The sequence below is a fragment of the Cucurbita pepo genome, chromosome 8, assembly GCF_057944985.1.
Source record: "Cucurbita pepo subsp. pepo isolate OVF chromosome 8, ASM5794498v1, whole genome shotgun sequence".
NCBI classification, from domain to species: Eukaryota; Viridiplantae; Streptophyta; class Magnoliopsida; order Cucurbitales; family Cucurbitaceae; genus Cucurbita; species Cucurbita pepo.
In genome coordinates this window covers 1550206-1670299 of record NC_141805.1, presented here as the reverse complement: position 1 = coordinate 1670299, position 120094 = coordinate 1550206, and the positions used below count along the sequence as shown (strand labels likewise).

Below are 120094 nucleotides of genomic sequence, written 5' to 3'. Positions count from 1 at the left end.
TTAATTCATAGTGGGGCCCACATATCTTAAGTTAAGCATCTATTCAAATTTTTAAATAAATCATAATTAGTAATTTTAAAAAATTATCGAAGGTTAAATAAATGTTTATTCAAATTTTAATTTGATTAAACTGTTAATATAAAATTGTTTAAATTTTATAAGAATCATTTTAAGTTTATTATTGGCGGTGGTGGTGGTGGCGGCGGCGGAGACGGAGGCGGAGGCGGTGGCGTCTCTCCGGCATTGATTGACTCGTGAATTGTCGATTTTACCCCTGCTAAGATTCACTGGCACAGGCTTTGTATGTGGTCAGGGAAACAAAAAGCAAAAGCGCCAGTCAAATCTTCTCTCTTATTCCTCTTTTTTTTTTTTTTTTTTTTTTTATCAATTATTATATTTACGTGGGATTAATATGCTGTTTTTATTCTACGGAGCTTTTTTTGTAGATGAAATCTCAGCCGTTCATCAAAAGTAGCGTTGGGATCATCTGGAATTATTGAGTTGTAAAGGTATGTATGGATTCATTTGGATGTTATTGAGTTGTAAAGGTATGTATGGATTCATGTGATTCAATAATCTTATATTATATTATATTATAAGCTTAGGTTATATGAGTTAAATTTGTAATGCATGCAAAATTTGATCTAATCTTATTATATACTTAAATTGAAAAATAATGAAAAACATTTTTTAAAATATTAAAATAGTGGGATGTTCAAAATGATTTATTAATATTATTTTGATGAAGTTTTTTTCGTTTTTTTTTTAAATTGAAATTAGAAATGTAATTTTAAAAAGTGAAAAGTTTAGTCCATGAAATAAAATAAAAAATAATGAATAATTTATTTGTTTGATTTTCCACGTATAAAAATACTTTTCAAATCTTAACTAAAGTCAAAGAAAAAAAAATATATATATATATATTTGAAACCCACTTTTTAAAATTTTAAAACTTTGACTATAATTTAAATAAATCTTTTATAAATTATTATAAACAATTATTTACTAAAAATTTGGGCTCCTTAAGTTTCTTCTTAGTTTCATGTTTCTCGTTTCTTTTTATTTAATAAAGAAAAATATGATTTTTTTTTTGGCCAAAATTTTGTTTAATTAAAAACGTAAATTTTTTGTTGGGATATGGAGCCTGATACCTAGATCTGGTAGATATATATTTAGAGGATATTTAGTGAGATATGTATGATAGATATTTGGTAAAGATTTGATAAAGATATATTTGTTAGATTTTCGTTTAAATCTTTGAAACAGTTAATTGTAATTATATATACCGTTGTGGTCTGAAAACTATTGTTCTTCATTTTCTTTATTCTATCTTGTTGTACGTACTTGAAGTCTTCAATAATAAAATCTTTAGCCGACATTTCTCATTGTATTTATCTCTCGTGTTCTTTGTGTTTATCTTGATCGAGTGTGTGCGTTGTTGAGCGATCCTAACAACGGGTATCGATCCTAACAATTTTAACATGAAAATTAGTCTAGGAAAGAAAATATAAAAAGATTTTATGTTATATTTATTTTTAGATGTTTATTATGAAATTAAGAAAATGTTTTAGACCCACCCAAAATTTCGAGTGGATTGGGTTGGTGAACTAAACAACCCGAACAAAATTCACTATCCAATTCTTTCATTTTCAGGTTGGGTTGAGTTGAATTGTAGGATTATTATTTTTTAATTATATATATAAAAAAAAAACTAATTATCAAACATCTACAAATTACAACATACATCCATTGTCGTGCAATATTCTTAGCTTAAAAGTTGGGTTGGGTTATAACGTATTTTTGAGTTGGTTGCATTGACCCGACAAATAAAATGTCAACTTGTGAACGGACTTAAATTTTGAATTTTCAAAAATTCAATCTAACCCAAATTCAAAAAAAAAAAAAAAAAAAAAAAACTTTAAAAAAATTATACTTATATTGAAAACGTTTCTAAGTCATGAGTTACAGTTACCGAAAATTTATATTTATAAAAATAAAAAATAAAAACACGAAAACGTTATCGAACGAGTCGCTGTCGAGTGCCAAACTAAACTATATAGTGGAAAGAAAATTGAAATGGAAGGGAATCTTCTCCACCATGGATGAGATGATGAGGAGGAGGAGGATGGAAGGTTTTACAAAAACAAGGGGAAACATATAACCAAATTGTTTTATAGATGCTTTGAATTATTGGTTGAAAAGATGAGAGGAATGTAAGAAAGATGGGTTTGGTGGGGTCCCATTTGAATATCTTCAAACCTCATTCATTCCAAGATACTTCTTACCTTCCCCTTTTTCTTTTTCCTTTTCAATTTCATTCAATCATCTTCGTGTTGAACCTCGTTAGATCCCATTCTATACTATATTTGATTTGTAGGACGTGTTTCTGTGTCGTTTAAGATTTGTCTCGAGCTTACTGTTTTGAAAACAATACTAAACTTTGCTGTTAAGAGCTGAAAACAAAAACGAGAAACCTTTAATTATTTCTATAACCCATTCAAAATTGTTGTTAATAAATTAAAATAAAATAAAATAAAAACAAAAAATCTCTTTTTAGAATAAATGGCCAAACCACTAGTAAGATACCAAATCCATCACAACAAGAAGTGGAAGAGGTACCTCATAATTTCAATTTACTATTTTCAATTATTATTTTCTTCTCCTCCTTTTAATTTATTATTATTATTTTTAACATAAAAATACGTATCGAAAGACAAAGTGTGAACATATTTTTAACGATTTAATTAAGTAAAAAGATTATATATTTTTTTAATTGAATGGAGACTCAGAATAAAATTAGATAATTAAAAAAAACAATAATAAGAAAAAGAGTTGGGAGGTAATAATTGGGGAGTTGAAATGAGAATAAGATTTATTTTTTCAACAGGAAAAGCAAATTGTCATGAAAAATAGTGCACGAAGAAATTGACAAAAATGGAACATATTTCAAATTGTAACCCCACTCGGTTCGCCCTATTCAAGCCCCACTTTCTCTCTACTCTATTTTTCAATCCACTTTAATTCTTCCTATGCGTGTCTGCTAGGGGAATATTTCTTCACCTCTATAAGAGATTTCACAGTAAGAATGAATATTAATACTATTTGTTGTTAATTTTTTTAATAATTATTAAAATAATAAAGTTTTTTCCAAAAAAATAATTATAAGTAATGAATTGGAATGCTCCGCCGTAGCCTCACTATATTTTGTCCATTTAAATAATCCTTTTTTTTAATTAAAAAAGTTATTTATTTATTTATTTTTATTTTGTGAGCCAACCAATGATGAGGAGAGTGAAAAAGCCAAATGGAACCCATCACTGTCAAACCTGAAAAAAAAAAACGGTCAGGCTGGGACGACGGCGGTTGGGTGGTTTCGATGCTCAAGGTGGCAGAGCTGCCGCGTGGTCGGCGGCCGGAATCCTTATACGCGTGGGCTAATTCTGACTCGTGTGGAAATTTTACATCATTCAGTTTTCTCCACACGCAATTTCATGTATTTATATAATATATATATATATTAATGTTTCAAATAATTTATGGCGTTGAAATACCGTTACGACAGTAATTAAACTTTATTCTATATAATATATAATTAATTTTTTTAATATTGATATTATATTAAGTGGGTATTGTATCCCTTTAAATGCAAGTATTGTAATTTGTAGCTAAAAGTAAGTGGGAATGGTATGAAAAGGCCCTAGGCTACTAGAAGTAATTTTAATCATTGTGGGTCACACAATTCTATATAACCTATTAGTAATTATGTAGTGGTAGGAAACCTTTGATGCTACACCAATATTAAATATCTTCTCCGTATACTTTTATTTTCGTGAGAATATTCAAAAAATGAAAAAAAAAAATCGACGAGTGATTTAATTATATTCAAATTAATGAAAATTAAAAGAAAAAAATTGTGTGGGGATGTTATTCCATCATTCAAAATAAATTAAAATTTCGAATATTCTTATAGTTATACTATTATGTGATTGTAGTCGAATTCAAAAGCTATAAATTTAATTTTTTTTAAGTATAAAGTCTCTTTCAAAAATTAAATATACGTTACTATTAGTTATGACATACTCGGGTTAACGGTTGAGATTGATATTCGATGTAAAGATAAAAATTACTTTTTTTGAATTTTTAAAACTAGAAACATAATTTAATGTCTCGTGTATTAAGAAATTAGTAAAAAAAAAAACGGTCGTAAAGTTTATAAATTTCGTAAGTTACTATGGATTGGAACGTATTTGAAATAATTTCTGAAAGTAAATTATATACTTTTTTTTGTACTTGTTTCAGTATTGCATCAAGGAGAAGAAAGTAGGAATTTGATCCAACGATCCAGAATGAAAGAAACAGGATAATTTGGACCAAACATCCTCGTATTCTACAATGTTCTTAAACCAAGCAATTGAAGAAGGAACCAAAAAAGAAGGTGAATTTTGTTTGTCCTCTCGAAGTCAAAATTGGAAGCTAAAAAACATGGATATTGGGGCAGAGAGTGGCTTTTGCCCGTATCTCTTCCAATCATTATTGGGAAAAAGATGTAAAAACTCAATCTTGGTTGGTATGAGTACAGTATTTGTGGTATGTAGCTGAGTCTTCTCTTCTCTCCCCTGTCTTTTCGTAGCCATAAAAATGATAAAGTTGAAAGCTTTGATTAGTTTAAACAAAGATGTAGCTCAATGGAGGTGGAAGAACACGAAAGCCAATGCGTTAAAGAAGGTATGGATGACCCTTTTTGTGAAATTACTGTGCCTTCTCCCTCAAACATTCCTTGACTCACAAAAGAACAAAACAAAAAACATTTACTACTCTCATATACACATTTTGCTTTTTCTTTATTGCCTTCTTTAGGTTGCTTTTGCTTTCATGGTAGACCAAAACAGGGCTACAAGAACAAGAACAGACACAATAAGGCTATAGGGTTTGGTTCGGTTGGAGAGTTAAGTCCGTTACCAATAGTATTAGAGCCAGACATTGAACTCTGGGAACCGAAACATCTCCCCTTTTAAATTTTTTGAGGGAAAAGTCCAATATCTACCCGCGGTGGGCTCGAGCAAGAGGGCGAGGCTTCTTGACCATGGGTTTGTTTTTGTTGACCAAAGAGGGCAGGCTTTTTTAGGGAGACCCTTTGGTTTAGGGGATGTTTGAGAGAGGGTAAAGAAGAAAAAGAAGGGTAATAAAAGACATGCCCGTTGCTCCATCATGTTGAGTCTGTCTCAGCTGGAATTAAAAAGGAAAAGGGGAAGGAGAAGGGAGACCCTTAACACTGACTCACTCGCTCTTTCTTTCTTTCTTTCTTTCTTTCTTTCTTCTCTGCACTTTATACTGTTCAAATTCGATACTTTGCTGTTTTTACAGAGAACGAGGCCCTTTGGTGTACAGAATAGAGAAAGAGAAGCTCAATGAGCTTTATATCTCTCTAAAGCTTTCTCTCTCTATCTCTCTATCTAAAACTTTCTCTGCATTGCCTTCTTCTACTTCACAATCTCTCCCCATTTCTTCTTCTTCTTGTTCTAAGCTTTTCCCCTCTCTTTTGGGCCTCTCTTGTTTAGTGGAAGGAAGGGGGATTTTGGGTTTGATCTTGTTGGGTGTTTGTGAAGAAACCCTTTAAGGGTTTTTTTGGATGGAGAGTTCTTTGTCTATTTGTCTTGGATTCTGATGGGTTTTTGATGATTTGAAGCCAAACCCTTGAATTCTGAGTAGTAGTGGGAGCTGTATGAAGTAGTGGTGGAACAATGAGCGATGAGAATTCTAAGAAAAGCAAGGTTGTTCTTCAATTTCTTTAAAACCCCACTTGGATATACTGATTCTTATGTTTTTTGAAGGAAAAAATTGGGAATCTGATTGTTTTTTGGCTCTCTTTTTGGTTCTTGAAGCTCTCATGGTCCAAGAAAATGGTCAGGAAATGGTTCAATATCAGGTGCAAAAGCGAGGATTTTCAAGCGGATGTTGCTTATAGAGGTTGGTGTTTGAATTTTGATTGAAATCTTTCGTTTTCTGCTTCTGGGTTGAAGTTCTTTCTCCATTGATGACGTTCTTTGTTCTACAGGAAGTGATATCGATTACAGAAGCAGAAGCTTCTCAGAGAGGGAGCCTTGCACCATCAAGAAAAGCAAAACAGGTTCATAAACACAGGCTAATCCACCTCGTTTTTGTGAGTTTGATTCTTAGAAAAACTGTTTATCATTACTTCTTCCATCAATTCTCAGAGAAATTCAGCAAAAATGGCGAGCCGGGACGCCGAGGGAAGATGAATCTTGACCATCCTCGAATCATTGATGTGCAGAACTATAGGTAAAGAATTGGTTGTTCTTGTTCTGTTCTTGATTTTGGTTGGTTTTGATCCAAAACTGAGTGGTTTTTCTTCAGCATTTTTGTTGCTACATGGAACGTGGCTGGAAGATCTCCTCCTAACAATCTAAATCTGGATGATTGGCTTCAATCCTCACCCCCTGCTGATATTTATGTTCTTGGGTATGAATTTTGATACACTTTTTCACTCATTTTAGTTTGTTCTTCCACAAGTTTTGGAGAAGGGAACATAGTTGGTAAGTTTGTTTCGTTGTGAATTTCAGATTTCAGGAGATAGTGCCATTGAATGCTGGTAATATACTCGGTGCAGAAGACAACGGTCCTGCTAAAAAATGGCAGGCTCTCATTCGAAAGACACTAAACAATCTTCCCGGAACGAGCGTGGGGAATGCGTGTTACACGCCTTCTCCAATTCCGAAACCCGTTGTGGAGATAAATGCAGATTTTGAGGGGTCAGCTAGGCAGAAGAATTCATCGTTCTTCCATCGACGATCGTTTCAAACAACTCACAGCTGGAGAATGGATAATGATCCTTCATTACCACAGCCACGACTCGACCGAAGATTTAGTGTATGTGACCGTGTTATCTTCGGTCATCGGTCGAGTGATTTTGGTCCTAACTTTAGAGGGAGCCACAGGCCAAGTGATTACTGCAGACCAAGTGACTATTCAAGACCAAGTGACTATTCCAGGTCCAGTGACTTTTGCAGGCCGAGTGATTACTCTAGGCCGAGCGACTTTTGCAGGCCGAGTGACTCGAGGCCTAGTGACTGTTCGAGATGGGGTTCGTCGGATGATGATAATGTTTCGTGGGAGTCACCGAGCACGGTTTTGTTTTCGCCAATGTCGCATGGTGGATCGTCATCCCAGGATGGTGGATATAGAATGCCAGGACATTCAAGATATTGCTTAGTTGCAAGCAAACAAATGGTTGGCATATTTCTCACAATATGGGTGAAAAGTGACTTGAGGGATCATGTTCGAAACATGAAGGTTTCGTGTGTTGGTAGAGGATTGATGGGCTACCTTGGAAATAAGGTATCAATCACTCGACAACTTCGGTTTCGGTTTCGGTTTCTAATATCTTGAAACTTTTCTGTTAATCGAAACGAACGCTCTGATCTACTGCAGGGATCGATTTCTATTAGCATGTCTTTGCATCAAACAAGCTTTTGCTTCATTTGTACTCACTTAACATCTGGAGAGAAAGAAGGCGACGAGCTTCGAAGAAACTCCGACGTGATGGAGATACTTAAAAAGACAAGGTTTCCACGAGTTCACGGTGCAGGCAACGACGAGAAATCCCCTGAAACAATCCTTGAGCATGAGTAAGATATTTTCTCATCAACATCTGCAGACAGAATTTAGTTCTCTTCATTGTTCTGACCATCTTAAGCTATCTTGCAGTCGTGTTATTTGGCTCGGGGATTTAAACTATCGAATCGCTCTTTCTTACCGTTCGGCCAAGGCGCTCGTAGAGATGCAAAACTGGAGGGCATTGCTTGAAAAAGATCAGGTATGACTGCTTAACCTCGTCTTTGAAAAACATTGGAACTTCGAATGCATCGTTATAATTAACCGACCATGTTCCGATGCAGCTACGAATAGAACAAAGACTTGGGCATGTATTTGCTGGATGGAATGAAGGAAAGATTTACTTTCCTCCTACATATAAGTATTCAACTAATTCAGATCGATACGCAGGAGAGGGCGCTTACCCGAAAGAAAAGCGTCGTAAACCCGCTTGGTAAGTCGATCATGCCAATCTCAACTTATTATTACATTAGCATGGCGGAAAGTTTTCATCTATTAATTCAGCACGCTGATTTACGTCCTCTGTTTATGAAGGTGCGATCGGATATTATGGCATGGAGAAGGCCTCCATCAGCTATCCTACGTCCGTGGAGAGTCAAGATTTTCAGATCATAGACCGGTTTACGGAGTGTTTTGGGCCGAGGTTGAGTCAAGTCGAGGGAGATTAAAGAAAAGCATGAGTTATTCCAGTTCGAGAGTCGAAGTTGAAGAGCTTCTTCCATACGCACATGGATACACCGAGTTAAACTTTTTCTGAAAGCGAGATCCAATGGCTACACAATCCAGCCATAGTGAGCTATCCCTTTTGTAGCTAAAGCCATTGTGAGGTATCGTTTTTCGGCCGACCCGAAACCTTTGTATATCACAGTCGTAGAAAATTTTGCAATAAGATTCCTCCCCAAAGAGATAGATGATGTAAGAGTAGATTAGGATTTGTTTGAATCTCCTTTACAAAGCTTTGTTCAACACTCCCATAATTCAACCCTCAAGAAAGCTACCTGATTTGACTGCAAATCTGGCCCCAGACGGTGGTGGAGCTCATCCCTTGAAGGCTGATGGGGACACCTCGTAGCTCACAGCCCAAAAAAGTATGCTTTCCTTCTCTTTTCTTGGTTCAGCTGTGGGGTCTCACCTTGTTTTGTCTCATATTGCTTTTGCTTTTTGTTTCAGGTCCTCATTTTGAAGTCCCTGTAGGGGTTACCTAATAGCACTGACCTTTCTTCCCAACACATTGTGCCTTTGCTCATCATATCTTGTTATTACCTGAGTTTACTCACTTTTTAGTACACACCTGCATAATTCGGTCGCCTAATCGATGACGACGCTTAGCTTTCGGGTAATGATTGTTACTCCCATTAAGCATTCCTGTTGAATATCGGCTGTGTCGATTGCTGATTACTTCTGTACTTAATATCGTGTTCTAATCATGAAAAGCTCTTGTTCTTGTAGGATTGGAAGAACTCGTCCTGTAAAGCGACGACATGTGGAGGATCGAGTAATATTTTTTTTGGCTTCTTTTGAATTTTTTTTTTCTCTTCATTTCTTGATTCTTTCTCTCTGTGTAGGAATACACATTGGTAGCACCTTTTTTTTCAGTGGATGTATGAATGATACTTATTTACCATAGGATGTGAAAGAGGTGAAAAACCCCTAAAAAGTTGAAGAAAAAGATATGATTTATTACAGTGTGAAATCTGAATTTTCCCCCCTTTTCTCCTGCTGACTGCTGTGCATTTTTCATCACTTTTACTGTAAAAAGTTGGTTTTTTGTTCATTGTCTTCTCAGGCATGCCATCTTCTTTATGATGATAACACAAATGAACAAAACTAGAAAGACAAAGCAGGGGACAATGTTGCAGGTTTTGACAGTAATGGAAACCAAGATTCAGAAAAAAGCCTTTGTTTTTGGTTTTGTTTTTTTATATGTTCTAAATTTTTGAGCTCTTGGTAGGACTGGGTAACTACCCGTTTCTTGTAAAGGTGTGGAAACCTCTCTTTACTAGACGAGTTTTAAAACCTTAAGGAGAAGCTTGAAAGGAAAAACTCAAAGAAGATAATATCTGTTAACGGCAGGCTTGGGTTGTTACAAATGGCTGGGCTTTGAAAGGGAGTGAATTTTGAGGTCCCACATCAGTTGGATGGATCATTGGGGTGTGTAATCTTCTCCCTAGTGGATGCGTTTTAAAACTTTGAGGAGAAGTCTTGAAGAGAAAGTCCAAAGAGGACAATATCTGTTAATGGTAAGCTTGGGCTGTTACAAAGGTATTATAGTCACACGACTGACGGCGTACTAACGAGGACGTTGGACCCCGAAGGGGTGGTGGATTTTGAAGTCCCACATCAGTTAGAGAGTAGAACGAAATATTTCTTTTAAGGGTGTAGAAACCTCTCATTTATGGGAAAACCCAAGAAGAACGATATCTACTAATGGTAAGCTTGGACTGTTACAAATGGTATCAGAGCCTAACGTTGGACGGTGTGCCAGCGAGCACGTTGGGTTTCAAAGGGATAGCTTTTGAGGTCCCACATTAATTAGAGAGTGAAACGAAACATTCTTTATAAGGCTTGGTTGGGGAAAAGAAACAGCCTCAAACATATGTAATCATAGGTAATGAATCCCTCAAAATGACACCCACCAGCCAATATTAAAAGCAGATTTGTCTGTCTGTGTCTATGGGATCCACAAAACAAGCAAGCAAGCACACTGCTAAAGAACCAGCTGCTGCCATTTCTTGCAGACCATATCATTTTGTCAAGAACATGCTTCACATTTACACATACATCAATTAAGTAAAGTCAGACTGGGAGGTCAACTTGTAACATATTCTATCATGAACGCCTCAAACACTCAAACTCCATTCAATTTTCTTGTTTGGTTTGAAACATTATGGTTGGAATTGGATGATTAGATGGGTTCGGCTGTATACGATGCTCGATCGTTTACGATCTCGAGCTAAAGACTTCTTTTTTGTCCAATTGTGACCAATAATTGGATAAGAATTTAGATTTTGGATTCGGCACGTGATAGTTCCGACATTCCTCTATATCTATCCTATGGCATAGTTATATTATTCACTCGTCTTGAACTGCTTCTAAGATCGAAGATTGTTCTCATAAACTAACACGAGTCTTTTAGGATGTTCTCTTCTCACCCACATGTTTCCTAGAAAATTTTTCAAGAGGTCACCAACATAGAATTGTTCAAAACTAATCATCGTTGTCAGCCTCACGATTTTAAAACATGTTTTTGATTCTGATACCATTTGTGACTGTCCAAGCCCATTGCTAACAAATATTTTCCCGCTTTGACCCATTCAATACTGCTGTCAGTCTCATAGTTTTAAAACGTGTCTAATAGGGGGAGGTTTTTACTCTTCTAAACGAAATATAGGTAGATTTACATTAATAATTATTAAGAGACAGTCACGTTGTGACATGACCTAGTTATAATTTATTATATATTTAAATAACTAAAGAAAATAGTGAAAATATAATTATTAATGATTTTGAGATAAATTAATAATTGCTCCACAAAATTTTTTAAATATTTTTTTTTTTTGAAAAAAATATTTAATATATTTCTAAAATTTCATTATTTTATGTTTAATCATAAAAATGAAAATGGGGCTTGGAGAGAACTTGGGCTTCAAGTCATTGCTAAGCATAATTGGTAAAGGGGGAACTCCCAAATTTCACAGGGGCTTTGGAAAACCAGATCGATTTCAAGAAGAAGAAGAAGAAACAAGAAGGGATGGAGAGCGTATTCGGACTTGTGGGCAACGGATTCGTCATAGTGGCGGCGGATACATCGGCGGTGCACAGTATTTTGGTCCATAAATCCAATGAGGACAAGATCATGGTTCTCGATTCCCACAAGCTCGTCGCAGCTAGCGGCGAACCTGGCGACAGGTTTGAGATTTTTATTATGCAATTATTGTTTCTTCTCTAATCGTTTGCCTTTTGTCGATTGTGATCTTCGTTGTGTGATTGAATAGGGTTCAGTTCACCGAGTATATACAGAAGAATGTGTCTTTGTATCAGTTTCGCAATGGGATCCCCTTGACCACTGCTGCTGCTGCTAACTTCACTCGTGGTGAACTCGCAACCGCCTTGCGGAAGGTATATCATTTCTTATTACTATTACTTTTATCTGATTAAAATTTCAGCTAACCTTGAATTTTCGATCCTGGGCTTTGAGTTTACATCGGATAAGCGGTTTCAATCATTTGGTCATGATGATAATTTTTGAATGGTTCTGTCTTCAATCTAACTTTTTGGAGCTTAAAATTGTTCAAATGTCTAGACAGAGCGAGGGAATATTGTCTTTAGTTTTTTAGGAAAACCCTTGATTTCTGTCATCTTTAAGAATGATTCACAGTGAAGAAATTTTTAGGAAAACCCTCGATTTCTGTCATTTTTAAGAATGCCTCACAGTGACAAGAAATTAGGCAGATAAACCTCTAGAGATGTTGCATTCTATTAACACTTTGTATCAAGCTGATAATCATGACAATGTTTGTGTGTATTATATCCTGTTTCAGTCTTTCTCTTGGAATTGTCATCTTATTAGTTCATTCCTTATCATTAGGCAAGGCTTTCATTAAATCTTTGAATTAACAGTGACTTATGTCTTATAGGTCACCTCTTACTCTAGGAATTTCTTGTGGATTCTCGGTTTCTTTGTGATTCTATTTAATTTTACTAATGATTTTCCAAGTGTTTTTCCAAATGTTAGTGACTGTCATAAAATCAATTCTTGTTTACTATTATACCTTCTTAGTTTTATCGAACTCATTCTTCATGGTGCGGCCCCAGCAAGCACAAGCATAGTCTCTTTTTTTAGTCTTTCTTACTGAGGTGTGTGCATGCCAAATAACCAACCGTCATGTTTCATCCCTATAACGAAGTTCATGGCGACTAGGGCAAAGATCACCTTTCTTTAAGGCTAAGCTAGGGTAGAGTTATGCAGCTATGATGTACTCCAGTGTAGATGAGCACACCGTGATGGAGTTTTACATAGTAATTTGGTTTTTGTTGCTCTGAGCAGAATAATAAATGATCCAATTCTAGTTCTTTCTGCGTTTGTCTATAACTGCGAGTGAGCTGTGAAAGGTATATAGGGAGTCTCGCGCTCCTGGCTTATTTGTTGTCATGGTAAATTAACTTGTTGGGTGGGTTGTAATTTGGAAAGACGAACCTGATTTCAACTGTGAACTTTTGATTTTCAGAATCCATATTCGGTGAACATTCTTCTGGCGGGATATGACAAGCAAACTGGCCCATCCCTCTATTACATAGACTATATTGCCACCCTTCACAAGGTTGAGAAGGGAGCTTTTGGTTATGGGTCTTACTTTTCACTCGCCATGATGGATAGACATTACCATAGTGGCATGACAGAACAAGAAGCTATTGATTTGGTTGATAAATGCATACTGGAGATTAGGTCCAGGCTTGTTGTAGCCCCACCGAATTTCGTTATCAAGATTGTAGACAAGAACGGAGCTAGGGAGGTTGCTTGGCGCGAATCTATTAAGGATGGAGCTAGCTTTCCTTCAGCTTAAGATTTAAATGTTATATCTGCAGAGGCTTGCTTTTCTTGCTACCTTAACTTTGATGAGCTGCAAGCAGAGTGTATTCTACCCTTTTCTTCCCTAGTTTCAGACATTTTTATAGCGTAATGTTGCAGTTAACATTTCTTGTTCCTGAATACATGAGCAAACAAACAAAATGTGAACTTCTATAGGTTGATTTATCGTCTGTTGTGCTGAAGTTCAAAGGTGCTACTTATGGTTTTATCATAATTGAGTTTGAAAAGTGGGAGATTTGAGAAAGCAAGATCTTAACAAACCAGCTTCAGCGTCCAAAGAATTTGCTTTTCCCATTGCTTGAATTCATAAATAACTTCCAAACAGATGACCTTTTCCTGAACAGGACCTGTTCTTTAGGTCTGTCATTTGAGCTGTACAACTGTGACCTTGAGTTCATAATGAGGTCCGATTAGATTACTCTGTTTTATCTTTTCTAGTCTTTAGAAAGGTCAAATTACCATCCTAGCTTCCACTTTTATCTTTTCTAGTATCTGATGATCTCCATTCTTAATCTGATACATGGATCCATTTTCTGCCTATCTATATACGAATCTTTTTTTTTTTTTTTTTTTTTTTTTTTTTTTTTTTTACTTTTATGTGAATTATGTGAAATATATTCCATTTTGGCAAGAGACCCCTCTAATTTTTAATGTGTCTCAAAATTCGGGAGGATTAGGAAGCATCATTTCATTTTTGTATCAAGGAAGCAATTGGAGAGCTCAAGAGAATTAAGGATTCCCACAAAAATTAATCCAATATGAGAATTAAGGATTCCCACAAAAAAAAAAACTTCCTACCGTTTACAGATATTGTCTACTTTGACCTGTTATGTATCATCAAATTCATCTACTAAGGAGAGATTTTCCCACCCTTATCTGAAATGCATACCTCTATTTTAATGATGCATACCTCTATTTTAATGCGTCTGCTAAGGAGAGATTTTCACACCCTTATCTAAAATGCATACCCCTATTATAATCAATGAAAAGGACGTGGCGGGAGAGATTTTCACACCCTTATCTAAAATGCATACCCCTATTTTAATCAATGAAAAGGACGTGGCGGGACGTGGCGTCTGAAAAGGGACGCGTCTGAAGAGGGACGGATCTTTTTACTTTACAGCTCCCTTCATATTTTATGAAAATAATACCAATTTCTCAAAGGGTTAGGATTACGATTGACCAGACACAGAAAGTTATAAAAGTCGAAGCCAAGAACAGTTGAAAGGTAAAACCCAGAATACGCTTCCTTCACGTCATTAATAAAGTTCAGCCATCCAAGTCTACAGCCTTGACGCCTAAGTTTTCTTGGGTTCTTTCCTGATGAAGAAATTGGTGGCCTTGTTAACCGACCCCCATATACCATTCATTAGGTGTCAAAGCCCCAAGTTTGAACAACTTTACCTCAAAAGCTCCACCACAGAAAACTGTTAAGAAAGTAGGAGAAGTGGTTCACCAAATCAAACTTCTTTCCTTTTGTCCATTTCTTCCTTCCATTCCCTACAAAAACCAAACAATTCTGCTCTGGAACTTCACAAATCAAACTTTCTACCTTCTGAGTTCTCAACAAGTTGTTAACTGAAGCAGTTGTAATAGTACTCTCCATAGAAGAATGGCACAGGGAAAGATGGTGATGACTCTGCTTGCCGTTATCGTTGCCGTTCACTGGGCAGGAGCCGCGGCACAGTCGGACTGTACGAATGTGCTGATCAGCTTGTCACCGTGCCTGAATTACATTACAGGGAACTCTTCTACCCCATCACAAGGATGCTGCACACAGCTTGCAACCGTTGTCCGCTCACAACCACAGTGCTTGTGCCAGGTCCTGAATGGTGGTGGTTCCTCGCTTGGGGTCAACATCAACCAAACCCAGGCTCTGGCTCTGCCCCAGGCTTGCAATGTTCAGACTCCTTCCATCAGCAGCTGCAATGGTAAGCATTCATTCATGTGTAAAATTTCTGGGCACCACTGCACATAAACAATGAGCAGGAGGATTATTTATGTATATAGACATTAGGGTTATGAACAAATATCAAACTCTAACTAAAGTGCTAACTTTTAATACCTGAAAATTGCCAGTTGCTTCTCCCACCGGCTCTCCAGCAGGATCACCGGAATCTTCAAACAATGTTCCTTCAGGTATGTACATAACAAGCGCTAAACGGTGTGCTCTGTCATTTCGTTCGTATGACAACTACATATTTAACGTACCTAATTGTATATGCAGGAACTGGATCTAAGACTGTTCCATCACCAGACAACAACTCATCAGACGGAAGCTCCATCCATTTGTCAAAACCTCTACTATTCTCCATCTTGTTGGCTTCTACATATGCTTCAGCTTTCAAGTTGTACTGATCTTTTTATCAGTGGCCTATCTTCTATAAGTATAGTTCATGGTTGGTCATTTATTGCGTTCAGATTCTTTTGGAGTGTCCTCCCTTTGATTGAGGGTGTTTTCTATCTTTATATTCTCCTCATGGCATTTGTTTCCAAGAACTTTGTATTGCATCAGAGATTCTTTTGAATAAAATACATGATTCTGTGTTTGTGAGTTCTAAAATACTTGTGAATACATTCACTTCCATCAGTGGTTAGAAACAGAAGGTATACAAAACATTAAGAAGAAGTAGAAGAAGAAAGAATCATCTACAAATGAATTTGAATGAAATTCCAGATGAATTATCTTCATTTTGCAATAACCAAAGGTATGAGAAGCCAGCTTCTGTAACTCGACTACTTGCTACTTCAAACGAACTGTTACTTAAGGGAGCCAACTTAGTATGTTTCTATAACCCTTATGTTAATCCCATGGAAGTAGGGATACAATTTCTCCCCTTTCATATTGGCAAATAGGAAGAAACTGTCAGCCTAAAATCAAAAGAATTAAGAAAAAAGAACTTGTTGGGATAAAATCTAAGGTTGAGATCGAAGAAGGAAGAAGAAACAAATTGCTAGGATAAACTTGATGGTTGTAGCATAAGGATCGAAGAAGTAAAGATGGAAAAAGTCAGCCTAAAATGCATACCTTCACATGATAAATGGTCATAATAAGAAAATGAAGCAAAGATGGGAAAAGCCTTGATGAAGCTACTATCCTATAATGGCCCTCAAGCGACCAATAGTCACCTATGGCAAGAAGTGTGCCTTGAAAACATTAGTCTGTATAGCCTAAAGTTGTGAAGTCAAGCCTAAAGTATGAATTTCCTAATTGCACAAACTGCATTGATGACTAAAATGTACAAAAGAAGGGGGAAATCCCAGCCACCATAGGTGAATACAAGAGAAAAAGAAACCACCAATTATCGACTACGGTAGAATGACTATAACCAGCAAATGGGGATGAGCATTACACTAATACAAGGCAGTACAAAGAGAATTATCCGAAAAGATATCGAAGGGTGGAGACTTATTACTGAAAAAGTGAGGAATTTATTTCTTGACAAAGAGTCCAAAACAAGATCCTATGGATGGCTAACAAACACGAAGCTTCTCTTCATCTTTAAAAGGAAGTACCATCGTGCTTTCTTAACCTCCCAGAATTTTCTTGCATAGGCGCAATGCAGCAAACATATATAAGCTTGGAGCAGTAAAACTCAACTCTCAAGAGATACATTAACTTTTACAAATACAATCTCACTAGCAACATGTAAGCTATATAAACTCAGATTTCTCTAAGTTCCTAACTTACCCTTTCAAATAATCTAATTGGTCATAAACTAATTCTCATTAAGATTTCCTAGAAGTTTTATTTTACATCTGGAACAAGACTCGATACGATTATCAGGACACCAAACAAGAACATTCCCCAACAAGTAAAGGCAAAAAGGGGAAAATGGTACGCCATGAAATTCACATCAAGAATGAGACCGTGACCTTACAAATTCTTCTAGCCTATCCCACACCTCCAATGCTGCAGCTCTGTCTTGGTGCCGCTTGTTCTTGCTAATCTGCAAAAGGAAACATTATTTAAATTACTACAGGACGTTGCTGAAGAACAATAGGGAAGAATTAACTAAAAGAGGCAATGCAAACAAAAATAAGCACAGAGACGGAGGGGGGGATTTCAAAATTCAAAGTTTGAATCAAGACAATGCAACAGGTTAGAGGGGGAGGATCAGGGAAGTAGAAGATTACCGAAATAATTTTAACATTCCACTGCTTCACATTCTTAGCTGATTCCAAACTGTCGTCTTCAAAACGCATAAAAAATCCAATAACTGCAAAACAGTCAACATGCTTATTAATGAATTGGAAATTTCTCTACTTAAAGAGAGTATTAAGGAACAAAATCAACTAATTTGGGATCAATTGTTCACTTACTTTTATTGAAAATCTCAACATGATCCTTAAAAGGCCAATCTTTGAACTGCCATTCCTTTCCCAATACGAAAACAGCTACAACACGGTCCCAATCCTCTGATTTCAGAGCCGAGGGCTTATCTCTAACCTCGTAGGCAGTCACCACCCTATCTCTGTCCCTACTGAACTTCTTCTGCACGGTCACACAATCAGGCCTCGCCCCTTTCATCTGCTTAACCTTGACATCCGTGGGTATAAAAACACCATCTTCTAAAAACTCCTTTACATTATAAATTGTGATAAGAGTCTGAAAAGCACTCGGAACCAGAATTATAGGCACACCTTCTCCAATCTTCCCTCCCTTCAAGTGCATTTTCGGCTTCGGATTCGCATCATAACCCAAATCATCACCATATCCCCCCATGCCCCTGTCATCAGAACCCATTAACCTACTCTTAGCAACTAAACCATCCTTCCTCTGTTGCGATTCAATACGCTGCCTCTCCTCCTCGCGCTTCGTCGAGGTCACAAGCACGTTATAGAAATTCCTATTCTTACATTCCAACAACGATTCCCTATCCTTCAACGGTCTCTCAATAGCCCTAATCATCGCCATATAATCAACATTAGTAGAATCCTTAAAACCGTGGTCCTCATCCACCGCATCGATAGCAGCGCCAACAATCACCGGATCTTCAGGGCGATACTCATCGACAGAGGGCAAATCGGGGAACTTGGGATTTTGCGGGACAAGAAACTCGATGGCGTCGGAGGAGGAGACCTTGCCAGTAAGATAATCAAGCAAAGGCTTCCGGTCGGGGAAAGTGACGGAAGAAATTCCCTGAGTGCGAGCGTTCTGAAGGTACTCTGTGTGCTTGATATGGTGATTCTTGATGTAATAGACGAGGGTTTCTATAGTGTATAGATTGCCCTGTTTGGACCGGTAAGCTGTTTCGGCGGAGCAAGGGAAGGAATAGTCGGAGCCGAAACGGAACTCGCCGTTGACTCGGACGATTTTGTCGAGCTCGCCTCGAATGGTGAAGTCTCTGAGAGCCGAGAGAGGATCCATTACCAGTGCCGTACCTTTTTTTTCTCAGTGAATCGAGGAAGAAAGATCTTCCCAGTTTCTTTCATATTGGCGTCCGAGGATACTTTTGTAATTTCAAGTTTAATTAGATGATTAAATTGGGCCTTTGAACTTGGCCCAGTAAAACTTTAAAGAAATATGGGCTTGGGCCGCACTTATTTTTATTTTTTAAATTATAAAACGTGTGTTTTTCTAAAACTAATTGGACTAAATATATTAATTGTGAACAAAAATAAATCTTAAATTATAAATTTATTCATTAATTTTTTTTTCTTTCAATTAAATTTTTTTAAAAATTAATGGACTAAATATACAAATAATTATATTAAACTTAAAAAAATAAAATATAAATATGAAGCTTCATGTAATGACTTAACCCGTCAATAGAATTAGGTCGAGGTGGTTGGTTCTGGCTAATAAAAATATTAAATTTATTTACAAATCAATTTTTATTTTATATATATATATATATTAACGCTAAATTTATTTTTGGACATATTTGAATAAAATTAACCTCAATGGAAATGAATTTTGAAAATTTGAGGCATTTCTTTGTCTAAAAGCATTTTAAAAATAGCAAAAAATTCCACCTCGACAGCCACGCAAAAGCAACCGAAATCGTCAAAATTCAATTCTTTTTCTTGGCGCAACCAAGAAGAGGGTCAGTTTAGTCATTTTCTTCTAATTAAATCACAATTAATATTATAATCCAAATTAGGAAACTTAATTAATATTATATTCCACCTCCATGGTCTTCATTTTACACTAAATCTCAAATTCAGAAGAGGGTCAGTTTAGTCATTTTCTTCTAATTAAATCACAATTAATATTATAATCCAAATTAGGAAACTTAATTAATATTATATTCCACCTCCATGGTCTTCATTTTACACTAAATCTCAAATTCAGAAGAGGGTCAGTTTAGTCATTTTCTTCTAATTAAATCACAATTAATATTATAATCCAAATTAGGAAACTTAATTAAATTTCTCAATTTCTCAATCTCGCGCTTCGAAAACCCAATTCTGCCCTTCCCCTCCTTCCCTCCTTCCCTCCTTCCTTCAAGATACGTCGTAAGCTGGCCCTTCTTGGCGCTGGAACATTCAACTGGAGTTGACGTTCGCGGTCGCTGAAAGAGGACATGTCCGTCGCTGTTCCCTTGTCGCAAATGGACGTGGATGACGAGTCTGCGCCTAATTCTTGGAGTAGTAAGATTATCATTTTGTTTTGTTTTGTTTTGTTTTGTTTTGTTTGTAGGAGTACGCCATTTATTGGAGTCTTTGGAAATTGGAGCTTTGAGATTTGAATACGAACTGGTTGTCTTTTTTAAATTTTGTTTCGTTGCTAAGAATCGGTTTCATGGTGAATCGCAAAAGATACTTCGGAATCCAGGATGAGAGTTTTTCAAATGTAATAAAGGTTCATTGATTGCGGGATTGCTATCGATGAAGAAAGAGGTTTCATTGGAGGAGCAGTTTTGATTCTGATTTCGAAATAAATTGTGTTTCGCAACTCATTTTTTCATTAGAATTGGGGTCAAATACTGCAGAGTAAAAAAGTGGGGAAAAAGTCAGAATCTCCGGAGTTTAGGATGATCCCTCGCGTGCACACTGAAGGTTGATTAATAGATCGTGTATATGGATCGATGAAGGAAATAGTTTTGGATTGAAGCTTTAATCTTATTTTTTGCCTTTTTTATCATCCATTTGTTAATTTCTTGAAGAATTAGATGCAAAAGAGCTCTAATAGCTTGTAAATACGACACTGATGTGATTCTCAAGCTTTGGACGCTTTAGTGTTGCATTTGGTTGCTACTCATCATATTATATCAAAGCCAGCACACTATGAATGTACCTAATCACTTGTTTCCCCTTATTGTTCTATTGCTTGTATGATCCAGGTAATGACAGGGAAGGGATGCTCTCATACGGTGGTCAAAATACGGCTCATATGAAGAAATATTATCCAAGCACCATTAAATTTTTTGGGGTGGACCTATCCCCAGATAATGTGGCTGTCGCCATGGTCTATTTTGTTCAAGGGGTTTTAGCCTTAGCAAGGCTTGCTGTTAGTTTTTACTTAAAGGATGACCTACACCTAGATCCGGCAGAGGTACATACTATAAGTCCTGTGATCATGAATATTTAGGTCTTATTTACAAATTTATGATGTTCAGTGTTGACCTACCTTAATGGTGCATGCTGATTGTTGTATATTATGAACTTTTGACGTTTGTTTTCTGCTCGACATTCTTATGCATAACTCTTCTTTATTCGGTGTGATAGAGTCATTTTCCTTTGTGATGAAATTTTCAATGAAGTTTATTATCTTAGTATTCTTTAAAATGTTCATGTGTTTAAAGGATACTTTAGTTTCAGAATTTTGTTTTGATCAAGGCAAAAAGATTGTGGTAATTAGGTATCTGATAAATATTATTTATTGACTAGACAGCTGTAGTATCTGGCTTTTCTGCTTTTCCGTGGCTTATCAAACCTTTATATGGGTTTATCAGGTATAAGTGTTTTTCTTCTTTGTTTCTCTCTTTACCTGAGTCTCCAACCTGGCTTCCTCAGTCTCACCCAAACACCAAATGGAAGAAAATTAATTTTCTAATGAGCTTTTGGGCAAATGCAGCGATTCTGTTCCTCTTTTTGGTTATCGGAGGAGATCATACTTGATTTTATCAGGACTGCTTGGTGCACTCTCATGGACTTTGATGGCCACCCTTGTTGATAGCAAATATGGTGCAGCTTTCTGTATACTTCTTGGATCTCTTTCTGTAGCATTCTCAGATGTTGTAAGTGTCTTTTACTTTGCGTTTATTTCTCTCTTTCTATCAAAGTACTTTTTCAGTGATGCTAGATGTGCTTTTTATGGAGAACAGAATTTAGGCTGGCATCTTAATAATTCATTGTTTACATACACTATTATTGAAGTGTTTGGAACTTTGATCCTTAGTTTTGAGTGTGAAATATGGTGCATGGACCAAGTCCCACAGTGGACCAGTTCCCAAAACTATGCTTATCGGAAATTCCCAACTCCCTTGGTGTGTAACCACCCTACCATAACAAAGTACTAAGTAATTAAATTTAGGCCACCACTGATATACTAATAACATTCCAAATATTTCCCTATTAATACTCTAATAAAATGGTAGGCAACCTTCAATACTCCTTTTAGCACATTGCAGTAGCGGCCATAATACTTTGAGGCCCAGCTTCGCATTTCACCTTGTTGCTGATAAGGTTGCAGTTTTACTGAAACCTTCATAAGGTTCCTCGTCTCTATGATATTTGTCAACGTTAACTTTCTTGAGTTGCTTAGCTTGCATGAGTTTGAACTAAGCCATCCACCACAGTGTCTGTACGGTGGATGCATGTCAGTTGAAGATACTGTGGAAGAAATAGATATACAATGCACCAAGGGAGGAGTGGGTTGACCAGTGAATAGCTGCTATAGAGTGATCATGGTGGAAACTTGATACAAGGTGTGGTATCATTTTCTTTACTTGCGATATCCTAAAGCATCTCAAATATTAGTCAAGTCCCTAAATATCTCAATTACCTCTGGTTTCCTCATGGTGTTATGATGTGCTTTGCTTTAGATCTGTCTCCCTAGAGTGTAAAGAACTCTCGCCAAATAATGATTGTTAACACACATAATCATTGGTGGACATAGTTCATCTCAGGATCATGTGAAGCGTCACAACTTCCTTTGTGTATAGGTTAGCCATGGAAGGAGTGTAAGGATGTCTTAAAGTCCTCATGTTTTTGTATTTTGTGAAGCGATTGACCATTGTTATGATGGAGTCCTTCGCCTCAATGAGGCAATCCTTCAATGAAGTTCACGCCATCCCAACGCAAATGAGAGATGAGCAGAGATTGCAATAGCCTAGTTGAGGACCTCACCAAATATTTGTTGTCCTGGCAGACATCATGCTGTGTTTCAAACACCCTTACTTTTGTGCCCTCCCCAGTAAATTTCAGTAGCCATTCCTTCTATGTTTTGAGTTCCTATATGTGACCCTTAGGCAAGCTGCACAGGTTCCCGAAGGACGAGAGCAATAAGATGTAAACTCTTTACAAACAACCAATCCTCCTTTGTTTGTACCTAAGCTTGTTTGTTAGATTCTACTGAAAAACGTAGATACCCACTTTGCCCCTTTGATACTCCTTGCTTGATTTGTGAAAGGAAAGAGTTAGATCCACTTGCTTGTCTTAGCTGCGTTGAAGTGCTTAACGTCTGAATTGATGTAAAGTGTCACATAGAACAGAACTTGAGAAAAAGCATTTACAATCTTATTTCCAATCTTGGACGATATTGGCTCTAAAAATTGGACCTTAGCAAATTTGTCCACTACCTTTTGACCATTGTTCTAGGTTGTTACTTTAGAGCTTTATCATCACTTTGATGAGGGATCTACTGCCCAAGAGATGGGGTCTCCACTTTTGCACAGCCTCATTTCATAGCTGAAACAATTGCTATCAGCTCTTTCTCCTAGATCCCACTTGTTGGCATGCTTGCAAAGATAGGACTTGGCTGCAGTAAGCAATTGAAGTTAAGTAGAACTAATACTAAGGCTTGGTCATGGCTATATTTAGCTGTTGGCAGGCTTCTTTGCTATTTGATTCTACCCAAAGAAATCATTCTTTAGTTGCTTGTTTCTTGGATGGTTCACGATGAACTCTTTTACTTGGGTTCACATATCCCAAAATGTACAAACTTATAAGACATCAATCATTCGAGTTTAGAAGGTCAAAGGTGCATTGATGAACTCAAAGCGCATCACTCAGAATATATAAAGGGCTCTCTTGCATCTTGAAAGCTGTCTAGCACATCCTAGTCTCACTTTTATTGGTTGTATCTTGATTTTGGTCAAGTTTTGAGGAAATCATGGATCCATTCTGAGTCTGGCAAGTCATCAATGTGAGAGATGGGAAATTTATTTAGTCATCACAAACCCTCCAACACCTTTCCCTTTTCTTCACCAGTGAGACAGGCTCGGAGGATGGGATTTGACTCGATTGTGTGATATTTCACGCTAGCATTTCCCCCACTAAATGTTCAAGTTTGACCCTTATGAGGAAAGCTGAATGTAGTTTTTTCTTTCTTTTTTCCTATTTTTTTAGATAAGAAACAAACAAAAACTACATTGCAGTTGAAGTATACATTTATTCTTGTGAATATAAGAATGCTTAAATTTAAGACAGAATTTTGTGCATGTGCATCTCTCTTCGTCCAATCTACTTGACAAAGATTCATAAATGTACGGTTTGCAATCTAGTGTTTCTTTTTCTGAAACATCAGAATTTTGGTATAGGTCGTAGATTCCATGGTAGTTGAGAGGGCTCGTGGTGAATCACAAAGTATGTCAGGATCTCTTCAATCCTTATGTTGGGGGTCTTCGGCTTTTGGTGGAATAGTGAGTTCCTACTTTAGTGGCTCACTGGTGGAGGCATATGGTGTAAGGTACTATAATTCTTGATGCATGGATGTTACATGAACAATTGCGCTGATTGTGAACTCTAAAAAGTGATGTGGGTGTCTCAGGTTTGTTTTTGGAGTCACAGCTTTGCTGCCATTGATAACATCTTTGGTGGCAGTTCTTGTAAAAGAGCAACCTGTGAGAGGGATAAATCGTCCTTCAGCTAACTATGCTTTTCTCCGGAGCTCAAGAAAGCACGTTGTTGAATTGTGGGGTGCTGTTAGTCAAAGAAATGTGTTTCTTCCAACATTATTTATTTTTTTGTGGCAGGCAACACCACAATCAGATTCTGCCATGTTTTTCTTTACGTATGGCCACTATCTTTCTAAATGTTGCCCTTTTTTCCACATTTTTAGTCGCTTTTAAGATTTCGTGTTCTCAGCATCTAACTTGTATCTGAATAATCGTGGTTTTATTCTTTTCTCAGTACAAATAAACTTGGATTCACTCCCGAATTTCTCGGGCGTGTCAAGTTTGTTACATCGATAGCATCACTGATTGGCGTTGGGCTTTATAATGGATTTCTCAAGAAAGTTCCTCTTAGGAAGATTTTTCTTGTAACCACCATTTTTGGTTGTGCACTTGGAATGAGTCAGGTCTGTGATATGATAGAAACATTTCACCAGTTCTTGTCTGTGTTCCATACATTATTATCTACTTATCTTGCTTTTCTGGTCATTTTTTAGGTGCTCCTCGTTACGGGAATAAATCGAGAGTGGGGTATTAGTGACGAGTGGTTTGCAATTGGGGATTCGTTGGTTATAACGGTACTTGGTCAGGTAATATTTACTAAAGTACAATTTTGCATCCAATCGGAGTATGCATGTACTTGTCCTCCCCCAACTTCACCAGAATTTTTAGTTGATTATAACGGTTCTTCTTTTCTTGCAGGCATCTTTCATGCCTGTTCTTGTGTTAGCAGCAAAATTATGTCCAGAAGGAATGGAAGCCACCCTTTTTGCAACCCTCATGTCCATATCAAACGGAGGGAGTCTGCTCGGCGGCCTGATCGGTGCTGGTTTGACACAAACGTTAGGTGTCACCAGAGACTCGTTCGACAACCTCTCGACCTTGATAATCCTGTGCAACCTCAGCTCACTGTTACCTTTGCCGCTGCTCCGCCTCCTTCCCCAGGAATCTCCGGACTCGAGCTTAGAGACTACAGACATGGAGTTGAAGTCTAACTGAAACTTAGGTAGTTACTTCCCAAAAACAAAAACTGTCACCACTTTTTTAAGCTTCCACAAATTCTTGTTGGAGAGAAGAGCAAGGGACTGTAAATGAGATGATTAGGAGGTGAAAGAGTGATGTGTTGAACCAGAGAGGTCATAAACGATGAAACAGCGACACTCCTAAATGGGCCCCTCCTCCTAAATCTATAATGGAGCCAATCATGCGGCGAGCTGACTGTGTTGTCCACGTGGGTGGGCCCTGACTCCCTTCGCTTATCCAATCGGTGCCCCCTGTTTTGGGATGGCAGTTTGATTGATATATGGGAAACATAATTGAGTCAGGACACACCACCCGCCGCACGAGCCACGTTATGGCTTATCTCATTATAAACAGTACCCCTCTCCTACTTATACAATATTAACTTCTACCCGTTTCTTATACTCTGATCTCTTAATTAGTTGAATTATGATCGATCTTAAAAGAAATTAAGTGGAGGTTTGAACGGACTGATACCGAAGAAGTAAAGAACTAGCAGAATAGTTGCTTGAACGTATTTTTTTATTATTATTTTTCGGTTTGTGTGACATCCAATTCAATTTAGAGGATAAGTTTATAATTCATGGGAATTGCCATTTGGGCTGTTAATGGGTGAAAGGTCTGGTGGAACTTCAAATGATTGAGCATAAAACAATTATATTTTTGCCATTCCCCACCAAAAAGATGAGCCAGAAAACAATAGAATATTCAGAAATTGCATCCAAAAGAAAATCTATAAAGGTTGGAGATTCCATGGGATTGAATGACCCAAGAAAAGAACATTATGGATTTCTTTAAAAATACTTCTCATTATGGAAGAAAAAGAAGTATTAATTCAGTATTGATGATTGGATTTTGGGGTCATTGGGCAGAGAGATTGATGTGGGGAGGGGTTTGTTGGAGGGTAAGAGCATGTGGGTTGCCCATGTGAAGAAGGTATCTCTCAAAACTCACTCATTCCACACTTATAAATATTGAATATAAAGAGGAGGCCATGTGACAAATCATTGTCCCACTAGATAATGCCATTGGGAGAGATTAAAAAAAAAGGGTAACCCATGTAGAAGCTTTTATATACCATAATCAAAGTTTCGAGTAGGTTAGGTAGTAGATAGTGTCATAAACGGGTTACGTAAATAACAATCACATTATGATGGTTCATGTGAGATTCCTCATCGGTTGGAGTATGGAACAAAGCATTCCTTATAAATGTGTGTAAACCTTTTCTTAGTAGACGTGTTTTGAAACAGTGAGGTTGATGACGATACATAACAGGCTAAAACGGACAACATTTGTTAGCGGTGGGCCGGAGCTATCGTGGTATCAGAGCAAACATCGAGCGGTGTTCCAGTGAGGACGTTGGGCCTCCAAGAAGAGTGGATTGTGAGATCTCACGTCGGTTGGAGAGAAGAACGAAACATTCCTTATAAGGGTGTGGAAACCTCTCCCTAGTAGACGCATTTTAAAATGGTGAGACTAACGACGATAGGTAATGGGTAAAGGGAAAATTTATGCTAGCGGTGGACTTGGGCTGTTACAATGATATTAGAGCCAGACACCGAGCAGTGTGCCAACGAGAATACTGAGCCTCTAAGGGTATGGATTGGGAGATCCCACATCGGTTATAGAGGGGGACGAAACGTTCTTTATAAGAGTGTAGAAACCTTTCATTAGTAGACAATATCTATTAGCAAGCTTGAGTGGTTGCAATTCACAAATTCTTCAAATTATGTTGCTAAAACTCAAAAGTATATGATCTGTTTCAACCGCCCTACAAACCCTTTTCAAGGCTATCTATGTGGACCTTTTGCATTTTTTTTCTCCCGAAAATGTGAACTTTGAGGACCTATTTCTCAATAAGTAACATCGAAAAGGCAAGCGACTTTCATGGTCCACACATTTGTGTCGTTTTGGTTCTCGTAGACATTTAAGATATGTATCGAGCTAATATATCAATGAATGGACCAATTGTGGTTAACCTAACATCCAAAATTTAGGAGCCAAAATTTTAGCTAATAACAATTATTCATTTCCATTGCTCGAGTGAAGGGAGAAAATTAAGAACAAATTTTTAAAAAGTATATCAAGTAAGTTTATCATCAACTAATTTTAATATTTTTCGTCACTAAATTATAAAACACCACACGAACGACAATAGAGACTAAACTAAAATAACGTCCCGACTCAATTATTATTGTATAAAAAAAATATATATATAGATTTTTCTAGAGAGAGAGAGAGAATCCAAGCAATAAGAGACGACTAGAGTCAACGGTTTTAATTTGGATTATTTATTATAAAGATTCATCAAATAAGAGCAAGAGAAAATTTTGGTATTTAATACCTAAAACAACCTCCTCTCCGACCAACCCCTTGTCGTTTTTTTTTTTTCCTATTTTTCTCCAAAATTTCTCACTTTTTTCTCCTCCTCCGCCATTGATGCTCCAAACCCAAAGAAAATCTAAACCCATTTCTAAATTCCCCATTCCATTTCTGGGTCATCCTCTGTTCATCCAATTAACTCCAAAGCTTCGAGCTTTTTCATCAATGGAGATCGAGGTGGTTGTCACGTGCGAGTGCTGTGGCTTGAAAGAGGACTGCACCCAATTCTATATCAGCGAAGTTAAGGCGAAATTTGAAGGGAAATGGCTGTGTGGGCTTTGCTCGGAGGCTGTTAGAGACGAAGCTAAGCGAAGCAAGAAGCCATTGGTGGGCTTGGAAGAAGCTGTCGATGCCCACATGTCGTTTTGTCGTAAATTTAAAGCTAACCCTGCAATTCGTGTCGCTGATGGAATTAGGCTCATGCTTCGGAGGAGGTCGAGCGACGTGTCGGCTTCTTCCTCTTCTTCTTCTGAGGCTAATTCTTCTGCTAACAAGTATGGGAGATCCAAGAGCTCGTCGCAGGTGGGATTCGACATGTCGTCGCTGTCGTTGTACTGATTTTTGGAGATTTGTTAATTAACTATTGACCAATTAGGGTTCTAATCTCTCTTTCTTTCTTGGTTGTTATTATTATTATTGGAATAATATATTATGTTTTTCGGCCATTTTTTAAGCTTTCTTTGGGTACAAAATTACTTATTAAATCCATTTTTTTGATGAAATTATTAGTTGGATTGGGCCTAATTGAGAAATGAAATTTGGGTAAAAAGCCCAATACTCATCTCGGCCCAAGGAAAGGTGGAAAAGCCCAAGCCCAAGTCAATCTTCATACCCCAAAACCCTACCTTACTAAATTTGGTTAAATTTTTAAAAGAATTCTGATAGGATATAAATAATCGAACTCGATATTGAAGGGTCGGTCTGACACTATCCACCTTACTCCACCACGACATGATACATCTGTTAGATGAACACGACTCTCCACAATGATATGATATTGTCCACTTTGAGCATAAGCTCTCATGGGATCATTCCCTAAATTAGCTGATGTGGGACTTTCATCATCCAACACCTCCTCTCGAACAAAGTGCGCCTCCCCTTAATGAGGCTCGACTTCTTTGGAGTCTTAGTCATTTTTTACTGCATTCGAGGAGGCTTGTCCCCTTTATTCTTTTGGAGTTCTTTGTTCGATATTTGAGGATTTACCAATCTATTGACACGACTAAGTTTAGGGCATAACTCTAATACCATGATCATTCCCTACATTAGTCGATGAGGGACTTTCATCTTCCAACAACATCGTCCCAAGAGGCATTGACACGACTCAATGCAATGTCCTAAGAGGCATTGACACAATTTATTAACTTATTTAATCATAAAATTTGCAAATATTACAACGAATTTGCTATTATATGGAAACGTTCTATATTATGAAAATATGAAAGTGCATAAAATAATTAATATTTCTAAATATTGACATGAATGAGAATAATATGGAAAATAATTGTACGTATCAGAAAGAGTTTCCGTATTTGAGTAGATTGCTAGGAAAGAAACGGATCCCACGTGGCACCAAATATATGACCGTTGGCAATTCAATTTCTCTGTCTCTCTTTTCTGGTTAAATCTTTCCATCCCTCTCGTTGAGAGACGAGACCTAAAGAAAGCCATGAAAACGGTACTTTTTTCCACCGCCACCGCCACCGCCATGGAAGAAGGCGAGCGATCGGAAGCCCGCGACAGATGTTACTATCCCGGTTGCCGGAAAGATGCGAATTGCAACTGCAAGATTTGCTTGGACAGTATCAACGCCACTTTGGACCTAATGTCTTACAGTGTTCAAAAAACCTCACTCATGAAGCTCTCTGCTTCGAGACCTAATGTTGAAGCCACTCCGATTTCATTTAATCCTTTGATTTTGACGACACCGCCATCGGGCACGTCTCGGATCATGAAGTACCCTAATTTTATATCTCCGGTGAAATTGAGTTTGGGATTCGAGGCTGAGGAAGAGGAAAGAGATTCAAGTTCGTTGCATCGATTTCTGACGTTGGTTTTTGTTCTGAGTTTGATCTTTGTGATGACTATTGGGTTTTCGTGTGCGATCGCTAGGGTTATTAGGCCGAAGCTGTCGGTGTTCGTGCATGATTTGAATGGGAAATTGTGGGAGGTGCAGGGGATCGTGAATTTGGAGATTTCTAATGGCAGTTGCAAGGATTCCATGTGGGAAATTGATCAGGTAGATTTAGAAACACTCTTGCTTCAACTTATAATCGTCTCTCTTTTGGGTTTATTTTCAGTTGTGTTCTTAACATTATGCTTCCAATGTAGGAGGGAATGCTCTTAAGTTCAAGGTGCACAATGTACAAATCAGCCATAGGGGCAGTGAGCTTATGGGGATGGCCTCTACAGACTGCTGGACTGTTTCGTACTGGATTTTCGCAACGATCGATCACGATCCTATCAGGCAGAGTTAAACAGGTGAAGTCAAAACCTTCTGAGTTGAATTCTAAGAACAACAAAAAGCTGATAATGGACAGAAAACTTGATGATATACTACTGAATGATTTGGTCTTTCTGTTTCCTAGTGGTCTGATGGATGGATCGATTTGGTGGTTCGAGAGGTGAACACTTCTTGGGTTCAGAAAGGATGGGGTGCCACACCTGTGCAAATCGATCCTCGTACATCGGTTCTCGAGTATCGACTGAGCTCATTGTTAGAGAACTCAAACTTGAATACAATGGCTGCAGATTTCTTCAAACATTGGATGTCAAAAGTCATAAGAAGACTGAAGAACAAGCTTTGGATGTTGTTTTTGGATGTTGAAACCATGTTTCATAAGACTAGAACTACACATGATTTTAAGACTCCAACATGAGGAGAATGGAGTCTTAAAATTTTAGTTTCCTTTCTTTCTTCCTCCTTTTTTGGTGGAAGCTAAATTGCTTTATTTCCTTTCCTATGTCATGTCTCTAGGATCAAGATGTTAGTTGATACTATCTGTAAATGTAAACTTCATGGAATCAGGTTTCTATCTATTTGATAGTTACTTTTTCTGGCTGGAAATTTATAAAAGATATCAGAGAACATGAACACATACCGTCTTTACAAGAACACGAACCGTCCTGTAAAAGTAACAAGAATTGGTCACCAGTAGTCTTTACAAGAACACGAACCGTCTCTGTAATGGTGAAACCGAGTTCTGTCCCGAACGACAATCTCTCTGGCATACACCTTTGAGGCTAGTTTCATAAAAGCATGACAATCCTCACAAATCCGAAGGTTCTTTATAATGCAAATGCGTGACCCTTCATCCATAAGGGCATAGCACAATGCCAGTTTCTCACTGTGCCAGAGGACTAATTCCTTCTTTTCCTCTTCGTCTAAATCAACGAGCACACAGTTCGTCTGTGGTGTATAACCAGCCAGCTTCAACGTTTGAACTACCTCATTTAAGTTTTGATATATTAGATCAGCTTGCTTGTGTTCTCTATCTGCCATTTGAAATTCATGCACCTCATTGTTCAATTCAATTCTACTGCATCCTCTCTCTTTCGAAACGCCCATCTCGTTCATAAGTTTTCTAACATCCCCAGCGTCTTCCCATCTTCTTTCTTTAGCATATATGTTCGATAAGACAACAAGGGCGCCATCGTGATCTGGCTCGAGCTTGAGAACTTGTTTAGCAGCAAATTCTCCCAACTCAGTGTCACCGTGGAGCTGACAAGCAGCCATAAGGGATCCCCAAATAATAGCATTAGGAGCAAATGGCATTGCTTCTACCACCTCAAGAGCTTCTCTCAGCAATTTTGCACGGCCAAAGAGGTCAACCATACAACCAAAATGCTCGTGCTTGGGACTTATGCCATACTCATTGATCATCGAGTGGAATATTCTTTTGCCCTCCTCAACTAGACCTCCATGGCTACAAGCATAAAGCAACCCCACAAATGTGATCCAATTAGGCTCAACGTTTTCAACTTTCATTTGATGAAATAGACTTAAGGCATTATGAGCATCTCCATGCATTGCAAGAGCATTAATCATACTCGTCCAAGATATAACATTTTTCTTTGGCATCTTTCCAAAGATTTCTCTCGCTCCTTCTAGACTCCCACATTTGGCATACATATCAATGAGTGCATTATTGATAGACAATGCCTTGCCGAACCCATTTTTATCAACATAAATTTGGATCCATTTGGCTTGATCTAATGCACCAAGATGAGCACAAGCTGAGATGACACTCAACATGGTGACTACATCAGGTTTCATTCCCAGTTGTTGCATTTTCTTGAACAGTACAAGAGCCTCTTGAGGGAAATCACTCTCAGTATATCCAGAAATCATTGCACTCCAACATATCAAGTCCTTCTCCACCATTTGATCAAACACACAGCGAGCATCACCAATCTGTCCACCTTTTGCAAGCCCAGAAACCATGGCAGTCGAAATAACCATGTTCTTAGGGGTTATCTTTTCATACAGATCCCAAGCCAAGTCCGTGGAGCCACAACTTGCATACATCTTGATGAGAGCACTTTGTAAGTGAGGATCCATGACAATATTGTTCTTAGTTATGAACTCGTGTACTTTTGTTCCAAAATCCAAATTTCCAGCTCGGGCGCAAGCAGAAAGAATAGTTGAAAGAATCATTTCATCTGGTTCCAAGCCTGTTCTCTTCATTTCTTCAAAGAGTTGAAAGGCGAGATCATAATAACCACTTATGCAATACCTGAATATTTGAGGATAAGGAGAAATTACAAGTTCCGGAGTATTTTTCTTTTAAATGACCATGAATTCAAAATCATAAGATAGAAAGATACAACCATAACAATGCAAGAAAGCCTATAATTAACAAAATTCTACCACACCCATCATCACTACTAAATGCAGAGCAACAAAATTAGTTTCATACCCATCAATCATGATGCTCCAAGTGACGACATCCCTCTGAGACATTTTATCAAACACCAACCGGGCTTCCATTATCCTTCTACAGGCAGCATACATTCTAATCAACCCCGTCTCCACAAATGGGTCTGAACCAAATCCCAGCTTCGACGCGAGTCCATGAATCTCCATCCCAGTTCTCAAGGAAAGATTCCGCGAGGTCGCTTTTAACAGGGGTGGGAAGCAGAACCTATCCAAACTCAGACCCTCAGCCCTCATCTTCTCGTATACAAAAAGCGCATTCTCCGGCTCAGAACCTCGAGATAATTCACGCAGAAGCTTGTTGCAGAAACGGGTCTTGGGCTCAGGAATTTGATCGAACACAGAGAGGGCATAGTCGAGGCTGGGCGAGAGAGCACAAGAGGAAAGAATCAGTTTGAAAAGAAGGGAATCGGAATCGGAGCGTTCGAATTTGGAGCGGAGGATTTGAGCGTGGACTTGTTTGATGTGGAGGAGGCTGGTGGCGGAGGAGAGAGCGGCGGAGAGAGCGGTGGGTCTGGTGGGGTATGGGGGGAGATGAAGAGGGAGGATGGAGGTTGTGTGGCTGAGCGTTTCCATTGCATTTAGGTTAATTAGAAGTTGAAGATGAAGAGATATTGCGTTTGGAGCAGTTTACAGGTCGCCGCCATTGAAGGAAGCTAGAAAGCAGAGCAGAGAAATGGCGGCGGTTTGGAGGGAAATATCAGGATTTTAATTATCTAATATAAATATTTTAAAAGTAAATTTAATAGTCTAAAATATTTGTTCCATAAACAAAATCTATATAATAATTTAATAGAGATTAAAAAAAAAAAAAAAAAATTGGCGCGGAATATTTTATGTTATTATCTAATTAATTTTTTGTTTTTTAAATATATTAAAATTCCAATTTTTAATTTATTAGATATAAAATTGAAAATTAGAACGATCCAACAAACCAGGGCCATTTTTTTTTCTAATTTTTTTTTTGCTTCTTTGCATTTGAGGTCTCACTCGCTCCGTTCAATCGTCGTGTCTGGTGATCGGAGGTCCGTCATGGGCGAAGCTTTATTTGAACTTGAACAAGTTCTCAGGTCCAAACAGGTATTTCATTTTCTTCTCGCCTTCGCTTTCTCTTCCATTCCGTAATTTTTTACCTTATCAAACTCACCTAAGTTCCTCTACGCTTTATATTCAAGTTTGTTTTAGAATGATTGTTGTCAAGGATCCAAAGAGAACCTCGACGAATCTGTTTTTTTTTTTTCATTTTATCTTGTTTTGATTTGATAAGTTGAGCTCATTTTTGGCATTGACTTGGTTCTCTGATGGAACTGCTGAACCAATTTTGGTTCGAGCTGAGAATTGCGTTAATATGTAGCACGTCGGTTGATTGGAATGCAAAATACAATTTCGTTTTAACTTATTTTTTCTACACTCCCAAGAGATGATCATGAGTTTATAAGTAAGGAATACATCTTCATTGGTATGAAGTATTTTAGGAAATCGAAAGTAAAACCATGAGAGCTTATGCTCAAAGTGGAAAGTGGACAATATCATACCATTGTGGAGGTTGTGGTTTCTAACATGGTATCAAAGTCATGCCCTTAACTTACTAATGTCAATAGAATCTTCAAGTGTCGAACAAAGAAATTGCTAGCGTCGAAAGTGTAGTCAAAAGTGACTCAAGTGTCAAACAAATGGTGTACTTTGTTCAAGGGCTCCAGAGAAAAGAATCGAACCTCAATTAAGAGGAGGCTGTTCAATGGCTACATAGGCCTCAATGAGGCTCTATGAATGTACTTTGTTCGAGGGGAGGATTATTGAGCATTGTTGGGAGGGAGTCTCACACTAGCTAATTAAGGGGATGATCATGGTTTATAAGTAAGGAATACATCTCCATTGGTAGGATGCGGAAACCAAAAGTAAAGTGATGAAAGCTTATGCTCAAAGTGGACAATATCATACGTGGAGGGTGTGACAACAAACAACAACTTGACCAGCACCAAACATGCAAGTCTAAGGCTGTCTGAGATTTTACATTTGGAGCTCTCGTTGGAGGTAGTGTGACATGGGTAAGTATGTTGTAAAATGCGGCAGAGTTCATCTTCCTTCCATCTGAAAATTTGATACGCTGAAGATACCTAGAAGCCAGAGGGAGCTTTTTAATTTTGAATGTTAATGCGTTTTTTGCTCCTAGGACTGCTTAGCTAGACCATCTCGTTTTCCATAATTATAGTGCACAATTCATTTATTAGCTTCGAGGAATATTTTTAAGCAATAGTCAAATTTCTCTTGCTCTCTTCAGCATTCTTAGTTTCAACTTACACATTGAATTTATTTGCTTATGCTCATGTGCTAATTATCTTCACGTGTAAGTACAATAATTTAGTTCCTGTCCCCATCTGAGTAATACTTATAGTTTCTCTTATTTAGTTTGAAGAATAATTGTGTGCATCCCTCGATTTTAAATCATGCGGTTTTCTTCATCATTACAAATCGGGCATCAACTTGGGTAGAAGTAGTCTTACTGTTAAAATTTTAATATGGATAATTGATGCCGGAATTTGGATTCAAAATTTGGAAGTCCAAATATCAAGAAATGTGTTCCCCCCGTACTTGTGAACTGCAACTCATCAATATAGCATGATCTCAGGCATTGTAATTATAAATTTCCTGGAATTGAGAACTGTTTACCAGAGACGTAGGGTAGTCTTTTCCAAGTTCTCAACAAGTTGCCTTGCACCAAAACAAATTAAATGTAGTGTATTCAAATAGAATGATTCACTGGGATTCAGGTGTTATGTTACCATTTTGGTCAAACGAGCTTTTCTTATGTTAATAGATGGACATATCGCATATATGTGTGGCAAAGGTTCATACTTGATAAGAATTTGAACATCCAAGGGGAAATAAAAGCAATTGCTTGTTTTATCATTACACTATGAGTAAATCGTTGCTGGGACACTATGTTTTTTCTTATCATTCTGTCTGATTTGAACTTTTGCTATATGCAGACTAAGCTAGGCACCGAGGCTATTACAGACCCTCTGGATTGTATTTTCGGTTCACTGGCCAGAGAAGAAGAAATCCATTTGAGTTAGAAATCACGGAACTAAAAGTGTATGATATTATCCACTTTCAACATCAATTCTTAACGTTTGATTTTTCCAAAAAGTATCATATCAATAGAAATATATTCTTTACTTATAAATTCATGATCAACCTCTTAACTAGTCAACGTGGGATTTCCTCCCAACAATCCTCAACATAGGACATCATCCAAATCTCAGTCTCGTAGTAGAAGATACCACCGTCAGCATCGAAAGCTTTGAACATGTGTAATTCCAGGTTCAATTCATTCTAAGAAGAGATTAAGCCATCATGAACCATTTATGTTTATAACGTTCATATCCATAGTGCAGTGTTGTCATTGCCCTAGCACAAGAAAGAAAAATGGTCTATAATCGTTTCCATATGGTTGTTTTATGCTGCTTATTCTTTGGTGAATTAATGGCCAAGGTACTCAAAGAAGCCACAGCCATCCATAGTGCACGGTCCAACTGAGCACTTACAGAGACGATGACGATGGTCATGGCAGTAGCTTTGGTGGTTGTTGAGAAGGGACAGCGAAATTTCGAGAACGCGGTAGTGGTTAAAGGTTGGAAACTCCCGTCCCTTTTCCAGTTACTCAATTTTCTAACATCCTCGGAGTATTTGAGGGGAAAATCTTTGTTTTTTCAGACCGCGTGGCATGTTGAAAACCCTACACAAGCAAGACGGCTAGGAACACGCGTCAAGAGAGATGGTAAATGCCTCTTGCCATCACTTTTTATCCTATTATAACTAACTACAAACTTCATATTTTGTCGTTTTTACATTAATATGAGATTCTCTCCCTTCTTTTTGATGGTTGCGATTAAAAGCTGGAAACACTTTGGAAAAATGATTTCATGAAACTGGCTTGTTCCTGAATCATGGTCAAATGGACATTAAAATTTTCATGTTCTCCAATAATACAAACTCAAATTTTTATTTAAGTTTCTCTGTCATCCATTCTTGGACCATTTATTCAATTGTGAGATATAGTAAGAATCACGAACCTCCACAATGGTATGATATTATTGACTTTGATCATAAATTCTCATGACTTTGTTTTTTGTTTCTTGAAAGGCCTCGTACCAATGGAGATGTATTCTTTACTTATAAACTCATTATCATCCTCTACGCCAATACAGACTCCTTTCTAACCCTAACGCATTTTGTTCTTCTCTTTTAGCTTGTGAGGAGATGCTTTTTGTATATATTTACAGTAGAGGAGATGCTTGCTGCTTTGTTAGTACCCATCCATTTTGATCTTCATACTGTGAGGTGAAATTACTTGTTGGGTTCTACTGAGCAGTTGAAAGCAAAAGGAGTGATTAAAAAAAGAAATGGAAGCTTTATCAATTCGGGAATCTGAAGCATGATTGCTGCCCTACCGCACGCATAGTGCCGCAATAGATATCAGACAAAACCCATAAGCCCTACCTTTTTGTTTTGTCCCTCTTAATTCAAAGCCAAACCTTCAATAGTACAACTTCTACATGTGATGATTGTAGGCATAAGAATTTTTTTGTTCTCTATTTTTCAAGAACACTTTTTTTTTTTTGTTATTTATTTTCTTCGACACCGAGTTTAGGTCATATGCTCATGGGTTTTTCATAAATTTGGGATCGAATTTTCAATTATGATATAATATTTTAATTAGTTGAATTATGTCAAATAGAATGTTTAGCGGGCGAGAAATTTAGAATTTTGTAAATCAAACTAAAAAGTAAAAAGTTTATTTAATTATGATTTTTTTTTTTTTTTTTTTTTTTTTTTTTTTTTTTGAAATGGGCTTGAATTTTTATTTATTGAATTTTTGGTTATTGAAGTCGTAAAATAATTTTTTTTATCCTAATATTTGCATCTTTATATTAATTTCTTGATATAATTTGGAATGTTTTATTTTAAAATCTAATAATTTTGAAGTAATGTTGACGTAACATTGATGTAACCAAGTAACAACTCTTATCATCTATTAATGATAAGCTTAATTAAAGATTAATTAAGGTATATTGTTCAATTAATCAGGCACCTTGTATGTTAACCTATTAAACGCAAAAATTTATTAATTTTATCTAAAAAAATTATCCACTTGGAATTTATTTAAAATAACATGACCGACTTTGTAATTTCATCGAAAATTAAGGTTAAAAAAAATTAAATTAAATTTTTTTAAAAAAAAAAACTTAATTTTCCTTTATATCTGCTGAGCGATTCTCTCTGCTCTTTGCTCGGCCCTCCCTTTGCTTTCTCTACCTGGAACGCCTTCTTCTTCCTCCGTTCCGATTCTGTTTCCCCGTTCTCTCAAATCCCTCGATCTCACAATTCCCTTTTCCACTCCCCATTTCTGAAAATTTAGGGTTCTAATTCGATTTCTGTGTCTAATTTCTTCATCCATTTTGTTTTTTGTTCGTATCAATTCGTTTGATTCCTTTATGATTCTTCCTTTTCCTCTAGGGCATCTTTGATTTCCTTGTTGTTTCTCTCTCCTCTGTTAATTTGTGTGCGAGTGTGAAGGAGCTTGAAATCAATCAACACCACCGCCATGAAGGTCCACCCATTGCCGAGGAATCGTAGTATAATTGTTCGTAATAACCCCAATTCGAGAAGCTCTCTCGAGAATCAATCTCTTCTGAACCACAAGAAACTCAGTAGATTACCACATATTTTCAGTCGGGTTCTTGAGCTTCCATTTCGATCTGATGCGGACGTTTTGGTGGAAGAGAATCGTGATTGTTTTCGATTCGTTGCTGAAACTGATGGTAGAATTAGCGATCGAGTAAGGGCTCATGCTGTGGAAATCCATCCTGGGGTAATTAAGATCGTTGTGCGTGAAAATGAATCGTTGGAATTGGCAATTGATGAGCTCGAGTTGGATATGTGGAGGTTCCGGCTACCGGAGACGACGCGGCCGGAGCTTGCGAGTGCCGCCTTTGTCGACGGAGAGCTTATAGTTACTGTTCCAAAGGGTAATGAGGAGGAGAATTCAGAAGATGGTGGAGGAGATATCTGGGGAGATGGGAGCGGGAGCTTCAGAGATGGAATGGAAGGTCGGCTTGTTCTTGTACAGTAAATTGAATCCTTCCCTTTTTTTCCTTTTTTTTCTTTTTTTTTTTGGTTTCTGTACTAAGTGCTGGAAATTTACTACATCATTATCAATGTTCTTCCAGATTTCTTGTTAGTTTTCCATTGCTGAATCAGTTCTTGACCCCATTAAATGATATTTAGAAAGAAAACCCAAATCAAATGAATCCATTACAAGAACTTGCAAAAACGCAACCCCAGCTCGAGTTGAGTACCCCATGTTTGAAATATGGGTTTCATTTGATAGCTCAACTGGATAGTTCTACACAGAAGATGTTGTTTTCATGCTCTCCCTTTGCTTTGATTTGCCAACACATTTTCTTAGTGGTTTAGCCATGTTCTGAAGCACTTGTAATAATTCTCTTGGCTTGGAAAGTATTGCTTCTTTCTTGTCCATTTATGGGTCCTATATGTGTTCATATGCTCCTTACTTTTTGGTTTTGAAATTTACAACCATAATGTGGCGCAAAGATTTACATAAAACCTTCTTTTATTAAGCCTGTTCATATCTGCCATTTTCCCCCTTTGATTGTTCATCTGTTCATTTGGGAAACGACTGCCTGCATGCAATGCTCCTTGATATCTTTGTCTTTTTAATGTTCATGTGGCTCATGTTTGGTGTCGCTTGAACACGAGATGGTTATCGATCGAAGTATAAATATTTGATGTTGGAGAAGCATATGTACTCCTGTGTTGTATTGCACAAGGATGGGTAGAAAATTGAAGCGCTGCAAATACGAATTTATAGATCATTATAATATCGAGTCTACAAAACTCTACAAAGATCATTATAATATCGAGTCTACAAAACTCTACAACTTGAGTTGTAGAGTCTTCCACTGCGCTCTATGATGACTAGCATGAATGAGTCACCATTAAAATTAAAATTAAAATTAAGGAATAAAATGAGAGCATTGTGTGGGAGCCTCAAAATATATGACAAACAAACAAAAGCATAAAAGACTTATCATTGTAGCCGACCATGTGAGTACGGCATTACTTTCAGCTTTCATCATTTTATTGTGGCTATTGAGCATTGGCTTAGAGAAATAATCCTTTTGGAATAAAAAAAGATTTAAGTTTTTTTAAGACAACTTTTTATAATCAATGTTTATTTTTAAAAAAAGGTTATTTATCAATTTTTTTGTAATAAAATTTACTTTGATTGCATCACAAAAATACATTCGAAAGGGAAGGAGAAGCCAAATGATGAAGAAAAGAACAGAATAGTCACCCATAGCTGCAAAAATCATGTTCATTCTCAATTCCTGATAAACAAAATGGCGATGGAAGCCTCCTTTCTACGTAATAAATGGGGTTATGTTTTATTCTCTCTTTATTTTGGGCATTTCAAAGTTGTAATTCTAAGCATTGTAGTCAAAAGAAAGTACCTCTTCTGCAAGCAGCGATAAGAAGCCTGAACCAAACAGACAGGATCCTTACTGAGTTAGAAGCCAATGACAAGCAATCCATCGAGCAACCAGTGGAGGCGAGGAAGTTTATCTGAGAAGAGGTCAAATGTTCTCAAGAATTCAAAACATAATTGATCTCATTTGTTCATCTATTCAAATACAAAAGTAACAAAGATAATAATTATATGCACAGATAACTGTTTGGTCAGTAGAAAATCTAAAAAGACATGGCATTGAAATTTTGATTTGAAGGCCTACCGTGAAAACTCCATAACTCCATAGTTTCGGTATTTTGATTGCAGAATCCAGCTTGTTGAGAAGTTGACACCTTTTCGATATTGTACCTCGCTTCGTGTGAAGCCATATGATACACACAGTAAACACCTGATAAAGCCTGACTATATAAAGGCTAAATGAATCATAATGGCCAATGGTGCCCATGTCTGTCTAATCAAATTCAAAACCAAAGTCCTCCCTCAGGATATCTTTAGGAGTTCGTCCAAATCCATCAGCAACCTTTTCCATTCTCTTCAGTTTCTTTACTTCTCGTTTTATTTGATCCACTCTATTTGTTACATTATTCTGAAAGGCCTTTTGTCTAGTTGATGACGTTCGATGTCTGAGTTCAGTTTGTTCCTTGCCGAGTTGCAGAAATAGATTATGTAGATAATTTTTATGTAACAGAAGCTTTTCTTCTGCCAAACTGTACTCAAACTCTTGTGATCTCTTCAGTGCCTGCAGAACCTGTTCAATCTCGTCTTCCAGTTTTAGGGATTCAGTCCAATGATCAAAAGGGGTGGACATAGTCCATTCTGAGCTTATAAAGGAGTCTGAAGTGCCATGAGAACTTTCTGTAGAATTCGCGCTACCATTTGCATCTGCGTATAAAATACAAAATCGTCCTCTTAACAGGCAAGAGTATCAAAGATTGATTGTGTAAATGGTTGGTGCACATACTAGATCTTTGGCACATTATATCACTAACCACATTTAGAGACGATGTTCTTAAGAAGAGTTTGCTGCAGAAGTAATGATACACTAGTAACTAGTTTTACAATTTCTCAGGCTTATACTGCAGAAGGAACTTAACCATGCTATTTGATTTGATGAAAAATTACCAGTGCAATTCGCTGAGATGTCTTCATCCATCTTCCATATATGTTCCAAGCAAGTCCCAGTTTTAAGCTGACGCAAGCATTCAAAGTCGAATAGCATTGTTAAGTTCTCAGAGTAGCATAAGCCTAAGAAATTGTAAAATTATTTAGTAGTTGTAGAACTTTCTAGTTATACCTTTGCAATGTTCAATTCAATATGTCTCAACAATTCCTTTGCTCTCATTTTGTGTGAACCACGCAAAATGCGGAAACCAATGCCTAAGAACTCCTCAATGTCATCACAACAATCGGTTGATAGACATAACTGCAAAAATGTTTCAACATGTGATACCAAATCTGTTCTAGCATCACAACGTCGACAATAATACTCAGCATCCAATCCAATGCTCCCCCTAACTGTCCCAGCCATATATGATTTGAGACCACATTTTATATGAGCATGATGTCCACAAATATCCCCATCACCTACCTTTGCTTCACATTTAATATAGCTATAACTTTTCCTGGTCATGTCTATAATCTTGGAACAAAGTATACAGCAGCAATCACGGCAAAACCGAGATTCGCTGCAGCAAATATCACAGGACATGGATTTTAATAAAGATGAGTTTTCTACAAGAGATAAACTATTACAGTTTATATTTCCAGCCTTGCAACCCACAATCTGGGAATCAGATGCTGTGCATTCTTTCGTCTCTTTTGAGGGAAGAGGGCATGGATCTTGTCTTCCTCGCACACCTAAAATAAGATGACACTTTACAATCAGGATCTTTACAAAAAAAAAATACAACAGTTATTATGAACTCAAGGACACAGTTGTACAGCAACAGACACATACTCACACTCTGCAAACATAATAATTAATGATATAGAAATAATATGGAGAGAGTCCTAAGCTGTCAAGCTTGTTAGCCATTATCCCGACAAAAAAGAACCAACCGGCGAATAAGATCTAAATTCTAATAAGTAAGAAAGGGAATGGCCATAGTTTCTGAGACTACCTGAACTTAAATACTAGGTGCAATGATCTAACCGAAAGAATTTACTATGAGGTTATAAAAAGAAAGTAATAGAGACTACCTGTCACAAGAAAGACGAACCTAATGCAACGTAAATTCAATGCATTACATGATCATGAGAATCCTTTTCATTTAAGACAATTATTTCTACGTCAGGAATATATCAGCTTTAATGCGCATTCAATTTCAATTAACAAAACCATCAATCTTGCATTTCAGATACAAGAGGCAAGCCGAGAATGCTAGAACAGAGATTTATAATGAAGTTTATGGAACTACAACAGCAAAATTTCTTGAGCTAACCTTGCGCTGAGGCCGACTTTTTTGCTGGTATCTTCCAACAGAATGAGGCAAAAAATGCATCAACGTTTACATTAGGGTTCACAGACTGGATATATCTTTCAACTGAAAGCTTGCTTGCAAGAAGCTGCCCTCTATGAGATGTGTTCTCAGGAACAACAAGACAGCGAGGAGGATAAAGGTACCTATCCAGAAAATGGCCAGTTATAGCAACTCTCTTCCCCACCCTCCATCTCCAGTTATCACCGGGATTGGGCCAATTTTCAGGAGCATATGGCAAACCCTCCCCTCCTTCATCTTCAGAAACTGGCCTAAGGATCAGATCACTTTTATTTAACTTAGGTGTGATGCAATTTATATTCTCAAGAACTTCAGGCTCCACTTGATCCCCAGACATCTAACAATGATCGAGGAACATAAGCACAGACAATTCTTATTAACATTCATCATCAGATACTGGCAACTCATAAAGCAAAACCATACAGATAACTCTCAACTCTTATGATCAAGTTCCAGAACAAACAAAAAGTATTAAGAGGGATGGACGGAAAGAACAAAAGGTACATGAAAATATGAAGCCTAGGAATATGACACCAGATAAAAGGGAAGACTTTCTTAGGCATAAAACTTAAGTAAAGTTGATAAAAATTTGCTTGTTTCTCCCTTTTTTTTTTTTTTTTTAGCAACTCCGACCTCGAGAGGAATGAGTACATGTGAATTACCACTAAGCTTCCATTTCAAATTCTTCAAAAGGTATACTTCCGGTAACTCTTATTCCTCGTTTTTCTTTTTAGAAAATCTCAATTTTGTATGCAAATGCTGGAAACAAAAAGATGCAGTTCTTTCTATGTTACTTCTTTCTAAAAACCATGTATAAAAGCACCCTTCTGTCACTTTTACTTATAACTTCCATAATAAATACTAAAAATAAAATATAACATAATAATTTTGGAAGTTTTACATTTTAAAAGTTACTTGTCTTTTAAAAAAAAAAAAAAAATCTAATTTAAATTTTGAGAGAAATTTTCTAGAAATAAGGAAATTAATAATAACAATTACCAAGCACGTTCATGTTTTTCTTTCTTCGAAATCAGGAACAACAAACACAGAGATGAGAATCAATAAACTATGAAATCGGCCCTAAATAATTTTCTGCCTCTAACTCTGCAGGAAAGAGAAAAGGATTTTCAAACCTCATTCACTCACACCGAAGCTAGTCAACGAAGATCGTCCAGATCATAAAGCTCGGCTTGAAGAATCCAATCGCACATCCAAAGAACTTTAGGATTTGCTTTGTCCAGTAATCATTCCTTCATCTGCAAAACACGAAGGAAACAAAAAAAAAAAAAAAAAAAAAAAAAAAAAAAAAAAAAAAAAAAGAACTAAGCAATACAGAACAGCCTCAAGCGGTAAATGAATCAAAGAACGATGAAGAGAATGAAAGTACCGTAATCATAACTTAACAGTATAACATTGTTGAGAAAGAATGGAGAAAGCGGAGGGATCAAGCAGAGAATAATTTTCGCGGGAATAAGAAAATGTAGAAGAACACAGCAGGACGCATAGGAAGTTAAGAACTTGAGCGAAAAGTTCATACGGCCGAACGGCGGCGTGAGAGAGAAAGAGGGGCGAATTGCTTGACGCCTTTCCATGACTTTGATGGACCATGAAAGTAATGGACCTGACGGCCCAATACGACATTAGGCCCAACTAATGTCCATTTTTTTATTTAATCAAAATAAAAATAACATAAAAATAAAATATTTTTCTCCAATCCATACCTCGATGGTTGCAAACTTATCTCCACATCTTGTCTCGTAAACATCTCTATATCAAACAAATAAATAAAAATATTAATCGAGACCTCGACTTTCATCACAGTTATTAAACCAGACGTGTATCATCGATTTGCAACATACAAAAATCAATTTGAGCATTACTCAACTAGTGAATAGATTTGTACTCTAAATCAAAAGTCCAATTATTTGAATTCAACGTACTCATATGTTATTTTTAACTAATAAAACTAATCTTTAGCACGTGTAGTTGACCCACGAACCTTAATTGCTCCAACGAGGGTCGAGAGTATTCAAAGCCAACAATCCAAATAACTTGAGAAATCCAACTACAATCTCGAGGATTTCGTAAAAAATTTAAGAGCTAGTTGATCTCTCACTTCTTATTTTATTTTATGCCTCAATTCTCTCTCTTTCGAACCGAGTCCAACGTTGACGAAGCACGACCTCAATACCATCTACTAAGAGACTACAATGAAATTTTTAAATAAATATCTGAGTAAATCGAAAAAAAAAAAATTAAATATTTAAACTTCGTATAATTAGCCCTAATAATTATGTATATTTATATTATAATTTAACCTACATTATACTATCTCTTCAAAATTCATGTTTGTAGACAAAGAGAATAAATTTGGACAAAAAAAAAATTACTAATAATAACTCAAACAGAAAGAAATGAAATAATTTTAATTTAAAAAAAAATCGTTAATAATTTTAATTCATAAGTCTTTTCATTTTGAGAAATCAAATTAAGAGCATCGAACTATTTACGTAACAGGGAGATGAAAGGATCATCATCCATTTACGAAGTTCCAGTTTTGAACATTGATGACAATAATTCTCGGAAGATTTCGCTTCAGGCCAATGGCAGATTGTTTAATTTCTCTGATGAACATAGATCCTACATTCTTCTAGCGACTTCCCTGCAAGTTTTCTTCGTATACATCATCAATTGCTCTGCTACCTGTTCGAAATTTCATCCTCCTTTAATCTCAGTGTATTTTCGATGTCGTAATCCAATAATTCGTTAGGTGTTCATGGAGCAAATTTTCCAGATCTTCCACGTACGGGGGAGCTGCAATGGAAGGAAGCATAGCGGAATTAGATCCATGGAAGAAGATCGAGAAACTCCGGAAGGTAATTTTAATGTAACAACGTTTGGATTGAGAGAACCAAGAGAAGACATCAGAGGCGAGATTCAGCGATTTCTGGTGAGAATCGCCACCGCCCCATTTGTTATCAATGGCCATTTGAAGGCCGTCCCACCGAGAAAACACCGACGAAATAGCCATTTCGAGGCTGGAGATTGATCCTGCCTCGTGATTGATTGAGGTTAATCCATTATTTGGCTCCATGGATTAACCTCAGAGCTTTGTCTTCGTCTTCTCCTTCCTCCAAACCCTAGAAATCTTATTTTTCTTTCTCCTCTTCTAACTGAATTATCAGAGAGAGAGAGAGAGAGAGAGAGAGAGGGCGGTTGAATTGAGAAATTAATGGCAGAATCGGGCGGAGAGAAAAGCGGAGAACTCTTTGGATGGAAAGAGAGAAACATTTGGGACTTTTTTTACCACTCCGTCGTCATTTGAACCGTCCTCGTCGCCGGCTCTGTCCAAAACAATCGTTTTATTTCTGCTCTGTTCGACCCAATGACTTCACCTCCACTGGCCTTCGCATGGCCATGACAGAGCTACACGATTAAGGAGGGATCAATAAACGATGTCTTAGTCGGGTGGAGTGCCGTCGACATGTTCGTGAAATTGGGTGTTATTGAGGATGCGTACAAGGTGTTCGTTGAAATGCCTCACCGAAACCTCGAGACGTGGAATGCGTATATATCCAATTCTGTGCTCCATGGGCGGGATGAGGACTCTACCATTGCATTTATTGAGCTACTTCGAGTTGGTGGGAAGGAAGATTCAATGATGTCTGTGCTTTTCTCAATGCGTGTTCAGAGAAACTAGGCTGGGTGCATGCATGGGTTCATTATTAGAAGTGGGTGTGCGCAGAATGTATCTGTTTCAAATGGGTTGATAGCTTTTTATGGGAAATGTGGGGAGGTTGAATGCTCTGAGATGGTTTTTGACAGAATGGGAGAGCGGAAGAGAAAATGCCTGTGAGAAACTTGGTGTCTTGGAGTACGTTGTTGGGCGGATACGCAGACAAGGCTGTGGCATTGCTCGAGGAGATGGCATCGATGGTGGGCATGGCGCCGAGCTCTGTAAGCTTGGTTTGTGCATTATCAGCTTGCAGTAGAGCAGGAGATTTGAAATGGGGATGGCAGATTTTCATAGTCCATGCAAGCAAGGTTTAGTACATATCCTGGGCTGGGCTAAAGCAGACAATATTGGTTAGGGGTGAGTTTGGACTGTTACAAATGGTATCAGAGTCATTCGAGCGGCGTGTCAACAAAGACGCTGGCTCCTAAGGGGTGGGAGAACCAAACATTTCATATAAGAGTGTGGAAACTCCACTCTCAGTAGATGCATTTTAAACAGTTTGACAAGATATGTAATAGAGTGTGGTTGGATTATAATTTCTCGAAGTTTTCACCATTCAACATCTGAACATAACATCATCAAATTGCCATCCTTCCCTCTGCATTCAACACTTGTCCCAACAAGGCCAACCCACCACAACTGCTTCCCCACATCAATCCCTTCAAACAGCGCACAACAAAATCCAGCTGCCACTCCTGAAAGAAACCACCCATAGTGTTGAGATCATGAGTCGGGAACAGCCACGTAGGGGTGAAGAACAGAGGCAGCCTCGCCGGAACGACGTTGACGAGGGGCAGGAAACCATCAAATACGGTGACGTTTTCAACGTCTCCGGCGACCTGGCTGCGAACCCCATCGCACCACAGGATGCTCGCATGATGGGCAGTGCTGAAACCAGGGTATTGGGGCAAGTGCCGCCGGCTGGTCCGGCCGATATCATGCGAGCCGCCGCTGCTTATAACGTCCGTGTCGGTCTTCTTGGTAACCGTGATGTTAGCTATGCTGCTAAAAACGAAGGCATCAACATTAGCGAGACCGATATTCCCGGAGCCCGTGTCGTAACCGAAAGCGTCGCCGGACAGGTTCCCATCTTGAATGTCTCAGATCAATTCATCTCTTTCTTTACCTTTTGTTAAAATTACCAGTTGGGTTCCTTCATTTTTAGATTAAAACTTATTATTACGTTCAAAAAAGTAATTCATTTGTTGGTGGGTGCTTGATTTTTGAAGGTCGTCGGCCAGTATTTGGACACCACGACGGCGATTGAGACAGAGACGACGGAGCAGAATGTAATAACGATCGGAGAAGCACTAGAAGCGGCGGGTCAAACTGCCGGAAACAAGCCGGTGGAACAGAGTGACGCTGCAGCAATTCAAGCCGCAGAGGGCAGAGCAACCGGCAGCAATGCCATATCTCCCGGTGGACTCACAGCCACGGCTCAATCGGCGGCGAGTTTCAACGCCGGGATGATTCGAGACGAGGACAAGATCAAGCTCAGCTATGTCCTAATGGTATCAAGCTCATAAACTTCATAAAATTAAAGAACAATACTTCTCTGCTTGGGGTAGTGATATTGAATGACTTTTTAATTATTGGGACTAACAGGGTGCAAGAGGAAAACTGGCGACGGACAAGCCAGTGAGCCGGCAGGATGCGGAGGGGGTGGTGAGCGCGGAGCTGAGGAACAATCCAAACTTGATCACTCACCCAGGTGGGGTGGCGGCCTCCATCACCGCCGCCGCGAGGCTGAATGAGGACGGCGGCGCAAATGTATGAAAATAGTGACTTTTTAAGTTCTTATTCTTCCTTTTTGGTTGCTGTATTTGAAGTAAAAAAAAAAAAAAAAAACAATCAGCTGTTTCGTTTTAGAATCTGTCATTTGCTGTGAGTCAGTTTTTTTTTTTTTTTTTTTTTTTTTTTTTTTTTTTTTTTTTTTTTTTGTTGAGAAAATTAAGGACTGTTCATGGGTTTGGTCTTTTATATTATATGAATAATTTTTGTTCAATTGAATTTAGGCGTGCCCAAAAAAAAAAAAATTAAATTAAATTTTTTATGAACAAACTACTTAATTAATTTTAATATATAGTTTACTTGTTAGTAACCTCAACTACCTTCCATTTATCAACTATTTTGTTTCATTATAGCAAGATGAAGGAAAATAAAATCGAGACAGTTCTAGAGAAACTTTGAGGATAAGCTTAGCGAGTGGTGAACTTCGACTATTATCTTAAACAACTTTATTTCATTTTAAGTCATTTTAAGTCTCGAGATATAATAACGGAGGTTTTGGTTCACGTCATCTTCCAAAAAATGCAAGGATTTGAAATCTATCGACCTAATATTAATAAGTAATCCAACTTAAAAACTTTAAAGAGGGTGAAAATGTAGATTATCCCAAAAAAATGTATATTTCATGTCACATTCATTTCCATTTTTGCATATTCCCTTAGGCTCACAAAACTTAATGTGTAATAAAAAGAATATATATTTTGTAACTTTAATTTGCTTACTTTAGTTGACTTCATTTTATAGGCACAACACTTCCTTCCATAAAATCCCCCACTCTCTCTCTCTCTCTCTCTCTCTCTCTCCTAAATTACTCTTCAAATTCCCACTTTCACCATTTTCTCTCCTCTGAAAAAGATGTCCACTTTAAAGAAAAAAAGTTTCCACCTCTGGTTTTCTAAGCTCCGCCGCTTTCCGGCCGCCTTGAACCCGTCATCGCCACCGCACACGCCGAACAAAAAACCCCTTTCTCTTGAAAACTCCACCTCCACGGCAGCTGACGACTGTTGCTTCTCCGATGAATCCACCTCGGACTCCGACTCCGACGCCGACGCCGTTGTCCCTGACTTCTCTGCTGCTGTTGCTTCCCACCGCTTCTTCCTCTCCTCCCCCGGCTTCTCCAACTCCATCTTCGACTCCTCCCCCGACCACGCCGTCAAGGTCCGGAAGGTTTCGACGGACCCATTTGTGGATTTTCGAGGTTCAATGCAGGAGATGATCGAAGCCAGAAATCAGCCGGTGGACGTCCGGCGAGACTGGGAGTATCTACTGAATCTTCTCATTTGTTATCTCCAAATCAACTCCCTTGATACCCACAAGTTTATAACAACCGCTTTCTCCGACCTCCTCATTAACTTGCTGGAATCATCCCCGGAGTCACCCTCCGACCACCGTCTGCGGCGGCGGAATTGCCACTTGCAGAACTAATTGATGCAAGAAAAACATCCAAATTTCCACCGTCTTCTTGTTTTACCAATTTCAAGTGAAGAACACAAGAAATGAATAAGAAAAAACGATCAAATTCAATGAAATTCAATGATTTGATAATAATCAAATGGGTTAGCTTTTATTGATCTTGTTTCTGCAGGAGAAAGCTTAGTAGTTGGTGGAAGTTGGAATGTTTGTTCTAATTAGAAGACAAAACAGAACAAGGTAAGCGTGGGATATGCAAAAGAAGGAACTTTTTAAAAATAAAATAAAAAATAAAAAAAGGGATTTTTTTCCCTCTTTTTATTATTATTATTATTATTATTTTCTTGGAACATAATTGCTGACAACAAGGGTTGATTTATGTCCTTATAGACAGAAGAAGAAATGAGTGGTCCTATTAGCTTATGTTTGGTGATCACATAAATGCTTCTAATTTTATTTTTCTTTTTATAATTCAGGTATTGTTGTAATATAAAAACTAAATCAAGGAAATAAATATTTATTCAACTAAATATTGATAGTGTAAAGATAAAATAAAAATAAAAAATAAAAAAAAGTGTGAAAATTTGATGCATCTCAATTCTAGTTAGTACTCAAATTGAAATGCTTTCATTCTCATTTCTATGATTTCGAGTTCGACTTTTTTTTCTTCTAAATTTCCTGATACTTGACTCTGCCTATTTGATTTTGATATGAATTTATTTTTTTAACTCATTCATCCCTATAAGTTTAATGTTTTTTTTCGATCTAACCCGTTTGCACATTTACTAGACACAAGATAGATTTTCCAACGAATAAGACTTTTTTCGAATAAGAATTCATTTGAGATCCTGCCGATCCACTCTTTTTCCTATTCAAAGATTAGTCTTTTGTCTCTGTGTTTTCGCATCGAGAATTCTTTGCATACGAAGAGATGTCAAAGGGGCTGCTTACTTCCCAAACAGATCCTCTTATATGTATATATAAACGCTGGTTTATCAATAATATGTAAGAAAAGTACTTCGGATTGTTGATTCATCACCAGAGATGGCTTAGAACTAATAGTTCATTATCTAATGGATTTTTCTGTTCTAATACTCCATCCGAAAGTGATCAGTATTTATCAAATCTGTTCCTATCTAACGGAATGCTATTGGATCAAATAACAAAAACATTGTTGAGAAAAAGATGGCTTTTCCGAGGTTCCGGGGTGAAATGTTTGTTGAGTATTGAAAGGTATTGAAATGGGTCATTGAGGCAAAATCCATCCAGAAATTATATACTTGGGGCTATATAAGTAGCATGGCAGCTTTGATAAATCCAATATCATGAGAGAGAGATTTGAAAGGAGTTTTGTTTCATTATGGAGTAAAGGGGACAAGGAGAAGAGGATCCTAAGAGAGATTTCAAGAGGGCATCTGTAAAGTCAGACATTCTTTGAGTATTTTTATGCATATTTTTGTTTTAAGACCACTAATTTGATTTACTATCAAACATTTAGGGTTTGGTTTGGAGTATGTTTTATGTAATTACCATATTTTACTCTATGGTGTTGGAGTAAAGTATGTATATTTTATCATCAGTGCCTAATTTGGTGGCTCAATACTTCAAGATTTAACTTCATTCATCCCTAGATAGAGATAGCTTTGCCAATTTGGCAATGGTGATAATATGAACAATTATGAATGAGAATTAAATATTCACGTCTATTCTTCAGATATCGGACCGAGTTTTGGTCGAAAAAGGAGTTCGGGATTCCTATAGCTGAGAGAGGATAGGGAGGCTTCCATACATGAGATGTAAACTCTGCAAATTTAAGAGATTCCAATGGGTTCTATTCAAAGAGACTAATTTGTGGTTTCATGTAGCAAGGTAGAAAGGTTGAATCTGAAAGCTCTGAGTACAGAATTCATTGCAACACAATCAAAATAATGAATTGGTGAAGAGGTAATCTAAGACTGAGAAAATTTTCAATATCACAACACTAAAAAGTTAGTTCCCATTCAATCTTTTCCCTCAAAATCATCTATGTACCAAAAAGGTTCTGAATCTTCCTATTGAACTGAAAGTTTAAACAAAATTTCACACAAATATGCATTATAGCAGTGAACCATCTGGATGAAACTATAAGGTTTAGCACTACAAGAATATGATTAAAGTTCACGATGGGGTTGGGTTTAGTTTTCACCTGCAGGGCCTACGAGGACTCCTTGAGCGGAACCTTCTTTCCGCCCACTGTCTTCCTCCTTAGCCTCGCCATCAGGCTTTCTAATTTTGATCTTGTATTTGGCCTCCAATTCAGCAATCTCCTTCTTTTTCTTCTCCAAGGCCTCATTGAGTCTGGAAATGACCTCCTCGATTCCCTCTTTGTTGCGTTGAACGGCGGGCAGAACCTCCTTGATAGTTCTTTCCACCAGCACTCCCCCAATCATTCTGTAGCATCTTCTTGATGGATCAAGTGGTTCGATTGCAGAAATGACAAGAGAGTGCTCACTCGCTTCCATTTCGAGTTCTGTGATTTTTGAATATATCTGATTGAGTTCAGACCTTAAAGCACCGTACATGTTTGCAACCATTTGCTCATTTACGGGTTCCTTGCGTTCACTCTCACTTGCGCTTGCCATTTTGATCTGTAATGCGGTAGAAAGTTGGTAAACAACTTAAGAAACTAGTGGAATTACTTTTAACATTCATCCACGCATGAAATATCCAACACAACTCCCAACACCAAAAATGCTAGCGTGAGTTATGTATGTGTGTGATCATGGATTGGTTTTGCAAGGAATGGCTCTTTGACGGAGGATGGATGGCAACTCCCAATACCAAAAATTCTAGCGGGGGTTGTATGTGTGTGATCATTGAGATGATTTGCAAGGAATGGCTCTCTGTTGGAGGATGAGATCACATTCGTCCTAACAGATGTAGAAAGCGCAAGACAGAGGGTGATGAGGGTACATGTGTATGGTTGCACCCTTGATTTTAAACAAGATCGAAAACTGTACAAGGGTTTTATTTCAGAAAAGAAATTGTTTAACTTTATATACTCAAACATCTCGACAATAGAAAAGCAAAATCAATAATCTCACAGAAAGTATAAATAAGATCATGACAGAGGGGGGGATCTATAACAATATTACTCAGTATATCAAGGAAGTTGTCTTACGTCAAAAGGGCAACCTCATGATCTTTCTTCATCCGACTTATGCTAAAGGTGGCTTTCCAACTTTTCTGGGTCTCTTTTGCTGCTTAATCTTTACTTCCACATTAATCCCATTATCAATGACAGACTGAAGCACGATTTGAAGCTTCCCTTCTATCCTCTCGCCTTTTCTTGGAGTGTATACCAGATTGTGGATATCATCAGCCAATGCTCTCTGGGCCAAAACAGCCCCCACAGCAGCACAGGCAGAGGAATCCTTCCTTGAAGTCAGGTCAAATTTCATGTCCTTAGAAATTGAATGTGCCACAGCAACCACCTTACTGGTGCCCCGGTGAATGATGCAGGCTCGAACAGAGGCTTTTGATATGTATATATCAAGACAAAATGGCTCATGGTAAGGGGCAGTAAGCTGATTAAACGTGGGTGTCCTAAGCTTCTTCTCAAAGTCATTGTTCTCCTCCCTTTCAATTATTACATATTTGTTCTTCAAATGTCCAGGAAGCTTTACATGGCCACTTGCCAAATGATTATTGGGTTTATCATTGACTTTACTTTTGTTTTGCTGCGTATCTTCCCTTTCCTTTATAGATTTTTTCTTCCGATGAAAATCAAAGCTATATTCTTCAAACTCTTTGGAACCTCGATCAAGTTTATAGAAGAGATTTCCCCGGATTCTCATGTTGTCAATATCATCAAACTCTGAATCACAATAATCAATTGGATCATGATCTTCATCCTCTAAGAAGTATCTATTATCAAAGCCAGATGAGCCCTTCTCTCTCCCTTCCCATGCTCGAGCTAAACCAAATGAAACTGCCCAAGTATCATCGTCTATAAGTTCAACATCATAAGCAACCGAATGAGGTTTACCCTCAGGAAACAGTGGAGATGGCTGAGGCATGGATGAACCATTTACAATGCTATCTGAATGAGCTACCCTTTCATTCTCGCTTCCAAGGATTCCCTTGGCTAATGCTTTTGAGCCAAAACCGCAGGCCCTCAATACAAAGTGAGGGCTAATTAAAGAAAATCCTCTCCTTAAGAACATGAAGCCACTTTAAATTTTGAACAACCAAGGATCCTGACCACCAATTTACATGAATATCAAATGCCTAGGACAAAAACACAATAAAACCCGTAGTGAATGAATTAACTCGTAGAAGCAAAGCATCAAACAGATGGGCTGCATGATTGATGTTGTAAACTTCCACAATTAACTTTGCTCAATTGAATTTGACGTAGGAGGGAAACTCATAAATGTCTTAATTCCTAAAATTGCATCTAATTTGCAATTTGGGTGGATTGGTTAAATCCAAAAAAGCAAACCAATCCAAAAAAACTCTCCTTACATTTCATCCATGGTGGTCAGAAATCCAATCCCAGTGGTGAAAGTCAATTAAGCATAAGAAATGGCCAGTACAGATATCCCTCAAATCAAACTAAGAATCTGGCTTTGCAGACCGCACAGACTTCCTTCTCCCCTGCTCACAATGTAGGAAGGCCGGAAATCCACTTTTGGCATAGATGGGATTAAAATCATGAAGTTGAATTTTTAATAAGACAACTTCCTTGATAACTTAAACCTATAGATAACCTTCACAGTTCATTTTTAAAAAAACAGCTAAACCATAGTCTGATATCACCACAACCCATCCCCCAATTACTAGTCATTTACCAACAAAACCTCGTAATTTCATTGAATAAGGACAAAAACAATACTAACAACGGAAAGGAAAGTAAAAGAAGAGTACTCTAGGTTCAACCACAGTTTAAAAGCGCAATACAATATGAAGCCAGAACCGTTGATTAGTGAATTGAGTTCTAGCTCGATATGTTGGAATAAAATCTGAAACCACCATCTACTATAGTTCATAATACAACAAACAAGCACCTGAGACTCTAATTTCAGAGAAATATCATAAAGAAAATACAGTTGCTCAAACAGCTGTGAGCTGAGCCAAAAGGTTTTGGCGCCAATATACAAAAACACAGCAGTCAGCACGAGGAAGGCCAAATTTCAAAACAAAAGCAACTACTCCAAATTTCTGCTAAAGAATATTTAACAACCAACTTAAAGACGAACCCCCGGTATAAGTCCAATCACAAAATAAAACAGATACCAAAACCTAATCTCAGTCGAAGCCGCAAGCAAAACAGGTGCATGATCCGCAAAGAAATTAAAAGCATTCGATCGCAAACTTAAAAAATAGTGTATGGAAGGGAATAGTACTTGATCAACGCCGTTAACCGGTGCTCGGAGTGAAGCCAAGTGGTGAGCGATTCGGAGGGGCGACGCGCGCAAGCTGCTGCGAGACTGCGAACAGCGGAAGGTGAAAGTGAGGAAATTGGGTCACTTCGCGAGGGCAGTTTGGGACTTGACCTAAGATGTTCAATTATTATTAAAAAAAATCCCATAGTTTTTTACTAGATAATTATTTTATTAAAATAATTATAGTAAAAAAAGAATATTTAAAATAAAATAAAATACTAATCATTTTAATTTAAAACTAACATAAGAATATTTAAGTTTTTTTTTGTTTTTTTTAAGGTTGAAAGGCTTATTTTTATTAATTTAAATATAAACATATTTCAATAAATTTTTTATTCTACAAAGCACTACTATTTATTACGTCATTCTCCTAAATTGATCAAATTATTTTTTATTTTTCTAGAAATAATAAAAATTATGTAAATCCCAAAAGATTTTACACCAAAAAAGAGGGGGAAAAGGGTATAATTGTAATATTGGCGTCGGCGGCGCTTTCTGAATGGTCATTTGCCACCCAAATTTTATTCCAAACAGTTTGCCTTTATAGACCATTCCCCTGCGTTGGATGCCATAACTTTTCTTCTTCTACGTTCCTGTGGCGGGGTCCATCTCTGTGAGCAAAAAAAATGGAAGCTACCATCGTCGATTCAGACAGTAGACCGACGATCATGATCACCAACGACGATGGAATCGATGCGCCCGGTATTCGCGCTTTGGTTCGTGTCCTCGTCTCCACTAAGCTGTACAACGTTCAAGTCTGCGCGCCTGATTCGTACGCCTCTTCTCCTTTTTGTCCTCTCGCTTTCTTTTCTTTTTCCAATTTGCAAGTGTTGTTGTTTGAAGCTCATGATCATAATCTGTGTACAAGCTCGTGTGTTTTAGTTGGTGATGTTAAACCTAAAATAGATCATAACTGTATATACTAAAATAGTCTAAGATTTACTAGTTTATGATTTGAAGGGTTTGTTACCAAATCTATGATTTTATGGTTTGTTACCAAATCATAGATTTGGAATGTAATCTTCATTATACGCATCTATAAATACATGAGGTCGTGACCCATATAGGTCATCGTGCCATTCAATCTAACATGGTATCAGAGCCAAGGTTTATTTTTTAAACTCCTCGCCATGTCTTCTTCCTCCTCTCCATCCACCATCTCCAACACCGTCTCAACTACCATGGCGACTTTTGGCCTTAAACAATATCCAATCCCTCTACACCATGTTGTCACAATTCGTCTAACCAAAAACAACTTCATCATATGGCGTGCCCAGCTCCTCCCCTACCTACGGAGTACGAAGCTTATGGGCTACCTCGATGGCACCAATGTTGCACCTGCCAAGCTGATCCCTTCCTCAACTGCTGCTGGTGCTGAGCTGGTCTCTAATCCGGCCTATAATCAGTGGTATGATCAGGATCAACAAGTCCTTAGCGGCCTTCTCTCCTCCATGTCTGAGGAGATTCTTCATGATGTGGTTGCCGCTACTACGTCCAAGGAGGCGTGGGATACCCTGCAGCGGATGTTTTCATCGTCAACTCGTGCTCGCACTACTCAGATTCGTGTTGAGCTTGCCACGTCCAAGAAACGAGATCAATCTGCTGCAAATTATTTTTGCAAGATCAAAGGGCTAGCCACCGAGCTGGCCGCCGCCGGCTCTGCCTTGCAGGATGATGATGTGATCGCGTATCTTCTCGCTGGTCTTGGCCCTGACTATGATCCCTTCGTCACCTCAATGACTACCAAGAGTGAAGCCCTCACCCTTGATGATGTGTTTGCACATCTAATGACGTATGAAGCTCGCCAACTACAACACCAGGCTGAACTTCAGTTAAATCTTGGATCTTCTGCCAATTATGCTAGTCGTGGTGGTCAGCAGAAGAATCGTGGGCGTAGGGATCGCGGTCGTGGTCGTTCTCAAGGTTATGCACCCTCTCGTCCTGCTGGTGATCGTCGTGGCCCTTCTGCTCGTCCTTCCTGCCAGATCTGCGGCAAAGTGGGGCATACTGCTATCCGCTGCTGGCATAGGATGGATGAGTCCTATCAAGATGAACCTTCTTCTGCTCCTCCTACGGCACTGGCGGCTACTTCCTCTTACAAGATTGACCCAAATTGGTACAGCGACACAGGCGCTACGGACCATATCACCAGTGACCTGGATCGTCTCGCTGTGCGTGAACGTTATCATGGAGGTGAACAAGTTCAAGTCGGCAATGGAGCAGGTTTGCGTGTTTTGCATACTGGTCATTCTCTAATTAATACTGCTACTCGTCCTCTTGCGTTGCGTAATATTTTGCATGTGCCTGAAATTTCCAAACATCTTCTTTCTGTTCATAAATTTTCTCGTGATAATGACGTATTTTTTGAATTCCATCCTTGGCATTTTTCTATAAAGGATCGACAGTCGAGGAAAAGTCTCCTAAATGGGAGGTGTGAATCTGGTCTTTATCCTATTAAGCCATCCGATGTCGATAATCTCAAGCACGCCTTGGTGAGCAGATCTACTACTCACGCCCAATGGCATGCTCGTCTTGGACATCCTTCATCTCAAGTAATAAAATCCATTTTGCGTCTAAATAATATTTCGTGTGCTAGTGAGTCATCTTTGTCAGTTTGTAATGCGTGTCAGTTAGCAAAGAGTCATCGATTACCATATACTAGTTTTTCCCATAGGTCTTCGTCACCTTTGGAACTTATTTTTTCGGATGTTTGGGGCCCTGCACCTCCATCTGTTGGGGGTTTTAAATATTATATTAGTTTCATTGATGATTTCAGTAAATTTTCGTGGATCTATTTGATGCATGATCGTACAGAAGCTCCTCGTATATTTTTGCAATTCCAAGCTCATGTTGAGCGCCTCCTAGATACTAAAATCAAGTGGGTTCAATCTGATTGGGGTGGGGAATATCAGAAAATTCACAACACATTTTTTCGTTCCCTTGGAATTGGTCATCGTGTTTCGTGCCCTCACACACATCAACAAAATGGGTCTGCTGAACGCAAGCATCGTCATATTGTTGAAACTGGCCTAGCCCTTCTAGCTCATGCTCATGTACCTATTAAATTTTGGGACGACGCGTTTCTTACAGCCACATATCTCATCAATCGTCTTCCTACTCGTGTCATCGATAAAAAATGCCCCTTAGAGCTTCTTTTTCATACCCCACCAAATTACTCCTTATTAAAAATTTTTGGGTGTGCTTGTTGGCCTCATCTTCGTCCTTATAACAAACAAAAGCTCTCTTTTCGATCAAAGGAATGTGTCTTTCTAGGCTACAGTTCTTCACATAAAGGGTATAAGTGTCTTGACACCGATTCTGGTCGTGTCTATATGTCTAGAGATGTCATATTTGATGAAAATGTTTTTCCATTCAAGAGAGCCTCACCTAATTCTTCCCCAATCATGCAGTCGACGCATAATGCCCCTGATTTGTGCACCTTGCATTTGGGTAATAGCAGTACTAATTTGGAGAATGATCACATGCATATGTCTGGGCCTACTAACTCTTTGGATGCAGAAAATTTGGTGTCTACATCAGCTTCGGAATTGCCGCAACAATCCTCCGCGTCGCTGCCATTCGAATCGGCGTTGGTTGTTCCGCCAATGATTGAGGCATCGGCTTCTCCGCCAGCAGATGATATTGCGCAATGCCCGGTCGAATCCTCGGCCGTTGGTCAACCAACTGCTGTAGCATCGGTTGCTCCCCTCGCAACGGCTGATACGGCCGTCCCCTCAAATGTGGATTCTGCACCTACTACTCATCCGTATGGTACTCGATTGAAGCACAATATCAAGAAACCCAAGGTGCGTACAGATGGAACAGTAACATATCTTGTAGCTCGGTCTTCTGCCTCTGAACCTACTTCACATATTACTGCTATGGAGCATCCCCTCTGGCGTCAGGCAATGAATGATGAATTTCAGGCACTTCAAAAAAATAAGACATGGCACTTAGTTCCTCCTCGTGCTGGTCTTAACGTTATTGATTGCAAATGGGTTTTCAAACTCAAACAAAAGCCAGATGGCTCTATTGATCGCTACAAAGCACGCCTGGTTGCTAAAGGTTTTAAACAGCAGTATGGCGTCGATTATGATGATACCTTTAGTCCAGTTGTTAAGCCCACTACCATTCGGCTCTTATTATCTCTTGCTATTTCTCGTGGTTGGGCTATTCGGCAGATTGATATTCAAAATGCTTTTCTTCATGGCCTTCTTAATGAAGATGTTTATATGAAGCAGCCCCCTGGATTTGTGGATTCTCAACACCCTGGTTATCTCTGCAAGCTGGATAAGTCGCTTTATGGCCTTAAACAAGCTCCGCGTGCCTGGTTTTCTCGCCTTAGCTCCAAACTATTACAGCTGGATTTTACACCTTCAAAGGCTGATGTCTCTCTTTTTATTTTTAACAAAACGGGCATTCAGATGTATATTCTCATCTACGTTGATGATATTATTATCATCAGCTCATCTTCTACGGCTACTGAGAAACTTCTTACACAGCTTCAGGATGATTTTGCCGTCAAGGATCTTGGTATTTTGAGTTATTTTCTTGGGATTGAGGTCCGCCATACTTCTAGTGGACTTATTCTGACACAACATAAATACATTCGAGATTTATTAGCCAGAACCAATATGCTCACCTCCAAAGGTGTGCCCACACCTATGCTTCCCAGTGAGAAGTTGTTATTGAATGGTGGTGAAAAGCTCTCACCTGAGGATACTACTCGCTATCGAAGTGTCGTTGGTGCTCTCCAATATTTGTCTCTGACACGTCCTGATATATCCTTCTGTGTCAACAGAGTGTGTCAGTTCATGTCCTCTCCGACTTCTATACATTGGGCGGCAGTCAAACGAATTCTCCGTTATCTACATGACACTATTGATATGGGTTTGTGTCTTACAAAGTCCAGCACTGATTTGTTGAGTGCCTTTTCAGATGCTGATTGGGCTGGGAATCCTGATGATCGTCGAAGCACTGGAGGCTATGTGATCTTCTTTGGTGGCAATCTTATCTCTTGGAGTTCGAGGAAACAATCGACAGTTTCTCGTTCTAGTACGGAAGCCGAATATAAGGCGGTTGCTGATGCCACTGCCGAATTAATTTGGATCCAAGTTCTCTTGCGTGAGCTCGGGATCTCGCAAGCGCGAGCGCCTAGCCTATGGTGTGACAACATTGGTGCCACCTACCTATCCGCCAATCCAATCTTTCATCGACGGACGAAGCATGTTGAGGTTGATTATCACTTCGTTCGTGAACGAGTATCGACTCGTCAGCTTGATGTTCGACTCATATCTTCCAAGGATCAGCTCGCCGATATCATGACAAAGCCACTGCCAGCTCCTTCTTTTAGCTATTTTAGGCGCAATCTGAACTTAGTAGTACATCGTCCAGATTGAGGGGGGGTGTTAAACCTAAAATAGATCATAACTGTATATACTAAAATAGTCTAAGATTTACTAGTTTATGATTTGAAGGGTTTGTTACCAAATCTATGATTTTATGGTTTGTTACCAAATCATAGATTTGGAATGTAATCTTCATTATACGCATCTATAAATACATGAGGTCGTGACCCATATAGGTCATCGTGCCATTCAATCTAACAGGTGAAATTTTGTTCGTTCGTCTGTTTGTGTTTGGTGGTAATTTTTGTCTGGTTTTCAGTGCACTTGATGTTCCTGTTTGTTCATTTTGCACGTGCCTTTGCTAACTTCTTTCCTTTAGAATTTGATGGCCTTGTATTGCGTGAATTGAGATATTAGGAACTGTCTTATCGGCAGTGTTCTTATTTTTTTAATCAATATGTTATGATTGGGTTATTGTTCGTAAGATATTAGCTAAAACAAATAGTTTCCGTTTGTTTTGTTTAATAATATATATGAGATACATATTTGATATTGTGGGGTTGTTTCTGCATTATACAGGGAAAAGTCAGCTGTTAGCCAGTCTATTACTTGGCGTCATCCTATTTCTGCTAAGAGAGTGGATATCGAAGGAACCACTTCTTATGCTGTTTCTGGTGTGTTCTTTTGTTCTCTAATTTGAAATATGTAGCTTCCTTTTCGTTTGACTTTGAAATTGTACACCTTACCTATAAATGTTTAGTTCGTTGGAGGTTTAGAAAATGTAAATCTTCAATAGGCCTATAACCCCAAGTCCCCTATGGTTAGTTCGTTGAATTTTCTACTTTCTTATGTCCTACAAATAAGCCTGACAATGTTAGAGCTCATAGCAATCCTACGAAGCTGTAGCAGTGTGATAGAGTAATGAAGGGTTGGAATGTTTCGATAATTACGTTCAAATGGGGCCTTAGTAATATAAAAGGACTGTTGACATTTATTGAGATATCTGCTTTATTCCAATCTCAAATTACATATCATTCAATAGTTATTTCTCATGGTCACTTTTACTTGATGGATTTGACTTCAAGCTTTGGGATTTAATGAAATGGACTAAAATGATCTGCAATGCATTGCCTCCCTTCTTGAGATGTAATGTTGGAGTGTTCTCATTTTCATTAAAACCAATTATAAATGATTTGAACTTCATTCTAGCTGATGTTCAATATTGCTTTCAGTGACTTAATAAGGTTTTAAGGTTTCGTGCTTCTGCAGGAACTCCTGCTGATTGTACTTCTTTGGGAATATCTGGAACTCTCTTTCCGTCAAAACCAGATCTGGTAGCTTTTTTTCCCTTTTACTTCATGGTTTGACTGCAGTATATTTTCTTATCTAGCTTTTTGTGCCTTACTCGCTTTAATTTACTTAACATGTGGATAACCTGACAAGAAGTTAGCGTTTATATTGACTCAAGAAATGTTGTTTCTCAACCTAGACGTGTGTCTGTAATTGCAAATGTGGATTATTTTGTCAAACAACAACTTAATGTTGGATGGTAATGCTTCTCGCAATGTTATCACTAATGATTTATGAAGTTGGTGCATACAAGTTGTAATATGTTTAGCTCTTCCTGCTTATTTATGTATTCTACTTTAATTGCAGGTAGTCAGTGGCATAAACATGGGTAGCAACTGTGGTTATCACGTGTTAGTACAAATCTTGACATACTTTCCCTTATGTAAATCTACTTTGACAGTTCGGCTATCAGTGATATTTAAGTATCAAATATGTACTCAGCATGATATGTACATGCACGTAGTGTTGGCAAGAAAAGTTTGCACTTAAAGTATCAAATCACGTGGAAGCCACTAAAGCTCCAATAATTGTTTATCTAACAAGTTAAATGTGCTCTTGAATAAAATAGTGAAGAAAGTATCCTTTTTGCTACAAGCACATGGAAACACCGGGAAATAATATTCCCTAAAGCTTTTTGACAAAAAAAATTAGTACAATTCTAAGAAGTAGTGACACTTTAGTTTGGTTTGTGTGTCTTTATTCGACACGTGTCGGGCACTTGGACACTTCAACAATTGTTGGACACAATACTTGTTAGCACAATGGATATATGTTAGACACCAACCATAGAAAGTCAATATATTTGTCTAACATTTATTTGACACGTATCAAACACTTGAATACTAAATAGACACCTAATAATATAGGATGAAAATACATCAAATTCATTTTTTAAGCTTATAAATGCATAAACATTGATTTTGAATTTCCATCTGATATAAAAATAAATTATATTTTAATAAACGTGCCCTTGCCTTCACCATGTCCTAGATTTTTTTAAAAAAAATGTTGCATCTATATTCGTGCTTCTTAGGTACAATTTTTTCCCCTTGTATTTTTTTTTTTTTTTTTTTTTTTTTTTTTTTTTTTTTTTTTGTAATATAATTAGGTACCAGTCACAATTACTAGGTCAACATAGAGAGTTCTCTATTTGTGGTTGAAAAGGATTTTGTAACTTTATTGAAGCAGTCATTCATTGAAACTGCAGTGTATATTCCGGAACAGTAGCTGGTGCTCGAGAAGCCTTTTTTAATGGCATTCCTTCAGTTTCTTTATCTTATGACTGGTACGTATAAAAACTCCCTGCATTGCTGCTAGACTTGGTCATTTCACTGTTAATATCTGTTGAGATAGGCTCCATTTTCCTATCAAAAAAGATATGTACCATTTTTTTGAAAAAACAAGAAAGGTTTCAAATTGTAGAGCAGTGGATGCTGTCATCTCGGTTGAAAATTTTGTCCATCATCTGAATTATTAATCTGCGTATATCTCATTATTTTAGGTATTATTAGTCTTTACTCATTTGACTTTTCTTGTCATGGAACTTCAGGGTTGGAGGTAGGAGCAATATAAATGACTACACACTTGCTGCTGAGGCTTGCTTGCCCATAATAAGTGCAATGTTAGCTGACGTCAAGGCTCAAACCTTTCCTCAAAATTGTTTCTTGAATATCGATTTTCCAACAGATATTGCTAATCATAGGGTAATAAATATTATAACTCCTAGTGAACATCTTGCCATCTCGTTTTGAGTTACGCTGTAGAAAATATTACGTTGATTGCTTATTTTACTTCCGTGTTATGAAGTGGGTGGTTAGCAGTAATGGATATATAATATATTTTTTGTGTGTATCATTTAGGGATATAAATTAACCAAGCAAGGTCGATGCATGTACAAACTGGGTTGGAGAAGGGTTACTTCTGACTCTCCAGGAGGTAAAATGTTGTCAACAATGACTATGGAGCCAGCATCATCAGTGGAATGTAATACGTCGAATGAATCCGAGCTGTTTACGAGGCAGGTAGGTTCCCCCCACCATTCTATAATTTAAAAAAAGAAAAAAAACATCAACATTGATATCTTCTAGTTTAGAGCTATTATATCCTTCCATTTTCAATGATTTTATTTTATTTTTATGATTATTTTTTAAAATTAATAGGTTGAGTATCTCATTTTCTTTTCCTGTAAATACATATGGGACTCTTTCATCTGATCAAATGAGGCGACTTTTGATGCATCTGTTAAGCTAGAGCTACAAGAAAATGTAGCAAATCTATGGAAACTTCCCCTTTCACCTCAACTCCTCACATCTATCGGGCTCAGTTATCAACTTTAGTTTAGAAATGCTATTTGAAACTTATGCTATGGTTGCTTATCTGGATCCATGGGAGAGTTTTACTGTACTGCTTGCTTAGTTTGAATTCAGCAGCACCCATGGCTGTGAGAGTAATGATTCTTAGCTTGTTAATAGAAGACGGGACCAGTCTATTCATATTATAGCCCTGTACATCTAGTAATGTGGGTTATGAGAAAGCCTTCATAGACATGCATAGAGACGAACAATGAAAATAAAACATGATTGTGATATTCACCATAGGCCTTCCTCAACAACACCCTTGTCCTCGAGGGAGAAATTTAAAGAATTCTTTGATATCTTCACCTTAAGATTTTGCACCGATTTCCTTGAATGTATGCAAGAGTTTGTCTTTTTCTGTACCCTTCAGTTGATTTCATTGTTAAATGGAACAGTGTGTAACCCACTAACAAAAATCTGTAGAACAATGGGATTGTTTGGTTCCAGATTGCTGATTCTTTGTAACATTTAACAATCAGGTCACACCCAATTTGTATTATCAGCTGGAATTATTTTATTTTGGATAATTTGACGATTGTTTAATCATTGCTAGCTTAGCATCACTTGGAACCTTGTATTTGTAAATGTTAACTTCAAGCTATTATCTTTGTAGGTAATAAGTCCACCTGTTGATGATGAAGATACAGATTACAAATATCTACGAGAAGGCTATGTGTGTATCATTTACTTTAGAAAATAAAGCTCATAATTATATGATACGCCGACACTAATTAGTGACTCATAATTCGATTTCAGATTACTGTCACTCCTCTTACTGCCCTGTCTCGTGCAGAGGTAGACTGCGAAAACATTTTGGAAGCTTGGTTGCTTGGTGTGGTTGCTCCGCCATCAGCTTCTGCTTTATAATTCCGTAAGGTTTCTGGGTAATGCCTTTTAAAAGTTTTATACACATTTTATTTTGTTCAAATATCAATAAGCAGATAGAAATAAACACACAGAAGGCATACAGCCTCTGTTCATGTGTCATATTTATCTTTTATGGTCCGTCCCATTTAGTTTTCTTTTCCCCATCCTCCCCCTCACAGTAATCTACGTTCATGAGATGTTATAACGCGAAGTTCATTACAATCTTTTTTTTTTTTTTTGCCTCTCTGCGGTTGAACAAGACATTACCAAAAAGAAGTGTTACTCAAAATTTTATGTTTTATTGTTTGCAGGTTTAGGCATTTTGTTAGATGATCAGACTTAAAGCAGAGTAGTTTCTTAAACATTATCCTTCGCTTCATGGTGTCAGAGAGCAGGCCTTCATGCCATCAAAAATAATTCCAAACCCGAAAATTGTTAAGCAAAAGGAGCTGTATAAGGCTTATGTTAGCCAATTCTTTGAAAAATGACTCAAGATGACAGAAACTTGAAGTAAGAGTCCTTTTTTTCTTCCAATACCTTGTGAGACTCAATAATGCTCCAGTCAGGTGTATCGTTCTTTGCTTTGGCTGCTGGTTATTGTGTCAAATTTTGATGAGTTGGGATCTAAAACGAAACAACGTTGCATCTGACAACAATAAGTTTATTAGAATTATTGATCATGATATTAGAGTATGAAGTCTTAATCCATGGAGGATGGTAGAAACGATGTGAAATATCAGATCTTTGAAGTTTTACGATACTCATTTATTATCGTAGTATGATAATGAGACATTTCGAGAGATCTTGGGCTGATCGGTTAGATTCATATAATCGAGTCATGTTCAACAAGTTCATTCCAAACTACAAATTGATGCAACTAAAGTTCTTAAGCTTGTTGTTGGGAATATCTTTCATTTGCAAGATTGGGATGAGTGAGCAACCTTACCATATAATGAAGCAAATGCCACTTTATTGTAAGATGAAGATTTCAAACCACTAGATTCATCCTTTTTATGGCTCTTTCTATACTTTCATCATCATTATTATTATATATCAAACTTATAAGTCTCAATATTCTACAGAATTTATGAAGAAAAGAGTAAATATAATCAAACAAGTATTCAATTCATGGCATTGGTATTATTTCAGGCAATCTAAGGCAAGAACATCTTTAGGTTATCCCATCTATTCAATAGTTGTCTCATGTCATTATCAGAATCAAACCTTAAACATATAATATTTAGAATTCAACTGCCACCTTAACTGCTGAAATAGACAATGCAACTGTAAGCAGCTACACAAAAATTTAGAACAATAAAGATGAAAATTGATGAAGGAAAACTTTTATTTTTGAGGTTTTTTTAAATATTTTATGTACATTGGTGGGGAAAGTGTTCTTAGGAGGCTGAAAGTTTCATTGTTTTGTTGTATGGAGTGTGTGATTCCACTAAGATTGACCAAAGCACATGCACATCTTCACAGGGACAGGATTTTACATCTTCATACAGAATATATATCCCTCTTCCTGCATTGAAAAACAACCCCAGAAAATGAAAAAACTTAGAACTTCAAAGCTGGAAATGGTGGCATTGCAGCCGAAAAACATGAACGAAAGCGAGTTCGAAAGGGAAGGAACTTACGTTTTTCGGGGGAAGAATGGAGGCGAAACCAGAGCTTCTTCAATGGAGAGAAGAGGGATTGGAGCCACCCCATTTGGGAAAATGCCTCAGGGAATAGAAAGAAAGAGGAAAGGAGTGATTGTGTGCATTTTATTTTAGCTTAGCTTAGAGAAGAGGGATTTTGAGGCATTCTTTTTACCTTCATTTATTCAAGAACATCATGCATTTCTGATATGGGTATTGGTAAAATGTCTTTTTCAAGCACTTTTTTTCCTTGTAGTACAAGAACCCTTTCTCTTCACCTTCACCACCAATCTGCTGTGCTTTACACACTTCCATCAAATCCCTTTTCTTCTCAAATTTGCATCAAATTCCCTAAAAAAGGCAACTTTTTTAGAGGTTTGAGAGTTTGATCATTGTTTATGTGGGCTTTCCCATTTTGGATATCTCTTGTGGTTGAAGACAACAAGAAATGTGTGTAAAAGTTTGTCTTGAAGTGAAGTCCCCAATAAGGGATTGAAGCCCACACGTCCACATGGCCTTTGCTCCCCCAATTGGGTGCCTTAGAAGTGTGCTTCAACTCAACCTTCTTTTCCCTAACTCCCTTTTTTTTTTTTTGCCTTTTCTCCCTCCCTTTGCTTGTTTTTTGTGCACCCTTTTCCCTCATTCATCCAATATCCACACCAATCAAAATTTGCTTTCCTTGGGCATGATGATTCATATACTAGTCGTGCCGCTTTTCATGATCTGGAAACGTCCTCTCAACTGAACTATTTCAGGACGTTCTTAACTCAACCCTTGATGTATCAATTATAAATTTTTGTTTGAGAAATTGTCGAAAAAGTATTCTCTCTAGAAATGTTTATGGAAGATGTCTGCATTATCAACAAGAGTAAGGTCTCTCTCTTAAGGAGAGAGAGAGTTTTTGTGGGGTGTGGTTATGATTGATACTCTCATTGGAAGTAAAATGAAATGGAAGGTTTTGATTGAATTTAAAAACACCAAAATTCAATTCATTTATTCAAAATAAGAAAAACTGTCACAATCTCTTAACCACAATTTCAATTTCTTGTTCACCATCTCAATTAAATTATTTCTTTTTCTTAATTAAAAGAATTATATTTTTACAAAATGGCCAAATAATATTCATTGCATTTTAGTTTCTTCATTTTTAAAAATTAATTAATTTTAAAAAATTGATATGATGCCACAAAAATTAATATTTCAAATTAATTTTAATATTTTATTATGAGAAACATATATTTGATCCCTTTTTATTTTTATTCAATATTTTATCGAGTGTAGTTAAATAATTATTAAATAATTTAATATTTAATAAAACAAATTTTGAAACACTACCTTGCAGCCCATTTTCTCGAAACTAGCTTTAGATGAGGGCCGTGATGATGTGGACTTCCTGCCTTCAGCCCAATACAAGCCCAGTCCAATTTAGTCCTTTTCTGGGCTGCTTTTAAAATCCAGGCTAAACTGGAACATGAATGTGGGCCTTGGCCCAATATAAGCCCACGACAACTAGTCATAGAGAAGCTCGTTTGGTAGGTTGGGCCCAATATAAGCCCACGATAACTATACGAGCCCACTACCATGCAGCCCATTCTCTAGAAACAAGCTTTAGATGTGGGCCGTGATCATGTGGGCTTCCTGCCTTCAGCCCAATACAAGCCTTGTACAATTTAGTCTTTTATGGGCTGTTTTTAAAATCCAGACTAAACTGGAACATGAATATGGGCCTAGGCCCAATTTAAGCCCACTACAACTAGAGTCGTGGTGAAGCCCGTTTGGTTGGGCCCGTGGATAATGAATTAAGGCCCAAGTTGGAGGCCGTAAAGTTCTGTCCAAATATGGATATGATATTTATTTCCAATATATTTTAAATTTGAAATTAAAATTATTGTATACGAGAGAGAATTTTAATATCTTACAAGAAAAAGGAGGGGATTTTCTAACCTACAACCATTTGTAGAATAAATTTTGAAAACCTAAATAAATAATAATGAAATCGTATCGGTGTGAGATCTCACAACGGTTGGAGAGGAGAACCAAACATTTCTTATAAGAGTGTAAAAACTTTTCGCTAACAAACACGTTTTAAAAATTGTGAAGCTGACACCTATACGTAACGAACGAAAGCGGACATTATCTATTAGCGGTGGACTTGAACTGTTACAAATGGTATCAAAGCCAGACATCGGGCGGTGTGACAGGAAGAACAGTTGGAGAGGCGAATAGTGTGAGACTAATAGTGATACGTAACGTGACAAAACGGACAAAATCTAAAAAATTGTGACACATAAGACACCTGAATAATAAGAGGGTTAGGTGGGTAGTTATGACAGCTGAGTAAAGAAGATCCTAACTTCAAAGTTAACTTTGTTTGTTGGGTGACCTTTTGTAAGAAACATGTAGGCAAAGACGAAACATGCGGATGATCGTACATCAAGATCGAGTCGAGACGTAACAAAAGAAAAAGAAGAAGATTCAAAACTCGAAAGCTAGAAAGTTCAAACAACCATGAATAAAATCTCCCCAAAATCTGCTCAACATCCACAGAAAATGATTAAAAAAGAAGAAGAATTTGAAAGAGAAGGGTTTGAATTGAATGCATGGCAGTGAATTAAGAATGATTCGAGGAAGGGAAAGAAACAAGGCATTTGAAAACAAAACAACGAGAAGAAGAGGGTTTGGGGTAGGGTGCCTTAATGGGTGAGAGGGCCAAGGACACTGCCACTGCCCCTCACCACCACTAACCACCCTTTATGGGTTTTGGAGTTTAGGGTTCATACCCACCAAAATCTCCCACCTAATCGTTCATATTCGGTCAATCAGATTTAACTCGTTAACATAAATACTCTCGACCAAATAGTTACAAACTTAGAGGGTCAAATCCCCACTTTACTATCGTTAAATTAAAAAACTCTTGTTTCTATCGTTAAATTAAAAAACTCTTGTTTCTATCCATTATGTTAGACGAACACGACTCTCTCCACCACAATGGTATGATATTGTCCACTTTGAGCATCCATTATATTAGACGAACACGACTCTCTCCACAATGGTATGATACTGTCCACTTTGAGCATAAGCTCTTATGGCTTTGCTTTGGGCTTACCCAAAAGGCCTCGTACCAGTGACAGTATACTTTCATCATAAAAAAAATACCCTTTTAAGATAGAAGGAACAAATGAATAAAAAATTAAAAAAATAGGAAAAAAGTTCCACCGCCAGTAGATATTGTTCATTTTAGACCGTTACATATCCTTATCAACCTTACGATTTTACAACGCGTCTATTAAAGAAAGGTTTCCACACGTTTATAAAGAATGACATCAAGTTTCATTTCCAACCAACGTGGGATCTCACGGGAAAAAGGATTGAACAGAATTTGGTGTTGAATGGTGGGCCACACACACAGCTGCCATATGTCCCTCTCAATTTCCACCATTGAAGAACAGCTTCAGAAGCTTAGCTGTGGTCAACAAGCCAGCAAAAACGACGCCATTTCAATCATTTCAACTCCTTTTGCATTTTCCTTTCTGCAACGGCTAACAGAACACAACATGTCTGTTTCCTCCTATATCTTTACAACCTTAATCAAACCTCTTCATTACCTCTTCTGTCACCTTTTTTTTAAACCTCTCTTTCTTTTCCATTGCCTTTTTACCGATTGGGTCCGAGGAAAAAAAGGGAAAAAGCTTCACGATCGATAAATATCTCTCAATTAGGGTTTGGATAATGATTGTTTATTTCAAAATGGATCGGGTTTTGATTTGAGAAAATGAAAATGTGATTTCAAAATGTTAAATCCCGAATACAAAACTTACTGAATGAACGTTATCCATTAACTCAAACATTTGGATCTGTACATGATAGTTTAATAAATATAATCCCGATCCAATAGAGAGCATCTCGAGATGATCAATATATCCAAAAACATGCAACAAATTTGGGTTAATTAAACTTTACTTTAATTAGGGTAATGTTACTATTGATGGAATGATGATATTTTGTCGATCTTTATAACCCATATGATGGCTTTAATTTAATTAGGGTTCTTGATGTGGCCATTATATTGGCCCTACTAATCAACCAAATTGGCAACCAAATATCTTATATTATAATGCAAAAATGCTGCCACCCTTTTCAACTTCAAGGGAGAGTAAACTCAGAGAGGAAGGTAATATGTGAGATTAATTTTAATTTATTATATGGTCCTAAACTATATGATATATATATATATATTAATATCTACATTTGTTGTGTAGTGGGTGACCCAAACAATCATAGAGATGCAAAAAGTGGGTTTTGTTTCAAATTTTGAAATCTATCTACCAAGTTGACTAAAGAAAATAATAATAAAATAATTTATTTACACCCGATCATTTTATAAGTTTAGTTTCGAAATTTTTAGATTTAGGCCGATTTAATTTATTAATTTTAAAAGTTATTTAATAAGTTTTTATTGTTTTATAGATTTTTAACGTCTCATTTGATAATCATTTAATTTTTAAAAATTATATTTATTTTCATAGGACTAAATATATAATAATATTAGTATTCTCTCTCTAAACCTATAGTCATGATTCCACATATGCCCCATATAATATATGAAATGATTGTCACACGCATTATATATATTCGAAAATACTTTATTATGAAGATTTTGAAAAATAAAATAATTTTACTTGGTTGAAAAAAACAAGAAACCAAGTATAATTGTATTGGATATTGATGCAGAAATTAAAATAATAAATACTAAATAATAATAATAAATTGAAGTCAAAGTAAAAGAGGGAAGAATCTCTTAGATCTCCCCAAATTTGCAAGAATACAAAAGGAACGCTATTTTTCACTACGCAACAGCTTTTGCTCACTATTTTAATTATCACCTTAAAAGTTTGAGCTTTCCAAAACCCATAATATATATATATATATTAATTTTCTTATGCTAATTTTTATTGTTTTTATAAAATAATACAATACCGAAATATATTTTATTAATCGAGTTAGAAATGTCGCAATATCTACCGCTTAAAGTGTGAATAGATCTAAAGATATTATTACTCAACGAAATAATACAAATAAAAATGGAATTGGAATCAAATGTTCAATTTTCATTGATATTCACAACGTTTAAATAAATAGAAGATATCAATTCTTGAAAATAAAATAAAATATACTACAAATCAAATCTAAAGAGAAAAATATTAATTGAATCTTAAGAATATTCTCCAAATATTAATTGATTACGAATATTTTGATTAATTCCAACCATCAATAAGTTGCATTAAATTTTGATAAGAAAATACTTTATAATAATACATAATTATTTAGTTAAATAAGGTTAGAAATAGAAATTATATTCTCTATTTTTATCTTCACCGTCAACTTCTCCTCTCCCTCGTGTATATATATATATTATATTCTAATTAAATAAATATTTTTTAAATATAGAAGATTATATTATAACATTAAATTTTTTTTTTTTTTTATCGAAAAAATGTCAATAATATCGATATACCATTTTTTGTTATTGTATTAGTATGGTATATGGGGGAAGGAAGAAGATAAAAATAGGGACACGTGGCAGAAGATGAGGAGATGATGGAGGGGTGGCAAGTGTTGGACATACGGTCGTCGCCGTAAGGATGAGGGAGTTAGGGACAGGTTTGTTTAATACGAGATTGGACGACAATTATCAAGGCTTTGACTTTGTGGGTTTATGTGTTCCTCTCCATTTAAATTACCCATAACTTCGGAACGGCGTCGTTTCTTTCCACTTAATAATAATAATAATGTGAATTGACATAAAACCAATTAAGTTGGAATTTAAATTACAGAATTTTTTTTATTTTTTTTTTGAAAGGAGAAAACGGGGAAAGATACAGTGGAATGCGGCGCAGCACAAGTGGGTGAGGAAGAGACAAAATGAAGGGCAATCAAGTACCCGAAAATCAAATTCTATCATCCCGCGATATCCGTTCACGGGTTTAAAATCAACCCGGCCCATCATCACTCATTCACCATCGTTGCATTACCATCCAATTATTTATTATTATTGTTTATTTTCTTTTTTAACTTCAAATTTAATTTTCGCTAAATTAATAAAAATATCTGAAAATTACTTTTAAATTTTCAAAATGATTTAAGAATATAATTTACATTTTTTACATTAAATCTACATAAATTTCAAAATATAAAGACTTTTATACAGAAGGACGTAGGAAAAAAAAAAAACACAAATTTTTAAGATTAAATTTATAATTTAACTAAAATGATTTTGTAATTTTAATTTTTTTTTATTTAATATTTGTACTTAAAACGAAGGAAAAAAATATATATTTATGCATTCTTATCGTACCCTTGTGAATGCAGAAAAAAACAAACTGAATTTTTAAATAGATATTTTAGTACCAACAAAATCTATAATTAAAAAATATTTTTAAATATATATTTTTTTAAAGCTCTATTTAAGTAGTAAAATAATTTATGTAATAATAAAAGAAATTCTCTTAATAATTAAAATCATGATAAACAATTTTGTATAGATAAATAGACACGGACTCCATTTTTCCGTTACAAATCGCCGTCACAGGACCGAAATTAAACAAATTCCACGTCATTAACCCTAATAATTTATTATTATATTATATATTCAAAAGTCCAAACAAAACCCATTGACCCCAAAGAAAGAAAAAAAAAAAAAAAATGAGGGTTGCCGTTTTTGTTCCCCTCTTTTTGAAAAGACCCTTGCTTTATAACGGCGTTATTCATCCATGTTTCATTATAAATTAAACCCTCCACTTTATTTTTTCAAACATAGCCCCCACTTTCTCTCTCTATCTCTCTCTCTCTCTCTAAACGGGTTTTAAAAAACAGTTGCTTGAATCTGAAGTTTGGAACAAGAAGAAGAAGAAGAAGAACAAGTGTTCTTTCTTGGAGATCCAAATGGGGAAGAATGATCACAGAGTTGAAGCTGTTCTTCAGCTTCTTCGTAAACAAGCTCCACTCTCACTCAAACAGGTTCGTAAAATAAAGCAACAAATAACACAACATTGTTCGTATTTTTTAAGGTTAATTTTTGTGTTTTTTTTTCTTCTCTAGGACAAGTTCTGTAATACTGCTTGTGTTGAGCGGTTTCTCAAGGCCAAAGGTGAGAATGTGAAGAAAGCTGCGAAGAGCTTGAGGGCTTGCCTTTCTTGGAGGGATAGCATCGGCATCGGTATTTTCTCTTTCTTTTTTTAAAGTTGTTACCCTACCCGAATCAGAATTTAATTAGTCAATGTGAGACTCTGATCTCATCTTTTTCAGATCATCTAATTGCCGATGAATTCTCCACTGAGCTTGCTGATGGCGTTGCTTATGTGGCTGGCCACGACGAAGAATCTCGCCCCGTCTTGGTATGTATCGAAAATCCCTTCTACACAATATTTGATTACAATTTGAAACTTATTATTAGAAATTACAGATCTCCACCTGGTATAAATGTCATTAATTTTTTTAATTATGGACAGATTTTTCGGATAAAGCAGGATTATCAGAAATTCCATTCACAGAAACTGTGAGTAAAAAATCCCAAACACCAAAAACAACAAAACAAGAGAATTCCATTAATAATTTTATTTTGTTGTATTAATGTAATTAGGTTCACTCGTCTGGTAGTATTCACGCTAGAGGTTGCGATTGGGACCATGTCAAAGAACGTCGACCAAATGATCATACTTTTCGACGCAAGTAAGTAAAATCTCGTTTATATTAAAAGTAAAGTAAATTGGTGTGAGGTTGTCTGAGAAGGTGTCCGGTGTGACATGGCGGTGCCGTTGTCAATAGCCAACGGTGTCACAGCGGAGATTGTCGGGAATTGAAATGTCCCAATGGTTGTCCATTTAGTTTAGTTGGAGGTTAAATTGGGATTATAATGTGTGGAAGCGTGGGGAAATTTGCAGGCTTTTACAGGTCGGCTTCGGCTTTTATCAACTCACTTCTGCCCATGTTGAAAATCGTGGCTGATTTTTATCCTCGCCGCCTTCATTCCGCTTTTGTTATCGACCCACCTTCGCTCTTTACATATCTCTGGAAGGTATTATTTTTATTTTTAAAAATTTTAAATTATATATATATATTGACTGCAGTGTATGTGTTTACGTTTGAACACTTTATTTAAAATGTTTTGTCTTTTGCTTTTTGTTTCTACTTTATTTATTATTTATTTTTTATTTAAATGTAGTTTCTTTTTCCTTCCTATTGTGGGCCAGTATTGCCTCATTAGTCAATTTATTTTTTAAATTTATCATAAAATATTCCATTTTAAAATTTCTATTTTCATCAATTTAAATTTATTTATTTTTGTCCATTTAGGGTAGTCCCGACTATCGTAGGACTTTGATTCGACTTCCTAATGAGAATTGAGGTTTTGGGCGGGAGTCTCGTCCGGATCAACATTTATTATTTTATTTATTTTTATTTTTTTTAATGGTATGTGTTAAAAGAAAATGTTTTAAATTGGATTTAAATTTTAGTAAAATTGGAGAAATATTCTAAAGAAAAGTATTTTGAGTTGATGGGTTATTGGATCTGGTGTTTTTAACTGTATGTTTAAATGATGGAACTGCAGGGTGTTCGACCGTTCGTTGAGCTATCAACGGTTACGATGGTAATTTCGTCTCTTGACTTTGAAGATTCGTTGGAGTTTAACGATTTCGCCGCCTATCCACGAGCCTCGTCCCTCCGATTTAATCAATCGTTAATGGAACCAACGGCTAAGATTGGCTCATCTGCATCCTCACGCTTCTCCTTCACTGTATCCCACCATTTCGACTCACTCAAACCTTGGTACCTCAGTTTAACCGACACGTCAGCTTCCAAAGTGGGTCCCACCAGTCCTTCACCATTGGGTCCCGCACTGATCTCTCCACTCAACGCCCGTTCACTGTCGTTCGCATCACCAGCTGCTAGAACGCCACGTGGCGGAATCAACGATGGGAATTACAGCTCGAGGCTGACGAGAAAAAGCTTGTTCCCGTCGACGCCGATGCCGCCGAAGAGCGCCGCCATGGCCAGCGGAGGAGGGAAAAAGGTCAACCACCCACGGACACCAAGACCGTCGTTCCTGCAATCGCCGGCGGTGTTCTTCAGGAGAGAGTGCCACGTCAGCAGAACAGAGAAAAACAGGGAAGCATTCCGACCAGTGTTGAAATTATACAGAAGACCGTACGATGAGATGATCTACAGGTCAAAGATGAGGCCACCACTTGGCGGATTGATCTCCATCGTCACTCCAAATCTCAGACGTAAACACGTGTCATTGTCTCAACGATTCTGATCCAATACAAAAAAAAAAAAAAAAAAAAAAAAAAAAAAAAAAAAAAAACCAAAAAAATCAGTTCTTTCTCTACTCGTTACATAGAGACAAGAAGTAACAACATACGAATTTTTGTAACATGAATTCAAGTAAAGTTGACCATGTTTCTCAAATCTAACTCGTTAGTATTAAAAATAATTGACGAGTTGATATGGGTTTGATTTGTTGACTCAGTCCGAGTTGGTGATGATTTTGGGAGGATCAAGAACAAAAGAAAAAAAAAAAAAAAAAAAAAAAAAAGCTTTGAGTTTGAGGACAAGACGACAACGTGCTAAGTGGGATGTGAAATGGTGTGCAAATTGTCCCTTTTTTTCATTGAAATTTGTGGTTCTTTCACAAAGTCTACGTTTTTGGGGTTTTGGAAAAAAAAAAAAAAAAAAAAAAAACCATGCATGGGAAATGGGTAGCGTGGTCGAGCCGGTGAAATCAAATGTCAAGATGGTTGAAAGCTGAAACCTTAAATGAATAATACTTGTTCATTCACCCATTGGCACCGCGTGGGTAGGACTACTAGGATTCGGAATATGTGTTAGAGTTTTTCCTTTGGAAGTTGATTACGAAAGTCAAAAGTGTTAGGAATCACGAATCTCCATAATAGTATCATATTGTCCATCAACTCTCATACGAGCTCCCGGTGGTTCATTCATTTGACCGTAGATTAGAGTTACTTTTGATTCTGCAATATTTTCTTCATTAATTACTCCGGATTCTTTCCTTTCCATGTAAAGATCATTTCCTTCGCACTCCTCCAAATATGGATACACCTCCATGAGCTTTGACAATGTTGTTGATCAATTCCATAATGAGTACCTTGTTTTACCCACTCCAGCCCCTCCGAATAGTCCTATTAGTCTTTTCTTTAGGCTTCTCAAAAGTCCTCATAGCAATAGAGATAATATTCTTTCATTCCCTAAATTAGCCCACGTGGGACTTTCATTCAACAAAAAAAAAATTTAAAATTGTGAGATCCCACATTGGTTGGGAGGGGAATGAAACATTCATTATAAATGTACGAAAATGGAGTTGATGGCTATACGTAACAGACCAAAGTGGACCATATCTACTAGTGGGATTAGATAGGGTTAAACCCTCTCCGGCCTTCTAAAAACTTTGAGCAAGCTTAAAAAAGAAAGTCTAAAGAGGACAATATTTGCTAGCAGCGTGCTTAAATTGTTACAAAAATGATCGGAGATAGAGATTTTAGTATTGGGAATTGAAGAGAGGGCAGAGATATTGAGAGAGGGAATGGTGAGAAGGAGAACACATGTAGTTTTGGGGAGTGAGATATTATAAGATTTATGTCGTATACTACATGTCTTGTGTTCTATTGATCCAAAAGATATGACATCGCCAAAAACCAGTGCCGTTTTTTGCTTGGAATCTAATGGTGGCAGTGAATTTGTGTGTTTTTTTTAGTAGAAATATAAATGGGGTCCGCAAAATTAGGGTTTGGATGAGGACAAGGCATTAGAGTTTGAGTTGCAGAGGTTTTGTTTGGAGTTTAGTAGTTGTAGTGTTGGAGTGTTTGGTTTTTGTTTGAAGGAATATGGACACATCAACATGGAAGCTGTCCCCCAAAAGTGAGTGATTTGGAGGGTCAAGCCCATGGCTCATGAAGCTGTCTTCTCTGAAGCCCATTGTTTCAGTCCATCCTCTTAATCTTGGCCTAAGCCCCATCATCACCTCACTCTCACCCCATTCCTTCAACCCATTTCATGTTAGCGGTGAGCTTGAGCTATTATAAATAGTATTAGAGTCAGATATCGAGCAGTGTGCTAGCAATGACCTTCGACCTTTAAGGGGAGTGGATTTTGAGATTCCACGTTGGTTGGAGAGGAGAACGAAACATTCCTTATAAGGGTGTGGAAAACCTCTCCATAACAGACGCGTTTTAAAACTGTGAGGCTGATAGCAATACGTAATGGGCCAAAGCAGACAATATCTGCTAGTTGTAGGCTTGAGCTGTTGCAAATGATATTAGAGTCAGACACCGAGCGGTGTGTCAATGAGGACGCTGGGACCCTAAGGGGAGTAGATTGTGAGATCCCACATCGGTTGGAGAGGAGAACAAAACATCCTTATAAGGGTGTGGAAAACCTCTCCATAACAGACGTGTTTTAAAACTGTGATGCTGACGGTGATACGTAATGGACCAAAATAGACAATATCTGCTAGTTGTAAGCTTAAGCTGTTGCAAATGATATTAGAGTCAGTCACCGAGCGGTGTGTCAGTGAGGACGTTGGGACCCAAAAAAGAGTGGATTGTGAGATCTCACATCAGTTGAAGAGGAGAATGAAACATTCCAGTGTGTGAACTTTCTCTTAACAAATACGCTTTAAAACTGAGACCGACAACAATACATAACAAGGCCAAAGTGGACAATATGTCCTTCAAGAGCAAGTACGCGGTTTCTTGTGCCCCGAACACCCAATATGAGTGTCTTACACCATGTTTCATCATGATGATTCTAGTGTCCGTTTCAAGGGCCGGCTAGTGGCCTCTAATACCATTGATCAAGGAAGCGTTACAATTTAAAATGGGCTTGACAGACAAGTTACAACTTACAACATCTCAGTGAATAATTACACCATCGCCAACTTACAAGTCCATGGCAGCACCATATTGTTCATGTAGAGCCTCTGCACGCCACCCATAACCATTGTCACTGTCAAGAAGTCGTAGGGTGTTGAGTGTCACAACTAATATTTACGTTCACGTTCTAGTAAGTCGATCAAGTAAAATTTAGGTCGTCATTGGCTTGGACTACGTATGCTCAATAACAAACGAATTTCAATAATATCAAATTTTATATAATTATAGTTTGAATTAACATCAAAATCTTATGAATTTAAGGTGTAAAAATGGGTTTTTTTCTCTAAAAAATTTGTTCTTTGTTTCATAATTCCAATTAACAAGTGACTAAAATAACCTTGTCCAAAAGAAAAGTCATATTGTTCCCCAAAAACGAAGAACATAACTAGTGGAAGTACATTGGTAAGCAAATCAAATAAGGAAACAAGGAAAATTAGTCACTAGAGTTAATCAAAGTGTTCAAATTTAATACAACAATTTGTTAATTGAAGTACTCATTAACCCTTATCCTTTGACTTTTCCATGCCATGGTTACTATAAACAGAGTGGTATTTGCTTGGTCTAGGTTAGGTTTAGAATATAAAGTAAACATTAATTACTTATCGTTTTATACAAATTCAAACTTATTAGGCCCTTCGATAATGAAATTCTAACATAAATTGAGTGACTAGATCGAGTCAATTTGTGAGATCCCACATCGGTTGGAAAGGGGAACGAAGCATTCCTGATAAAGGTGTGAAAACCTCTCCCAAACATACCCATTTTAAAACTGTGAGGCTAACGACGATATGTAACAAGCAAAAGCAGACAATAACTGCCAATGGTAGGCTTGGACTGTTACAGTGGTATCAGAGCTAGACACCAAGTGGTAGACCAACATTTGTGAGATCCCACATTTGTTGGAGAAGAAAACAAAGTATTCCTTATAAGGGTATGGAAACTCTCTCTAATTGATGCGTTTTTTATATATAACGGGTCAAAACAGACAATATCTACTAGTGAACGTGTTCTAAGTGGAGAACAAGTAACAAAGCCTTCAAACCAATTTACATTTGTCTATGCTTCATCATTCAAATTTTAGAAAGTAGTTTTAATATACTAAAAGCACTTTGCTTAAACCCATTCTAATTTTGGAAACATTAGAAAAAGAGTTACAAAGTTTGAACCATAAGGAAGCAAAATGCTATTATGCTTTCGCTACATCCTTCTACTAATATTGGTTCGTGAATCATTATAAAAACGTGATCTTTATCATCTAACATAGATTATATTACTAAATTTTGTTTATACGGCTCGAATCTCAGATACCCAATTTAAAATTTTGAAGAATCACGAAGAACTACACGGGATTTCTATTAAATACACTACGAAAATAAAAAGGGAATGATAAATGAAGAAAATTGAGACTGTTGGAGAAGAACAGCACCCATAATTTGCAATGGGAGCATGCTTATAATTAAGATTCTAAGGCATGATGTTGAATGATGAGCAAAATCACTTGGAGCAAAGACCAAGTGATGAACTTTACAGGTCACCCAACCATGAAAAATGCATATTAATTGAAGAATGTGGATAGATAGAGAGACAAGAGGTTGGTTTTTGAGGAGTCTTGTAGGGCTTTGAGGTTATCATAGCTTTCCCAAACAAGAGGTGGGTGAATCAAATCATCACCCCACAAAGGGATGATTTTTTTTTTTTCCTTTTTGTTGTGCTTATAAACATGTTGGCCATAACACTACCACATCACTCCACCAATGCCACCCACCCACCTCCATCCATCCATCCACTATTTGCACGTCCTACTCGAAACGCTCGTATAGTTTCACATCGATTAAACATAGAGAAACCCGTTAAAAGAAACCATGGTTAGAACAAAATTTTTAAGTGAAATCATCGGGTGGAACCATGTTTGAAGTGGATGATATCATGTACTGTTGCGGTGATATGGAGAGACTAGTTATTCTATTATGTCGTACTGATGCGTGACTTGCATCATTGTTTCGATCCCACATTGGTTGGAGAGGGGAACGAAACATTTCTTATAAGGGTGTGGAAACCTCTCCCTAGAAAACGCGTTCTAAAACTGTGAGGTTGATGGTGATACGTAACGAGCGAGAACGGACAATATCTGCTAGTGGTAGGCTTGGGCTGTTACAAATGGTATTAGAGTTATACATCAGGTGGTGTGCTAGCATTTCCTCATAAGTAAACGCGTTTTAAAACTGTAAGGCTGACGACGATACGTAACAGACCAAAGCGGACAATATTTGCTAGTAGTGAGCTTGAGCTGTTACATAGTTCGAGCTATGCATTTGAGGGGTCCTGACGAGATAGAAAGAAGCGTTTTTTCGCAATAATCTCGTGAAAATCCGGACAAGTGGTAGATGAAGATGATTGAAGTAAGGAACTCAATAGGGACAAAGGGAGTTTTTATTATGGTTTGTTTTGAATTGTTTTTTTCTTTTTTTACATGTTGGGTTGGATGTTTGTATGGTGATGTTCATGAGTGCGTTTGGCATAGCACGCTCTCATTCATATCTTTTGGAGCAAAGAGAGAATATTATGATGGTTCTCATTGCACGCCCTTCTCTCTCTTCCCCCATCTCCCTCTCTCTCTCTCTCTCTCTCTCATCACCATTTTGAAACACATTCTTGAAGAAATGAATAACCTGGATTTTCGGTAATTGTCACCTTCTCAATCATCATCTTTTATCCTCTTCCACTCACCAAAAGGACACTTCAATTCGCTTCCTTCATCCAAATTACCCACTGGGTTCTTCATAATTTCATCAATTGGGTGTTTTTTGTTCCAAAGTTTGAATCTTTACCAAATTTAAGTGAACTCTGTTCTTCGTTGTCCCTAAATTCTTTGATATCACAGACAGAACAGACGAGGAAGAACAAAGACAGGAAAAAAATGGAACCACGCGACCAAATCATCCTTAGAAAATCACGAACATTGGTCTCTGAAACTTTACGAAAATCCAAAAGGATTTTTTTTCTTTTCTTTTGGAGATTACTTTTCGAACAGTCTCCATAGCCAAAGCCTTTGTCCAATCAGATTTAGTTTCTCTCTCTTTCTCTCTCTCTCTCTTCATTTCCAAATCAAAATCATAATCCTCTTCTTTAAATACCCCACCTTCCTTCCTTTCTTCTCCATCAACCTTTCTCTTCTTCTCTGTATTTTTCTTTCCTCTCTGTTTCTGTTAAGAATGATATCTCAACAGTTTCTTCACTCTGCATCAACAATGGCGGATGTTTCCTCTGCAAATTTGGTTAACAATGGTAATGAACTCATTGAGAAGGGTCATACCCTAAATGGGTATCGCAAGAGCTGTTGGTACGAGGAGGAGATCGAAGAGAATTTAAGATGGTCGTTTGCTCTTAATAGGTAGCTGTCCTGTTTTTTTGAATCCTCTGTTTATTTTCATTAATGTTCTTCATGTTCTAAAAATTTTCGTTTTTTGATTATTTCAAGTGGGGTTTGTGAGACAAAATCATTAAACTATATACTGTGTTGGTTCTTATATTTGGATCTTTAAAAAGTTGAACACTTTTTTCGTTCCCACTTCAAGTCAAGCTCAATAAAATAATCCATTGGTCTTGGAAAAGACAGACAAGAAACCTTAAAACACAATAAAAACTTCAGTTTGGAGATTGTTTGTCTGCCAAAATCGACATACTTTGTAATCAACTGTCCTTGTTGTTGTTGTTATTGTTATCTCGTAGCATACTTCATACTGGCGCTTCCCAGTATCAAGACATCGCGCTACTCGACACGAAGCCGTTCGGGAAGGCGTTGGTGATCGACGGGAAGCTTCAAAGTGCAGAAACTGATGAGTTCATTTACCATGAATGCCTTGTTCATCCTTCACTTCTCCATCATCCCAAGTAATTTCAAAGCTTAATGCTTCCTATGTGATATCCGACATTGGTTGGGGAGGAGAACGAAACATCCTTTATAAGGGTGTGGAAACCTTTCTCTAGCGGACCGTTTTAAAACCTTGAGGGAAAGCCCAAAGAGGACAATATATGCTAGCGGTGAACTTGGGCCGAATCAAACTATAAAATGTTATTGAATCTTCCTGTTTGTAATGTTTTGAACTCAGTCCAAGGACAATCTTCATCATGGGAGGAGGTGAAGGCTCCACAGCAAGAGAGCTACTCCGACACAAGACAGTGGAGAAAGTTGTGATGTGCGATATCGACGAGGTTCGAATTCGTTTCGGTTTCTTCGTCGTTTCCATTACTCAATACTAAAAATCTCTCTAACCCCATGATGGATTAACAATTGAACAGGAAGTTGTTGATTTTTGCAAGTCATATCTGATAGTAAACAAAGAAGCTTTCAGTGATCCAAGACTTGAACTTATCATAAACGATGCCAGGTTCGGTTTCGAGTAGCGGTTTTAACGATTCATCTTGTGTTATGATTGCTAATAAGTTCCATAATGTAGAGCGGAGCTCGAGAACCGATCGGAGCAATACGACGTGATCGTCGGCGATCTTGCTGACCCAATTGAGGGAGGTCCTTGTTATAAACTCTACACTAAGTCCTTCTATGAGTACACTGTGAAGCCTAGATTGAAACAAGATGGCATATTCATCACTCAGGTACTTGTGGGAGATGAAAAATGAAAGAACTTAGTGAGTTTATATGAGATTTGAAGCTTAAATGCTTGTGGAAATGTATGCAGGCTGGCCCAGCTGGGATTTTCAGCCATACAGAAGTGTTTTCTTGCATCTATAACACCTTGAAGCAAGTTTTTAAATGTGAGCTAAACAAGGGTATCATTTGTATTGGTTTTAGGCTATGTTTCTTTAAGGAAACTAATGGATTGTTCTTGTTTTTTGCTTCTAATTTGTAGATGTGGTGCCTTATTCAGCTCATATTCCTTCCTTTGCTGATACTTGGGGCTGGGTTATGGTAAGAAAAATGATAACTTTTCATGCTAAACGATTTATCTCGAGGTTGTTCGGTTACATGGGTGCATTTAAAACGAAGACTAGATCGGTTTTGTGATATCCCACATTGGTTGAGGAGGAGAACGAAACACCCTTTATAATGGTGTGGAAACCTCTATGTTGCAGACACGTTTTTAAAGCCTTGAGGGTAAACCCAAAAGGGAAAACTCAAACAATATCTGCTAGTGGTGGGCTTAGGCAGTTACAGGTTTTGACTTGAGCTCTAAACTTTTGAATGTTTTAGGCGTCGGACACTCCATTTGTGCTGAATGCTGATGATTTAGACCAAAGAATCAAGCAAAGAATCAAAGGGGAGAACAAGTACTTTGATGGAAAGACATTCTCATCGGCCTCGACGTTAAGCAAGGCGGTTCGGAAGTCGTAAGTGGTCGACATAGTTTTGGTTGTTGATGTTGTGATTGATTTGTGAATTTGACAAGAAGTTTTGTAGGCTCGACAACGAGACGCACGTGTACACGGAAGGAACGGCGAGGTTCATATATGGATATGGAGCTGCAGCAGCCTGCAAGCTGAACCAAGTTTGATAGAGAGGAAAAGAGAAGAAGAAGAAGAAGAAGAAATGGCCCCTAAATAAGAGAATATAGAAATCCCACCATCATGGTTAGCCTAGAGATTAAACAAAATCCTTCTCCTCTGGGCTTCTTTTTGCTTTCTTTTTTGTGTATTGTTTTTTCTTTCTGTTTTCTTATTGTTTGTTTAGTGAACTTTAAAGTTACAAATATAATAGTAATGAAAAAAAGGGGGCTTTTAGCTTATATATTTATTTCAATATTATTTAGAAAAAGAACCATTTGTCTTCGAACGAAACAAGTTTGGTCACGTCTAAGTTTGCTGACGAAGAGACGGGAATTAGAGATTTAGTTCTCAAGTTGCATGTCGAAATTCATATCGAAATCCCAACTTTTAAGATTATGGTCTACTGCCCTACCTAATCCTTTACTAGCTTATTTTCGACAATCATATCGCTTCGTTTCTCTCGAACCTTGTGTATGCCTCGACTTAGCTTCAATGCATACTGTTGGTGTGTTGAATGATACACTGTCCTCTTTGATCGCATCATGATACTTCTCAATCTTGACCCTCATGTGGGGGCACAACCTATTTTCTCTTAGTAAAGTTGTAACACTCTTCCCCACTTAACCTAGTTATCGGTCTCTCGAACCTTGTGTATGCCTCGGCTTAGCTTCAATGCACACTTTTGGTGTGTTGAATGATACACTGTCCTCTTTGATCGCATCATGATACTTCAATCTTGACCCTCATGTGGGGTCACAACCTATTTTCTCTTAGTGAGGTTATAACACTCTTCCCCACTAAACCTAGTTATCGGTCTCTCGAACCTTGTGTATGCCTCGACTTAGCTTCAATGCATACTGTTGGTGTGTTGAATGATACACTGTCCTCTTCGATCGCATCATGATACTTCAATCTTGACCCTCATGTGGGGTCACAACCTATTTTCTCTTAGTGAGGTTGTAACACTCTTCCCCACTAAACCTAGTTATCGGTCTCTCGAACCTTGTGTATGCCTCGACTTAGCTTCAATGCATACTGTTGGTGTGTTGAATGATACACTGTCCTCTTCGATCGCATCATGATACTTCAATCTTGACCCTCATGTGGGGTCACAACCTATTTTCTCTTAGTGAGGTTGTAACACTCTTCCCCACTAAACCTAGTTGTCGGTCTCTCGAACCTTGTGTATGCCTCGGCTTAGCTTCAATGCACACTCTTGGTGTACTGAATGATGCCTTGTCCTCTTTTGTTGCATCATGACACTTCTCAAGTTTTGCTCTCCTGTGGTTAGATGAGCGCCACTTGAGGGTCTCCCCTTGTCTATCTTGATGTGTGGGGTCACAACCTACTTTCTCTCGGTGAGGTTGTGACAATCTCTTCTACTTAACCTAGTTATCGTCCTCGATGACTTTTTGGAGAGTACAATTATATCAAAACTTGTCTTTGTTTTTGTTTTGAGAATTCAAATCTTTTCTCGAAAAATATGAAACTCGTGAGAAAAGGAGTATAGTTCCAAAAACCATGCATATATCTACCACAAATGTAGAAATGATTGATCATAAGCATATATCAACCAAAAAAACCAAACAAACAAAGACATGCGACAAATTTACAATCTAACATACATCGGAATTTGCTAAACAAAACAGAGCAGCCACAAGACAGAGAGAATAACAAGGATTGATAAGATAACTCATATGATATAAGAACATTAGAAATGGGAAATTTTGTTACAAATCATACACTTGTTTTCCGGTGAACTTGACCTCAATGGGGCTGACATTCTTCCCAATGGACCTGAAGTTCTGCCCCACTCCTTCCCTGCCTGGATTCACCTTCTCTGGATAAACCCCGTCTTTGGGATGCAAATACTGTACTTCTCCGTTGGGAAAAACCCTGTAAAATTGGTACTTAATCTTGTACTTGGATCTCAGCCTCGTCCCCAGCGCCAAGCACTGCTCTTTCCTAGCCAATTTCAGCAGATTTGGGCCCTGCCGCATGATGGCGGCGCCGCCAGTCGGCATTTCGAAGATTTGCTCCTTGGGGGATTCCCATGTGATGACGTAGAATTCCTCGACCTGGGCCTTCCGGAGCAGCCCCCCGGTGCTGCCGGCGAAGATTGGGGAAGGGGTGCTTGGGTCGAGCTCTGGCGGGGAGAATCCGGCTGGAGCTTCTGCAGCTGCGGCCTCGGCCTCGGCGGAGACTTTGATGAGTCGGGAAGAGGAGGCGAGGTTGAGGGGCTTGGCGTTGAGGAAGGAGAGAGTTGGGGATTGCTTCCAGGAGACGGCGGTGGCGGTGGATTTGGGGGTTGTGAGAGATGGGGTGAAGAGGGTTGCTTGAGCGGCCATCGCCATGGGAGCAGAGCAGAGCAGAACAGAGGGAGAGATGAGAAATGGTGGGTTGGGAATGGAGGATAATGAAGATTAAGAAGATTTGGAGTGGGGAAGGGCTTTTTTCTTTGGTGGGTGATGGGAATTTGGAAGTGGATAAGATGATCCATGTTGGGCCAATTAGAACAAGTGTTTTTGATACTCATACCTTACCCACTCCTTCACTGCTAGATTTTTATGTGTTTGGACTTTCAAATTGGATTATGTTTTGTCTCACTACTTTGTTGCGGTTTGCGGTTCAATCCCAAGAACTCTAAAATTAAGTGTATTTTATTTAGGGTAGTCGTATGTCACATGACTTTCTGAAAAGATAAAGGTGCCGAATTCAGATTCCAAATTTTAGGCGCAAGACATTATATAGAAACATCAATTTCCGTTAGTAGAAAGGGTGCAGAAGATATAACCAAGGCAACCAAGTTCCTCAAAATACCCTAAACCCCACGAAATATTCATCTTCTCCGTTAATGAATACTAGTATTAGTAGTGCTATTAGGTAAAGACAAGACTATTACTAAATAAATAGATCCATACGTCAATCATGAGTGATAGTGAAGTCATTAGAGGTAGAATCTGTTGCTTCTAGGATGAAGCCGAACCACTAAACTAGAATTAGATTAGGCTGCAACCTTAATTGGTTCTTTTGGTTACTAAACTCGACCAACCCTAATTTTTTAGTTGAGCCCAAAAAAACGTCGAACCTCTGATTTTATATGGAATCAATCCAAGGGAAAGTATAGAACGGATTACCTTAATGATCAAGATCAAGAGTAAAGAAAACTCGTTTCTAAACTCGTGATTCGAATCACTCCACAAGAGGTTTGATTAATACCACTTGAATAACTCTAGCATGCAAGTTCTAAACACAAGAATTTGCAAAGAAGAATTTATCTCTCAACAAAGCTAAAATATAAATTCTATTCTTCATTCCAAAATCTGATGTCTAATGAAAGAAAAAAAGGTTTAATAGTGGGATATGATAACCTATCTGGGTTACCTTATAACCTTAACTCCCTGTATGAATAAAATGTGCTTATTAGTCATCTTTGGACTAGTTTTATAGATTCAACGGAGTTCATTAAATGCAACTTAGAGTGCATTTAATTCATCTCTTTCTTGAGCTCAATTTTGCATAACATATAAGAGAGGTCTACAACGTGTTCTGGAATTTTCTTTGATGAGCTCACCATTACTTGAATATAATTGTATAAGGTTTGTTGTAGCTTCTTGGCTCTCGTCCATGTAATTGATCTTGAGGTATGAAAATTTATTGGTCAATTACTTAATACCACTAAACTCTCAAATTTTACTTTTTTATTTGATAGAAATTATGTTATAACACCAATATGGAAGAAAACAAAGAAGAAATCAAAGAGAAATCCTTCTCCCACCAGCCTCATCGTTCATAAATCTCTTCCAAAACCAATGTTGCCTCCACACTTTCTCTGTCATTTCCTCGATCGGAACACCCTTCGTCTCCGGCACCAAGAACATCACGAACGCCGACATCACCAACACCCAACAAGAAAAGAACAAGAAGATCCCATACTGCATGTGGCACAACATCGACAGAAAAGACTGCGCGATCACAAAAGTAAACATCATATTCATACAAACCGTCACGCTCTGCCCAGCCGATCGTGTCTCCATTGGAAATATCTCGCTTGGAATCAACCATCCAAGCGGCCCCCAAGACCATGCAAAAGACGACACGAAAATGCACACCATTAGCACCACCACGATCGCCATTCCATGCGAGAGGTGGTTGGAGTTGTCCTTAAGTTTCATCCCCAGCACCACTCCGATGATCATCTGAGACACAAACATTTGCAATCCAGCTTCTATTAACAACATTCTTCGCCCCAATTTGTCCACTGAATAAATGGACACCAATGTAGACAGGACATTGACGGCCCCTGTTATAACAGAGGAATACAGAGACGCATCGTTGCCGAACCCCAACGTGTTGAACAGAACTGGTGCATAGAACATAATCGCGTTGATTCCGGTGAGTTGCTGGAAAATTTGCATCATTACGGCAATGACCAACGGTGGGCGATTCTGGCGCATGAACAGGTTCTTGAAAGGATGCTTCACTTCATGAGAAATGCGGCTTGCCTCCACGATTTCGTAGTACTCTGCCTCGACGTTGTCCGTACCTCTGATCTTTTTCAGCACCGATTTTCCTTGTTCCAAATACCCACGTTCGATCAAACTATTTGGAGTATCATCCACCAAGATTGCTCCAGATGTCAACAACCCCGCCGGAACGCCCGCCAATGCCAATGATAGCCGCCATCCCCATCCCCCTTCAATCCTGTACCAAAAACAGAGTATTTATTGAATTTGAAATAATTGGAACAGAGGGTTTGTTTTAATCTCTGTTTTGTTCTTACTTGGATGTTCCATAATTGATGAGGTTTGCAAATAGGATTCCGACAGTGACATCAAATTGGAACAGTATATTCAAAGCTCCACGAATCCTCGTCGGCGCAATCTCCGACAGAAACAACGGCACGGCCTGTTTTTCCAACACCAAGAAAAAACAAACTCTGTTTCAAATCTGTAACAACAAATGGAGGCTTGCCGGAGTTGTTAAACAAACCTGGTTGGCAAATCCAACTCCACAGCCGAGAGAAATTCTTCCAAAAATGAGCATTGGGAGGTTGACGGCGGAGGCGTTTAACATAGTTCCGAAAATGAAGAAAATCCCAGCGATGAGCATGGTCTTTTTCCGACCGAGAACTCTGGTCGTGTAAGAGGCGAAAAACGTGGCTGTTAAGGCGGCGAGATAGAGAGAAGAGGTGAAGAGCTGTAATCCTTGATTGTCGTATTTACAGTAGTTGCTGTCGTTCCCTTGGAGTTCTTGGGTTTTGTCGTACACTGTCGGAAAAAACTCCTTCAAGAACGAAGGCATCGACGTCACTCCCCCTGTTCCGGCATTGTTAAACCAACAAAATAGAAGCTTAATCTATGGCATTAAAAAGGGTTTGAGTTAAAAAGATCAAAACTTGCCAGAAACCCCGATGTCGTAACCGAACATGAGGCCGCCGGTGGCAGCCATTAAACAGGAAATGATAACCACCGGAGTAATCTTGGCCTCGAACTCGACGCCGGATGTAGCCACCGGGAACCCTGCCATAGGCATCCTGTTCTTGATTATGTCTCTGATGAAGCTTCAAAGGAATCAATGGCGGATGCAGATTGCTGTTCTTCATTTGATTGATTGATTGTGGATTTTTATAGACCAAATCTGGGAATTGAATGGGAAAATTCCAGCTCTGCATGAACTAAATTTGAGGGGTAAATTGGCTAAGAATGGAGTGGAAAACTGTTCCAAGAGGGATGAAACTATCATCGAATTTTTGTACTATATTTTAGTTTTGCACACCCAACAATATTTAATTTCATCATTGGTTACTAATATTTTGAAATCCGAATCAAAAGTTGGCTAATGTTGAGTTGGTCGATAATCGAAATAGGATTAACCCGTTTAAAATGTATTACTGATTAAATAATATATCAATATATCATACGTGACTAAAATGTATTTTTAGTGCTTAAGTAACGAAAATATCCTTAAAGTAAACTATACATGTCTAACTCACCTCCGAGCACTCCTAAAGCCGATCCCTAATAGATATTGTGTGCTTTCGTCTGTTACGTATCGTCGTCAACCTTACGATTATGAAAGACATCTTTTAGGGAGAGGTTTTCACACTCCTTTACTTAGTTCCCTTGTCCAACAGACGTGGGATCCTCCACACCCATATAACTAATACTTAACGTGGATCCTCCACACCCTGATAAAGAATATTTAGTTCTCCTCTACAACTGATGTGGGATCCACCCCTTATAGGCCTGGAGAGATTTCTACACACTATACGTTTCCCTCAACCGATGTGAGATCCACCCCTTGGAAGCCTAGAAAAGTTTCCGAAGTAATACTTCCTTCCTCTCTCCAACTTATGTGTGATCCTCCACACCATTATAACAAATACTTAGTTCTCCAAAACCCTAAACCCTAAACATATCGATGTGGGATCCACCCCTTTGGGCTTAGCGTCCTCGCTGGCACACCGCTCGATGTCGAGCTCTAATACCATTTATAATAGCCCAAGTCCAGCGCTAAGAGATATTGTTCGTTTTACTCTATTACGTATTGTCATCAGCTTAACGATTTTAAAACGCATCCACGTAGAAGTTTCCACACTCTTGTAAGAAATACTTCATCCCTCTCCAACTGACATGGGATCCAACCGAACATACTAGACAAAAAAAGCTAAGCGAAGTGCTACCATAATTTCTTTTTCAAATAATTTTTTTTTTTTTTTTTTGACACTCGAGACAAATTAAAAACGAGCCTACAAATATGAGTAGGAACACAACAACATAGTGCTACAACAAAAAGAAACTTACTATCCTCTGTTTATGAACGCCTATACTGAATCCTTGATCTCCTCAGCTCCATCGCTGATAAACCTCTTCCAAAACCAATGCTGCTTCCATACTTTCTCCGTCATCTCCTCAATCGGAACACCCTTCGTCTCCGGCAGCAAGAACGTCACGAACAGCGACATCACCAACACCCAACCAGAAAAGAACAAGAAGATCCCATACTTCAAATGGCACAACATCGACAGAAAAGACTGCGCGATCACAAAAGTAAATATCATATTCACACAAACCGTCACGCTCTGCCCAGCCGATCGTGTCTCCAATGGAAAAGTCTCGCTGGGAATCAACCATCCAAGCGGCCCCCAAGACCACGCGAAAGACGACACGAAACTGCACACCATTAGCACCACCACGATCGCCATTCCATGCGAGAGATGGTTGGCGTTGTCTTGGAGTTTAAGCCCCAACACCACTCCGACAATCGTTTGAGACACCAACATTTGAAACCCAGCTTCTAATAACAACATTCTTCGCCCCACTTTGTCCACTGAATAAATGGACACCAACGTAGACAGGACATTGACGGCCCCTGTTATAACAGAGGAATACAGAGACGCATCGTTGCCGAACCCCAACGTGTTGAACAGAACTGGTGCATAGAACATTATGGCGTTGATTCCGGTGAGTTGCTGGAAAATCTGCATCATTATGGCAATCACCAACGGCGGGCGATTCTGGCGCATGAACAAGTTCCTGAAGGGATGCTTTACTTCCTGAGAAATGCGGCTTGCCTCCACGATTTCCAAGTACTCTGCTTCAACGTTGTCCGTCCCTCTTATTTTTTTCAGCACTGATTTCCCTTTTTCCAAATACCCACGTTCGATCAAACTATTTGGAGTATCATCCACCATGATTGCTCCAGATGTCAGCAACACCGCCGGGACGCCGGCCAGTGCCAATGATAGCCGCCAGCCCCATCCCCCTTCAATCCTGTACCAAAAACAGAGTATGTTACCAAAAACAGAGTTTTTATCGAATTTGAAATAATTGAACCAGAGGGTTTGTTTTGTTCTTACTTGGATGTTCCATAATTGATGAGGTTTGCTAATAGAATGCCGACAGTGACATCAAATTGGAACAGTATATTCAAAGCTCCACGAATCCTCGTCGGCGCAATCTCCGACAGAAACAACGGCACGGCCTGTTTTTCCAACATCAAAAACAACAAACTCTGTTTCAAATCTGTAACAACAAATGGAGGCTTGCCGGAGTTGTTAAACAAACCTGGTTGGCAAATCCAACTCCACAGCCCAGAGCAATTCTTCCAATAATAAGCATGAGAAGGCTAACGGCGGAGGCATTTAAAACCGTGCCGACAATGAAGAAAATCCCGGCGATGAGCATGGTCTTTTTCCGACCGAGAGCTCTGGTCGTGTAAGAAGCGAAAAACGTGGCTGTTAACGCAGCGAGATAGAGAGAAGAGGTGAAGAGCTGTAATCCTTGATTGTCGTATTTACAGTAGTTACTGTCGCCCCCTTTGTGTACTTGGGTCCTGTCGTACACTGTCGGAAAGAACTCCTTCAAGAACGAAGGCATCGACGTCACTCCCCCTGTTCCGACATTGTTAAACAAACAAAAGAAGCTTAACCGATCTATGTTCCCTTTGGCATTAAAATTAGTTTCAGTGAACAAATTCATTACTAACCCGAAACCCCAATGTCGTAACCGAACATAAGGCCGCCGGTGGCGGCCATTAAACATGAAACGATAACCACCGGAGTGATCTTGGCTTCGAACTCGACGGCGGCCGGAGCCAATGCGAGTGCTGCTGCAGGCATGGTTGTATGAAATCAATGGCGGATGGAGATTGAGGTTATCGTTGAAATGTGTGGAATTTGAATATTTATAATGCGCAAAAGTGTTGCAGAGATTATAAAGATCCAATTTTGAAGTAAATTTTGTTGATGTTTATCAGTTGGGTCTGATGGGATAAATTCTTTGATTGGAAAACGAGGCGACATTAAGTGATAATTAAGTGAATGAATGAATGCTTGGGAGAGATGACATGGAAAAGCTTTATCCAAATCCATACTTTAACGCGGAATGCAACGTTCCAATGTTCAATCTTGACCATATTGGTTGAAAGCTAAAGAGGCATCGTTTTTTTTTTTTTTTTTTTTCATCAAAAGAGGAAAAAAATATATATTCTTTTACCATTAAAAAGGTTTTTTTTTTTTTTTTTTTTTTCTTTTTTTCGCTCTTGAACCTATCTTCTAGAACGTCTTCGTTTTCATTTTTGTGTCGAAGCAAACTCACACACCTTGACTCGTATAGCCTTGCATGTCATACACACCTTTGCTTTAAAGTTCCATGGAGCCTTCATTTAGAAATATTAAAGTAGCATTGATGAGTATAAAAATACTCATAAAGTAGTTTGCTTTTAGTACTTAATTAGTTCGATGTCTTATTCATACTTAGGAGTTGGTTCCTAAGTTTTCTAGGTTATACCCTAAGTTTATTTGATTAGTTGAAGTTCAACTTAGGGCAAAAAATATAAGCCATAAAGTTCTCCTTTCTTGGTCCTATCTGGCCATTAGTTCTTGAGGTTCAACTCGTTTATGCTTCTCCTAAAATTCATTATTGAGGTTCAACCCTTCTGAACTCATCTTTCTCATCAAATTCATTCTCGAGGTTCAATTTTGTTGAGTTCTCCTTTCTTATTGGGTTTGTTCTCAGGTTCTAGAGGTTCTAGGGTATCCTTTGTTGGATTATTCTACTAGTTTTATTCTTCATCATCATCATAGACTTATGTGTTATAGGCCCTCGAGGCGTAAATGATTTAACATAAATTGAAACTATTTTGAAATTGGATATGCATGATTTTTCATTTTAGCTCGTAAAAATGAGATAAGAGATTCAATCATATCTAAAAAAAGAGAAACCTCTTATTTCTTAGGAGTCTGTTAGGATAATCTTTCAATTTAATATTTTGATTTGTCAACGATGTGTATTGAAAATCGGAGAAAGTAAAACTATCTTAACTGCTAAGCCATTCTCGTACATTGGATGCCAACATATCATGATAACATTATGAGCTGCCTCTCTTCTCACATGTTGAATGCTTTACTCGAAAACGATAACATATGACTAATTTGATCGATCCAGAATATTTCACATTTATTTAAATCATTTAAGCACTTCTTTTTAATTTGACTTTGTTCAAAAAAAATATATATTTCTTTTTTCTCTTTTTAAGTTATTCCAAATCTAGGGCTGATCAAGGAACTCCCTATAAAAAGTGGGGATGGATTGAGATTAAAATGGTGCATTTGGATAAAGATTTTCATTTTCCACGTCATGCCAACATATTTAATATTATTCCTTAAGATTTTCATTTTAACCTCTACCATTGACACTTTTTTCTCTCGAGCGTCGTAGTTGGTACACCGCTCAAGCCCACCACCAATAGATATTGTCTATTTTGGGTCCACCACCGATAGATATTGTCTGTTTTGGGCCACACAGTTTTAAAACACGTTCAAGGAAAAGGTTTCCACACCCTTACAAAGAATGCTCCGTTCCTCCGATGTGAGATCTCACACTTTTTTTTTTCTTTTTTTTTTTTCTTTTTGGAGAGGATTTGAAGGTACCATTTTTTTTTTTTTTTCCCATAAGAAACACAACCAATTTTCTTCTTCATAGTTTAGGTGGTAACAACCACAAGCATGGTATACATAAAATTGATGAAGTCGGAAGGCTTAAGGAGATGAGTATTGGCAGACGAGTAAAAGCACAATCATGCTTGCTTATTTTACTCAAGAACTGAAGATTTAAAGTAATAGAATCAATAGCATAACTTATTCGAATACGTAACACGGTAATGATTTCCATCGTCCTCTCTCTTGGGTGGAACAATCGGAGACTTGGAAAATGGTAATGTTCTTGGAGAAGCCATCAATGGGTTAACACTGATGCTATGTTACAGCAATCAGAGCACCATGTAATGAACAGAATCTACTTGGGTGGTGGTTTCCATGGTATGATCAATTCCAAGGGGCTCGGATTTTTCGTTTTCGAGATCTTAAGAGATTTAACTTTGCTATACACCTAGGAGAAGATAGGGATGGAGAGTGACTAACAGTTTTTTCGGTTTGCTACCTCTTCTAGGAGGATGGATCTGATGAAGCAAGCTCGGCGTACATATTGGATATTATGTTGGCAAAGTATTCCTTCGCCTGGGGTCTCTTAATCTGCGGAGGAAAAAGAAATTCAGATAATTTAATCATTCAACTACTCTCAAGATAATATCTACATTCACCACTTGCCTTGAATGTAGGAGTGAGAAGACCATTCTCCAACGTGAAAGGCTCATGGACCAAAGTGACAGCTTTCGCAAATTCGAAGCCTCTCAACTGAAATTAAAGAGGTAGATTGTGTTTTATAATCACGAGAAAGAGCAAAATGGCATGATTGAATCAATGATTTACAAGATAATTGTTGGTTTGCTTGCCTGTGCCTCTCTTCCAACGGCATCCATGTCCGCCAAGACTGCGGCCCTTGCTCTTGGGTCATTGCAGAGTTCGGCTAAATCATTGTACTGCACGTTAAATTGTTTGACGAACACTGGTTAGAAAGATGAGAAAAAATGAAGCTCTTACACTATTGACTTGATCCATGCAGAAGTTGGGAAGATTATATGCAAATACCCAACTCAAATATGCAAATCAGTACATCAAATGTAAAATCCTGTAAGGCCAATTTCTTAAACCGTCCAACTTTTTGAGAGTTCTTGGTAATTTATATTTCCACACTAATCTGCACATGCTATATCTAAGAAAGGAAGAAAGGAGGTTGATGACGAGGGATGAATCAAGCTCCCTTCTTGTCAAGCGCCATTGAGGAAGAAGTTTGAGGTGACAGTTCATGATGGGTTTGTTTATCACTTCCCAGTTTCGTTAGAGGTTATAAATTTCTCAATTGACTACAAAGAGAAATCAAGTGCTCATATGCAACTCAAGTTTAGAATGAAGCCCAATCTATAACATTCCCAAGACTAGACACAAACCAGCATACCTTAATGCCTTCGGAAGAAGCCCATGATTTCAACGTCTCCAAATCAACTGAGACTACAGCTACCAAAGATGAATTGAAGCTATCACCTTCAGGAAGAAGCAAAGAGAATCAGTAACCAAGTGGCTCTACGTCATGGTAGCATGCATAAGAACCAGTGATATAGCATATGAAGGTACAAAAGGATGAAGAAATTTCAGAGTCCCATTTCTCACCGTAAACAAAGCATTGGGCAACAAACTTGCACTTCGCATACACATTCTCAATTTTCTCTGGTGCAATGTACTCCCCCTGTGCCAACTTAAAGATATTCTTCTTCCTATGGAGAAGTACAATACTTTTAATAACAAAAGAAGGGATTCCTTCGGTTACAAAGATGTATAGAGATTTACTTAAGCTTAAGACCGTTCTCAGGAGATTTATTATGGCAATCTTTTAGCCAAAAAGTTTGTTCATATTTTAAGTCAAAAGACAACAAAGAGAAGCAACGAGGTAGAGGTCACCCACCTGTCAATAATTTTTAAACGACCACCAGGCAACCAAAGTCCAATATCTCCAGTATGGAGCCATCCATCTTCATCAACAGTTTCTCTCCTGTCCAATTCAAATATTCATTTAAATTAAAAAGTACTCGATCAATTAAATCCATTCAAAGAGGTGAGCAAAGAATATTTTTACGTCTGCACTTCATCTTTGAAATAGCCTTTGAAAACAAGGGGACCCCTGATACAGATCTCACCGCGAGAATAAGGCTGATCATCGGATGTGTAATTCATCTCTGGAACATCCACGAGCTTTATTTCTAAAACAGAAATGAAGGAAAATCTTAACCAAGATTGGGAATTATGAATTAAAAACAACCAAGTGGATATGAAAAAGGCCTTAGAAAGGATGGCAGGGATCAAGTCACCCACTCAGGGTGCAAAACCATATTAAGCATTCTGCATCTAATTGATGTCACAGTTATTTTATTATTTTTGTAGGAGAAAATATTTGAGGTGACTGAAACAATAAGATTTACAGAGTTAATAGAGAAATTAAAACCCACTACTGTAGCATAATCCACTACATTCAATGGTTAAAAGGGTAGCAGCCATATTGAAGAGTTTTTCCTTTTGAGACCTACAACTTCAAGTCAATTTCCCAGACTTTCACAAAATTTGAGTTTATTGTGTACGTCAGAATTCGAGTGAAATAGCAGGCAGGTTAAGAAGCAATCTTCATAAAATTTTCATATATTTATCACCAAAACTCCTCAAGCATGTCTTAAACTCTAAATTACTGAGAAGCTCATGTTAGCAGCTTACCACAAGCAGGGTTGGGAGCCCCAACATGACCACAAAGGGTGTCGTCTGGGTCCATGGCACTTATGACACAAGACGTTTCTGTCATTCCATACCCTTCAAATACTATACCACCAAAGCAGCTGTGGAACAATTACATCCAACTCTTCAGAAACTAAAAGGAAACTCAAATAATAATAATAATAATAATAATAATAATACAATAACAAAAGCCTATAAAATTGTGAACCAAAATATTAAAAACTCACATTTTTAAAAATTCCAGTATATCAGGAGATAATGGCGAGGCACCTGATGCCAAGACACGAACTCGTCCTCCAATCTTTGCCTTTATCTTATTGAATACCAATTTGTCCCATATGGGAGAAGGACTTTTTCCTTTAATAGTAGGATGCCCCAAAATACAGACAATAATCAAATTGCAAATATTTGAAAATACTAATACATAAAAGAGGAAAATGAAAGTAAGGAAGAACACGGTAAATGGATGCAGGTATGGATCAATAAGTCAAATTTCTGAAAATAGAGAAGGGCGAGGACTTTAGATAAGCTTAGCCACTAACTTTAAAAGAGAAGAGTGGAAATTTAGAAGTATGAAACATGATGCAAAAGCGAATCATTTTCCCGGTTAAAACCATACCATTCATTATAGCTTGCTTCTTGGAATTGTAAGCCGCATTAAACAGTCTCTCCTTTAGCACACCAGAGGTCTTTACAGCATTAATAATTCTGTTCACCACGAAACCAACTCAATAATAAGAGAAGCATAGTATTTTCTGATTGATAAAAAATTGTTGATGCATGAATCTTTACCCAGCATATATCCTGTTATACAGCCTAGGGACACTGCAGAAGATTGTCGGTCTTAATGCAATCATATCATCCATTAACTTCATATTATCCTGAACACAAGTATACAAGACCATATCAGGTTGCCTGAAGTACTGAATGAAATTGCTCACAACTTCCTAGTAAACTGAGTTGAACATTGAAGACAGTATTTATATAGCTTCGTACCCCCTGGTAAAAACCAACAGCAACACCGAAGTAAACTGATGAGACCTGGTTAGCCCGTTCATATATATGTGCCAAAGGCAGGTATGATATGTAGCTGATAATTAGAATGTAAATCAGTAGAAACCAAATATATCGATCAAATTAAATGATAATGTCGCAGTACTGTAATGTAAAATTGACAGCTGATGCTCACACGTCTGAGGGGTAAAATTTCAAGGCAAGAGAACATCCAGCAACACTCGCTATCAAATTTCCATGAGACAGTATAACACCCTGGCAAGATATTGACGTAAAAATAAGAAAACATGACCTTGCAAGGTTTGAAAGATCAAGTCACTGTTAAGCAACGTCAACAGCTTCAGGATCAGAAACAAAAGAATTCTTAGAAGCTACACCTTTGGAGTCCCAGTTGTACCACTTGTATAGCAAATAGTTGCTATATCATCAGGTTTTGGCGGGCAAAAAGGCTGGATGTTGTTGCTACCCTGGAAGGAAAGAATGCACATTACAAGGTTATTCTAAAAAAAAACAGGGCAACAGTAAGTCATAAAAGAGCTGTAAATTGTAAAGTTGCTGCAGGTATAAGGATTTATTGGCATGCAAGACTGGGATTTGTTGATTTCATTGTATATCCATTCTATTAATTTAGAATAATTAAATCAAAATGCTCATATTTTTATTTCTTTGCAACTTCTGATACAAACGTATAACATCGTCTCCAAAAACAAACAAAAACTGAACCATTACGTTAAAGGCCGTAGCATACAATATCAGAAATCTAAGTGAATTTCTTCTGCAGAATAAAACGTAGATAGCTTAACAAAGAAGCTGCATCCCCATAGGAAGCATGCCAACAGCTAAGCATGTTACTTTTTCTTATGACATAGTGAGAGGATTTTTCAGTTCCTTTACTTCTCCTTTCCTTCTATCATGGGAGACTAAGGGCTTACCTGACTAAGCAAACTTGCGTACGTTAGAATCTGAACTCCAGTTGATGATGGAAGTGATGGTATTTGATCATCTACCCCACCTACAACCTATAAAATTTGGAAGCTAAACTAATTAATAATTGTATCAAGCAGCTGGAGAGCAGAACCAAATTGAGATCAATTACAAACACACGGTATTCATACCACGATCAGGCGTACAGTTGGAATTTCTGACAAGAAGCTCAATAACTGCAATTTGAAAGAAATAATAATGTTTTTTTTTTTCTGAAGACAACTCCTCAATTAAAAATCAAGGATATGATTGAAACCAATTTCTAATACTACGAGAAACTGGTCCTTCCACCAACGCTATTTCTTTTGGATATTGAAGTCAATTTCTCACAACGCAGCAGACAGACTAAAATCTAATGTTTCACTCACACTGTTCAATGTCTGAGGAACACAAAAAATAACTTGTACATGAGCATGATTTACAATGAACTGGACCGCATCAGGACCTGTAAAAAAAATGTTTAAACACAAGACCAAATGGGGAGATTTTCAGAAAGAAACAATATCTGGAAGAGAAACGACAAACCAAGAGTGTCATATAAAGGAACTGATATGTAAGAATATGCTGAGCAGGCGTGATCAACTACAAGCCACTCAGGTCTATTGATGAAATATAACCCAATGCAAGATCCCTGTGTCAAAGATACCGAGAATAGTTAGGCAACACTAAGGACATTACAGGGTCAATACACATTCATCAGGCTTCACCACTATATACCAATCCCCATAAAAATAAGGGACAAGTTACACACTATTCTATTCTAGGCATTCACCTTTGATATACCATGATTTACAAGGCCAGAACCTAATGCTGTCCGAGCAGTACCTGCTTCTCCATATGTCATCCATTTGTACCTTAAAGGGTGAAAGATAAGTCAAAATTTATGGAAATTAGCACTACTAAAAATTTGAAATTTAACAGCCGCATAAAACTCACTCTCCAACTGTTCCATCACATCGGATTCGGGTACCTAGGTACTTATAGTCCCTATATACATCAACTGAGCGCCTAAAGTGGATAAAGTCAAATCAAAGATCAAAAGCTGTTTATAGGTAATCGAAATTAGCAGTAAACATACCAGATCCTTATGATCAGAAAGAAGATAGAGGAGGTGAAGATACTCACACAAAATTATCATGCAATGTACCAATTTCTGGATGATCAGGAAATCTATCCACAAGCTTTAAAGGAGAGCGGGCAGATCTACCATGAGGAAACAAATAATCTTTATGAAACATAGCCATGAGGAAAGGGCAAATCAAGTTCAAACCACCCATTAATATCTTACCTATATACATTCCACTTTCCAGTCTGCAATTTCTCTGGAAGCACAACACTGTAGCCATCCCCTGTTCATCGTCGATAACTTTGACAATGTCAGCAAAGCTTGGGAGAAAAATGTCAAATAGCATAATGTATCACATTTCTCATTTCTCCATATTCAATGATAATAGACGAGAAAGATGATCCACTAAAGTTTTCTAGACTTACACACACCTAAGAACTGTGGCTCGCCACCATATCACACCTTTAGTTTAGATTCGGATTCAAAATGCTGTCCACTTCTACCAGAAACCCCAACATCTAGCCAAATTATTACAAACTAGAGCTGAATATTCCTGCAGCTCTAGTACTGAACTTAGAATACATTCACACAGTGCAGACTCCGTAAGGGAGAAAACGAAATGATTTAATTGCATATCAGTCCAAAATTAATTACTAGCACTCATTCAATTGCATACCAGTCCGTATCAAATGGGTTAATTTTGGACTAGATCGTAAAGGGAGAAAACGAATTGAGAGTAATCGTGCGCGATCAACGACGCCCCACAACCAGACCCAACCACATAGACAATGAAAATCCAAGAAAATCCAGAATCATAATAATAAGAAACTATCTCAATAAGGGATGAAACCCCCATAGACAAAGTCAACAAGTGTTCAAACAGCCTGCATTTAATCGCCCTTCGTCAATACCAATGCGTTTGGGCAAAAAAACTAGAGTCCATATGGCCCACGTTTCATCTAATTGGCCGAGAAGTAAAAAACGAAAATCAAGCCAATAGTCATATCATCATCAGTCGCACAACGTTACAGATCCATAGCTTTACATAGAAACAAAATTACTAATCTACTCCGAACAAAATACGCCAGTGAGCTTTTCCCACATCAACACAGAAAACGAACAAGTAAGCGAGAGCCAAATAGAGGAAGAAACACACATACCGTTGAAAAACTCGCCAGCAGTAGCGTTCAGCCGAAGCTGAAAAGAAGAGAAATCGCCGTCGGGAACAAGATGATCCTGAATCGCCTGAAGCCGACGTCGAGCAGCGGAAGAATCCATTAGCACTCCAAGATTTGAATCCACCACAAGCCAATCCAACCGATTACTGTAGGGGGAGAAAAAGGCAAAAAAGGAAATCGAATCCTAGTGTTCAATTCCTCAATCAGAAGAAAATGTAAAATAATTTATGCATACCGGATAGAGAATTGTTGAGGCACGCATCTTTAGGTAGGTGACGAAACCATGACGGCAACAGCGATTTGGATATAGCTTTCCGATTCTTTTGTAAAAGATAATTTAATCGCTCGATTATCCACAAACAGAGTTGTGATCCGTGTGAAGAACAAAACAACAAAGCGGTCGCAACGCAGCTAGTAGAAGACGTGAAGGTTCAACGTATTCACATTCAATTGGTTGAAATTGTTGATGGAGTTTGAATTTGAGTTTGATTTTGATTTTGATTTTGTTGGGTTGATTTTTCTGTCAACATCCAGGTTATCATTTTGGCTTCCAGTACACCGCCTGATCAAGATCCTGCGGCCATGGCCTTCCCAAAATGTCCAAGTTTTTCTCTTCCAATGATTTAATCCTATGATTCTTCTGTAACTTTCTGTAAATGCCCGCTCATACTTTTTACTCGTGTTTATTAGTCATTAAGATGGTTGTAGTTGTTGTCCCGTCAAATTGTCATAAATTTTTTATTTAATTTAGTAATTAAATTCATTGAAAATATAACCATTTTGATTAAATAAGAATATTAATTTGGTGGTTTAATTTATAACAATTTTAATTATTTTTTTTTTTTTTTTTTTTTTTTGCTATAAATCATATTTAGTATGCAACAATTTTTTTTATTAATATTCTACATGAATTATCCTTATTAAAGGGTGTATCTAGAAGGTTGTTGATATCGGAACTTGACATCCGAATTTGATATCAAAGTTTGAGAGAGTTTTGTGTGTCACATTGTATTTCTTTAGTAATATATTGGTGAGGGTCTTTGTTGTGTGATAGTGAGGTATTCATGTGTAACACTTTGACTTGGATGTAGGGGAACTTCTCCTCTCTAAACCACGTAAATATTTTGGTGTCTCCTTGTGTAATTCTGTTATTTGGTGTTGTGAGTACATTTATTCCGCTTTCAGCACACAACAGTCATCACCACAGCTAGTTTTTCCATCGTGGACATTCATCCACATATAAAATGAAGAAAGTAATATTATTCTCTCGTTCTAGATCTGAAATAATTAAGGCAAGTAAGTGTCGGGTCACACAATTTATATACTCGATCCAAATAAATAATGCGAACGATAACATAAGAATGGTAAACTCCATAGCAATTATGGGTTTATGTCAGAGTTATGAATATGAACACGTAATAGATTGTGAAGTCCTAACATCGGTCAGAGAAAGAAACAAAACGTTTTTTTACAATAGCATAGAATCTATACGGGTCAACGACCATACATAAGACTAAAGGTGTTAAGCTGATAACATGCCTGTCGACTGCTATAAGTAACGGGTCAAAGCTAACCGTCTCAAAAGCCAGAGGCGAGTGGCGTTTTGTCTAAGCTCACATCGATCGAGAAGTTTAAGAGAGTTAAAACTGGCTTCTCTCCCATGGGACATAAACATGTACACTTGTCGAGCTCCGAACACCATTATAAATTTTTATAACCAATGAACGTTTCCATCCAAATTCCACCCATTTTTTCTCTCCCGATGAAGATGATCGAGAAACCCATAGATCCAATAATCAAATCCACCGCCACCGTAATCTCGCCGTCACCCAAAAATTCCTTCTCTTCCTCCTCCTCCTCCGATTTCGAATTCACCGTCTCCATCTCCCCCCGGAAATCCTCCACCGCCCTTTGCCCCGCCGACGAACTCTTCTGCAACGGTCACCTTCTGCCTCTCCACTCCCGCCGGAACTCCCTCGTTCCCACCCTCCTCCCCTCCTCCAGCACTTCCTCCTCCGCCGACTCCACCACCACCACCTCCCGCGACTCCACCGGCAGCTCCTCCACCGACCACTCCCGCTCCTCCTCCCAAAACGACCCCAACCGCCCCACCTCCGACGACGCAGATCTTAATCTCAGAACCCGACAGCGTCACGACAAAAAGTGCAAGCAGTTTTCGTTTGCGAGATTCTCGTCCGTTTTCAGGAAGGAGCCGAAGAACAACACTGGTAGTAGTAGTACTCATGGTGGGGAATCCAGGCCGCCACGTGTCAAAGGGATTGGATCTACCGCTAAGGAAGTAATCAAGAAGTGCTTCAGAAAAGTCCAACTCAAAATTGGGTCCAAATCTTGCCACTCCGCAACGGCGGCGGCCCATACGGCGGAATCGGCGAAAGATAGCTCGTTAAATGCCGGCAAAACAGAGGAGAGCGGCAGATTTTCACTCTCATTTTCCGGGAACTTGAGGTAAAATTGTAATTATAAATCAAACCCAACCAGAAATTTTAATAAAAACATAATAACTTTTCAAAATTTTAAAATTTAAAATTTAAGAAGAACAAATTTGATTTTGACCCAGGTATCCACGTGGAAGAAGCAGCTTCCTACCGAGTTGTCCATCGTCGACCCGGTCATCACCGAGTCACTCCGGCGTTCTCCGGCGAGGAGGCGTACAGAGCTTGAGCTCTGTCAGTGGCTACGGATCGTCATACTCCGCCGACATGTCGTCTATGGAAGAACTCCACAGTGCAATCCAAGGCGCCATTGCCCATTGCAAGAACTCACTAATCCAAACCAAAGACACCATCAACCCCGACGAACCCTCCTCGTGCTGAATCCTCCCGATAAAAACACCACCAATTTCTCACCGTATTTTCGAGTCGATAAGAGTGTTTTTCAGGCGATCGGAAGAAATATCCGATCAACCCTATTGGGTATATATGAATTTGAGTATAGTTTAATTTATTTCACAAATATGAAAATATATATTGAATGCATTAATTATATGACAAAATTGTGTAATATTAATGTTGTATCAGGATCTTCACGCTTGCACTTTTTGGATGTATTTTGTTTATATTTGCAAGAAACTCCAAATTTGTCGATCAAATTATATATCAATCATTTGTCACGTCCTAATAAAATTTGATCGATTTATTTTTAAGACGGAAAACTTTAAGAATATGTATAACAAAATAGAATAATTAAACAAATGTGGTAGATTTAAAATTATGAAAGTAATTATAAAATTAATTTTAAAAGTGGAAAATTGAAAATGATATTTAATAATTACTACTCACCTCTCAAGCAAACGCCACATGCAAAACGGGAGGGAATTGGGTCGAATAAATTTATATATTTTTTAATTATATATATATATATAGCGGAGTGTTGTTTGGAGGGGAGTGGCGATAACATGGGAATGGGACCAGAGGTGGTGGGTATGAGCGCGATCTGGACCGTAAAATGTGCTGACTTTGAGTTGACTTTGGGATGTCGGTGCGGAATCGAAGTAGAGTGAGCAGGATAAATCATGAACAGGCGAAGGAGGAAATTGCAGCGAACCTAGCGGGGTTTCAATCAGCTCATTCAAATTATTTTAAAATGGTGAAGCAACAGCTATGGTTGTTGGCCCATTCATTAATTATCCATCTTTAAATTATATATTCAACCCCTAATTTCCATACGTCACCCAAATAAATAAATAAATAAATAAATAATCTTCTTATCGGGTTGGGTGCGGTCGAGTTAATGAAGGTAAAAATATAAATGATTTGTTTCATCGAGAGGGTTACATGAGCTACCTTAACTCTCTTGAAGATTATTGGGGTGAGTCCTACCTTGGTTAATTTAGTGGAAGATCATGAGTTTATAAGTGAGGAATACTATCTTCATTGGTACGAGGCTTTTTGGAGAGCCCAAAGTAGAGCCATGGAGCTTATGCTCAAAGTGGACAATATCATACCGGAGAGTCGTGATTCTTAACGTAGTATCAGAGTAATGCCCGAAACTTAGCCATATCAATAGAATCCTCAAAATTTGGTTGTGAGTCTTTATGGTGTAGTCAAAAGTGACTAAATTGTCGAACACATGGTGTACTTTGTTCGAGGGCTCCAGAGAAATGAATTGAGCCTCGATTAAGGGGAGAGTCATGATTCCTAACAAACTCGACTTAATATCAATTTTACTTTAATTTATGTATTAATTTAAATATTAGAACGTGTTGAAACACAACACCACTCTTACATGAGTATTCTGTCTCGTGAGTTCCTCGACAACACAATCAAATGTCTTGGCTCATAATCGATGTAGATATGTGGTTGAATTCTCACATCAGCTTCGATAACCAATTATTAAATTTTCATCAAGAAAACAATATACTCAATACATAATAGAATTGCATAGATATTTTCTTGCGAGAAAATAATAATAAATTAATTTCTACATCAACAAGACTTGCCTACAATTTGGTACATGAAAAAGGTAGGTAAGACTTTTGGAACTCATTTGATGACATTTTCTATTTTTATTGTACTGTATGGTTGAAAATAAAAGACATAATTTGTCACAAATTGACATTTAAAAATAAAAATTAAAATAAATAAAGACCCAATAATTTATACACTCGACCAATTTGTCAAAAAAAAAAAAAAAAAAAAAAAAAAAAAAAAATATATATATATATATATATATATATATATATATATATATATATATATATATATATATATATTGGAATAAAAAAAAGTCAAAAATAAGAAAATGATTTAAGGTGGGACATCTCAATAAATTTTAAAATGAGTATATATACGGTTGGTCTTAGCTAATATAGAAAATGATCATGAGTTTATAAACAAATAATACTCTCTCCATGTGAGGTATTGGGGCAGCTCAAAGCAAAACCATGAGAGTTTTAGACCTTTTAGGGGAGCCAAAAGCAAAACTATGAGAGTTTATAGTGGAAAATATCATACCATTGTGGAGAGTTCGATTTGTCTAACCGGTCTCAAATTTATTTAAATAATAATAATTTAGTATGCGTGACTTAATTTAAAGTTAAACTAAAAAGGTATTTTTTTTGATTTAGTATATGGTTTTTTCGTCCACAAGTTAGGGCATTTGTTTAATAGGAAGGGAAGCGGGGCGGTGGTTGGTGATGTGGAGCAGCTGTGGGACTGAAGCGGCACGACCAGTCGGTAAGATTGGACCTCCGACATGTCGATTAAAACGACGTTCCATTAAAGACTAAGCGACAGCTCACATGCCATTACGCTGCTCCATTTTTTCTCTACTGTTTTTCCGGCGTTGACTGCGAGTCGCTGTCACACAATGTGGGCCGATTCTTCATGGGCCGCCAAGGCCCAGCCCGTTTAATCGTTTTCTGAGATTGTACAATAAAATAATTATTTAAATACAAGGCCCATTAGCATGTCGCAACAAGATGGGCCTCCACTGTTGACTAAAGTGGATTCATTTGGGCCCACTAAAATTTCGTGGGCCAGCTTAGACAGAGCGCACGTTAGTTACTTTCTTTGAGCGGTTTACCTTTATAGTAATTTTTGGGCGGGAGCGCACGTTAGCATTTCGGCCCAGAGCGGGGGAAGTTTTCGGCCGGTTTTGATTAAATGCGAGACAGAACGGAAAACTGTGAAGAAATTATGGGAGGCAAAGATAAAAGAAGAGGGAAATCTGAAAATATTTACAGTGTGAATTTACTAAATTACCCTCTAACCTCCTCTCTCTCTCTCTTCTCCTTTCACTCGCCTTTTGATCAAGTCCCCAGATTTGGTTATTGGGATCACTCTCTTCCACGTCTCGTTATTCCAAGCTCCTCTGGTTGTTTGTTTATGGAGCTTCCGAAGCGCGTAGATCAGAATCTTCCAGAGAGGAAAGGCCACAAGCGGAAACTGGAGGAGGAATTTGAGGAAGAACGGGGGATCTCTGTTCCTACTGGGGATGCCAAGCGAGCGTTACTCAGCGAGGTCAGTGCTCAAGTTGAAATTCTCAATTCCACTTTTTCATGGAAGGAATCCGATCGAGCTGCTGCTAAGCGAGCTACTCATGTTCTTGCGGAGCTTGCTAAAAACGGTACACTCATGTACATATTTATTTTAATTTACCGGAACGCCCTTCCGATCTTGTCGTGTTCTTATGCCTATTCGTCTCTTTCGGTAGTTGGAGTTTCTAGTGGTTGATCATGTTCTGGATGGTTCTTTGGATTTTCTTCTTCTTTTTTTTTTTTTTGTGTGTTTTTGTTAATTGATTGGAATTCTTGTGTTTTGTTGGGGTTGTTGCCAGAAGAGGTAGTGAACGTGATTGTGGAAGGTGGAGCAGTGCCGGCTTTAGTTAAGCATTTACAAGCACCGCCTACTGTTGAAGGTGATCGCAGTCTTAAGCCATTTGAACACGAGGTTGAGAAAGGAAGTGCTTTTGCGCTTGGACTACTGGCTGTAAAGGTCAAATTCATTCTGCTCTATTTGGATACATGTTTTCCTATTATCATCTCGACAGTGTGTATGACTTCTTTGTACGCGTTCTTTCAGTCAAAGAAAAGATACTGGCCTAGATTTTCTGTCCTTAACTTAGTAGCGTTGAACAACATTTTGGACCTGAAATTTTGGCATAAACAATCCTATTCTTGTTCATTTAGTCTAAGGTGTTGCCAGAATAAATGCAATCTTTCAACGGGATTGCTTGTCTACAGTTGTTGCTGATGCGTAATCCCTTCTCAGGCTTTTGTTTGACATTTGCATCTAAGTTTAAGAAAAACGTATTTTAGCATGCATGTATAAGTTATCACCTCATCTCAGTCCCAATGCTCTATGCATTTCTTCTAATGATTTCTGATCCGTTTCTTCTTTTTATCCTCTCTAAACAGCCAGAGCATCAGCAACTGGTTGTTGACATTGGTGCTTTGTCACACCTTGTTGAGCTATTGAAGAGACACAAGGAAGGTTCTTCTCGAGCTGTAAATAGTGTTATTCGTAGAGCTGCAGATGCTATTACAAATCTTGCCCATGAGAATAGTTGCATTAAAACACGGGTTAGGTATGCTTAGTCAGTTGTCTAACTTCTAAGTTTTACAATTGTCATTGAAACCCATTCTTGATGAGGATTTAAACATTCAGGATGGAAGGTGGAATTCCTCCTCTTGTTGAATTGCTTGAATTTACGGACACAAAGGTACAAAGAGCTGCTGCTGGGGCATTACGAACACTGGCCTTTAAGAATGATGAGAACAAAAACCAGGTAATTGGTCTGTGAATTTGATGTTCAACCGTAGGTTTAATATGCATCTCATATATTATCTTTACTACCTGGCAGATCGTTGAGTGCAATGCTCTCCCTACGCTCATTTTGATGCTTCGGTCAGAGGATGCTGCTATTCATTACGAAGCGGTAGGGTGTTTTCCATGTCATAAACATGGATATTTTATGCTTATTAGTAAACTGATATATTCAGTTTGCATTCTGTAAAATATGGATTTTGTGGATTTTAGGTTGGTGTTATTGGAAATCTGGTGCACTCATCCCCAAATATAAAGAGAGAAGTTCTCCATGCTGGAGCTTTGCAACCTGTTATTGGATTACTCAGGTATTGTAAACTTCAGAATTCTTGTCACATCTTTTATTTTTTACTGCTTCATTACGTGTAACTTCACGAATCTTGTCACATATTTTGTATATGATTCAGTAAATGTCTAGTGCCTATCTTCTCATGATATCTATATTCCGTTGTAGCTCTGTCAATCATAACTAGTTATGCCGTGAAGAAAAAGTTGATCTCCATTAGTCTGAAACATGTTAATCATTTCTCTATTGTTTTAGTTCTTGCTGCTCTGAGAGCCAAAGGGAGGCAGCTTTATTACTTGGACAATTTGCGGCAACTGATTCAGATTGTAAGGTAAATAAAAATTGACGATTTATTATTTCAGGGTAACAAGTTTGAATAAGAGTGATATATTTATGGTATATTATTTCCTTAAATATTTTCTTTTTATTACAAAAGATATCCTCACCAGTCAATTTCTGTTATGTATACTTGTTTTTATAACTTTCTTACTGAACACATTGAACATTTTCAGATTCACATTGTACAGAGGGGTGCTGTTCGACCCTTAATTGAGATGCTTCAATCACCTGATGTACAGCTACGAGAAATGTCAGCTTTTGCATTGGGTAGATTGGCACAGGTACTACATTCCATTTCTTCCGTTCAAAATCATACCTGGTGTACTATTTCCAAGTTTATAACTTAAATTTTTTTATTACTTTTTGTATAGACAACCTATCTTTTACCCGACATTAAATTTCATAAATCTTCATACTGCTTTCTTAAAGCATTATTCTTCGCCACTTGGTTGATTCATTTTCCCCCCGGGTTCTTAGGAATGAATGACAAGGTCTCGTGAATTTCTTAGCTGAAACTGAGAAGAATTTTTTATTTTCAGGAAACTCATAATCAAGCGGGTATTGCTCATAACGGTGGTCTAATGCCATTACTGAAGCTTCTCGATTCGAAAAATGGTTCTTTGCAACATAATGCAGCATTTGCTCTTTATGGTCTTGCGGATAATGAGGTATGTTACCTTCAATCTTGATATAAACTTGAACATGAATTGCTTGGTAAATCCTACCGCCTTACTGAACTATTGTGATCATAATTTAATGTAAACTTTAATTGTTTATTTCCTTCTGTAGGATAATGTATCTGACTTTATTAGGGTGGGAGGAGTTCAGAAGTTGCAAGATGGAGAATTTATAGTGCAAGTAACTTAACCTTCCTTATCTATCTAGTTGGAACAGTTCAATAACAACCCCCCCCCCCCCCCCCCCCCCCCCCCCCCCCCCCCCCAACCTCTTCTGATCTTGCACGTATTATTGGAGGTTATCCACAGTTTCCATCCAATAGTGGTGGTTACTGACTTTCTTGCTTTGTCAAGTGTCAGACTTAAATATATTGGCAATTTTGTTTCAGGCAACAAAAGATTGTGTAGCAAAGACAGTCAAGAGATTGGAGGAGAAAATACATGGAAGGGTGAGCTGTGACTTTCCTGATTTTGTTTTGGGATTTTGGCATGTCTGATGTTTTAGTCTGTTCAATTGTCAATATGGATGCTTTCCAAATGTTAATCACATTCTTTTCCTTGCTTAGGTCTTGAATCACTTGTTACATCTAATGCGTGTAGCTGAGAAGGCTGTGCAAAGACGAGTGTCTCTTGCTCTTGCTCATCTTTGTTCACCCGATGATCAGAGGACCATATTTATCGATAATAATGGCATGTCATATTCTTAGAATCTCATTAAGTCTTTCCCCTTTGAGGGTGCAGTTGGGGATAAATTTGTTTTCTTAATGGAAATTTTATTGTAGAACAACCGCATTTGCATTTTGCAGGTCTGGAGTTGCTTCTTGGCCTGCTTGGTTCTTCAAGTCTCAAGCAGCAGCTTGATGGTGCTGTTGCTCTGTACAAGCTGGCAAATAAAGCCATGACCCTTGCTCCTGTAGATGCCGCTCCGCCATCTCCAACACCACAGGTAGGATGTTTGTAGATTTATTACCCTTCTGACATACGTCATTGAAAAAATATTTTACACATTGGCTTGAGAATGAAAACCTGGCTTTGTGAAATAGAGAAAGTTAATGGGTATGGGTCCTTGAGCCTTTGATTTAGTGGCTAAATATACGAATCCCTCGGAAATCTGTTCCAGTTTCTGGGAGTATTTGTTCTCTACTTCAAGTTTTTTACCTGAATCCCATGCCCTTAATTACTAAAATTCTGACATGTCATGCAGGTTTACCTTGGGGAGCAGTATGTGAACAATTCTACATTGTCTGATGTGACTTTTCTTGTTGAAGGTCTTTATTGTTTTTCCTCATGTTTTAAACAACTTATGATCCATTGCTTTTCTAATGACTTCATTCAGCTTATGCCTTTTCCATTTGACATTTGCAGGAAGACGCTTCCATGCCCACAGAATTTGCTTGCTTGCTTCTTCAGATGCATTCCGTGCAATGTTTGATGGTGGCTATCGGGTGAGCATATCAATATTTTCTAAACTATTTCTGTCATCCTTGTTTCTAGTTAACTTTGCGACTATGCTTTCAAGTGCGAGTGGTAGTTTTGTCTCACCTGTCATAATGGCTCCTGCATGTTGCAAGTTTCCCCGATCATATAGTTCACTTAGAACAATGTAATGCCTTTAATATTTATCATCCTTTAGCATGTTTATACTTATATTAATCAAACTGGAAATTTCTTGGAACAATAGTCTTCAGAATGCACAATTTCACTGATTGGGTTTAATATTATTTCAGGAAAAGGATGCAAAGGATATAGAAATTCCAAATATTAGATGGGAAGTTTTTGAGCTAATGATGAGGTAAAAAAGTTCGACTTCCAAAAGTTATCAGAATATGAATGCAAGTGGTATTATGTTAATTAACTGAATTTAAGTTATCATTACAGATTTGTTTACACTGGATCTGTGGATGTTTCATTGGATATTGCACAAGATCTCCTGAGAGCTGCCGATCAGTATCTCTTGGAGGGACTTAAACGATTGTGCGAATATACCATTGCACAGGTGAGCTAAGAATTTTTAATTTTGGTTTCTGATATTTCTCATTCAATTATTCCCGTAACTCAGGCTGTCATATATGTATATGATATATGTTAATTTTAAACTTCTTCCAGGATATATCATTGGAAAACGTTGCAAGCATGTACGAACTTTCAGAAGCCTTTAATGCCATATCTTTGAGGCACACGTGCATCCTTTTTATCTTGGAACAATTTGATAAACTCAGCGCAATGCCAGGGTATGTGCCTCCCAACCTTTTCCGGTCCTTCCTCCTTTGCCTGCTTGAATAAACTTTTTGAGTTTTTCTGCCTTTAAAAGAAACTTGTAAATCCTTGTTGAAGCATATGTTCACAAAGTATCAAATTATCCACTTAGGTCTAGATTGATAACCATTTAGCTTTTGAAAATTAAGCCTTGAAATATATTTTCACCTTGGAGTTCCATGTTTTGTTCTTTACTTTTTACATGTATTTTTCAAAGCTAAGCCAGTTTTGAAAGCTAGAAGAAAGTAGTTTAAAAAATTTGTTGTTTTTAGAATTTGGGTAAGAATTCAATTATTTTCTAAACATATCCTAGATAAATGATGAGAAAACAAACACAATTTTAAAACCTATAAACCTTCAAACAAGCCCTTAAAAAACTTCATTTCAAGTTCCTCAATTTTGGTAACAAACTTGGAAGCTAAAACTGTTAGATTTAGATCGTGCCAGTGGCTTTAAATGGAGAATATCAGTATCAGAAGCCCCTACATAAGATTATTAAAGCAAGTTGTAAGTTAAACTCGTATGGATCATTTGGAGATACACCTAAAGAGGCCATGGATAGAAAAATATGGTTTCTCCTGCCTTTTCTAAGCCAATTCTTCATTCCAATATTTGCAGGCACTCTCATCTAATTCAGCGCATACTTCCCGAGATCCGCAACTATTTTGCAAAAGCCCTGACCAAGCCTAACCTCCCTGGCTCACGGTTGTAGATGGCTGGACCGTGCATTCATTCATCATCTCTAACTAAAAAAACAGGATGTACAGATAGTGGTAGATTTGGTTGCTGCAACCGAGCGAGCTAGAATGAGGTTCGAATTAGTTAATTTGTTTGATGGCTCATGATCCTTTGGCTTTTCTTTTTTCTTCTAATGAGTTTAGGGTTTTGATCTTTTGTATAAAGTCTTTAGTAATAGCATTGCTAGATAGAATGACCTCATTCCTCACATCGACCTTATATCCTTGAAACGCATTGCATTTATTTTATGAATTGATGTATCTTCCCAAATGACTAAGCTCTTGTGAAGACACAATTCAATTGGAGAACACTGTAAATTTGACCACCGGTTATATCAATTTCAGGGGTTCAACAGGTTTTTTTTGGACTGTGGGTTAATCTTTTGAAATAATTTTGATTTTGTTATGTTATTTATTTATTTATTACTTTTACTGCAATTAGGTAATTAAGATCAAAGCCCGTTTTATTAACTTTTTAATTGATTTACTTTAAGTGTGGTTTTGTTAGTAATTTTACTTTAAATAAAACTATGGAATGCATATTACAATTTCATTTGTCAGATTAAATTTCATGTGATTCCTACATTATTTTCTTTATTTTAACCATAATTTATATCTTTCCTTGGAGCACCATGGGCCCATTTCCATATGATTGCCTTTTTTTTTTCTATGTATAAATGACACTGCTTTTAATAATTCCAAAAATACTTCAAACTATTTCTTTAAAGTACTACACATTCATTTAATAAATCAAAACTATGTATAAATGTTTACCTTAAAGCAATTTTATTTATGCTTTGATGTGACATGTCTTGACCTCGTGTGTTAAATGATTATGAAAATTATTGATACTCAAATCTCATCCAAATTTTATCTATCAAAATATCATTTTCTTATCGGTTGTAAATTATTTAAATATAAGTGTGAGTTATGATTGAAATGCATAATTTAAAGTGCTAGAAACTCATAATTTTGTTAAAAAATCTCCGATCGATCTTACAATCCATCTCCTTGGGGATCTAGTGTCTTCGTTGGCACATCGCTCGGTGTCTGACTCTTATACTATTTGTAATAGCTCAAGCTCACCGTTAGTAGATATTGTCTTATTCAAGTCTTCCCTTTCGGACTTCACTCAAAGATTTAAAACGCATAGGTTAGGGAGAGGTTTCAACACCTTATAAAACATGTTTCGTTCCCTCTCTAACCGACTTTAGATCTCGCCGGGACACTTTAAATGCTTAGGAATCATATTTTTTCCTTCTCCCTTCTCCCATAATAAAGAGAGAGTATATTTTTAGAAGATTAAAAAGAAAAAGAGCTGAAAGTCGAGGCTTTGAAAGCGACTTTGCAAAAATGGAAACCTGGCGGAAGGGGCCATCCTCTGCCTGAAACTTCAAATTTGCAAAAACTTCTCTGTTAGGCTTCCGCCAATTGGACGCAAACGCTAGCCCTCCTCGAAACCCCCACCATTGGCCTTCGCCCCAACAATTATAATCACTATTTTACCATTTCCATGTTTCCCTTTTTAACTTTCTCTCTCTTCTAGTTTAGATTTTTTCCTTCTATCCTCTTCTCTCGTCTTCTTCAGTCACTCGCTCACATCCTCCATTCATCTCCAGGAGGTGAACAACACTTTTTTCTCTTGTCTTGTTGCTCTGTTTGCTTTTCATTACAGGGTTTTCTTCATTCCCTCCTTTTGTTGCTTGTTTGCGTTTGTGGGTTTGCCTCCATTTTCTTCCGAACTTCGTTTACAAGTGTTCGAAGCTTTGTTTTGTGTTAGATCCATAATAGTTGTTGCTAATTGGTGTTTTTATCTTCTGGGGTTAATTTTAAGAAAAATGGGCTTTGTTTGTTCCCTGATGTCTCTGATTGTACAAGAGTAAAACATTTCGTTTTCAAGTGTGTTTGACACTTATCGGCTTCTGGTAATGTTTTTTTCTTGTCACTCTATCTTGTTGGTGGACTACCCTCTGTTGTTTAGGTTAATACAGAGATAGTTCAGAAGGGAAAAGTTTTAGGCAGAGCTGGATATGGAATTCTTCTTCCAATCTGTATCCTTTTTGTTTCTACTTCTTATTGGACTACAAGAATGGTTGGATGAGTGCATGGTGGAGCTTGGAAATAAGTTTCAGCTCTGTTTCTTTGCTGATATTGTAATATGTTTGGATACTATGGATTTTTTTGGCTCATGGCTTGTGTGTCCTAACTTGTCTCTATTATCTAGTGACTATGATTTTCTTAAGAACTGGACACTTCTGTTATGTTTATTTCTATTCTATTCACTGTAGGTGGCTGGATTTGAGCACTTCTGACAATGGACTTTGCAAACACAAATTTGGAATGTAGACCATTGTCGATCAAATTGTGGCCTCCTAGTGACAATACCCGGAATATGCTTGTGGAACGGATGACATCTAACCTTACCAGCAAATCCTTTTTCACCCAAAAGTATGGTACTCTTAGTCAGGAAGAGGCCACAGATGAGTCGAAGAGAATTGAAGACATTGCTTTTGCTACAGCTAATCAGAACTATGAAAACCACCCTGATGGTGATGGAAGTGCTGCTGTGCAACTTTATGCCAAGGAGTGTAGCAGGCTTCTTCTCGAGGTTCTTAAGAGGGGTCCTAGAGTCGAGGCAGACAAGGAGGAGGTTGGATCTGATATCACTAGTGCTCCACGTGAAACCTTTTTCGACATCTCGAAAGGTCGACGGGAGTTTATTGAGGTGGAGGAAGCTGAAGAACTACTAAAGCCTTTGAAAGAGCCAGGGAATTCTTATACCAAGATATGTTTTAGCAACCGAAGCTTTGGTTTAGAAGCAGCTCGTGTTACTGAGCCCATTCTTGTATCCCTCAAGGATCAGTTAAAAGAAGTGGACCTCTCTGATTTTATTGCAGGAAGAACAGAGTCAGAAGCTCTAGAAGTCATGAAATTGTTCTCAGATGCTTTAGGAGGCAGCGTTTTGAGGTCTCTGAACCTCTCAAACAACGCCTTAGGTGAGAAAGGTGTTAGAGCTTTTGGCTCTCTCCTGAAATCACAGACTTGTTTAGAGGAGCTATACTTGATGAATGATGGCATTTCCAAGGAAGCTGCTCAGGCAGTGTCCGAGTTGATTCCTTCAACGGATAAGCTTAGAGTCCTTCAATTTCATAATAACATGACAGGCGATGAAGGTGCTCTCGCCATCGCTGAAATCGTGAAGCGTTCTCCTCTGTTGGAAGATTTCCGCTGCTCCTCTTCAAGGATAGACTCAGAAGGGGGAGTTGCCTTATGTATAGCACTCGAGACTTGTACCAACTTGAAGAAACTTGATCTTCGAGACAACATGCTCGGAGTGGAAGGTGGATTTTCTCTGAGTAAGTCCCTTGCATACCATGTAGATCTCAAGGAGTTGTATTTGAGCTACCTGAACTTGGAAGATGAAGGTGCAATTGCCATAGCTAATGCACTAAAGGACACAGCTCCTGCACTAGAAGTCTTGGAAATGGCTGGTAATGACATAACAACTGAAGCTGCTTCTGTATTAGCTGCTTGCATAGCTCAAAAATCCCATCTTACCAGCTTGAATCTGGCCGAGAATGAACTGAAGGATGAAGGAACTATCCTGATCAGTAAGGCACTAGAAGGTCACATCAAAATAAAAGAAGTTGATATGAGTACTAACTTAATAAGGCGGGCAGGGGCTCGGGTTTTAGCTCAGACCATGGTTCACAAGCCTGGTTTCGTGCTGCTGAACATCAATGGAAATTTCATTTCTGATGAAGGCATTGATGAGGTGAAAGATATTTTCAAGAAACATCCGGATATGCTTGGGCCCTTGGATGAAAATGATCCTGAGGGGGTAGATGGCAATGAGGACGAGGACGAGGACGAGGATGAGGACAAGGATCCCGTAGCAGACGAGAACGATGAGGATGAATTGGGATCAAAACTAAAGAACCTTGAAGTTGATCAAGAGAACTAGAGGTTGGTTTAGGCCATTTGCAAGATTTGTCTCTTAAACTTTAGTGTTTGAAGAGAGGAATCTGTTGTTTTAGTTTGGGACTTTTATCTAATTTAAGCAACCAGCATGGTACGTACTAGATGGTCTGTAGCCGTAGGTTTTATTTGGTCTTTGCTTAGGCATTGTGCTGTGTTCGTGTAGACCACTGATGACAGGAACTTTTGCCATGAACCGCATCTCTATATCCCTTGTTTTCATTGCCTCCCTTTTTCAGAGGAATGGATGAAGGATGGATCTTCCTCCCAATTCAGTGGAGATTAGCTTGGAAAGTTTGTTTATATTGATTGGAGTGGATGTTCTATTACCTGTACTTCAAGTTACCATAAAACTTGTTAAAATAAAGCAGATAGTTATGTTCTTTTCCATTTCTTACATTTTGTCGTCTCCATCTCTGTGCTGCATCACGGTACCCTTGTCTCAATTTTTCATCCTTGCGTATTCTTCTTCACTTTCCATTTCATTTCGACTTTGAGTGTCCTTTTGCCACCACTTCCTGCACAACATGAGCAAGCTTTTCTATTTTCCATTTCATTTTGACATGTACAGCCTGTGTAAATTACAAAGTATGCACATCAGAATTTAGGTACCAATTAAATTCCCATATGAATGCTTCATGGTGGCCAATGGAGTAAAAGAGACAATTACGTTTGTTCTAACGTTTTTGAGATATTATAGTAGCAATGAACAAATATACTATATTTGATGAGAAAAAACACATTAGATCTCCCAAATACAATATTTGATGTGTATTTTAATCTTGTCCATATTCAGAAGGCCTAGAAAATCACACAAAACATGAATTAAAGCGGCCCAAATTTCCATGACAATTAAAATTACAACACTGAGGGGCAGGACGTACTATCTTTTTAAGCCTTTTGTTACAATAAAAAATGAACCATGGGCGCTAACAATCATGAATCAAGCCATGTGGGAAACCGACTCCAGGAGAGCTCATGAATTTTGCAGTTTCTAACAATCATGGTCTGAAGTTGAACATTCAAATCTAATCTGCTGAAATCTAATTTGACAACTTTGTTTCCGTTCGAATACTAAAATAACTTATGTCCTCACCTTACTCAGACCAACATCAACTGGTGTTACTCTAGCATCCGGAGCTCTTTCTTTGAGTGTGAGGGTAACACCTAAGTTTAACATGACAAAATAAGGTTTCTTTGAGTGTGAGGGTAACACCTAAGTTTAACATGACAAAATAAGGTCTAAATTGTAATGTGCACGAGAAGAAACACAGTAGCCAAGGATGTCAACATAACGAAGCAGAAGTCCTCCAAAGATATAGTCAAAAAGATACACATAATTAAATATTCAATAGACTAAGAAAGGAAAAAAAAAAAAAAAAAAAAAAAAAAAAAAAAAAAAAAGAAGCTTAGGCATTGAGAAAAAGGAAGGAAGCGTAGGAGGAAAAGAAGCTTAGGGATATATAGTCAACTAGAGCATCATGCAACACTGTCGACCAAAAAAATTCAGCTTGGGCACTGGGAACCTTTCTTGATGCTATACCAAGAAGAAAAATTTGTAGGAGAAAGAGATGGACAAAGCTTATGGTAGCTGGAAATGACTGCTGGCAGGAAACCAAGAAATCAAGCAGACACTAGAATTTGGCTTCTTCATTCCTCGGCAGAGTTTTTGCAAACAATAATTTCCTAATAATGCTGTCACAAAGAGAAATCACGAAAGCGGATATGGCTAAAACTGTTTGGAAGAAAAAGGGCCAAAAAAGTGATGTTCTTGAACTGGACGCTGAACTGAATTGATTCATAGAACTAACATGTTCCCAGTCTTCTTTAAAACACAAGCATCTGATTCACGTGCAGATTATATGAGAATTCAGCCTCATTATATGACAGAATTTAGTAGAAACTTCTAACATTTACCTTCTCGATATATGGACCCCATTCATGCTTGCGCAAATGGTGAGGAGCATCAAGCGGTGGCAACATCCCCTACAACAAATTTACAATGAAAAGAAGATCAGAGGAAAAACAGGAAATGTTACTTCTTGTTGATTAAAGCAACCAATCAATTTAAGGTCGGACCACAAACCTTAGGACTTAGATTGTTGTGCTTTGGGAAAAGAGCTTTTCTCAAGTATTGTGGAGTCTCAAGATACTACAAGATCTTATAAGAAAAGCAGCGCCACTTTGCTCCTCATCAGAATTGTTCGCTGCCGCAACATCCGAGTCAGTCACCGAACTCCTTTCCACTGTCGAATACCACTACCTGATACGTGCAAAAACTATCTTCCTGAGTTGAATAATTCCAATGAAGCCAATGACTGTCCTAGAAAATTTCAAGTAAAGAAATGAGGAAGATGGAGACCTCGTCAATTCGGAATATGGTTGCCGAACGAGCAATTTGACCAGCCAACTATGAAGAAGTTCATACAACATTAGAAGAAAGAAAAGTTATGCCAATGTCAATCACATCACTTCATTTGAACGTGGCGAAAATGAATCAAGAGAGCAGAAAAATCAACACAAACTTCGAACCAAAGATATCAAATCATTCAAAGAGAAAACATAACAAATGACAATCTTCCAAGGGACAGGGGAAAGGGGGAGAAACTCGAAAAACACTCGCCTATAAGGGAGAAAATGCATACTCTACTGGCAGTCTCGAGGGATTGAGCGTTGTCGATTATGGAACCGGATACCGCAATGGTCACTCTAGGTTTTGAAATCGATCTCCTCCTCTCCCCTTCAATTTCATTCTCGAATTTCCTCTTCTTCTTCTTTTTCCGATGGAAAGCTTCCATTGACAAACTCAGCTTCAATCTGAGCTTCGAAGTCGTCTCTTCCAAGTGCCTCCAATAAGCCCATGGGCCCAGATGGGCTATACAGACTCCACCTATCCCAAGCTTACAAAGCCCAGTAAATTACACGACGGCCCATTATATTTTTGGGCTTTCCGATTCACTATTACACACCCAAAATAAGCCCATGGGCCGAGTTGGGCAATACAAGTTAATGGATAATGTTTTTTTAAGAATAATAAAATAAGCCCATGGGCCTCCAATAAGCAC

At 37.8% G+C, this 120094-nt stretch overlaps 25 protein-coding genes, 3 long non-coding RNA genes, 1 other non-coding gene and 1 pseudogene across 46 annotated transcripts; 18 read left to right on the top strand and 12 right to left on the bottom strand.

The window, feature by feature from the left end:
• The first annotated feature begins 5210 nt into the window (after positions 1-5210).
• On the top strand, positions 5211-9325 carry LOC111801073 (type IV inositol polyphosphate 5-phosphatase 7). Of its 2 annotated transcripts, XM_087126404.1 has the most exons (13): positions 5211-5771; positions 5883-5967; positions 6056-6127; positions 6216-6300; positions 6376-6480; positions 6582-7356; positions 7450-7646; positions 7726-7834; positions 7917-8065; positions 8167-8459; positions 8658-8720; positions 8803-8968; positions 9082-9325. In XM_087126404.1, the coding sequence occupies exons 1-10, from the start codon at positions 5742-5744 to the stop codon at positions 8387-8389; spliced, it is 1830 nt and encodes a 609-aa protein (XP_086982530.1). In that variant the 5' UTR covers positions 5211-5741; the 3' UTR covers positions 8390-8459; positions 8658-8720; positions 8803-8968; positions 9082-9325. The 2 variants fall into 2 exon arrangements, with proteins under 2 accessions (XP_086982530.1, XP_023540809.2); XM_023685041.2 differs by having other exon boundaries at positions 8167-8720.
• A 1937-nt stretch (positions 9326-11262) lies between these two features.
• Positions 11263-13404, top strand: LOC111800124 (proteasome subunit beta type-2-A). Its single transcript, XM_023683711.2, has 3 exons — positions 11263-11541; positions 11628-11751; positions 12861-13404. The coding sequence occupies exons 1-3, from the start codon at positions 11384-11386 to the stop codon at positions 13194-13196; spliced, it is 618 nt and encodes a 205-aa protein (XP_023539479.1). The 5' UTR covers positions 11263-11383; the 3' UTR covers positions 13197-13404.
• Positions 13405-14580: 1176 nt separating this feature from the next.
• On the top strand, positions 14581-15771 carry LOC111800123 (non-specific lipid transfer protein GPI-anchored 26-like). The gene is made up of 3 exons (XM_023683710.2): positions 14581-15153; positions 15302-15361; positions 15450-15771. Exons 1-3 carry the CDS (start codon positions 14835-14837, stop codon positions 15578-15580), a joined length of 510 nt encoding a protein of 169 aa, XP_023539478.1. The 5' UTR covers positions 14581-14834; the 3' UTR covers positions 15581-15771.
• A 1041-nt stretch (positions 15772-16812) lies between these two features.
• Positions 16813-18643, bottom strand: LOC111800122 (protein CDC73 homolog). The gene is made up of 3 exons (XM_023683709.2): positions 17546-18643; positions 17360-17442; positions 16813-17172 (listed from the first exon to the last, which is right to left on the bottom strand). Exons 1-3 carry the CDS (start codon positions 18591-18593, stop codon positions 17080-17082), a joined length of 1224 nt encoding a protein of 407 aa, XP_023539477.2. The 5' UTR covers positions 18594-18643; the 3' UTR covers positions 16813-17079.
• A 980-nt stretch (positions 18644-19623) lies between these two features.
• Positions 19624-25707, top strand: LOC111800662 (folate-biopterin transporter 1, chloroplastic). Its single transcript, XM_023684459.2, has 9 exons — positions 19624-19819; positions 20512-20723; positions 21059-21123; positions 21246-21408; positions 23932-24080; positions 24162-24404; positions 24524-24692; positions 24783-24875; positions 24988-25707. The coding sequence occupies exons 1-9, from the start codon at positions 19753-19755 to the stop codon at positions 25282-25284; spliced, it is 1458 nt and encodes a 485-aa protein (XP_023540227.1). The 5' UTR covers positions 19624-19752; the 3' UTR covers positions 25285-25707.
• A 1901-nt stretch (positions 25708-27608) lies between these two features.
• LOC111801010 (uncharacterized) lies at positions 27609-28339 on the top strand. The gene has a single exon (XM_023684963.2). It carries the CDS (start codon positions 27745-27747, stop codon positions 28243-28245), a length of 501 nt encoding a protein of 166 aa, XP_023540731.1. The 5' UTR covers positions 27609-27744; the 3' UTR covers positions 28246-28339.
• Positions 28340-29156: 817 nt separating this feature from the next.
• On the top strand, positions 29157-30785 carry LOC111799729 (uncharacterized). Its single transcript, XM_023683181.2, has 3 exons — positions 29157-29926; positions 30019-30168; positions 30276-30785. Exons 1-3 carry the CDS (start codon positions 29357-29359, stop codon positions 30564-30566), a joined length of 1011 nt encoding a protein of 336 aa, XP_023538949.2. The 5' UTR covers positions 29157-29356; the 3' UTR covers positions 30567-30785.
• Positions 30551-33331, bottom strand: LOC111799728 (Pentatricopeptide repeat (PPR) superfamily protein). 2 transcript variants are annotated; one of them, XM_087126126.1, is made up of 3 exons: positions 32607-33331; positions 30789-32423; positions 30551-30688 (listed from the first exon to the last, which is right to left on the bottom strand). In XM_087126126.1, the coding sequence occupies exons 1-2, from the start codon at positions 33197-33199 to the stop codon at positions 30836-30838; spliced, it is 2181 nt and encodes a 726-aa protein (XP_086982252.1). In that variant the 5' UTR covers positions 33200-33331; the 3' UTR covers positions 30551-30688; positions 30789-30835. The 2 variants fall into 2 exon arrangements, with proteins under 2 accessions (XP_086982252.1, XP_023538947.2); XM_023683179.2 differs by lacking the exon at positions 30551-30688 and having other exon boundaries at positions 30698-32423.
• Positions 33332-33566: 235 nt separating this feature from the next.
• Positions 33567-37474, top strand: LOC111800773 (uncharacterized). 2 transcript variants are annotated; one of them, XR_015422172.1, is made up of 6 exons: positions 33567-33703; positions 35614-35719; positions 35834-35947; positions 36119-36257; positions 36341-36404; positions 36876-37474. It is a non-coding gene; the product is annotated as an uncharacterized LOC111800773 (long non-coding RNA). The 2 variants fall into 2 exon arrangements; XR_015422171.1 differs by having other exon boundaries at positions 35834-36257.
• Positions 37475-37894: 420 nt separating this feature from the next.
• LOC111800508 (uncharacterized) lies at positions 37895-38867 on the top strand. Its single transcript, XM_023684233.2, has one exon. The coding sequence runs from the start codon at positions 38232-38234 to the stop codon at positions 38757-38759; it is 528 nt and encodes a 175-aa protein (XP_023540001.1). The 5' UTR covers positions 37895-38231; the 3' UTR covers positions 38760-38867.
• Positions 38868-38928: 61 nt separating this feature from the next.
• Positions 38929-44247, bottom strand: LOC111800047 (uncharacterized). 4 transcript variants are annotated; one of them, XM_087126128.1, is made up of 7 exons: positions 44064-44247; positions 43810-43932; positions 42620-43013; positions 41473-42035; positions 41301-41367; positions 40441-41060; positions 39981-40273 (listed from the first exon to the last, which is right to left on the bottom strand). In XM_087126128.1, the coding sequence occupies exons 3-6, from the start codon at positions 43011-43013 to the stop codon at positions 40630-40632; spliced, it is 1455 nt and encodes a 484-aa protein (XP_086982254.1). In that variant the 5' UTR covers positions 43810-43932; positions 44064-44247; the 3' UTR covers positions 39981-40273; positions 40441-40629. The 4 variants fall into 4 exon arrangements, with proteins under 4 accessions (XP_086982253.1, XP_086982254.1, XP_086982256.1 ...); XM_087126130.1 differs by having other exon boundaries at positions 42620-42927; XM_087126129.1 differs by having other exon boundaries at positions 43825-43932.
• Positions 44248-45122: 875 nt separating this feature from the next.
• On the bottom strand, positions 45123-46139 carry LOC147791359 (uncharacterized). The gene is made up of 2 exons (XR_015422090.1): positions 45984-46139; positions 45123-45490 (listed from the first exon to the last, which is right to left on the bottom strand). It is a non-coding gene; the product is annotated as an uncharacterized LOC147791359 (long non-coding RNA).
• Positions 45690-48362, top strand: LOC111799816 (late embryogenesis abundant protein D-34). Its single transcript, XM_023683294.2, has 3 exons — positions 45690-47494; positions 47642-47923; positions 48018-48362. Exons 1-3 carry the CDS (start codon positions 47138-47140, stop codon positions 48186-48188), a joined length of 810 nt encoding a protein of 269 aa, XP_023539062.2. The 5' UTR covers positions 45690-47137; the 3' UTR covers positions 48189-48362.
• A 693-nt stretch (positions 48363-49055) lies between these two features.
• Positions 49056-50150, top strand: LOC111800903 (transcription repressor OFP16). The gene has a single exon (XM_023684813.2). It carries the CDS (start codon positions 49056-49058, stop codon positions 49623-49625), a length of 570 nt encoding a protein of 189 aa, XP_023540581.2. The 3' UTR covers positions 49626-50150.
• A 1397-nt stretch (positions 50151-51547) lies between these two features.
• On the bottom strand, positions 51548-52231 carry LOC111801184 (prefoldin subunit 2). Its single transcript, XM_023685186.2, has one exon. The coding sequence runs from the start codon at positions 52229-52231 to the stop codon at positions 51785-51787; it is 447 nt and encodes a 148-aa protein (XP_023540954.2). The 3' UTR covers positions 51548-51784.
• Positions 52232-52807: 576 nt separating this feature from the next.
• LOC111801183 (Ribosomal L18p/L5e family protein) lies at positions 52808-55136 on the bottom strand. 2 transcript variants are annotated; one of them, XM_023685183.2, is made up of 2 exons: positions 54998-55136; positions 52808-53879 (listed from the first exon to the last, which is right to left on the bottom strand). In XM_023685183.2, the coding sequence occupies exon 2, from the start codon at positions 53813-53815 to the stop codon at positions 52808-52810; it is 1008 nt and encodes a 335-aa protein (XP_023540951.2). In that variant the 5' UTR covers positions 53816-53879; positions 54998-55136. The 2 variants fall into 2 exon arrangements, with proteins under 2 accessions (XP_023540951.2, XP_023540952.2); XM_023685184.2 differs by having other exon boundaries at positions 52808-53848; positions 54998-55135.
• Positions 55137-55565: 429 nt separating this feature from the next.
• Positions 55566-65652, top strand: LOC111799559 (uncharacterized). 6 transcript variants are annotated; one of them, XM_087126577.1, is made up of 10 exons: positions 55568-55808; positions 60964-61058; positions 61654-61718; positions 62041-62084; positions 62942-63019; positions 63284-63437; positions 63594-63755; positions 64702-64761; positions 64845-64964; positions 65267-65652. In XM_087126577.1, exons 1-9 carry the CDS (start codon positions 55663-55665, stop codon positions 64953-64955), a joined length of 915 nt encoding a protein of 304 aa, XP_086982703.1. In that variant the 5' UTR covers positions 55568-55662; the 3' UTR covers positions 64956-64964; positions 65267-65652. The 6 variants fall into 6 exon arrangements, 5 of the variants coding, with proteins under 5 accessions (XP_086982704.1, XP_086982703.1, XP_023538689.2 ...); XM_023682921.2 differs by having other exon boundaries at positions 64845-64972; XM_023682920.2 differs by having other exon boundaries at positions 55570-55808; positions 64845-64959.
• Positions 56698-56837, top strand: LOC147791358 (small nucleolar RNA Z247). The gene has a single exon (XR_015422333.1). It is a non-coding gene; the product is annotated as a small nucleolar RNA Z247 (small nucleolar RNA).
• Positions 65653-66282: 630 nt separating the features above from the next.
• On the bottom strand, positions 66283-66899 carry LOC111800946 (uncharacterized). The gene is made up of 2 exons (XM_087126506.1): positions 66596-66899; positions 66283-66480 (listed from the first exon to the last, which is right to left on the bottom strand). Exons 1-2 carry the CDS (start codon positions 66666-66668, stop codon positions 66353-66355), a joined length of 201 nt encoding a protein of 66 aa, XP_086982632.1. The 5' UTR covers positions 66669-66899; the 3' UTR covers positions 66283-66352.
• A 6520-nt stretch (positions 66900-73419) lies between these two features.
• On the top strand, positions 73420-76122 carry LOC111800725 (uncharacterized). Its single transcript, XM_023684543.2, has 7 exons — positions 73420-73615; positions 73697-73814; positions 73904-73992; positions 74107-74153; positions 74238-74326; positions 74539-74672; positions 75207-76122. Exons 1-7 carry the CDS (start codon positions 73541-73543, stop codon positions 75912-75914), a joined length of 1260 nt encoding a protein of 419 aa, XP_023540311.2. The 5' UTR covers positions 73420-73540; the 3' UTR covers positions 75915-76122.
• Positions 76123-81712: 5590 nt separating this feature from the next.
• Positions 81713-84287, top strand: LOC111800003 (spermidine synthase 1). Its single transcript, XM_023683573.2, has 9 exons — positions 81713-81937; positions 82276-82437; positions 82656-82758; positions 82846-82934; positions 83004-83160; positions 83244-83319; positions 83415-83473; positions 83756-83892; positions 83963-84287. The coding sequence occupies exons 1-9, from the start codon at positions 81759-81761 to the stop codon at positions 84054-84056; spliced, it is 1056 nt and encodes a 351-aa protein (XP_023539341.2). The 5' UTR covers positions 81713-81758; the 3' UTR covers positions 84057-84287.
• Positions 84288-85712: 1425 nt separating this feature from the next.
• Positions 85713-86458, bottom strand: LOC111800005 (photosystem I reaction center subunit II, chloroplastic-like). The gene has a single exon (XM_023683574.2). The coding sequence runs from the start codon at positions 86400-86402 to the stop codon at positions 85779-85781; it is 624 nt and encodes a 207-aa protein (XP_023539342.1). The 5' UTR covers positions 86403-86458; the 3' UTR covers positions 85713-85778.
• Positions 86459-87721: 1263 nt separating this feature from the next.
• On the bottom strand, positions 87722-89591 carry LOC111800002 (sugar transport protein 13). The gene is made up of 4 exons (XM_023683572.2): positions 89451-89591; positions 89041-89366; positions 88832-88956; positions 87722-88752 (listed from the first exon to the last, which is right to left on the bottom strand). Exons 1-4 carry the CDS (start codon positions 89581-89583, stop codon positions 87804-87806), a joined length of 1533 nt encoding a protein of 510 aa, XP_023539340.1. The 5' UTR covers positions 89584-89591; the 3' UTR covers positions 87722-87803.
• Positions 89592-89599: 8 nt separating this feature from the next.
• On the bottom strand, positions 89600-92838 carry LOC111800001 (sugar transport protein MST4). Of its 2 annotated transcripts, XM_023683571.2 has the most exons (5): positions 92539-92838; positions 92118-92443; positions 91910-92034; positions 90855-91823; positions 89600-89725 (listed from the first exon to the last, which is right to left on the bottom strand). In XM_023683571.2, exons 1-4 carry the CDS (start codon positions 92669-92671, stop codon positions 90875-90877), a joined length of 1533 nt encoding a protein of 510 aa, XP_023539339.2. In that variant the 5' UTR covers positions 92672-92838; the 3' UTR covers positions 89600-89725; positions 90855-90874. The 2 variants fall into 2 exon arrangements, with proteins under 2 accessions (XP_023539339.2, XP_023539338.2); XM_023683570.2 differs by lacking the exon at positions 89600-89725 and having other exon boundaries at positions 90651-91823; positions 92539-92837.
• A 1768-nt stretch (positions 92839-94606) lies between these two features.
• Positions 94607-101845, bottom strand: LOC111799943 (long chain acyl-CoA synthetase 6, peroxisomal). The gene is made up of 24 exons (XM_023683477.2): positions 101706-101845; positions 101453-101616; positions 100515-100575; positions 100352-100429; positions 100163-100234; positions 99999-100080; positions 99752-99857; positions 99595-99671; positions 99358-99402; positions 99175-99261; positions 98620-98709; positions 98418-98497; positions 98225-98318; positions 98021-98109; positions 97848-97936; positions 97456-97585; positions 97211-97329; positions 96582-96705; positions 96411-96497; positions 96119-96222; positions 95907-95992; positions 95344-95430; positions 95159-95245; positions 94607-95083 (listed from the first exon to the last, which is right to left on the bottom strand). The coding sequence occupies exons 2-24, from the start codon at positions 101568-101570 to the stop codon at positions 94997-94999; spliced, it is 2079 nt and encodes a 692-aa protein (XP_023539245.2). The 5' UTR covers positions 101571-101616; positions 101706-101845; the 3' UTR covers positions 94607-94996.
• Positions 101795-102335, top strand: LOC147791357 (uncharacterized). Its single transcript, XR_015422199.1, has 2 exons — positions 101795-101899; positions 102005-102335. It is a non-coding gene; the product is annotated as an uncharacterized LOC147791357 (long non-coding RNA).
• A 571-nt stretch (positions 102336-102906) lies between these two features.
• LOC111799944 (putative membrane-associated kinase regulator 1) lies at positions 102907-104788 on the top strand. The gene is made up of 2 exons (XM_023683478.2): positions 102907-103936; positions 104049-104788. The coding sequence occupies exons 1-2, from the start codon at positions 103191-103193 to the stop codon at positions 104302-104304; spliced, it is 1002 nt and encodes a 333-aa protein (XP_023539246.2). The 5' UTR covers positions 102907-103190; the 3' UTR covers positions 104305-104788.
• Positions 104789-107162: 2374 nt separating this feature from the next.
• LOC111799942 (ARM REPEAT PROTEIN INTERACTING WITH ABF2) lies at positions 107163-113415 on the top strand. The gene is made up of 19 exons (XM_023683476.2): positions 107163-107557; positions 107768-107925; positions 108348-108517; positions 108598-108718; positions 108794-108868; positions 108970-109064; positions 109298-109373; positions 109555-109662; positions 109921-110049; positions 110171-110239; positions 110448-110507; positions 110625-110748; positions 110865-111004; positions 111263-111326; positions 111424-111503; positions 111786-111850; positions 111937-112054; positions 112165-112289; positions 112933-113415. Exons 1-19 carry the CDS (start codon positions 107317-107319, stop codon positions 113024-113026), a joined length of 2112 nt encoding a protein of 703 aa, XP_023539244.2. The 5' UTR covers positions 107163-107316; the 3' UTR covers positions 113027-113415.
• Positions 113416-114329: 914 nt separating this feature from the next.
• LOC111799940 (RAN GTPase-activating protein 2) lies at positions 114330-117413 on the top strand. Of its 4 annotated transcripts, none has more exons than XM_023683470.2 (2): positions 114330-114673; positions 115340-117413. In XM_023683470.2, exon 2 carries the CDS (start codon positions 115366-115368, stop codon positions 117013-117015), a length of 1650 nt encoding a protein of 549 aa, XP_023539238.2. In that variant the 5' UTR covers positions 114330-114673; positions 115340-115365; the 3' UTR covers positions 117016-117413. The 4 variants fall into 4 exon arrangements, with proteins under 4 accessions (XP_023539238.2, XP_023539242.2, XP_023539239.2 ...); XM_023683474.2 differs by lacking the exon at positions 114330-114673 and adding an exon at positions 114711-114727; XM_023683471.2 differs by lacking the exon at positions 114330-114673 and adding an exon at positions 114960-114976.
• LOC111800046 (uncharacterized) lies at positions 117312-119891 on the bottom strand (annotated as a pseudogene). The gene is made up of 6 exons (XR_015422154.1): positions 119675-119891; positions 119392-119439; positions 119116-119292; positions 118947-119015; positions 118126-118196; positions 117312-117547 (listed from the first exon to the last, which is right to left on the bottom strand). The product of XR_015422154.1 is annotated as an uncharacterized LOC111800046 (transcript).
• Positions 119892-120094: the final 203 nt, after the last annotated feature.

Coding starts and splice junctions, on each gene's coding strand:
- LOC111799940 (XM_023683470.2), top strand. CDS start 115,366: ATGGACTTTGCAAACACAAATTTGGAATGTAGACCATTGTCGATCAAA.
- LOC111799816 (XM_023683294.2), top strand. CDS start 47,138: ATGAGTCGGGAACAGCCACGTAGGGGTGAAGAACAGAGGCAGCCTCGC. Junction 47,495..47,641: donor CCGAAAGCGTCGCCGGACAG/GTTCCCATCTTG, acceptor TGATTTTTGAAG/GTCGTCGGCCAGTATTTGGA. Junction 47,924..48,017: donor AGCTCAGCTATGTCCTAATG/GTATCAAGCTCA, acceptor TGGGACTAACAG/GGTGCAAGAGGAAAACTGGC.
- LOC111799944 (XM_023683478.2), top strand. CDS start 103,191: ATGAACGTTTCCATCCAAATTCCACCCATTTTTTCTCTCCCGATGAAG. Junction 103,937..104,048: donor TCATTTTCCGGGAACTTGAG/GTAAAATTGTAA, acceptor ATTTTGACCCAG/GTATCCACGTGGAAGAAGCA.
- LOC111800508 (XM_023684233.2), top strand. CDS start 38,232: ATGAAGGTCCACCCATTGCCGAGGAATCGTAGTATAATTGTTCGTAAT.
- LOC111800903 (XM_023684813.2), top strand. CDS start 49,056: ATGTCCACTTTAAAGAAAAAAAGTTTCCACCTCTGGTTTTCTAAGCTC.
- LOC111801010 (XM_023684963.2), top strand. CDS start 27,745: ATGCTCCAAACCCAAAGAAAATCTAAACCCATTTCTAAATTCCCCATT.
- LOC111801184 (XM_023685186.2), bottom strand. CDS start 52,231: ATGGCAAGCGCAAGTGAGAGTGAACGCAAGGAACCCGTAAATGAGCAA.
- LOC111799943 (XM_023683477.2), bottom strand. CDS start 101,570: ATGGATTCTTCCGCTGCTCGACGTCGGCTTCAGGCGATTCAGGATCAT. Junction 96,223..96,410: donor CGTTTAAAAATTATTGACAG/GTGGGTGACCTC, acceptor ACTTCTCCATAG/GAAGAAGAATATCTTTAAGT. Junction 95,084..95,158: donor TTCTCACTCCTACATTCAAG/GCAAGTGGTGAA, acceptor TTTCCTCCGCAG/ATTAAGAGACCCCAGGCGAA.
- LOC111799942 (XM_023683476.2), top strand. CDS start 107,317: ATGGAGCTTCCGAAGCGCGTAGATCAGAATCTTCCAGAGAGGAAAGGC. Junction 110,240..110,447: donor ATGGAGAATTTATAGTGCAA/GTAACTTAACCT, acceptor ATTTTGTTTCAG/GCAACAAAAGATTGTGTAGC. Junction 111,504..111,785: donor TGTTTGATGGTGGCTATCGG/GTGAGCATATCA, acceptor ATATTATTTCAG/GAAAAGGATGCAAAGGATAT.
- LOC111800662 (XM_023684459.2), top strand. CDS start 19,753: ATGTCCGTCGCTGTTCCCTTGTCGCAAATGGACGTGGATGACGAGTCT. Junction 24,081..24,161: donor GTGGAGGCATATGGTGTAAG/GTACTATAATTC, acceptor TGGGTGTCTCAG/GTTTGTTTTTGGAGTCACAG. Junction 24,876..24,987: donor TTATAACGGTACTTGGTCAG/GTAATATTTACT, acceptor CTTTTCTTGCAG/GCATCTTTCATGCCTGTTCT.
- LOC111800005 (XM_023683574.2), bottom strand. CDS start 86,402: ATGGCGATGGCCGCTCAAGCAACCCTCTTCACCCCATCTCTCACAACC.
- LOC111800124 (XM_023683711.2), top strand. CDS start 11,384: ATGGAGAGCGTATTCGGACTTGTGGGCAACGGATTCGTCATAGTGGCG. Junction 11,542..11,627: donor AGCGGCGAACCTGGCGACAG/GTTTGAGATTTT, acceptor GTGATTGAATAG/GGTTCAGTTCACCGAGTATA. Junction 11,752..12,860: donor TCGCAACCGCCTTGCGGAAG/GTATATCATTTC, acceptor TTTGATTTTCAG/AATCCATATTCGGTGAACAT.
- LOC111800047 (XM_087126128.1), bottom strand. CDS start 43,013: ATGTCTGGGGATCAAGTGGAGCCTGAAGTTCTTGAGAATATAAATTGC. Junction 41,368..41,472: donor TTGAATTGAACATTGCAAAG/GTATAACTAGAA, acceptor TGCTTGCGTCAG/CTTAAAACTGGGACTTGCTT. Junction 41,061..41,300: donor CATCTCAGCGAATTGCACTG/GTAATTTTTCAT, acceptor TTTTATACGCAG/ATGCAAATGGTAGCGCGAAT.
- LOC111800003 (XM_023683573.2), top strand. CDS start 81,759: ATGATATCTCAACAGTTTCTTCACTCTGCATCAACAATGGCGGATGTT. Junction 82,438..82,655: donor TCACTTCTCCATCATCCCAA/GTAATTTCAAAG, acceptor TTTTGAACTCAG/TCCAAGGACAATCTTCATCA. Junction 82,759..82,845: donor TGATGTGCGATATCGACGAG/GTTCGAATTCGT, acceptor ACAATTGAACAG/GAAGTTGTTGATTTTTGCAA.
- LOC111800122 (XM_023683709.2), bottom strand. CDS start 18,593: ATGGATCCTCTCTCGGCTCTCAGAGACTTCACCATTCGAGGCGAGCTC. Junction 17,443..17,545: donor TGTTGAGATTTTCAATAAAA/GTAAGTGAACAA, acceptor ACTGTTTTGCAG/TTATTGGATTTTTTATGCGT. Junction 17,173..17,359: donor GGAATGTTAAAATTATTTCG/GTAATCTTCTAC, acceptor TTCCTTTTGCAG/ATTAGCAAGAACAAGCGGCA.
- LOC111800001 (XM_023683571.2), bottom strand. CDS start 92,671: ATGCCTGCAGCAGCACTCGCATTGGCTCCGGCCGCCGTCGAGTTCGAA. Junction 92,035..92,117: donor GAGTTGGATTTGCCAACCAG/GTTTGTTTAACA, acceptor TTGGAAAAACAG/GCCGTGCCGTTGTTTCTGTC. Junction 91,824..91,909: donor ATCAATTATGGAACATCCAA/GTAAGAACAAAA, acceptor TTTTTGGTACAG/GATTGAAGGGGGATGGGGCT.
- LOC111800002 (XM_023683572.2), bottom strand. CDS start 89,583: ATGCCTATGGCAGGGTTCCCGGTGGCTACATCCGGCGTCGAGTTCGAG. Junction 89,367..89,450: donor TTACGACATCGGGGTTTCTG/GCAAGTTTTGAT, acceptor ATGCCGGAACAG/GGGGAGTGACGTCGATGCCT. Junction 88,753..88,831: donor ATCAATTATGGAACATCCAA/GTAAGAACAAAA, acceptor TTTTTGGTACAG/GATTGAAGGGGGATGGGGAT.
- LOC111800946 (XM_087126506.1), bottom strand. CDS start 66,668: ATGGGGTGGCTCCAATCCCTCTTCTCTCCATTGAAGAAGCTCTGGTTT. Junction 66,481..66,595: donor CCATTCTTCCCCCGAAAAAC/GTAAGTTCCTTC, acceptor TTTTCAATGCAG/GAAGAGGGATATATATTCTG.
- LOC111800123 (XM_023683710.2), top strand. CDS start 14,835: ATGGCACAGGGAAAGATGGTGATGACTCTGCTTGCCGTTATCGTTGCC. Junction 15,154..15,301: donor TTCCATCAGCAGCTGCAATG/GTAAGCATTCAT, acceptor GAAAATTGCCAG/TTGCTTCTCCCACCGGCTCT. Junction 15,362..15,449: donor TTCAAACAATGTTCCTTCAG/GTATGTACATAA, acceptor TTGTATATGCAG/GAACTGGATCTAAGACTGTT.
- LOC111800725 (XM_023684543.2), top strand. CDS start 73,541: ATGGGGAAGAATGATCACAGAGTTGAAGCTGTTCTTCAGCTTCTTCGT. Junction 73,815..73,903: donor GAGGGATAGCATCGGCATCG/GTATTTTCTCTT, acceptor CATCTTTTTCAG/ATCATCTAATTGCCGATGAA. Junction 74,154..74,237: donor AAATTCCATTCACAGAAACT/GTGAGTAAAAAA, acceptor TAATGTAATTAG/GTTCACTCGTCTGGTAGTAT.
- LOC111801183 (XM_023685183.2), bottom strand. CDS start 53,815: ATGTTCTTAAGGAGAGGATTTTCTTTAATTAGCCCTCACTTTGTATTG.
- LOC111801073 (XM_087126404.1), top strand. CDS start 5,742: ATGAGCGATGAGAATTCTAAGAAAAGCAAG. Junction 5,968..6,055: donor AGCGGATGTTGCTTATAGAG/GTTGGTGTTTGA, acceptor TTTGTTCTACAG/GAAGTGATATCGATTACAGA. Junction 6,481..6,581: donor GCTGATATTTATGTTCTTGG/GTATGAATTTTG, acceptor TGTGAATTTCAG/ATTTCAGGAGATAGTGCCAT.
- LOC111799729 (XM_023683181.2), top strand. CDS start 29,357: ATGAAAACGGTACTTTTTTCCACCGCCACCGCCACCGCCATGGAAGAA. Junction 29,927..30,018: donor CCATGTGGGAAATTGATCAG/GTAGATTTAGAA, acceptor CTTCCAATGTAG/GAGGGAATGCTCTTAAGTTC. Junction 30,169..30,275: donor TATCAGGCAGAGTTAAACAG/GTGAAGTCAAAA, acceptor TCTGTTTCCTAG/TGGTCTGATGGATGGATCGA.
- LOC111799728 (XM_087126126.1), bottom strand. CDS start 33,199: ATGGAAACGCTCAGCCACACAACCTCCATCCTCCCTCTTCATCTCCCC. Junction 32,424..32,606: donor TGGAGCATCATGATTGATGG/GTATGAAACTAA, acceptor TCAAATATTCAG/GTATTGCATAAGTGGTTATT.
- LOC111799559 (XM_087126577.1), top strand. CDS start 55,663: ATGGAAGCTACCATCGTCGATTCAGACAGTAGACCGACGATCATGATC. Junction 55,809..60,963: donor CAAGTCTGCGCGCCTGATTC/GTACGCCTCTTC, acceptor TGCATTATACAG/GGAAAAGTCAGCTGTTAGCC. Junction 63,438..63,593: donor CAGATATTGCTAATCATAGG/GTAATAAATATT, acceptor TGTATCATTTAG/GGATATAAATTAACCAAGCA.